General features: G+C 45.3%; 1 protein-coding gene across 1 annotated transcript; it reads left to right on the top strand.

Annotated features, from left to right (window-relative positions):
• Nucleotides 1-48,462: 48,462 nt before the first annotated feature.
• PNOC (prepronociceptin) lies at nucleotides 48,463-118,768 on the top strand. The gene is made up of 3 exons (XM_061626504.1): nucleotides 48,463-48,538; nucleotides 103,153-103,300; nucleotides 116,991-118,768. The coding sequence occupies exons 2-3, from the start codon at nucleotides 103,172-103,174 to the stop codon at nucleotides 117,561-117,563; spliced, it is 702 nt and encodes a 233-aa protein (XP_061482488.1). The 5' UTR covers nucleotides 48,463-48,538; nucleotides 103,153-103,171; the 3' UTR covers nucleotides 117,564-118,768.
• The last annotated feature ends 25,411 nt before the right edge of the window (nucleotides 118,769-144,179 follow it).

The raw sequence follows: 144,179 nt of genomic DNA, 5'->3' as shown, positions 1-144,179 counted from the left end.
TCCTCTTCCCGTTTCCTTCCAAAGCTTTTTCCAGCACACCCCCAGAAACTCTCTACCTCCCTCTTATTGGCTTACAAGCCCCCTTCAGGCCTCTCCTCTAGATCCCACCTCCCCAGGGGATTTTTCCATCCTTCTGCTGCCGATTCTGTTAAGAAAGCCCAAGAACTCAGGTTGCGCATTTGAGCTTTTGAGCTCTCCAGAACAGAACTGTTCGCCCCTTTTTCTGGGCTCCTTTGGAAGGAAGGATGGAATGTAAATTTAATAAATCATTTTTTAAAATCCCCTTCCCAATCACATCAAAACTTCCCTCGTCTATAAAAATCACAAAAGTGTGTCCATCTGCCCTTCTTTCTCCATCTTTCCCCAAAGTCTGCTACACACACACGCACACCTGCAGTTCCTTTGTGGCATGTCGACCTGCAGGAGGAAGAGACCATCGCCCAAGGGAAGGAGAGGCGGCGGCGGTGCTGCTGCTGCTGCTTTCTCTTTTGCTTTCTTTTTATTATTTGTATTGTGTGGTTGTGTCAGTCGTGTGTGAGTGTGTGTGTCTGTATAATGTGTGGGTGTCTGTATGAGTGGATGTTATTTGTTGTTTTATGTTGTTGTCTTGTATGAGTGAGGACTGTGTTGTGTGTATGTCAGTGTGTGTGTGTATGAAATTCTTGTGTTTTTAATATGTGCCTGGGAGAGAGGATTTTATGTGTAGCGGGGGGACTTTCGGGGGCCCCGATTAACATAGTGACGGGTAATGGGAGGTATGGCGTTAGGAGGAGAACAGGCCAGGTAAGGGGAACTCGTCCCAGACAAGTCGTGTCTGTGCCTTGTTCCGGTTCTCCTCATATCCACAGGATTTCGGGTTGTCCTATCAGCCAGCTCTCGAATCTCCAAGTGCTGCTTTTAAATGCCAGGTCGGTATATAATAAAACCTCCCTAGTCCATGATGTAATTGTGGAGGAGAGCACCAACCTGGCATGCATAACCGAGACCTGGGTGGGGGAGCAGGGAGGAGTTGCCCTTTCCCAGCTTTGCCAACCCAGATATATGGTCCAGAACTGTGGTAGATCTGAGGGCCGGGGAGGGGGGGTTGCTGTGGTCTATAAGAGTTCTTTTCTCCTCACCAGGCACCCTGTCCAGGCGGTGACTGGCCTGGAGTGTCTCCACCTTGTGTTGGGCCAGCGAGACAGATTGGGAATTCTGTTGGTGTACCGCCCACCTTGCTGCCCAACAGCTTCCCTAGCTGAGCTGACCGAGATAGTCTCAGAGTTGTTGTTGGGATCCCCTAGACTTTTGGTACTGGGGGATTTCAATATCCACGCCGAGGCTGTCTTATCAGGGGCAGCTCAGGACTTCATTGCCGCCATGACAACAATGGGGCTGTCTCAATTTTCTACTGGACCAACGCATGTGTCGGGACATACTCTTGATTTGATCTTCGCCACTGGACATGGAGATGGTGACCTGCAGGTGGGGTGTTTTTCATCTACCCCATTGTCATGGACAGATCACCGCCTGCTGAGATTTAGACTTACGGCGTCCCTTTCCCTCTGCAAAGGTGGGGGACCTATTAAGTTGGTCCGCTCCCGGAGACTAATGGATCCTTTGGGTTTTCAGAAGGCTCTGGGGGATTTTCCGGCTGATAAGACTAGTGCTCCTGTCGAGGCCCTGGTCGAACTGTGGAATACGGAAATGACCCAGGCTGTTGACACGATCGCTCCTGCACGCCCCCTTCGATGTAGAGCTCATACAGCTCCGTGGTATACCCCGGAGCTGAGAGTGATGAAACAAGAGAGGAGGAGGCTTGAGTGCAGACGGAGGCGAACTCCTGACGGATGCAATTATGCTTTGGTAAGTGCCTCCACTAAGTTGTACATAGAAGCGGTAAGGGCAGCAAAAAAGTGTTATTTTGCTGCCACTATTAGATCATCTTTATGCCGCCCAGCGGAGCTTTTTAAGGTAGTACGTGGGCTTTTACACTCTGGCCCTCAGGATACTACAGAGTCATCTGAAGCCCGCTGCAACGAGTTTGCGGGGCACTTCCAAAATAAAATCGCATGCATCCGTAGGGACCTCGACTCTAATGTTAGGACAGTTGAATCCATTGAGGTACCTAGATCACGGTCTTGTCCTCAGTTGTTGGATGAGTTTCAGTCGGTGCAGCTTGAGGAAGTTGACAAGATGCTTGGACTGGTGCATGCAACCACGTCGGTACTCGACCCTTGCCCTTCTTGGCTAGTTAAAGCTAGCCAGGCTGGAACTGCCGGCTGGGCCAAGGAAGTGATCAATGCCTCCTTGAGTGAGGGAGTTGTCCCTCATTGTCTCAAGGAGGCTGTAGTGAGACCTCTCTTGAAGACGTCGTCCTTGGACCCAGATAATTTGAACAACTATCGACCGGTAGCGAATGTTCCATTTCTGGGCAAGGTCTTGGAACGGGTGGTTGCCAGCCAGCTCCAGGCGCTCTTGGATGAAACCGATTATCTAGATCCGTTTCAATCCGGTTTTAGGCCCGGTTTTGGCACAGAAACAGCCTTGGTCGCCCTGTACGATGACCTTTGTCGGGAGAGGGACAGGGGGAGTGTAATTCTGTTGATTCTCCTTGATCTCTCAGCTGCTTTTGATACCATCGACCATGGTATCCTTCTGGAGAGACTCGCGGAGTTGGGAGTTGGGGGTACTGCTTGGCAGTGGCTCCGCTCCTACTTGGTGGATCGTCTCCAGAAGGTAGTGCTTGGGGAACATTGCTCGATACCCTGGACTCTCCATTGTGGAGTCCCTCAGGGATCGGTTCTGTCCCCCATGCTTTTCAACATCTACATGAAGCCTCTGGGTGCGGTCATCCGGAGTTTTGCAGTGTGTTGCCATCAGTACGCTGATGACACGCAACTCTATTACTCCTTTTCATCTGCTTCAGGTGAGGCTGTTGATGTGCTGAACCGTTGCCTGGCCGCAATAATGGACTGGATGAGAGCTAATAAACTGAGACTCAATCCAGACAAGACTGAGACGCTGTTGGTGAGTGCCTTTTCTGCTCAGATGGAGGATGTTCATCCTGTTCTGGATGGGGTTACACTCCCCCTGAAGGAACAGGTTCGTAGTCTGGGGGTTCTTTTCGACCCTTCCTTGTCACTCGAGGCTCAGGTAGCCTCGATGGCTCGGAATGCGTTTTACCATCTTCGTTTGGTAGCCCAACTACGCCCCTATCTTGGCGGTGACGACCTCGCCTCAGTTGTTCATGCTCTAGTGACCTCTAGATTGGATTACTGTAATGCACTCTACGTGGGGCTGCCCTTGAAGACGGTTCGGAAGCTGTAGCTAGTGCAAAACGCAGCAGCCAGACTACTGACGAGGACCAAACGGTCCTCACATATTACACCTGTTCTGGCCTGTTTGCACTGGTTGCCGATTTGTTTCCGGGCCAGATTCAAGGTGCTGGTATTGACCTATAAAGCCTTACATGGTGTGGGCCCGCAATATCTGATGGAACGCCTCTCCCGCTATGAACCTACTCGTACACTTTGTTCGACATCTAAGGCCCTCCTCCGAGTACCGTCTCACCGAGAGGCTCGGAGGGTAATGACAAGATCTAGGGCCTTTTCGGTGGTGGCCCCCGAATTGTGGAACAGTCTCCCCGAGGAGGTACGCCTGGCGCCTACGCTGCTATCCTTTCGGCGCCAGGCTAAAACCTTCCTGTTCTCCCAGGCATTTTAATATATTTCTATGTATTTTACTGTTTTAATGTTTAGCTATGCTAATATCATTTAGTGTTATTATGAATTTGTATTTTTATCTGTGATTTTGTTCATTTATTGTATTATTGTATGTTGTACACCGCCCAGGGAGCCATTGGCTATGGGCGGTTTATAAATGAAATTAAATAATAAATAAATAAATAAATAAATGTTTTAGAATCATTTGTCTTAGAATCCTATTGCAGACAGCCCCCACCTGTCCATACTCCTCTGGCTTGACTAGGGTTTAAGCCTATGTCGGTTAGCATCTGTTCACCTTTTTTAGTAAGGATGCCAATCCTCTTTGGATACAACAAAATTTACTTTTTGATTATTCTTTTTGTGCTTGTTAACCTTTGAAATGCCACATTCTAGAGTGCGTTCAGGTCGCAAGGGGAAAAGATACCCAAAGGGGTGTCAGGGTCGCAAGTGAGAACTACAGCCTTGCAAACAAGCTGCACCCTTCAGAACAATCATTTTCTGGGAGTAAGCTCCATTGAGCTCACTGGTGCTGACTTACCCCACCCATGAGAATTTCTCTGCCATTTTCTGTCTTAATATTTTTTGAATGCTATCTCTTTTCCCATTAATTTCTGGAGAATGGCCGAGGGGGGGGGATGTGGGAGAGGTTTTTGGCACTGCATAACTTTCTGCCTTAGCTCTGGGACTCAACATTGACTTACTCCAGGCTGTTGTTCAAACCTCTCTGTGAATCAGTAGCATGTCTTGCTGAATTGGTACATGAGATCTCTAGTAAGAGAAGGGCGGAAGGATGCATTTTAGGAACATCAAAAGCTGCCTTATACTGAATCAGACCATTGATCCATCTGGCTTAGTACTGTCTACATCAGAGGTTCCCAAACTATGGTCCACGGACCACCAGGGGTTCACAAGCTTCACTCAGATGGTCCACAGTATGTCTGTGGATCTGTAGCTGAAGACGGGTGATAGCACATCCATCACGTTGAATATTCATATTGATTTTAATTGTATTGTAATTGCCTTTTATATCTTATATAGTATTTTATTGTGTTACAATTTGAATTCTATGGAATGCAATAAAAGATTATATATAAGAAATAAAAACGCAATTAAAATACAATTAAGAACAATACATCATCTAGGAGAGTGTATTACAATTGTTACAACGGGTAGAAAAGTCATTAAGTGGTGCACCAAGTCCTTCAGCAATTTTCAAGTGGTCCACGGGGGGGGGGGGGAAGTCTGGGAACCACTGGTCTACCTTGAAGTGGCAGTGGCTGTATGGGGTTTGAGGCAGGAGTCTTTCCCCAACCCTACCTGGAAATGCCATCAAGGTTTGGACCTGGGACCTTCTACATGCAAGGCAGATGCTCTCCCACTGAGCTCCAGTCATTTCCTTATCCAAATGACTCAGAAAAGCTGCCAAAGCTTTGTTTGCGGAGGTGTTTTAATCAAACCTCACTGAACGGAACAAAGGTGCTGCATGCCATTTGCCTGCTGGCGGAAGCTTTCTCCTTGCATCATTTGAAGGGAGAAGAATGTAAATTTGCTCCTGCTAATCGACACACATTGGGGTTGCACAGATTCTTCAGAACAACCCAGATAACCGGGGAAAGTTTAGCTCATCCAAGTCACTCCATCCCAGAGAGGAATCGCTTTTGTCAGAGGAAGTGACTGATCCGTCTCTGGGAAAGGGTGAAGGATGTATGGGGAAATCTTATCTCAAGGCAGCAGGTGTTGACCGAATTATCTCGTTAATGAAGTCTGCGCACCTCTCAGTGCCTGGGGCAGAATGTGCTTTCCTGTGATTCCCTCTAAGAATTAACCCCTTTGGCTCTATGAGCAGCAAGCAGCTGAGGTTTCTAAAAATAGGCCCTTCCAAACTATTCATTGTCTGAATTTCTCTTTGGATTTATTTGCTTATTTGCTCAGAGCTTTGAAGGCGCTGCTGATTGCCTGAGGTCAGGTGAAGGGCAGGTGGGCGTGGCTTCGATGAAATGGCCTGGTGGGTCAAATGGGGAGGGGGGGATTGTAGGTTCTCTACCCCTGATTTAGAATATTTCTATCCCACTTGATAGCCCTTTGTTTTATTTATTATTTATTTATTACCTTTATATCCCGCCTTTCTTTCCATGATAGCAACCCAAGGCGGCTTACATATGGTTCCCAGGCGGTCTCCCATCCAGGCACTGACCAGACCTGACCCTGCTTAGCTTCGGCAGGGTGCTGGCCTCACGTGCCTTCAAGTCGACTACAACTTATGGCGACCCTATGAATCAGCGATCTCCATTAGCATCTGTCGTAAACCACTCTGTTGAGATCTTGTAAGTCCAGGTCTGTGCCTTTGGCCTTCCTCTTTTTCTACTCCCTTCTGTTTTTCCCAGCATGATTGTCTTTTCTGGTGAATCAGGTCTCCTCATGATGTGTCCAAAGTATGATAACTTCAGTTTCATCATTTTCGCTTCTAGTGACAGTTCTGGTTTAATTTATTCTAACACCCAATTATTTGTCTTTTTCGCAGTCCATGGTACCCGCAAAGCTCTCCTCCAACACGATGCTCAAAAAGCAGCATATAAAAGGTTCTCATAATAAAAATCGCATGCAAGTCTGGTATCAGGGAAATGAACAGCACTGGTGCTAAATGAACCGATGGTGCTGAGATGATCCGAGTGGCCTTCTCTGCTGCCCTCATTCTTGGCCTTCCCAAGCATTGCCCTACAGCCTCCACCCAGCGGGCTCTGCGGCAAGTGGGTGGAGCTGAGCAGGTGGAACTCCCGCAGTCTGTGATGGAGGCTGGTTTTCCTTTGCTGTTGGCAGGCTGTGTCAGCCACACAACAGCTCCCACTGATCTCCTCTGCATCCATCATGGATCCTTCTTTTTAATTTAGGAACATTGTTGTTATATGTGTTCAAGTCAATTACGACTTATGGCAACCCTATGAATCTTTTATATATGGTTTACCATTGCCTTCCTCTGAGCCTACGGCACCCGGTATTCCCAGGTGGTCTCCCATCCAAGTACTAACCAGGCCTGACCCTGCTTAATGTTATGTAAAATTTGTATAAATGAGCAGAGATCGGCAACGGTCTGAAATGAGTGTGTGCCAGTGTGTGCGTTCACCTAAGTAGCAGGTTTTTACCCTGCATTGAGATCACTGAGACTTAAGATTTAGTAAAATAACCAACTCGAGAGCCAGTGTGGTGTAGTGGTTAAGGTGGTGGACTACGACCTGGGAGACCAGGGTTCGAATCCCCACACAGCCATGAAGCTCACTGGGCGACCTTGGGCCAGTCACTGCCAGCCTCAGCGGGAGGCAACGGTAAACCCCCTCTGAATACCGCTTACCATGAAAACCCTATTTATAGGTCGCCATAAGTCGGGATTGACTTGAAGGGAGTCCAAAATAAGAAAAGCTACTTTACTTATAGAAATACATAGTAGATAGGAAAGGCATACCTAGATCTAACTAAGTTGGAGGCGCAATGCCCAGGTTTGGGAGTTGCCCTCATGGCTCAGGAGGGAGAGAGCCGAGACAAAGGTGTCTCCTCTCACACAGTCGAAGAAAAGAAGAGGAAAGGGCGGGAGGAGGAGGGGCAGATAAGCCTCCCTAAGATATAACAGTCTAATGACAAGTCAGTCAGAGCATCACAGGTAAAGGTAGTCAAGCCTATCCATCTGGAGGACCCAAACTCTGTCCCCCTGCTGGAAGATAAACAAAAGAAGAAAACAGAAGTTGCTCTTGCCCCACTTCCAACACTTAGCTTCCCAGATCAGACGAGATCGGGCGTGCTCAGGGTAGTATGCTCGTAGACTTAGGATCATAGGAATCTGGTTTATACCTGAGACCATTGGTCCATCCAGCTCAATGTTGTCTGCACTGACTGTCAGTGGCTCTCCAGGGTTTCATGCAGGACATTCCCACTCCTGTCTGGAGATGTCCTTAAGGATTGAATCTGGGACTATCTGCATGCAAGGCAGATTCTCTACCCACTGAGCCACAGCCCTTCCCCAAATATTTCCAAATATTAGACAGAGCATGGTGCATGTGCGGTCTGTCAGGGTTTTTTGTCCCTTTCAGTGCAATCCTATGCATGTCTGCTCAGACGTCCAATGGAGGTCAATGGGACTTAGATTGCAATGCTCTGCAGCCACTCCTGGGAGTCAGTCTCCTTTAGGGAGAGGTGAATGTGTCCATTTTGGTTTCTCTCAGTTTCTCATTTTTCCAGTCTTAAGTGCACATTTATGTATCAGTTTGTTTCTTAAGTCCTCATGAACATTCATCGGCAAAAAAAACCAGGTCACTAGGACACAGTGGACAGTGACTACTTGGACTGAGGGGAAAATATAAATTAAATCTCTGTCATGCACCACTGCTAACCTACACCTCATGCCAAGGAAAGCTGGGCCTCTGGGAACTATACAAGTTATGCCGTTTACAATTGCACGGCTTTGATTTGTTGCAACAACAACAGAAAATATTAAGCTGTCTACCTATCTTTCTAATCTTGTGCCCCCCTCTCGCAGCAGGCACTTCAGGTGCCGGGCAAATTGCAAGATACTTGCAGTGCTCACTTCACAAGTAAGGGGAAGCACATTCTCACTGCTGCCGCCCTGGAAGAGTGTCAAGGCACTGGGGAGACCAGCCCTGCATCTTCCATCACCCAGAGAAGGACCTAGGCAGCAACAGGGAGCTTGTTTGCCCCCTCCCTCCCTGCCTGAATTGTCTCCACAGAGGTAGCTGGCAGCTCCATGTCAGTGGGGCAGTGGAATCCGTTTCAGGTTTTAGTCTGAACTTTCAAGGTGCTGAAGCACATTGGACCAGAGCTTGGAAAAGTTACTTTTTTGAACTACAGCTCCCATCAGCCCAATCCAGTGGCCGTGCTGGCTGGGGCTGATGGGAGTTGTAGTTTAGAAAAGTAACTTTTCCAAGCTCTGCATTGGACAACGCCTTGAAGGTTCAGGCTAAAACCTGGAGCAGATTCCACTGTCCCGCTGACATGGAGCCACCACCCACCACAGACTCTGTTGCCCTCAGACTGCAGAACTCCTTGGCAAGGGTGGTTCTGTAGTTCTTTGCATTGGATAAATCATTTATTTTATGCTGCATTTACCTGTTGCCCTTTGATTTTTGTGTGTGTTGCTGATTTCTTTGTGTAATTCAGCCCAAGTCGCCCTGGACATATTTCTGTTGAAGGGTGGCATATAAATGCTTTAAAAAATGAAAGAAAGGAAGAAAGAGTATAAATCTTTCAAGTCAATAACAAAATCACAATTACATTTTATTTTATTTTAAAAGGGAAATGAGAGAGGAACAGAGAATTTATTCAGGGAACTGAAGACATGGTGGCCCCCGAACTATGGAACAGCTTACCTGAGGAGATACGCCTGTCGCCTACGGTACTTTCTTTTCGGCGCCAGGTTAAGACCTGGTTATACTCCCAGGCATTTAAACATTCATGTTTTATATTCAATGTTTTTTACTCTACCTTGCTGTGACCTTGTATGTTTTATTGTAACTTTGTATTTTAACTCTGCTGTTCACCGCCCAGAGAGCTATTCGCTATGGGCGGTCTATAAATAAAATAAAATAAATAAATAAAATAAATGGGGAGAGCTTGATTAACAATGGGCTGTGTCAGGGAAGGTTGCATATCTTTAAATTCCAGGGCCTACTTCTGAGGTAGATTGCTCCTGCTGCTTGCTGCTTGCTGCTCTGCAGTGAGTAAATCAGCCCAGAAACTGTGGTGCAAAAAGCAAAAGCAAAAAACCAAAATGACTCCAAACACAACTCCCACCTTCTGGAGCCACGGGCCCCGGTGTCATGGCCCCGTCAGAGGTCTCATCAGACGAGGATGACTCGGGAGTAACAGCAGCAGACCCAGGAGCAGCAGACCCAGAAGGAGACACGGAGGAGACTCCTGAGAACCCAGCTCCTTCTCCCCCTCAGCTGCAGAGCACCCCAGACACAGCTGAAGCCCTTCAGCCAGACGCATACAGTGAACAGGATACTCCCCCCTCACCTGCAGAACGTAGGCAACAGAAGGTCAGGCAGAAGAGGGGCAGGCCTGTCCACTTAAGGCCAAAACGCTGAGGGCTCACACCTGCTGACAAACCTGCTCCTTAAAAGACAAACCTTGGCTTCAGCTTGTTGCTGACTACAACGTCAGGCGGGACCACTGTGTGTTTTCCTATCCCCTGAACCTTGACTTGGACTGATCTCTCGGCAAACTAGACCCGGACCTTCACTGACGTCTCTTCTGGATTTCTGGCTTGGCACGTAAGCTTCGAACGGCCTCTGCCCTTATCTTGCTTCCTCCTTGCTAGACTGGCAGATTTATAGCCAAGCTGCCGGCTGAGGACTTACGGCCTGGCAATTGCCAAGGAATCTCCAGCCCTGCTGTCTCAGTGAAGAGCTGACACCCGGAGTCTTTCCTCACACATCAGCCCTGTGCCATGCCTCAGTGTGCAGTAACGGTGCTAATTAAGCTTCAGGAATAAGAGCAGCAAGATGGGTGGGAGACAATAACATAGGAAGAGCCCTACAGCTGGGTCAGGCCAAAGGCCCATCTTGTCCAAGGTCCTGTTCTTGCAGGTGCCTCCGTCTGGCCCTGATCACACGGTGGGATCCCTTCAGTGTTGCGCTGGGTGTAATTGTGTGCTTAATTTAGTTTAAAGCAACACCACAGCAGCAGAGTAACAGCAGATGTTGAAATGCGAGTGTTATTTCTTTATTTATTTTATTTATCTTATTATACTTGTATACCGCCCCACAGCCGAAGCTCTCTGGGCGGTTTACAGTAACTAAAAACATTAAAACAAATACAATTTAAAACAGATCTTATAAAAACAATTTAAAACACAATTTAAAAATTTAAACAGTATAAAACACATGCTAAAATTCCTGGGAGAAGAGTGTGCCAGCGGGTGCGTGCGTTTACCTAAGAAAGCAGGCTTTTACCCTGCATCAGCATCACTGGGACTTGAGACTTAGTAAAATAAGAAAAGCTACTTTATTTATAGAAATACATTGTAGATAGAAAAGCAAACCTCGTTCTAACTAACTAGCTAAGTTGGAGGCGTAACGCCCAGGTGCGGGAGTTAGCCCCATGCTAAGAGAGAGCAGAGACAAAGGAATGTCTCCTCTCTCCAGGACAGTCAGAGAAGAAAAGGCGTCACAGTCTAGCGACAGAAGCAAGTCAGTCAGAGCATCACAGGTAAAAGTAAACAAGCCTATCCATCTGGAGGACCCTCGCTCTAGCTTCCCTCTGGAGCACAAACAAAAGAACGAAACAGGAGTTGCTCTTGCCCCACTTCCAACATTCAGTGTGTGACCTCAGCAAGCTGATGCAAGGCATAGTGGTGGCACACGGCTCCCCCAGTCGTCTCCACGCGCTTCCTAAGGGGGCCCTCCGGATGCCCATTTTAATGCGCATTCATGATGCTTTGTGCTCATGAAGGTATTGGGACGGTTGTAGGCAATCCCACTTTCAAACCTGCTTGTGCTTGCAAAAGTGATGATGAAACTGAGGTTATCCTACTCTGGACATATAATGAAGAGACATGATTCACTAGAAAAGACAATAATGCTGGGAAAAGCATCTGCTATCTTTTCGGTGCCTTTTGAAGACTTTCCTCTTTCAACAAGCCTTTTACTTTGAGACCTATCCCAGTCTGCGCCTGTGTTAGAATTGCTTGTTAATATGTTTTTTTAAATAATGTTTTTAACCCTTTTTAAAAGATGTTTTTAAAGCTTTTTTAAAAAAAATGTTTTTAACGTTTTGTTTTAATGTATTTTAAGGTCTGTTTTTATGATGTTTTAAAGTGTTTTTAGCGCTTCTGTTTGCCGCCCTGGGCCCCTGCTGGGAGGAAGGGTGGGATATAAATCAAAGAATAAATAAATAAATGTTGTTGTTATGTGCCTCCAAGTCAACTGCGAGTTATGGTGACAAATAAATAAATAAATAAAAAAGAGTAGGGAGTAGAAAAAGAGGAAGGCCAAACACGAGATGGATTGATTCCATAAAGGAAGCCACAGACCTAAACTTACAAGATCCGAACAGGGTGGTTCATGACAGATGCTCTTGGAGGTCGCTGATTCATAGGGTCCCCATAAGTTGTAATCGACTTGAAGGTACATAACAACAACAAGACAAGAAAGTTTAGTGCACACATCCTGCTTCACAGGAACATCAGAAACTACCTTATACTGAGTCAGACCATCAGTCAATCTAGCTCAGCATTGTCCGCACTGGCTGGCAGCAGCTGTCCAACATTTGGGGCAGAGTTCTCACCCAGCCCTACCTGTACCTGGAGATGCCATCGGAGGTTGCATTTGAGACCATGGTACTCCACTGGGCTAAGGCCCTTCATTTCCAGCCAGTGCATTTGATACCACAAATGTCGGGTGGGGCGGTGGGCTTTCTCTCCCTTCCCTGGGGATGGATAATAACGCCATTACACTGGGGGAGCACTACAGAACGATGAATTGAGTCAAATGACGTGTGAACGGCTCAGTGTAAAGTAAACCCACCAGCACTAATGCACTGTGGGCTATAATTGTAATAAACAAATAAACAGTATTATGGCATTGATGACTTGTTGCAGAATAAACCTCTCCCTTGCCTGCAAATCCGGAGGGGCCCTTTATGTAAGATCTCTGTTTGAAATCCAGGATGAACCCTGGTCTTCCATTTCCCATTTGCAAACCACCCAGACTGAAGATGCCACAGAGGTGTCCGTAGAGTGTCACCTTCTGGAGTCACTCTCCTGCCCTTGCTCCCAGAAATGCTTTTTGTAATTCAGCACTCGGGTATGTGACTGTGCCCTTAGTCAGCTAAATGGGAGACCTCCTGACAAAGGAAACTCCCCCCTGTGACTCTCCTCTTTTCTTCCCCTGCTGAGGGCACAGCTGGTCCCCGCCCTCCCTCAAGTTAATGCACTAAACAGGACTGGCCCCTTGGAAGGCCCAGAGCAGCTGTGCTGGCCCTGGGGCAGAGAGCCAGCCGCAGATGAGTAACAAAGCAGGAAGATCAGCGAAGAGGCTGCTTGGAATGGATCCTCTAAAATGTCCTGCAATTGTTTTTATAATGAATATTTTCAGCCCTGGCAATGCCACACAAGCATCGTTGCTCTTTTTAAATTTGATTTTGTTCATGAGCTCCACGGAAGGTGATGCGTGCTTCTCCATCGTCACGTTTTACCCTCCCAACAACTCAACCGGTCTAAAGTCACCCAGAGAGCTTTATAGCAGAGTGGCAATTTGAAGCTGGGCCTGCCCAGTCCTAAACCCAACCTCTAACCGCTGCACCACACTGCATGTCTAGGCACAATATGATGTACAAGAGACAGATCTCTGCCAACTAAGTAGTTTCACAACTAAGAAGTGCCACAGAGGTGAGGGAAAAGGAGGTGAGAGAATCTCTGCCCCCTCCCTTCCATTGGGAAATGGGCAATTGTCCCAGAGCCACTTGCAGGGGGGGGAGATTGTGACCTTCAGGCAAAACAGGAAACGGGAAAGGTTTGCACTCTGCTTTCTCCAGCTTCCCTCCCATGAGGAAATGTGGAGGGGGGGATAGTTTAGAGGATGAGTAAGTGGGGAGAGGAAGCGTGATAGATATGTATAAAACTATGCCTGGGGCATGGAGAAAGTGGATAGAGAAAAGTTTTTATCCTTCTCGCACAACACTAGAACTCACCGACATCCCATGAAGCAGAATGTTGGGGGATTCAGGACAGAGAAGAGAAAGGGCTCCTTCATGCAGCACATAGTTTAAACTCTGGAATTTTCCCCCACAAGAGGCAGTGATGGCTTTAAAAGAGGATTAGATAAATTCATGGGGGACATATTTATTTATTTAATTTGTATCCCGCCCTTCCTCCCAGCAGGAGCCCAGGGCGGCAAACAAAAGCACTAAAAACACTTTAAAACATCATAAAAACAGATCTTAAAATACATTAAAACAGAACAGCATTAAAAACAATTAAAAAAGAACCTTTAAAAGGGGTTAAAAACATTATTAAAAACATATTAAACAATTCTGACACAGATGCAGACTGGGATAGGTCTCAACCTAAAAGGCTTGTTGAAAGAGGAAAGTCTTCAAAAGGCGCCAAAAAGATAGCAGAGATGGCGCCTGCCTAATATTCAAAGGGAGGGAATTCCACAGGGTCGGTGCCGCCACACTAAAGGTCCATTTCCTATGTTGTGCAGAACAAACCTCCTGATAAGATGGTACCTGCAGGAGGCCCTCACCTGCAGAGCGCAGTCATTGACTGGGTATATAAGGGGTAAGACGGTCTTTCAGGTATTCTGGTCCCGAGCTGTATAGGGCTTTGTACACCAAAACTAGAACCTTGAACTTGGCCCGGTAGCAAATGGGCAGCTACTAGCCGGGATGGCTATGCTTTGGCTTTCCAGAGGCATCTGGTTGGCTTCTGTGAGAACAGGATGCTGGACTATGTTGGGCCTTTGAGCTGAACCATCGACAGGGCTCGTATGTTAAGAGAGGTGAATTGAGGGCTCAGGTCGCTGGTCTTGGTGGAAGAGTAAAGAACTCTTACAAGAATGTTCCTATTATAAACTGTGAGGTGTTATGTGTGATTACAGCAGAGGAACCTAAATCTCGGTCCAACAATGCTGAAATGCTTTTCCTCAAGTTTCCCTGCCATTCTCGTCAATGAACTTTAACTACAAACATTTTCTGGCTAGTCCCTGCAATACTCAAATGTGCAAAATATCCACAGGAATTTAACTTAAGGCCGTTGATATCATATGCATTTGAGCTTGATATTTCTCATTTAACAATATCCCATGTCTGGCATTCAGTGATATTTCATGCTTGACAGTTCCTCCGTAGTTGATGGTCAGCTTGGCATGCAATACAATGCAGGTTTGGATGGTGGGCATGCAATGGGTGGTTTATTTGTACTGTTTTTAAATCTATCAGTGTTTAGTTGTTCTTTGCAGTGTTGTTAAACCTATTTTAGTTGTTTTTATTGTATGGTTGTGAGGAATGATTTCTGATCTTTGGAACTTTAACCTACTGAAAAGGGGAATTTTCTTTATGCTTGGCATCTATTAAAATCTTTATTTAGGCTATTTGAAGCTACAAAGTTAATCCATACTGCTTTTGAATGTATCTAAATGTTTATCATTTTAGGGAAGTATGCCTGTCTGGAAGCGAAAGTACGTAATGTTGTAACCTTGTGAAGATCTGTGGTTAAGCTAGAATAATAACAGAAGGAAACCAAAGGGCCAACTTCAAGTTAGAAGAATAAAGGATGTTTTTGGTCTAGTTTATGAACACTGAATGTAACATTTTGGGGTAACATCAGAGACTTCCCTTTTTTGACACATGGATGGGCAAGACCGGAATGTGCCAAGGTGACCACCCAGGTGGGAGGGCATCGGCATAACGATTGGTAAATTGTATCTTAATTATTAATGTACGTATGATGTAATCACAGTATAAAAAGCTATGCATTCGCTGCTTTTCTTCAGAGTTAGTTCTACGGAACTTCTCTCCCAATGCATTGGTCTTTGCTATCTGTCTTTTTAATTTTTTTTAATAAACTCTGTCCTTTGGAGCACAATAAATCGACTGGAAAGTTTCCCTTCCACAATTGTAAATTGCCTTGAGACTTTAGTGGTAGAGTATCTGTCTTGCATATAGAAGGTGCCAGGTTCAATCCACGACATCTCTAGGTAGGGCTGAGAGAGACTCCCTACCTGAAACCTGGAAGAGCTGCTGCCAGTCAGTGTAGACAATACTGAGCTTGATGGACCAATAGTCTGACTCAGGATAAGGCAGCTTCTGATGTTCTAATGTTCCAGTGTTCCTATTGTATGAGAAACATGATTTATTATTATTATTATTATTACTATTATTATTATTACTATTATTATTATTATAGCCATTGATAGCTCTCTCCTCCATGGATTGTCTAATCCCCTTTTAAATTATTTATTTATTTAGTTAAAACATTTCTAACCCGCTCTATTTTCCTGGAAACTCAGAGCGGCGAACAATCTGACAATAAAAACATAAGAAAATAAAACACAATGCAGTTTACAATCTCTATAAATAATTAGTATACTAAAAAATTACAATCAATAAACTTATACTTACTATCATAAACAATCAAGTTAAAAAATCTTATTCCGCATTCAAATTAAACGCAACCCAAAATAGAAACGTCTTAACCAGGCGGTGAAATGCAAAAAGCGAAGAGGCAGATCATATCTCCAAAGGTAAAGCGTTCCAGAGTCTAGGGGCGATGACAGAGAACGCCCTATCTCTGGTCCTAGACAAACGAACTTCTGTAGCAGAGGGGATCCCAAGAAGGAAGTCATCAGATGACCTCAAGGGACGAGAGGGTTCATAAAAGGACAACCGATCGGACAAATAGACAGGGCCCAAGCCGTGAAGGGCTTTAAAGGACACCACCAGCACCTTGAATTGGGTCCGGAAGCAAATCGGTAACCAGTGGAGCTGTTGTAACAGGGGGGTTGTATGGGCACGAAGGCCAGCCCTGGTCAGCATCCTAGCTGCTGCACGTTGCACCAGTTTAAGCTGTCTTCAAGGGCAGCCCAACGTAGAGTGCGTTGCAGTAGTCCAACCGGGATGTAACTAAGGCATGTGTTACTTTCGTCAAGTCAGACATCTCTAGGAACGGGCGCAGCTGGCGGACCAGTCTTAACTGGGCGAAAGCGCTCCTGGATACAGCTGAGACCTGAGCTTCCAGGTTCAAGGCCGAGTCCAGAAGCACACCCAAGCTGCGAACCTGGGTCTTCAGGGGGAGTGTAACCCCATCCAACACAGGTAAATTCCCTATTGCCAGTTCAGACCCACGACTGACGAAAAGCACCTCTGTCTTGTCTGGATTTAGTTTCAACTTGTTCACCTTCATCCAGTCCATCACCGAAGACAGACACTGGTTCAGGGGCTGGACAGCTTCCTTGACATCAGGAGGGAAGGAGAAATAAAGCTGAGTATCATCAGCGTATTGATGGTAACACACTCCAAACCTCCGGATGACCTCGCCCAGCGGCTTCATATAGATATTAAATAGTAGAGGGGATAGAACAGAACCCTGTGGAACCCCACAAGTCAAAGGCCAAGGGGTTGAACAAGAGTCTCCCAGCATAACCTTCTGGGTCCAGTCCACCAGGAAGGAACGGAGCCAGCCCAAAACAGTGCCCCCTAGTCCCATCCTGGATAAACGATCCAGAAGGATACCATGGTCGATGGTATCAAAAGCCGCCGAGAGATCCAGAAGAACCAACAGGGACACACTCCCTCTGTCTAGTTAAGAACATAAGAACATAAGAAGAGCCTGCTGGATCAGGCCAGTGGCCCATCTAGTCCAGCATCCTGTTCTCACAGTGGCCAACCAGGTGCCTGGGGGAAGCCCGCAAGCAGGACCCGAGTGCAAGAACACTCTCCCCTCCTGAGGCTTCCGGCAACTGGGTTTCAGAAGCATGCTGCCTCTGACTAGGGTGGCACAGCACAGCCATCATGGCTAGTAGCCATTGCTCTATCTATATGCTTGTTGACACTCTCAAAGAATTCTAATAGGTTACTGAGACAGGACTTTCCCTTGCAGAAGCCATGCTGGCTCTGCTTCAGCAAGGCTTGTTCTTCTATGTGCTTAGTTAATCTAGCTTTAATAATACTTTCTACCAGTTTTCCAGGGACAGAAGTTAAGCTAACTGGCCTGTAATTTCCGGGATCCCCTCTGGATCCCTTTTTGAAGATTGGCATTACATTTGCCACTTTCCAGTCCTCAGGCACGGAGGAGGACCCAAGGGACAAGTTACATATTTTAGTTAGCAGATCAGCAATTTCACATTTGAGTTCTTTGAGAACTCTCGGGTGGATGCCATCCGGGCCCGGTGATTTGTCAGTTTTTATATTGTCCATTAAGCTTAGAACTTCCTCTCTCGTTACCACTATTTGTCTCAGTTCCTCAAAATCCCTTCCTGCAAATGTTAGTTCAGGTTCAGGGATCTGCCCTATATCTTCCACTGTGAAGACAGATGCAAAGAATTCATTTAGCTTCTCTGCAATCTCCTTATCGTTCTTTAGTACACCTTTGACTCCCTTATCATCCAAGGGTCCAATCGTCTCCCTAGATGGTCTCCTGCTTTGAATGTATTTATAGAATTTTTTGTTGTTGGTTTTTATGTTCTTAGCAATGTGCTCCTCAAATTCTTTTTTAGCATCCCTTATTGTCTTCTTGCATTTCTTTTGCCAGAGTTTGTGTTCTTTTTTATTTTCTTCATTCGGACAAGACTTCCATTTTTTGAAGGAAGACTTTTTGCCTCTAAGAGCTTCCTTGACTTTGCTCGTTAACCATGCTGGCATCTTCTTGGCCCTGGCGGTACCTTTTCTGATCTGCGGTATGCACCCCAGTTGAGCTTCTAATATAGTGTTTTTAAACAACTTCCAAGCATTTTCGAGTGATGTGACCCTCTGGACTTTGTTTTTCAGCTTTCTTTTTACCAATCCCCTCATTTTTGTGAAGTTTCCTCTTCTGAAGTCAAATGTGACCGTGTTGGATTTTCTTGGCAATTGGCCAGTTACATGTATGTTTAATTTAATAGCACTGTGGTCACTGTTCCCAATCGGTTCAACAACACTTACATCTTGCACCAGGTCCCGGTCCCCACTGAGGATTAAGTCCAGGGTTGCTGTCCCTCTGGTCGGTTCCATGACCAACTGGTCTAGGGAATAGTCATTTAGAATATCTAGAAACTTTGCTTCTTTGTCATGACTGGAACACATATGCAGCCAGTCTATGTCCGGGTAGTTGAAGTCACCCATTACTACCACATTTCCTAGTTTGGATGCTTCCTCAATTTCATATCTCATCTCAAGGTCTCCCTGAGCATTTTGATCAGGGGGACGATAGATCGTTCCCAGTATTAAGTCCCTCCTGGGGCATGGTATCACCACCCACAACGATTCTGTGGAGGAGTCTGCCTCTTTTGGGGTTTCGAGCTTGCTGGATTCAATGCCTTCTTTCACGTATAGAGCGACTCCGCCACCAATACGTCCTTCCCTGTCCTTCCGATATAGTTTATATCCAGGGATAACCGTATCCCACTGGTTTTCTCCATTCCACCAGGTCTCCGTTATGCTCACTACATCAATGCTCTCCTCTAAGACCAAGCACTCCAGTTCTCCCATCTTGGTTCACAGGCTCCTAGCATTAGCGTACAGGCACTTGTAAGCAGTGTCTCTCTTCAAGTGTCTTTGGCAGTTGTGGTTAGGCCTGTGGTAATTTTGCTCTTCTGAATTTATATCCTATGCCCCTGCTCTCACAATGCCTACTCCTAGGCCTACCCCTTTTAAAATTTCATCATTTCTTTGGTTTTTATCCCAGGGGGGAGGTTTATTCCGAACCGGACCTTTCTCAGCTCCTGTTGGGTTTCCCCCCTCAGTCAGTTTAAAAGCTGCTCTGCCACCTTTTTAATTTTAAGTGCCAGCAGTCTGGTTCCATTCTGGTTCAAGTGGAGCCCGTCCCTTTTGTACAGGCCCGGCTTGTCCCAAAATGTTCCCCAGTGCCTAACAAATCCAAACCCTTCCACCCGACACCATTGTCTCATCCACGCATTGAGACTGCGAAGCTGGGCCTGTCTGGCTGGTCCTGCGCGTGGAACTGGTAGCATTTCAGAGAAAGCCACCTTGGAGGTCCTGGCTTTCAGCATCCTACCTAGCAACCTAAATTTTGCTCCAGGACCTCACGGCTGCATTTCCCCATGTCGTTGGTGCCAACGTGCACCACGACCACTGACTCCTTCCCAGCACTGTCTACCAAACTATCTAAACGACGGGTGATATCCGCAACCTTCGCACCAGGCAGGCAAAACACCTTGCGGTCTACACGCCCATCACACACCCCACTGCCTATGTTCCTAATGATCGAATCACCCACTACAAGGATCCCTCCACCCCCTGGAGATATATCCTTGGCACGAGAGGATAGCTGCTCATCCCCCAAGGAATAGGTCCCTTCTAAGGGATCGTTTCCCTCTTCCTCAGCTGGATGCTCTCCTTCCCCAAGACCATCGTTCTCCATGATAGCAGGAGAGCTATCATCGTTGGAGTGGGACACAGCTATAACGTCCCTGAAGGCCTCCTCCACACACCTCTCTGCCTCTCTCAGCTTTTCCAGGTCCGCCACCTTGGCCTCAAGGAAATGAAGTCGTTCCCGGAGAGCCAGGAGCTCATTGCACCGAGAGCACACCCACAACTTCTGTCCAACAGGCAGATAGTCGTACATGCTGCAGGCAGTGCAAAACACTGGAAAGCCCCCACACCCCTGCTGGCTTCTTACCTGCATAGTTTTGTTTAAGGTTTATTACGTCAATGGGTTGGAGACTACGGTTTAGTTGAGGTCAGGGAACAGACGGGCAGAGTGGGGGGCCCTGGCCTCCTCGCTCTGCTGCCTAACTCGCTCTGCTGCTTAACTCGCCTTGACGCTTTGTCAGCTGGGGCCTTGACGCTTTGTCAGCTGGGGCCTTGACGCTTTGTCAGCTGGGGCCTTGACGCTTTGTCAGCTGGGGCCTTGACGCTTTGTTCTCTGCGGAGGTCATCCACCAAGGCAACCAAAGCCGTTTCAGTCCCGTGACCAGGTCTGAAGCCGGACTGGAATGGGTTGAGATAATCCATTTCATCTAGAAAGCGTTGAAGTTGAGTGGTCATCACCCGCTCCACTATTTTACTTAAAAAAGGTAGATTGGAAACTGGCCGATAATTACCCAAACACAATGGGTCTAAAGAGGGTTTTTTCAACATTAGTGGCCATCATTACACCTTGTGGCCAGGGAATTCCATAAGTTAAATAATGGCTATGTACAGAACATACATTTAAAGCACATTATTTTCCTGTAAAGAATCCTGGAAACTATAGTTTATCCCTCACAGAGATACAATTCCCAGTAACCTCAACAAACTATAGTTCCCAGGATTCTTTGGGGAAAATAATGTGCTTTAAATATATGGTGTGCGTTTATTTATTTATTTATTAAATTTATATCCTGCCTCCCAAAGGGAGCCCAGGGTGGCAAGCAACAAGTGAGAAAACACTAAAAACATATTTTTAAAAATCTTAAAAACAAAACATCTTTAAAAACGTCTTAAAAACAATTTCCATACAGTTGCAGATGGGAATAAAGGTCTCTACTTAAAAGGCTTGTTGGAAGAGGGAGGTCTTTAGTAGGCGCTGAAAAGATAACAGAGATTTAATATTTAAGGGGAGAGAATTCCAAAGTGTCGGTGCTACAACACTGAAAGTCTGCTTCCTATGTTGTGCGGAATGGACCTCCTGATGGTATCTGCACGAGGCTCTCACCTGCAGAGTGCAGTAACCAACGGCGTATAAAAGGAGTAAGACAATCTTTCAGGTAGCCATCAGGTGATAATTTGAGCACAGTTTCAGCATAGTGTTTAGTACCTGCCATTGCATCAGATTTTATATACTTGACACCTGCTAAAATGTTCAAAAGAAGCTCACAGCAATTTTGTATTTTGAGGCAACCTTTCACATTTAAAATGCAAATTCAGATTTTAAAATTTCAGCTCTTTGTTGGAAAGGGTTGGCTTTCCCTTAATGTTACTTGGGAGGAACTTCAATATATAATGATGATCAGCACCAAATGGAGGAAGGGGGTGTACCATCACTCCAATTGCGTACGGGGGCCTAGAATGTTAAGAATTCACTAGATTTCATTTTTTGTGGGAAATGTCATTTCAGGCCTGAGATGCATCTTCTTTTATTCCTGCTGGAACTCAGACAAAACTTACACTCTTTAAACAGCAGTCAGACTAGCGAGGTGTTGACAAGTTTAATTTACCACTCAGAAGAGGCAATTTCTAGAGGAATCTCTGCAAGCCTGTCAAAGACCACACCATCCCCAGGACGCCGCGGAAAGGCTAATGAGTAGCTGCGGTGTGACAGGTAAATGAGCGCAACGTGTTCTTTCAATAAAGCCACAATTTGTAACAAGGCAGGAGACAGGCTTGTGGCAGCCTCATGTGACACTTTCCTCCAACGTGTGCGGAGGGCACCCTGGTGTTCAAGATGGAATCCCGGTGGGCCTAGTTAGGTCAGGCAAGGGTGCCACGTCAGGGGAGGCCTGAGGTTTGCAGAGAGGGTTTTGGAGACCAGAGAATGTCAGGAGATGCAGCTTCTCATTTCCACAAGGGAAATGTTTCTACTTCCCTTGAAGCTGGGGTCAAACAACAGGTCAAAAGGCCATAGCTCAGTGACAGAGTACCTGCTTGGCATGTAGAAGGTCCCAGCCTCAATCCTGGACAGCATCTCCAAGTACGGCTGCCAGTCAGTGTAAATGCTACTGACCTAGAGGGAGCAATGGTCTGACTTGGTAGAAGGCACTTTCCTCTCTTCCTGTACCCTGACTGGCCAGAACAACCTGCTGTCCTCCAGATGTTCTGGATTCCAGCTAGGGAGGAGCGAGCAATTCGATTCAGTTCGCATTGAAAGCCGAATGGATCACATTCCCCGTTTCCAAAACAATAGGAGCTCCGAAACACAGCCATCCTTTGAAATTTGCACTTATCTGAATTCTGCAATGTAGTTCTCCAAGAAAGCAATGTTTACCAAAATACATATATTAGGGGCAAGTGAATATGTTTGTGAAAATGACATAACAAAAATGCATTATATTGGGATAAAATGTTTGCAAAAATGTGTACATTAGTCAAAACTGCATACACAAATGTATTTATTAGGAGAAATGCTGAAGAATGATCATGAGGATTTTTTTAAAAAAAATCGCAGATAGCTGCAAGAATGTTAAGGTTAGAAAAATGAGAGACGGAGAAACCAAAATGGGCAGATCAGCCCCAGCCAGGATGTATAATAGTCAGGAATGATGGGAGTTGCGGCCAGAGCTTGGAAGATATACTTTTAAAAAGTAATAAATTATTAGTATTATTTATTTAATTAATTTGTATCCCGCCCTTCCTCCCAGCAGGAGCCCAGGGCGGCAAACAAAGCATCTTAATAGTTTAATTCTGTTTTAATGCTGATTTTTATATGTTTATATGCTCTTAATGATATGTTCTTACTTTTATCTGGAAGCCGCCTTGAGTTCCAGTTTGGAAAAAGGGCAGGGTATAACAAAGATAATATTAATAATAATAATAAAACACTTTAAAACAGATCTTAAAATACATTAGAACAAAACAGCATTAAAAAAAAATTAAAAAGAAAAAGAAAAAACAACTTTAGAAAAGGGTTAAAAACATTATTAAAAAACATATTAAGCAATTCTAACACAGATGCAGACTGAGATAGGTCTCAACCTAAAAGGCTTGTTGAAAGAGGAAAGTCTTCAAAAGGCGCCAAAAAGATAGCAGAGATGGCGCCTGCCTAATATTCAAAGGGAGGGAATTCCACAGGGTAGGTGCCACCACACTAAAGGTCCGTTTCCTATGTTGTGCAGAACGAACCTCCTGATAAGATGGTATCTGCAGGAGGCCCTCACCTCCTTGTAAATTACAGTTACAAGTACACGGCCCCAAACAAGTAGTAATTACCATTAGAATTACAATTGCTCTGGAAGTAACTGATTACTTTTTCTCAACAGTAATCACTCCAATTACATTTCAGTTACCTTTTTAAAAAAAAGCCTCCAAGGTGCTGCCCTTAGCTGCTGCACATCTAAGTAGCCTAAAACAACATTAAAAATAAACAAACACATGTGGAGGTAGTAGAATAATTATTTTTATTCATAAGATAGCAATGGTGGTCTCTCCGCTGGTAAGGGTGGTGGGGAGGGAGGCTGAGGCCACTACTCAGATCTTTGCACGTCAAACCAAGTGCCGCCACCACCCCACTCAGACAGACAGCATAATCTCTCTCACTTAACCACCTCCCAGACCCTGCCATGCCACCAACTAAGGGACATTCACCCAAGCAAACATTTTCCCCTGAGATGCAAAAAAGTTAAAATACTGCAAATGCAACACAGTAGCCAGAGAGGGCGGTGGAGGCCACTTTGTGTGCCAAGTGCAAACATAGTATTCAAACACACACATGTCATCATCTTTCGCCTCCACAGTTCTTTATCTCCATTCTGCTGCTGCCTCCTTCTCCTCCTTTATCCATGTTCTTGACCTCCGGATCCTTTTTCCCTCCACTCCATTCTTCACCACCACCATCCATTTTTTAAAACAATTGTTTTCTCCTCTCCACCCCGTCTCACTCTCCACCTCCTACCCACCCTCAGAGCATGAGGGAAGAGTGACACTTCACAGAAGCCCAGTTTGAGGCACATGATTTTCATCCACAAATCAGAGGAGCAGAAGACTTCCCCTGCTTCCCCCCCCCAAGTAATGCCCAAAAGTAATGCTGGAAACATTACAGTTACTCCACAAAAGTCATAAAATTACTCCTAGTTCTGTTACAGTCAAAATGAAAAGGAATTACCCACTCGTTCCTCAAAAAAGTAATGAATTACAAGTTACTTGTAACAAATTACTTCCAAGCTCTGGACATCTAGAGGGCACCAGGTTGGGGAACCACAACATCTAGAGGGCACCAGGTTGAGGAAGGCTGGCCCAGTAGCATATGGCTGCTCCCTGTTGGAAACAGAAAGCTGGATGATGACCCATGGCTTAGTGATAAAGTACAATATGAACAGCTGTGCCTGCTCAGGCCAAAGGTCCACACAATCTACCACCTTGGTTCCATTAGTGGCCAGCCAAATGCGTCTGGAAAGTTATACTCCCAGCGCCCTGAACAAGCTACACTTCTCAGGATTCTTTGGGGGAAGCCATGGCTCTTTAAAGTGGAATGATACTGCTTTAATTGTACAGTACAGATGGGGGTTATGTGTTGTGTGAAGAAGTGTCTTTTTGTCTGCCCTGAATCTATTGCTGACTAATATTATTGGAACACAGCTGGTATAGCACAGTGGGGAGGAGAGCCCGGATGGGAGTCCAGCGTCTGTGAGTTCAATCCCTGCTCGTGTCTCCTGGGTGTCAAGGGCCAGCCAAAGATCACCCCACAGGGAGTGGCTCAGGGGTTACATGCCCTGCCACCTGTGTAGCCGTGGGCAAGCGGCAGAGTCCCAAGGAGCCCAGTTGCCCCCCAGCTGGCAGTTGCGGACAAGGAAGGGGCTGGCTTGTGCAGCTGTGGCAAGCTGAGCAGGCCCTAGCCAGCTGGGGAAGACTAGCCTCAGAAGGAGGCAATGGTAAACCCACTCTGAATACCGCTTACCATGAACACCCTATTCATAGGGTCGCCATAAGTCAGGATCGACTTGAAGGCAGTCCATTTTCAATATTATTGGATGGTTCTGAGTACCCCCCCCTGCAATTTCCACCCCTCGGTTTTGGTTTTGCCCACTAGAGGACAAGTCGACTCCATCTTCTGTATGACAGCTCTTAGGTTTATATACATCTATAATCAACAGCTCGCATTGTGCGTTATGTTGAGTGTACCTGCTTAAAGGGATTGCTCTTGGAGAAATACTTTCAGCATTTGTTCATGATGCTGCGATAGTCACTGTAGCATTTATAGACAGAAGGCTGCTTTAGATGGAGTTTATTATGCCTAGAACTATGAACACATTTATATATCTGACTGATATATTGTGATGTTGTTTTCTCGCTTTGAAATAAAGGCACATGGGAAACTGCCATACGTCTTGTCAGGCTATACGTCCATCTCTGCTGACTCTTCCAGGATTTCAGGCAGGAGACATATCGAGCCCTACAGGGAGATCCTGGGGTGTAGGCCTGGGGCCGTCTGCATGCAAAGCAGGTGCCCTCCAATTGAGCTAAGGCCCCTCCCCTTCCTAGAAAGGGAAGGCTGAGAGCCAGGGCGGTGTAGTGGTTAGAGTGTCGGCCTGGGAACTGGGAACTGGGAGACCAGGGTTCAGATCCCCACTTAGCCATGAAGCTCACTGGATGACCTTGGGCCAGTCACCACTTCTCAGCCTAACGTACCTCTCAGGGCTGCTGTGGGGATTAAATGAGGAGGGGGGGAACCATGCACGCCTCCTTTCAGCTCCTTCAAGAAAAGATGGGATATCAATGCAAGCAAAGAAGAAGCATGGAGTGAGTGGTATATATCCTAATGATGCCCCAAAATGCCAGGATATGCCCAGTCAGAGCCTGTACACAGGGCTGGCACCAGAGGGCAGCCGAGTTGGGCCCTAGCCGAGGGTCCCTGGGTCCCACAGGGGCCCCTGAAGGGCCCCTCCTTAGGGTGCGTGGGTAGCATTCCCATTCCACAATCCACGGCAGCAACCCTACCATGGACTGCAGGGAGGGAGCTCCCAGGCACCCCCCTAAAACCGTGCAGGCCCGCAACGCCCACCTGCACGCCCGCAATGCCCACCTGCATGCCCCACCTACCTCTCCTGTTGGGGTGAATATTGGCTGCGCTGTGCACATGCCTGCTATCAACCAAGACGGCGGCAGAGGCATCGGCCCCTTAGGGAAGCCTCAGCCGCCATCTTGCTTGATGGCAGGCATGCAGCGCAGCCAGCGTTTTCCACAGCTGGAGAGGTTGTGCAGGTAGGAGCCCTTGGCCTGGGGCAGGTTGGTACCCAAGGGCCCAGTCATGCCTGGCGCTGGCCCTGCCTTTACAGAACCCCTCGTGGAGGGCCCATGACCCAGAGGCAAAGGGAGCCTTCTCTCTTGTGCCAGCCAAGACCCGAGAAGTTTGAATGTCCCCTGAAAAAGAGCGATGCAGGAGCCACATTGGCTTTGTTGAAAAATGATCCCCTATTGGCCCATTAACCCACCCTCCGTCATCCTGGTGCCTGTTGGAAGTGGGGCAAGAGCAGAGCTTGGAAAAGTTACTTTTTTAAACTACAACTCCCATCAGCCCCAGGCAGCATGGCCATTGGATTGGACTGATGGGAGTTGTAGTTCAAAAAAGTAACTTTTCCAAGCTCTGGGCAAGAGCAACTCCTGTATTGTTCTTTTGTTTATGTTCCAGGAAGATAGAGTTAGAGTCCTCCAGCTGGCTAGGCTTGACTACCTTTACCTGTGATGCTCTGATTTCCTTCCTTCCCTTGTTAGACTGATATGCTCAGGGAAGCTTATCTGCCCCTCCTCCTTCCACCCTTTCCTCTCTTCTCTTCTCCGACAGTCCGAGAAAGAGGAGACACCTTTCGTCTCTGCTCTCTCTCTCTCAAGCCATGAGGGCGACTCCCAAGCCCGGGTGTTGCGCCTCCAACTTAGCTAGTTAGTTAGAACTAGGTATGCCGTTTCTATCTACTATGTATTTCTATAAATAAAGTAGCTTTTCTTATTTAACTAAGTCTTAAGTCTCAATGCAGAGTAAAAGCCTGCTTTCTTAGGTAAACGCACACACTGGCACACAGTATCTCAGACCCTTGACAATCTCTGCCAGAGCTTGGAAAAGTTACTTTTTTGAACTACAACTCCCATCAGCCCAATCCAGTGGCCATGCTGGCTGGGACTGATGGGAGTTGTAGTTCAAAAAAGTAACTTTTCCAGGCTCTGAAATATCTATACAAATTTGTGTAACAGTGCCCTCCAGATGTTTTGCACTAAAGCTCCCAGCAGCTGCAGCTGATGGAAGTTGTTGTCCAAAACATCTGGAAAGCACCAGCTTGGGTTATCCACATTTGGGGGGTGGGAGGGGGTAAGCTCCTGCTTTCACCTAATGGGAAGGGGCATAGGTCAGTGGCAGAGCATCTGCCTTGCATGCAGAAGGTCCCAGGCTCAATCCTTGATGGCATCTCCAGGTAGCACTGGGCACACATCCTGTCTGAAACCCCAGAGAGCCATTGCTGCCAGTCAATGCAGACAGTATTGAGCTAGATGGACCAATGGGGCTGATTCAATATAAGGCAGCTTCCTAGTGGTGTTTCCCCGGGGATGGTTTTAGAAAGAATCGTAGAATCATAGAATAGTAGAGTTGGAAGGGGCCTATAAGGCCATCAAGTCCAACCCCCTGCTCAATGCAGGAATCCAAATCAAAGCACTCCCGACAGATGGCTGTCCAGCTGCCTCTTGAAGGCCTCCAGTGTCGGAGAGCCCCTACCTCTCTAGGTAATTGATTCCATTGTCATATGGCTCTAACAGTTAGGAAGTTTTTCCTGATGTCCAGTCGAAACCTGGCTTCCTGCAACTTGAGCCCATTATTCTATGTCCTGCACTCTGGGACGATCGAGAAGAGATCCCGGCCCTCCTCTGTGTGACAACCTTTCATGTACTTAGAGAGGGCTATCCTGTCTCCCCTCAGTCTTCTCTTCTCCAGGCTAAACATGCCCAGTTCTTTCAGTCTCTCCTCATAGGACTTTGTTTCCAGTCCCCTGATCATCCTTGTTGCCCTCCTCTGAACCTGTTCTAGTTTGTCTGCATCCTTCTTGAAGTGCAGAGACCAGAACTGGACACAGTATTCAAGATGAGGCCTAACCAGTGCTGAATAAAGGGGAACTAATACTTCAGATCGGACGTGTCTTGTCCTGCTTTTAATGCCAATGCTATGTTGTTATTGCAGCTGTGTGAAAGGATCTCTGCCTAGTTCAGACAGCTAATTCTGAAGTGGTGGGGAATAAGCACCAAAAAGGCTGAGAAAAGCTGCCTCCTGAGAGATCTAGCAAACGGGGCGTTTAGAGCACCTTTATCTCCCTCTGCTTTCAGATCCGGTTCCCTTACCTGTGTTGGCTGGGAAGCCCCAAAGCTCCCTCCTGCCCTTTTCCTCTGCATGGGAGGTCATCTGGGCTTGTTCAAAGCAAATGACTGGTACCCTACTGAGCGTTTTCCAGGTTGCCTGGTAACCTGGCTCTTTGGGAGGAGAAAGTTGGGGGAAAGAGAACCGGGGGCTTATTGAGGTGGCAGGAGGAAATTAGAGCTCCAGCAGTCTGTGGCAGGCTGCTCTGGACCCCCGCAAGGCAAAAGAGCCAAGGAGCAAGGCAGGCAGCTGGGCTCACATTGCAGAGGCCGCTAAGCACAAAGTGAAAACCAAGCACGGGAGCGAGTGATGGGGGAGGGAGTGGAGGGCAATAACTTCCAAAACAAATATATTCCACAGGGATTCCAGAAGGGCCTGCCAGTTTTTGGTTTTGTTTCGTAAATATCTTCCTAAACTGCCAACTTGTAAATATGTCAAGGCAGTGTAAAACAAAAATAATAAAAACATGAAAAATTATAAAATCATGACATTGAATCAGATTAATACTTCTGCCAAAATGCAGACTGACGTGCCCACAATCGAGGTGCAATATTTGCTTCTGCAGACTTGGTAAATGACGGAAGCTGGAGTGTGCAACAAAGGAGTTTTAGAGAGTCCTTCATTCATTCATTCATTCACTGGCGATCACTCGTGGCCGAGTAAGCACAGAATGATTGGTTGATTGACTGACTGACTGATTGATCTGAGCAGTTTTACCTGGCTCTTTTGCCAAAAAGGCTCCTGTCAGTAAAAGCAAAACAGTCCCTGCCTGCAGGCTTGCAATTTAAAACACATCACACAAAAGGAAAAAGGGATGAGGAGGACAGAAGAAAACAAGCAAACTCAGGCACCAGTCCTTAAAGTGACATGGTGGTTCTTATGACTGTCGTCCTGGGACAATGGATCTCAAATGTTGGCCTTCAAGATTTTTCTCACTGCATCCACAGGGATACAAGAACAAACCAGCTTAAGGCTTTTTTTCCCCTATCCCCCTGGTTAGGTTGGGTAGGGTTGCGTGGGTGAAGCCCTTTGGACAGCTCCTGGAAAGTTCAGACTAAATCCTGGAGCCGATTCCATTGCCCCACTGACATGGAGTCACCAGCGGCCACTGGGGGACGCAAAGAGAGAGAGAGAGAGCTCTTACAACCCCATCACAGTGGATTCTGGCCCACTGTTTGCTAGTCAAGCTGGAAGCAGCACAAGTGCTCAGGCTTCCATTTCCATCACAGCCGTCTCCCTACATGAACTGCAGTTGTGCTTCAGACCCTCCAATGCCCTTACTCCCCCCCCCAATTGTGTACACACCATACATTTAAAGTACATTCCCCTTCCCAAGAATCCTGGAAACTGTAGTTTACCCCTCACAGAGCTACAAGTCCCAGCATTCTTAACAAACGACAGTTCCCGGGTTCCTCTAGGGGAAAAGATGCTTTAAATGTATGGTGTGAATGCAACACAGCATCATGAAGTAGGTGAGGGAGATTTCTTTTTAACACAAGGGCCGCATCCACGCATATGGAGCCTTCTGGGGGCCACAAGCCAGTAGTGGGCGTGGCCAGAGACAAAAGTGCGTGGAGCAATGGATGCGACTCTTCCCTTTGTACAGCTGGCTGCGTTCCAGCCACTGGAAAAGTGGGAGGTTTCACCACTCGCCTCCCCTGCCCTCCCACCCATCTGTGCCTCTCCATCCATCCAGGTAGTTCATAGGTATTGCCACAGTTCAAGGGTAGGCGAAACCTCTCGAGGAGGCTGTGGAGCAAGGCTGGGTGGGGGTGTGGCCAGGGGAGAGTGGGCGTGGCCTTGAGAGTGCGCATGGCCTGAGGACTAGATGGAGAGGTCCTGGAGGGCTGGCTTTGGGCCCCAGGCTTGACGTTCCCCATCCTGGCTGTAAAGGATTCTGGCGTACGTCTTCTGCCAGCTACACCAGAAGCAAGAGCCTGGCCTCTTCCGGCCATCTCTGGCGTGGCAAGCACCCACACAAAAACATACGAAGCTGACTGTGTTTCATTGAGCTGAATATTGAGCTCAGTACACTGACACTGACCGGCAGCGGCTGTCCAGGGTTTAGGCAAGGAGTCTCTCCAGCTCTCCCTGGAGATGCCATTGGGGCCTGAACCCAGGACCTTCTGCATGCAGAAGGGCTTTCGGGTCACACTGCCCCGGGCAAGTTGCACCATTTGCCAGTGTGACCGAACCAGCTTGCTCCAGGCAAGCTGCTTCCTAGTGTATATTCCAAGGCTGTGAAAGAACCAAAGTCGTGTTGACACTCAAAGCTTGAGAAGTTTCAGAGCATCTCTGCTCTGCTCGAGAGTGTCCTCTGTGTGTTTTGAAGGGCCTCCTGAGTCGTCCGCGACCCACAAGAGGGCAAGATGCACCCCCCCCCCCGTTGCTCTCTTGCTGCGGCATCAGCGGAACGGCAGAAAAGCAAATAGGATTGTGATTGTCATCTAATCAGCCCCTAAAATACTAATGGAAAAGGAGAGAGAGAGAGAGAAATCCAACCCTCAAATAAGAAGGTTGATTTATTTTCTTTAGCAGGTTATTCTAATCATTGGCTCCCATTAACTGCAGACCCTGATGTTTATCGAGATGTATATGACTCACACAGCTATTGGGGAACAGGGATGAAGATTAATGGGAAATAAATAAGACTGAGCAAGAGTTAGAGAGCGGAGAAGAGTCAGCCGGGGGGGGGGGAGGAAAAGGGTGTTGGAATCAAATGGTTGCTTGGTGCTGCGACTGGTGCCTTTGCCTTCTCCACCTAGGAGAGAACTTCAGTTGTATCGTGTTTTTGGATGATATAAATGAACAACAACACAATGTACTATCAGGGAGGGCCAGAACCGGTTGACAGAGCACAAACACTTTACGGAAAAGGTCCCAGCCCACAATAATGTGGGCTCCAGCTGCACTATGCATTTAAAGCACATGTGTACCACTTTAAACAGCCTTCCCCCCAAAAAAGCATCCTGGGAACTATAGTTTGCTCATGGTGCTCAGAGTTGTCGGAAATAGAAATGGACTGCCTTCAAGTCGATCCCGAGTTATGGCTACCCTACGAATAGAGAAGGCAACCCATATTTCGCCTCAAAGAGCTACAAACAATCCCTCTTCCAGGCAACTCCATTCAAGCATGTCTGTGAATTTGTGATGGAAGATGGGAGACTGCACACCCTGCGCAATAAACATTCGTATTGCTTTTTAATATCATTTTGATTGCTTCTGTTATTTCTTATATTGCATTTTATTGAATTACAGTCTGAATTCTATGGAATGCAAATTGCAATACAATAAAATACAATATATATAGGAAATAAAAGAAGCAATTAAATTACGATGAAAAACCATACAGCCTCTAGCACAGTGCATTACAATTGCAGAAAAGTCATTAAATGGTCCACCAAGACCCTCAGCAATTTTCAAGTGGTCCTTGGGGGGGATGCAGAAAAAGGCACCGGACCTTTAACTGGCCAGATGCAAGACTAAAGTGGAAGGGGTTCATCTTGACTACCTAGTCCAGACTATAAACCTCTGGCGGCGTCTGCCCGCAAGGGCTGAGACAACTTGTTCCCCTTTCACAGTGATCTGGAACTTACTGAACCTAATCAATAGGTCTTGGCCTTGCCTTAGTTTTCAATCTGTTCTGGAATCCTGTGGCTACCAGTCTCGCCTCTTCTCCATCCCCATCACCTCCTCTTAGAATCATAGAATAGCAGAGTTGGAAGAGTCCTATAAGGCCATCTAGTCCAACCCCCTGCTCAATGCAGGAATCTAAGTTAAAGCATCCCCAACAGCTGCCTCTGGAATACCTCCAGTGTTGGAACGCCCACCACCTCCCTAGGTAATTGGTTGTGGACACCGAAATGGATCAGGACAACGTGGTTTCAGTGGGTTGAAAGGAGTTTCTCACTGGAATATTCCCCAGGTTCTAAAACGACATGGTTGTGAAGTTGCCCCTTGTCTTCTAAAGGTATTTCACAAGGTTTTATTATATTCTGTATTCTCTTGGCTATGGGAAGTAAATCTAAGCACAGCGGACACGGGCTAGTCAGTTTTAATTTCTAGTAATTTCTACAACTCATTTAAGTGACGGGGCCTTGTCAGTTGTGCTTAGACACCCCCTAAAGAGCTGAACAGTCTAGTGGTGTTTCGGTTAGGATCAGATTGTGCTAGCTGCTTATCATAATCCTCAGGGCAGGCACAAGACCACAGCGGCCCTTGAAGAGGGTGGCAGAGCAGTGGGACTACTGCTGCCACCAGGGGCTTAAATAAGCCTAGCCGTGTCAGTGTGTTAGTGCGCTGCATGTGAATGCCTACCATCAGCCAAGATGGCAAGCATGCATGTGTAGCACACTGATGCAGCAATGCAGGAAGTGGAGTGGTCCGCCCGTGCCAGAAGTGTGTGTGGGGGGGTGTTGCATGGAAGGGTGGCTCCAGCTCTACAATCCACGCCAGCATCAGGTCACAGGGTGCACACTCTGTGACCCAATGCTAGCACAGATTGCGGAGTGGGAGCTGCACCCACTTAGCCCCAGGGGCCCCTATCAGCCACAGAGGCCCTCGGCCAGTGTCCAACCTGGCCGCCTGTGGGCGCCAGGCCTGATAATACTTCTTGGCAGGGGAAAGGCTTATATGAAAATGGGATCTACCAGTATGGGCAACCCTCACCCATGATCTGTCATGCTGCTGAACCGTGGGACTGATGCTGCTGGTCTCTATCCCCCTCTGCACATGTGGAGTGGGCTGAGACGGTGTATAATGGTGCACTTGACTGATCTCAAGTTCAGTTCAGGGAGCTCCTGGTTTGAATCCCTGACATTAAGCATTAAAACGTATCTTATTTCTGCATAGCCTCCTTCCTGAGCTCTATTTTTTATTTAGCCCACTTATATCTCACCTCCATTCAACCATGTACCTCATTCAGAAATAAGCATCAAATGAGCCAGCGGCTAGAGCAACTCCCCGATGAGGAAACGTGACAATGGCTATGGATTTTTAGTCTGGAAAAAAAGGCAAGGAGGGCGCAGACACTGATCAGACCAAAATTTGCTGAGCTTTAGAATAGAATCATAGAATAGTAGAGTTGGAAGGGGCCTATAAGGCCATCAAGTCCAACCCCCTGCTCAATGCAGGAATCCAAATCAAAGCATCCACGTGGCTATCCAGCTGCCTCTTGAAGGCCTCCAGTGTCGGAGAGCCCACTACCTCTCTAGGTAACTGGTTGCATTGTCGTATGGCTTTTCAATGTTGCCTCCCCCCCCCCAAGCTCTGGAACACCCTTCCCTCTGAGTTCTGATGCGACACAACATAGCCATTGTGGCTAGTAGCCACTGACAGCCTTATTCTCCATGAATGTGTCTAATCGACATGTGGGGAAAATTTTGCCCTCTAGATGTTGTTGAACTACATCTCCCCAGCAAGCATGGCCAATGGTCAGGGATTGTGGGTTATGGGAGTTGTAGTTCAGCAACGTAACACTAGAACTCATGGACATTTGATGAAGCTGAATGTTGGAAGTATCAAGATACACAAAAGGAAGCACTTCTTCACACAGAGCATAGCTGAACCACGGGGTTCACTCCCACAAGAGGCAGTGGTGGCCACCTTCTTGGATGGCTTTAAAAGAAGATTAGACAAATTCACGGAGGAGAAGGCTGTCAGTGGCTGCCACCACAGTCAGCTGCAGTATGCCTCTGAGAACTGTTGCTGGAAGCCGCAGGAGGGGAGAGTGCTCTTGCATGCGGGTTTCCCGTGGGCACCTGGTTGGCCACTGTGAGAACCGGATGCTGGCCTAGATGTGCCACTGGCCTGATCCAGCAGGGCTCTTCTTATGTTCTTAGCATCTGGAGGGCCAAAGGTTCCTCACACCGGGTCTAATCCTCTTTTAAAGCCTTCTGTGAGTGTGGCCATCCATAATTGTTGTAGGTGGAAATTCCAACAAGGCACCGTATGAAGAAGTCCTTTCCTTTGACTGAATGTTCCCATTGCATTGAGAGCAGAGGGCCAAGCAGCCTGCACTGACCAGAAGAAGGTAAGAGCCTCCCTCCTTCCAAGCTCCTACCCAGGCTGATGGAGAGGAGACAAGCGGGATGCATACGTATTGATTCATACCCCCCTGACGCACGCACAGAGCCTCTATCTCCCCCGTCCCACTATGATCACTACCTTCCCCTACCTTTTCCCCCCACATCTGCAGCAAAAGTTGGAAAAGATTTATTGTGCGGTGATCATTCAAGGCAGAAAATCCCAATTACGTAGCCAGTGAAACAGTGCAGCCATCTAAAAGGCTTGTGCCCTTGCAAACTTATACACCTACACTTTCCGTGGATATTGTTCTAAGAAATCATAGAGATAAGATCTCTCTGCTAGCAGGGATTTTATTGTCCAATTTCACTTATTGAGCCAAAGAAGCCGCTTCCCATATGTCTGCTCCTTTCTTACGGACCAAATCACGCGCCTTTTGGAACAAATGAGTGTTTCTGACATTGATTTATTGGCAAAAGGCTCAGGGCTTTTAATGGGCAGTTAATTCATAGCAGTCCTTTGCAGACACCAATGTTGCTGCTGTCGACAGGAACAGATGAGAAAGCTACCAGCGACCCTTCCTTGATTCCGAAGGGGTAGGATTTGTGGGTGTACCCTTCCCAAAAAAATAGGAACGCAAAGAGATCTGAACTCGCTAGCTGTTAAAGCTAACATTCGACAGAAAAGGTTAGATATTCAGCTGTATGATAGAAACCTCTGTTTTACCATGGCCACCAGACTTGACCACTGGCCTAGTAGCAATGGTAATCATCCCTTCCTGCAGACTTGTTGAGCAAGGAATTCTGTACTGCTGTGGAAACCCTTGGAGTTGGGTGCCTGCATTTAAAAAGAGCACTGCAGATTGTGCCAGTGGTCCATCTAGTGCACCATCATGCTCTCACAGTGGCCAACCAGATGCCCAGTGGGAAGCCCAAATGCTAGACCTTGTTGGAATGTATGAGGTTCAACTCCAACTTGTGGGTTGAGGCTGCATGGAGTTAAAAAGGGTCGCTAGAGAGGAGACCTCTCGGTTGCTAGGCTATACCTATCCCTTTGATCTTCTGCTGTCTCTTCCTTCCTGCTAGACTGATATGCAAAGGATGTTGATCCCAGTTCCTTCCCTCCTTCCAGTCGTCTTCTTTCTCTCGAGAGGGGAGCAGACACTTTCCTTGTCTCTCCCTCTCGGGAGGGACATGAGGGCGAGTACTGGGCACAGTGCTTGTTGCTCTAACTTAGCTAGTTAGCTAGATATAGGACTCTTTCCTGAGGAAGCTTAGCAGTCATGGAATAAGAGGAGAGGTCCTCTTGTGGATAAGGAATTGGTTAAGAAGCAGAAAGCAGAGAGTAGGAATAAACGGACAGTTCTCCCAATGGAGGGCTGTAGAAAGTGGAGTCCCTCAAGGATCGGTATTGGGACCTGTACTTTTCAACTTGTTCATTAATGACCTAGAATTAGGAGTGAGCAGTGAAGTGGCCAAGTTTGCTGACGACACTAAATTGTTCAGGGTTGTTAAAACAAAAAGGGATTGCGAAGAGCTCCAAAAAGATCTCTCCAAACTGAGTGAATGGGCGGAAAAATGGCAAATGCAATTCAATATAAACAAGTGTAAAATTATGCATATTGGAGCAAAAAACCTGAATTTCACATATACGCTCATGGGGTCTGAACTGGCGGTGACCGACCAGGAGAGAGACCTCGGGGTTGTAGTGGACAGCACGATGAAAATGTCGACCCAGTGTGCGGCAGCTGTGAAAAAGGCAAATTCCATGCTAGCGATAATTAGGAAAGGTATTGAAAATAAAACAGCCGATATCATCATGCCGTTGTATAAATCTATGGTGCGGCCGCATTTGGAATACTGTGTACAGTTCTGGTCGCCTCATCTCAAAAAGGATATTCTAGAGTTGGAAAAGGTTCAGAAGAGGGCAACCAGAATGATCAAGGGGATGGAGCGACTCCCTTACGAGGAAAGGTTGCAGCATTTGGGGCTTTTTAGTTTAGAGAAAAGGCGGGTCAGAGGAGTCATGATAGAAGTGTATAAAATTATGCATGGCATTGAGAAAGTGGATAGAGAAAAGTTCTTCTCCCTCTCTCATAATACTAGAACTCGTGGACATTCAAAGAAGCTGAATGTTGGAAGATTCAGGACAGACAAAAGGAAGTACTTCTTTACTCAGCGCATAGTTAAACTATGGAATTTGCTCCCACAAGATGCAGTAATGGCCACCAGCTTGGATGGCTTTAAAAGAAGACTAGACAAATTCATGGAGGACAGGGCTATCAATGGCTCCTAGCTGTGATGGCTGTGCCACCCTAGTCAGAGGCAGCATGCTTCTGAAAACCAGTTGCCGGAAGCCTCAGGAGGGGAGAGTGTTCTTGCACTCAGGTCCTGCTTGCGGGCTTCCCCCAGGCACCTGGTTGGCCACTGTGAGAACAGGATGCTGGACTAGATGGGCCACTGGCCTGATCCAGCAGGCTCTTCTTATGTTCTTATGTTCTTAAGTAGCTATTTCTTATTTTGAAGCTTAAAGCCTCTGTCTGACTAATTTGCAGGGAAGGTAGAATCTTAGCAAAGATTCAAACACACACACATAAGCTCGCTCAATACTCTCCGTTCCGCAGCACAACTCTACAGGGTCCTACAGGACATTGGGCCCAGCATCCTATAGACCTGAGGGCAAGAGCACTCTCTCTCTCACACACACTCATGTGTGATTCCCAGGAACTGGTCTTCATTGGCATCCTGTCGCTGACAGAAGAGAGAGAACACAGTAGCCGTTGATCGCCTTTTCCTCCATGAATCTTTCAAGTCCTCTTTTTAAGCCGTCCAACTTGGTGGCCATCACTGCCTCTCGTGGAAGTGAATTCCTTACTCTAATTATGTTCTGTGTGAAGACGCTCATTTTACAGTGTGGATCCATTGTGCCTGCTGGGAGCAGCTGGAGGTCCATTGCTGTGACACGCGGGGAGAGCAAGTCAGTGTTGAGGCTGGCACAGTGCAGGAGTCCCAGATCATCTCCACTGGGGTGTTTGCACCGCTCTGCCCTCGCTGCGGCCTCATCCCTCCCCTTGGCATGCCTCCCGGTATGCCACAACAGTGGGGGTGGCAAGAGGTCAGGAGAGCAGCCCTCCAACATCTGCTGGAGCCATGTGTCATCTTGACTTCTTCCTCTGCCACTTTGCCAAGATACTTTGGGTGCTTTTCTCAGATCATCCAGTTGGGATGGAAGGATCTGTCCATCTCAGTTCGTTCAGTTGAGTTTCCAGTCTTCAGCTGTTCACGTTACTGCAGCAATTAGTGATTTTCTTTTTAAAAAATCCTATCGAAAATTCTTCAGTCTTTTTGTGTGAATTTTTCCTAATAAACACATTTTTGTGTGCAGTTGTGACTAATATCGATGGCATGGAAAATTCGGAGAAGGGCGGATTTTCAAAGGACGGCTGTGTTTCAGTCCTCATATAGTTTCGGAAAGTAGGAATCTGACAAATTTGGCTCTAAGTGTGAACTGAATCAGAGGTCTCTGCCAACCCTGCATGCAGCAGACTGGCTTAGCCAGATGCACTGGGGCAGCTCTGACGTAGGGCCAGTTCTTCTGTCTCTCAGCCTTCTAGCCTTACTGGTTTTGAGGGAGTCACAACATTATTATTGTTCTTGTTATTCTTACTGTTAGATTTAGGCTACATTCACATCGTACATTTATTCCACTGTTATTCCACTTTAAACAGTCATGGCTTCCCCCAAAGCATCCTGGGAAGTGTAGTTTGTGAAGGGTGCTGAGAGTTGTTAGGAGACTCCTGGGAAGAGGGATTGGCTATTAAACCACTCAGGGAATTGTAGCTCTCTGAGGAAAATAGGAGCCTCCTAACAACTCCCAGCCCTCTTCACAAACCACGCTTCCCAGGATTCTTTGGGGGAAGCCATGAGTATTTCAAGTGGAATAATAGTGGAATAAATGTACAGTGTGAATGTGGCCTTATATCCCGCCCTTCCTCCCAGCAGGAGCCCAGGGCGGCAAACAAAAGCACTAAAAACACTTTAAAACATCATAAAAACAGACTTTAAAATACATTAAAACAAAACATCTTTAAAAACATTTCTTACAAAAGCTTTGAAGACATCTTAAAAAATAAAAAGGTTAAAAACATACTTTTTTTTTTTTTAAAGGTTTAAAAACATATTAAAAAGCAGTTCCAACACAGACGCAGACTGGGATGAGGTCTCTACTTAAAAGGCTTCTTGAAAGAGGCCTATCACTGGGTGAGGGGCTTTAAAAATGTAAATTTATTTATTTATTTAATTTGTATCCCGCCCTTCCTCCCAGCAGGAGCCCAGGGTGGCAAACAAAGCACCAAAAAACTTTAAAACATCATAAAAACAGACTTTAAAATACATTAAAACAAAACAGCATTAAAAACAATTTAAAAAAACCTTTAAAAGGGTTAAAAACATTATTAAAAACATATAAACAATTCTGAGACAGATGCAGACTGGGATAGGTCTCAACTTAAAAGAATTGTTGAAAGAGGAAAGTCTTCAAAAGGTGCCGAAAAGATAGCAGAGATGGCGCCTGCCTAATACTCAAAGGGAGGGAATTCCACAGGGTCGGTGGCTGTAAACTGCCCAGACAGCTTCGGCTATGGGGCGGTATACAAGTGCAATAAATAAATAAATAAATAAATAAATAAATAATAGGTGCTGCCACACTAAAGGTCCGTTTCCTATGTTGTGCAGAATGAACCTCCTGGTAAGATGGTATCTGCAGGAGGCCCTCACCTGGACAGCGCAGTGATCGTCTCGGTATATAAGGGGTAAGATGGTCTTTCAAGTATCCTGGTCCCAAGCTGTATAGGGCTTTGTACGCCAAAACCAGAACCTTGAATTGGCCCGGTAGCAAATGGGCAGCCACTACAATTCTATCAGCAACAGGGTGATATGTTGACAATATCCTGCTCCAGTGAGCAGTCTCGCTGCCGCATTTTGCACCAGCTGCAGCTTCCGGGCCAACCTCAAGGGCAGCCCCACATAGAGCACATTACAGTAATCCAGCCTAGAGGTTACCCATGTGTAGACAACAGTGGTTAGGCTATCCTGGTCCAGAAACGGCCGCAGCTGTCTCACCAGCCGAAGCTGGTAAACGGCACTCCTAGTCACTGAGGTCACCTGGGCCTCTAGCGACAAAGATGGATCCAGGAGCAACCCCAGACTACAGACCTGCTCTTTCAGAGGGAGTACGACCCCATCCAAAGCAGGCAACTGACCAATTATCCGAACTCGGGAACCACCAACCCACAGCGCCTCCATCTTGCTAGGATTCAGACTCAGTTTATTGGCCCTCATCCAGCCCACCACTGAGTCCAGGCAGCGGTCCAGGGCTTGCACGGCCTCTCCCGATTCAGATGTTACGGAGAAATAGAGCTGGGTATCATCAGCATACTGCTGACACCTCGCCCCAAAGCTACTGATGACTGCTCCCAAGGGCTTCATATAGATGTTAAACAGCATGGGGGACAAGATGGTACCCTGCGGCACCCCACAGCACAACTGCCAGGGGGCCGAAAGACAGTCACCTAATGCTATTCTCTGAGAACAACCCTGGAGATAGGATCGGAACCACTGTAAAACAGTGGCTCCAATACCCATCTCACCAAGTCATCTAGAAGGATACCATGGTCAATGGTATCAAAAGCCACTGAGAGATCAAGTAAGAACGACAGGGTCGCACTCCCCCTGTCCTTCTCCCAATAAAGGTCATCCATCAGGGCGACCAAGGCCGATTCAGTCCCATAACCAGGCCTGAACCCAGACTGTACTGCCTTCAAGTAGATTCCGACTTATGGCGACCCTATGAATAGGGTTTTCATGAGGCTGAGAGTCAGTGACTGGCCCAAGGTCACCCAGTGAGCTTCATGGCTATGTGGGGATTCGAACCCTGGTCTCCCAGGTCATAGTCCAACTCCTTAACCACTACACCACACTGGCTCTAAGAAGCTGCCTTATGAGTCAGACCACTGGTCCATCTGGTTCAATATTGCCGGCACTGACTGGTAGCAGCTGTCCCGAGTGTTACACCAGGGTCTTTCACAGCCCCACCGGAGACACCCAGTCAAAATGCCTCCCTAGCTTTGCCCATAACCCATTGGAAGGCAGTGGGGGTAGTGGGCTCTCCGACACTGGAGGCATTCAAGAGGCAGCTGGACAGCCATCTGTCAGAAATGTTTTGATTTGGATTCCTGCATTGAGCGGGGGGTTGATGGCCTTATAGGCCCCTTCCAACTCTTACTATGATTCTATGGGAAAAGCGGGCGCCCACCGATTTAGGAGAAGCGATGTCTTTGGAGGCAAATGTGGTTAAGGGGAACTGCAGTCCGAGCCACATGAATCACTGTATGAGGCCACAACATACGGGGGTGGGGGGGAGAGAAAGAATCAATTTCTAAAAGAATTACAAGGATGAACTCTGATCATGGCTCTTGCTAACCTGGGCAGAGGACAGAGAGGGATAAATGTTATGTAGAAGCTAGCCTACTGTACAAAGGTAAAAATGACATTTGGTGCTCTGTCCACTTTTTCTTCTGACCCCACCCACCACTGGCATGTGGCTCCTGGCCGGTTGCCCAGAAGCGAAGGCGGCACTTGGGCTGAAAAGCTTTCTCCACTCCTGCTGTAAATTTACTGACTCTCACAGCAATGTGATATATTGGTTTATTTGTATTGTTTACTTGTTCTCTATTGATAATCTAATCTTCCATTAATAGTAAAAAGCTTGTCCTGCCTTGAGCAGAGGGTTGGAATAGATGACCTTTGAGGTCCCCTCCAACGCTGCAATTCTATGACAAAAGCTAGAACAAAAATTAAAGGATTTTTTTTTATTTTTAAAAAGGTTAATAAGCTTTTAAAAAGTGTTAAAGGATTATGGAAACTTTAAACTAAGCTGTAATGATGGCTTGGAATCAGTGTGTAGTAACCTTGTAGCATGAGGAGATGACTAAATGGCCGCGATAAAGAAGCGATTAAAATGAAAATGGCTCTTTTTAAAAAAACAATAATAATCCAAATGAAGTTTGCTGCAGATGCTATCAATTTTGTCCAGCAAAATGTGACTTTGAGGCCGCAGGAGGGGGGGGGACAGGAAGGTCAAAGTCTTCAGGAGCAGCTGGCTAAAAAGATAATCATCATCACACCATTAAGGGCACAATCCAGAGGGGGGTTCAGGAAAGGGATGCAGTTCAGGAGAGAGCATCTGCTGTGCATACAGAAGGGCTCAGGTTCCATTTATTTAGATATTTATTTTAAAATATTATACGCTGCTTTTCACCACATCTCGGTCTTACAAAAAAGTAAAAACATGCAATACACAAACTTTGATTAAAGCATTGAAGAATAAAGCATTGGAACAGCATTTATGGTGCAAAGGCCTTCTGAAATAAGATGGGTTTAACTTGAAGCTTTGCAGGGATGGTGCCTGTCTGATTTCTAGTGGGGGGGGGGAGTTCCATAGAGTTGGGCCCACTGCAATGAAGGCGCCACTCCTTGTTGATGAATCATGCTTCTGGACTAGGAATGGGGGAGACATTCGATTCAGTTTGCATTTGAAGCCAAATTTATCAAATGCGCACTTTCCAGAATGCACGGCATAAATGCACATCATAAAGGAAGCCACAGACCTGAACTTACAAGATCTGAACAGGGTGGTTCACGACAGATGCTCTTGGAGGTCACTGATTCGTAGGGTCGCCATAAGTCGCAGTCGACTTGGAGGCACATAACAACACCACTTTTCCAGAACAATACCAGAACCAAAACTCTGCCATTCTTCGAAACTCACACTTATCTGAATTGTGTGATGCAGTTCACCAACCAGCGTTTACAAAAATGCATAGATTAGGGGAAAGTGTGCATAAAAATGAATATATTCATGCAAACAATATACAAAAATGCATTATATTGGGAGAAATCGCTTGTAAAAATGAGTACATTAGTCAAAGCTACATACAAAAATGGGTTCTGAGGAGAAATGTGCACTAACTTGTTGAAGAATTTTCATGAGGATTCTTTTTTTAAAAAAATACAATTTTGCTGCCGGAATGTGGAGAACAGAATTTAAGATTGGACAAATGAGAAAGCAAGAGAACCGAAATGGACCGATCGGCATTAGTACAAAACCTTGAACCCGGCCCAGTAGCAGACATGAAGACAGGGCAGGACCTTGGGGAAGGGCCGCAACTCAGTGGTAGCGTCTTATCATTATCGTTATTTAAACCCCGCCCTATTTTCCAAACTGGAACAAGGCGGCTTCCAGATAAAAATACATATAATTAAGAACATACAATAGTCTAAATTAAATAGAATTAAACTATCTGCAATATTAAAACCATTCAAACATACACTTAATAAATCACCTCAGTTTAAAATAGTACAGTTAAAACAATAACAATGCAGCACCCTCTTCAAGCCCTGACCTTAGCAACCTTCAGCTCCAGAGGCCTGTTGGAATAAAAAAGTCTTTACCTGCCGACAGAAGGATTGTAAGGAGGGGGCCATTCTTGCCACCCTAGGAAGGGAATTCCAGAGCCTAGGGGCAGCCACCGAAAAGGCCCTATCTCGCGTCCCCACTAAACATACTTGGGTAGATGTGGGGATTGAGAGTATCTGCTTTGCATGCAGAAGGTCCCAGGTTCAAGGTCCAAACGGCGTCTTCAGGTAGGGCCGCTGCCAGTCAGTGTAGAAAGTGTGAAGCTACATGGGCTTCCTACGCTCCTTTGTTCGTAACTCCAGCACCATGCGTTGGTGACAATCTGTTCCCATCACCAGTCTAGCCATGGCATTCTACAAGCTGGCCCTTGACACCCAGGAGACACGAGAGGGAACTCACAGACTCTGGACTCCCAGCCAGGCTCTCCTCCCCACTGTGCTAAACCAGCTGTTTTTCTCAAACCATACTGCTGGGATTATATCAACACATTATAGTTTTTCAGAAGATAAATCTATGGGAGCAGTTATCACAGGAATAAGCATTTGCCTGCAGTGGAGAGACGGGTGGCTCCAATGTCAGTGGGGCATTGAATCTGCTCCATGTTTTAGTCTCAATGTCTAAGGAGCTACCCGAGGTGCTGCCCAAGCACTGATGGGGGCTCTTCAACTGGAGATCTGGGGGGCTGGAACGTCTGCCTGCAAAGCATGCCCTTTGCCACTCACCTGTGGGCCCTCTCAGAGCAGACTACCTTCCAAGTATGGTTAAAGCTGTGGAAGGCCAGAACAAGCTTAGTTGTTGTTATGTTGTTATGTGCCTCCAAGTCGATTATGACTTATGGCGACCCTATGAATCAGCGACCTCCAAGAGCATCTGTCATGAACCACCCTGTTCAGATCTTGTAAGTTCAGGTCTGTGGCTTCCTTTATGGAATCAATCCATCTCTTGTTTGGCCTTCCTCTTTTTCTACTCCCTTCTGTTTTTCCCAGCATGATTGTCTTTGCTAGTGAATCATGTCTTCTCATTATGTGTCCAAAATATGATAACCTCAGTTTCATAATTTTAGCTTCTAGTGATAGTTCTGGTTTAACTTGTTCTAACACCCAATTATTTGTCTTTTTCACAGTCCATGGTATGTGCAAAGCTCTCCTCCAACACCACATTTCAAATGAGTTGATTTCCCCCCCCCGCGCTTTTTTCACTGTCCAACTTTCACATCCATACACAGAGATCGGGAATACCATGGTCGGAATAATCCTGACTTTAGTGCTAAATATATCCTTCTGTTACTTTTTCCAAGTAAATAGGGGAGAACGGCATTTGGAATTTGTATTAATCATCACAAGAGGGGTCAACACACCTGGCCAGTATATTCACCTCCTGTAAGACTCACCTGGGTGGAGTCGGCATGGTAATCACTGCAAATTGATTCAGCAAGACAGCTTCGCCACCTTGCAGCCTGAGCTGCATCCGTGAGCTTATTTGCAAGTCCCCCGTGGCCCTAACATACTGGGCTGGAAGAGGCTTACCATCATTGCTAAGAAACACAAACACCCATAGCCCTAGTTTATTTATATACTGCATTCTCTGCAAATACATTTATGCTCAAATCAACTCACATTAAAAAAACCGAGCAGCCTAAACACAGAAGCACAGTAACCATAATAGTGTAACATCACTTCAGCAGAACACTTAACAATCCAACAATTAACAATTTGTTTAAAAATACATAGTGAGCATAAAACTAACCAGCAGGTCAAGGAACAGCATCCAATCACCTCCACATCCGAAGGTGGCCCCGCTGCTGACGACACTGGTAGCCCTCCCAAATACAAAAATGCATAGAATCATAGGAGAGTTGGAAGGGGCCTATAAGGCCATCAAGTCCAACCCCCTGCTCAATGCAGGAATCCAAATCAAAGCATTCTCTGCACCAAAGCGGCCCTGGTGCCAGTTCCATTCTGCATGCCAGGCTCCTGCTTTACCATGGAGCTGTTACCCTTCCATCTCTTGTCCAGGCTTCCAAAGATGCCAGTTTCCTCCTAGGCAGTATCTGGTGCAACGTCTCTAGTAATGTGGCTTCCAGATGCCCTGCCCAGCTTTGGGGAAGCACTTTGGACAGCGATTGCTGAATCCTTGGGCTTCCTACTGTGCCAGTGTACCTCTTTCTTGGGTCCTATGGGGCTCGTTGAAACGAATACTGCAAACAGAATTACAATGTTTGTTTTATATATATATATATTTAAACAATAACTGAAAGGAACATAACACCATGTATGCCAACAGAATATATCATATATCTTCTTAACATAATAATTCCCAAAGTCCAATGCATTCAGCAAGACATAAATGAAGAAGTTGCTTGCAGAAAGTCCAGTAGAGAAAATTCGGAAATTTCCAATTGCAAACTTCAAAGCCCTAAATAAAATATAATTTAAATTCAAATACATAAAGTCACAAAAGAATTAATTTCTCTTCCCTCCCCTTTACACACATAATTGTAAAACCCCATTACCTAATTCAAGGTGACAAGGGCCTAGTCCTTACTCCCTGGCATTAACAGCTCCTTTTCTCTTCAGCTTCCTCACAGTTTGTACTCAACTCCTTAATACAATCCTTCCATAAGGTTTCTCCACCCACTGGACCAAACCAATATAACCCATAGGGGTTACATTAGCCTAGGACCTTAACTTTGCCTTGACCAGGTTGCCTTCCCACTGTCTCTTGGGAAGGGTCTCTCTGCTCTCCCTGGAGTGTGATTAGTTTGCACTGGTGGCATCACACGCGGCCTCTTGAAATCCTTCACCCAATTTGTGCACAGACAAATTGGGGAGTGGGTGGCAGCACTTCAATGAATTTCTCCAAGGAGAGGAGAAATTCTCCTGCAATTTCTCATGGGGGGAGAGCTACCGTCATCAGTGATAGGAGCACATCTGCTTTCTTTTTCCCCTGAGATCTCCCCCCCGACCCGCCCTTGCTGCAAGTGGCAATAGTGGCATCGGCCATCTTGGCAACCGGACAATCATCTCCCATCCTCCGCAAAGTCCTGCAATTTCAGGGCGTTGGTGGTGGAGGGAGGGGAGGGAGGCTGTCACAACAATATGGTGCTCATGTCCTTATGTACTTATTTGGGGGAAATTCTGCAAGGTGGCTTTTTTCTAAGGGGAATGAGAAAAGAAAAAAACCTCAGAAATTTTCTCAGAAAAAAAGTCATCTGAAAATGTGGCTCAGCTAAAGTTTGCACCTGAGGAGTTGGGCAAGTGGAGATGGAAATGGACTGCCTTCAAGTCGATCCCGGGTTTTCCTGGTAAACGGTATTCAGAGGTGGTTTGCCATTGCCTCCCTCTGAGGCTGAGAGGCAGTGACTGGCCCAAGGTCACCCAGGGAGCTGCAAGGCTGTGTGGGGATTCGAACCCTGGCCTCCCAGGTCATAGTCCCACACCTTAACCACTACATCACACTGGCTCTCTTGGGCAAGTGGAGGGATCCCTAAAGCTCCTTGGTTGCTAGTGACCCTTTTGAATCCAGCAACCACAATGATCTGTCCAACATCCTGACATTTTGCCTGGAATTACTTTACCTCTATCGCAGGTGTGGGGAACCTTTGGCTCTCCAGATGTTGCTGAACTACAACTCCCATCATGCCTGGCTATTGGCTTGGCTTGTTGGGGCTGATGGGAGTTGTAGTCTAATAACATCTGGAGGACCAAACATTCTTTGCACTCGCTATACAGCATGATCCTTGCCCACACTGCAACTCAGAGTTCAGATTGTTTTAGAAGGAATCATCATCACCATCCCATTTCATTGTTTATGTGCCTGTAATGTTCCATCTATGTGAATGAAGTTTTACAAAGTACAAGAGGAAAGATCTCCTGCCCCGAGGGGCTTACAATCCTTCTTTCGACACAAAGGGAGGCAACAAGAGAGAAACTGAGAAAGGCATAAATGGGGGAAGAACACTGCCATTCTTAGAGTTAATTCTACCTTGATAATGAAGAATTAGGAATAAATAATTGAGAAGCACATTTCAAGCGCTCGGAATTTTTTGGATACATTTTCTTGGCAGCGGAGGTTGCTCCATTAAGGCAAGTGGGGCGGTGCCCCGCCAAGCTCAGTCTGCCCTCAGTCAGCCCCCACCCGCCAGTCTCCTGCCTGGCCTGCCTCCCTCCGTGCTAGGCGGCGGCCCTGCCTGCCATCTTCCTCCCACTCCTTAATCTCAGGGTTGCATGGCTCTGCTGTCATTGGCTGTGGCTGCCCTGACTGTTGGGCACCCTGACGTCTGCCCCACCAGTCCCAGTGGGCACGAGTCACCACTGTCTCCTGGCCGTCCATAACAACATTAGGAACACGGGAGGCTGCCTCATGCTGAGTCAGACCAATGGTCTCTCTAGCTCAGTACTGTTGACACAGACTGACTCAGGCCTCCCTTGGAGACATCAGGGAATGAACCTCAGACCTTGTGGATGGAAGGCAGATGATCTGCCACTGAGCCCTTCCCACTGTAGGCCAAATAGTGTTATCTCTTACAGCTGGATCCGGCCAGTGGCCCACCTAGTCCAGCACCCTGTTCTCACAGTGGCCAACCAGGTGCCCCAATGGGAAGCCCTGAGTGCAAGAGCACCCTCCCCACTTGTGATGGCTCACAACCAATATGGAGAGGCACACTGACTCCAACAATGGAAGCAGGACATAGCTGTTATTGTCAGCTCTCCAGATTTTGCAGGACTACAGCACCCATAATCCTTGGCCATATGCATTGCTAACTGCTGTTGACAGGAGTTGGAGCCCAACAACATGGGGGAGGGGCGGCACAGGTTCCCCACCCTGCTATGTGTCATGGGGGAAGGACTGAGCCATGGAATCTGGCCTAAGGTCACCTAATAAATTGGTGGCGACGGTGGGATTTGAACTTCAGACTTCCCATCTCATAGCTTGAGCCTCTCCACTCTTTTAACTCTCAACAGGGGGCAGGCAGAAGCTCAGCGGTAGAGCACACTGCTTGCCTGAAGAAGGCCCCGGCTTTCAAGTCTCCCAGTTAAAAGGAGCAGGTAGCAGGTGATGGGAAGGACCACTGGGCAGCCTCGCTGGGGCAGAGAGGAGAGGAGAGGGCTGCTGCCAATCAGAGCAGACAATACTGGCCTAGATGGGCAAATAAGCTGACCTGGTATAATGCATCTGCCTGTGCTCCATGAGGTCTGGAAGCATGACGGCTGCCGGGAATCTCATCCGTGATGTGATGCGAGAGTGAACAGCAGTGCACCCAGAGAGACGCGAGCATGTGGACCCTCCATGAGCACCCTTCCTTCAGGGCTGCCGGTGTGGTCGCAGCGCAGGATGGCCTGCCCCTGCCTGCCTGTGCTTGTGTCCCTGTCCCTTTGTTCCAGAGCACAAAGTGTGACAAACACTTCCCTGGGAGGTTTCCTCGGAGGGTGCCGAGGGGTGCCCAGCTGTTAGTCAGGGGAACAGTCAGGTGGCTTCTTCAGAGGGCTGGACTCACCGATCCACATGTGAATGGCTGGGGAGGTTGATGTGTGTGTGCGTGTGTGCCTCCCGTGTACATATATAGGGGGCCACGCTGACAAAGAGACAGAGCTCGATTTGAACATCAGAGGAAACCGTGGGACTCGGAGCGCACAGGCAGGTAGGCGCTCGCCCCCCCCCCTCCCATCGCCAGCCTGCCACTCCGCTCTCTTTGTCCCGGGGATGCCTAGCGCTGCTTGGGAAAGTGAGTGCCTTGCCCTTCCCAGCCCAGAGCTTTGCAGCTGGGAGATTTCGGTGGGAAGGGCCTGGGAGGGGGGCTCGGGGGCTTTAGGGCTGTCTGCTGACCTCCCCCTCCTCCCCCCAACCTCTCCCGCGAGGAGATCCGCGGCTCAAAGATGTTTCCGTCCCTGAGCAGAGTTGAAAGAATGTCCCCTTCTTTTGATAAGGTTTGCCTGGAATGGTGGCATAGAGAGACAATTTGTCTTTTCAGAAAGCCAGCTACTTTTCTTCTTTTTTTTAAAAAAGGAAAAACCTCCGAGGCGGGGGGAAGCACAGAAAAAATGATCAAATTTGAGAGAAAGAAATATTATCGTGTATTGCAATGTATTAGTATGGGCAAGGCGGCATTTTGCTAATCATGCATATAGTGCTTTTAAAAAGTAAAGGACATCAATTTATTTGCCATAACACCCCCCCTTTTTTTTTTTGCTTTCCTGTTGATATTTCTCACCAGCTGGTGCTGAACTGTTTGTTTTGAAACTATTTCGTTAACAGGAAACCTTCTCCTATTGATCAAAGGCAACACTGTGCTCCCAGTTTTTCTGTTTCTTGCGTCCGTTTCATTCCCTTGCAAAGCGAATAATCCCCTGGAAGATTATTGTGCATTCCCTACAGAAATCTGTCCAACCTAGAAGCAAAGTTCCTTTAGGGTGCAGTCCTGTGCACCTTACCTGGGAGTAAGCTGCAGTGAACTGAGTGGGGCTCACTTCTGAGTAGACATGCACAGGATTGCACTGTTAGGCTCCTTGGATCATCATTTCCCCACAACTGATATTTTTAATCCCACATTCCATTTCTAAACCAACCCTGCCCCCACTCCAAAAAAACTTAAGAACTTTATTTATGGCTGACTTAAAGGTTTGTTCCCGGAACCGGTTGAATGAGGAACGAAGCTTTTTAAACTGCCCGCAGAGAAAGGGCTGAATATTTTAAGCCTTGTTCTGGGAAACACTCACAGGCTTTGACTAAGGACGACAAAACTTCTTTTCCCTCTCTAGGACTACGTTTTTGTGGCTGAAGGGTTGGGGGTCTTTGTTTAGCACTTTCCCTGTACTGTGTAATTTCGCCAATTATAGTCAATTTTACGATAGGATGCACACCGCGCCACTTGCGCTTCTGCAGAGGTCCAACCAACTGGGGAAATCTATAGCAAATGCAGATCCACAGTGGGTTGGGGTGGATTTATTGCAAAGGATAGAAACTAGGTGGATAGATAGGTAGATAAGTAGGCAGGTAGGATGTTGTGGTTGCCGCAATTACAAGGGTGTGTGTGTTCTCCTATTTCAGAACTGCGTTACAATCGAAATTCCAAATGCCTTTATGATGAAATGCAGCCTTGTATTGTAGTTTGCTCTGGTTTTTAGAAAGGAAATGAATGAGAACTGGGTTTTTCCATTATGATTATCTCAGTTAGATCAATGGCACCTACTTCCCAGATGACATTTGGTGTATGTAAGTTTATATAGTCCCATTCTCTGGCATGCAGGAAAACTAATTGTAGCTTTCCATAAAGGACAGGGGGAGGATTAAACATGGTGGGGATTTAACGGTATCCTCTAAAGAACACTGTTGGACAGTGCCTATCTGTTTGATTTCTTTCCTGTGTCTGTCAGATGCAAGCATATCTGATAGTTACAAACATGGTGTTAAAATGGAAATACTGCAACAGCAAGCAAAACCTTTGCAATGCTTTGGATAATTAAAAAAAAAAAGGAAGATAGATTCCTGAATGTGCATTTATGAACATAGGAGAAAATGGAGTGCAATTTTAGGCTTTGAGAATACTTTCCTAAAGCTGTAGTTTTACTAGAAAGCAATTCCTGTTGGGCGCCTAGAGACTCGGCTTCCAAGTGCACCCGTCTTTGAGCTGCATCTCTCTCTGCTGCTCCCTTTGTGAAAACCACACAACCTGGCTAGAGTTGGGTAAGAGTTGCACACATGCTTAACTCTTCCAAAAGTACATAACAAGAGCCTTTGCCAGATCAGACCAAAGGCCGGTCTAGTCCAGCCAGGTGCCTCTGGGAAGCAAGAACTGAGTGTGATAGGAGCACCTTCCCCACTTGTGATCTCGACCAACCTCTGTTCCCAGAGGCTGCGTGCACCTTTCATAACTAATAGTCATTGATAGCCTTCTCCTCTGTTTAACTTGGTGGCATCACTGCATCTTGTGGGAGAAAAAGCCATAGTTTCACTATGCGCTGAGTCCTTTCCTTTGTCTGTCCTGAATCTTCCAACATTCAGCTTCACCAGATGTTCCCCTTGGGCATTATGAGAGAGGAAGGAAAACGTTTCCCACACCATGCATAATGTTATCAGCCTCTTACTCACCTTTCTTCCAAACTAAAATACTCCAAACCTTTTTGGGGTTTTCCCCACTGGAGTGTTGCTCCAGCCTTCTGATCATCTTCGTTGCCCTTTTCTGCACTTTCCCCCAGATCCCCAAGGATATCCTTTGAAGGTGAAATCCAGTCAGCTGGATGGCATCCAGGGTAGTGGTGGTGAACTCGGACAATCATTTTATTTATTTGTTTGTTTATGATTTGATTTATATCCCGCCCTTCCTCCCAGCAGGAGCCCAGGGCAGCAAACAAAAGCACTAAAAACATCATAAAAACAGACATTAAAATACATTAAAACAAAACAACTTTAAAAACATTTTTAAAGCTCTGAAGACTTTAAAAAAAAAACATATTTTTAAAATAATAAGGTTTAAAAGCATATTAAAAAGCAATTTTCCAAAGGTTAACTCAGTCATGGAATGTATGTATGTATGTATGGCCTTGGAAGCTGCATTGTTCTTGCCAAAGGCGGGGGGAAATATGACCAATTTTGAGTGCCATCTCAGAAATCCAGGGGGGCTGCCAGGGAACAGTTAGATTCTCCTCCAACCATCACAGGATAGTACCAGTAGAGCCCATTCAAATTATGGGGCAGAAGGCAGGGCACCCAAAATGCAGAGGGGCCAGAGCCAATGACAGGCCAAGGCCACAAATTCTGGTTTTGTCCTCATCTTCTTCCCTGCTGAGTTCTACAAAGGCAGCCCTGAGGCTGACCGGCGGGGCCACCCCTTAGACTGCTGTGTAAGTAAGAAAGGAGGCAGGTGCAGGCCGGCTGAGGACAGTCTGAACTTGATGGGGTGAGATGCCCCACTTACGCTAATGGATCAGCCTGGGCTGGATGCTCCAGAACAGGCTGGTGCCGCCTGAGACCCTGGAAAAGCCATGGCCAACCACGGTAGGTGGACAAGTACCCTATCCTGGCTTGAGCTGGCTTCCTGTGTTCCCAGCGCACGGTAAGTGGTCAGAATGCAGGACACAGAATAATGGGCTCAAGTTGCAGGAAGCCAGATTTCGACTGGACATCAGGAAAAACTTCCTAACTGTTAGAGTCATACAACAATGGAACCAATTTCCTAGAGAGGTAGTGGGCTCTCCGACACTGGAGGCCTTCAAGAGGCAGCTGGATAGCCACGTGGATGCTTTGATTTGGATTCCTGCATTGAGCAGGGGGTTGGACTTGATGGCCTTATAGGCCCCTTCCAACTCTACTATTCTATGATTCTATGATCTGTGTGTCTGCTCATTGCATGTGTGTCTGCTATAGAAATGTGCAGACAGGCAGGGTCACACAGGCATCTTTATCACAAGTATGACTGCAACGCCAGGTAATCACGTGTGTTGGTGGATGTACGACGGCAGATATAGCGCCGCCACCCCCCATGGGATTTATGCACCTCTCAAGACATGCTGCTTTGCGAGGGAGGCCCTACATCGGTTCTCACCGCATGTTCAGCTGCTGATCAGGACATGTGCAGAGTCGGCCAAGCAACATAGATGGATCTGCAAAGGGGCTTGTGGCACTTTAAAGCAGACTTCGCCAAGTGAGCGCCCTCCAGACGGTTTTGGACTACAACTCCCATCAGCCCCAGCTGATGGGAGTTGTAGTCCAAAACCGTCTGGAGGGCACCTGGTTGGCAAAGGTTGCCTTAGAGACAGAGTGGCACAATGCCCTCATCTTTCACAGACTAGAGAACTCCTTAGGCTTCTCGAGTTCTCAAAAGTCCCGACCCCTTTCCCCTTGGCTACCTGTTAAGTGCCCCCCCGCACGGCCCACATACCTCAAATCTCCCCCCACCTCAAAATCCAGCATTGGTGGAACACCTCGGTTACTCTTCCTCCTCTGCTGAAATAGATCCTGCATACACTGGACTGAACAAGCGCATAATGCCCCTGTTTCCTTCCCTCCTTGTTAACCCTTCCCCCCCCCCGGCAAAAATTATTACCTGAATGTCCACCTTTCCTCCCAAAAGCATAAGGTGACATACAGGCCACAACTATTTTATTTATTTATTTATTACATTTATATCCCACCTTTCCTCCAAGAAGCTCAAGGTGGCGTACATGGTTCTCCTCTCTCTCCATTTTATCCTCACAACACCCCTGTGAGGTAGCTCAGACTGAGAGACTGTGACGGGGCCAAGGTCACCCGGTGTGTTTCATGGTTGTGGAAGGTTTTGAACCCTGGTCCCACAGGTCTGACACTCCAACCAGTGCACCTCACTGGCTCTATGATTCTATGATTCTCTTTATCACATTAGATTTCATCTCCCCAATGATCTCAGGTCATAATCCAACATCCAAACATCCACACCGCAAATTTAAAGCCTGTGGCTTCTCCCAAAGAATCATGGGAGCTGTAGTTTGTTAAGTGCACTGGGAATTGTAGCTCTGTGAGGGGGGTAAACGACCATTCCCAGCATTCTTTGAGGGAAGCCATGTGCTTCAAATGTGCTTAAATATATGGTGTGGATGTGACAAAATTGTTATTCCCTTCCCTGTCTCCATTTTATCTTCACAGCAACCCTGCGGGATAGGTTAAGTTGAGAGACAGTGGCTAGCCCCAGGGCACCAAGTGAGCTTTTCCTATCTACATGGGGATTTGAACCTAGTCCAACCCTCTAACCACTACACCACAGGGCATGGACCTATCTTGTTACCCTGTAAAAAACTATACACATTGATAGCATCATTGGATTCCTGCATTGAGCAGGGGGTTGGACTTGATGGCCTTATAGACCCCTTCCAACTCTACTATTCTATGATTCTGTGATTCTAACTATTAAAAATAAAGAGTTATGTGAACCTGGTGTACTAGTGAAATGAACATAAGTATGCCAAGCGTCTGTAAAGAGCTGAAGCCTGTCTTCAATGTTTATTTATTTATTAAATTTATTTATTAAATTTCTATACTGCCCCATAGCCGAAGCTCTCTGGGCGGTTCACAACAGAATTATGTTATGCTTTTAACTGTGGAAACTCAGGGAAGACTGCCACTGTTTTCAGTGGCGGCTGGTGGCTCCATGTCAGTGGGGCAGTGGAATCCGCTCCGGGTTTTAGTCCACACATTCAAGGAGCTGAAGCGCCTTGGACAGATGGGATGCTATTTTGCAGATGGGATTCAATCACATACCGGCAAATTCAACTTGTGCAATTAAACTGGCTTTGGCGCTCTTGCACAACAGATCGAATTTTTTCTTTTTTAAAAAAAGGACTTTTTGCTGTAAGGAAAGTAACAGGAAAATGCACTGGGAAGTGTGGAATAACAATTGCTAGATGCTGCACCGTATAACCTCCCCACAAACGTATCAAAATGAATGCTCAATAAACCATCAAAGCTGTATCTCCTCCTACAAACTTTGCACAATCGAATCAGGATGAGTTTCAATAAACTGGTTGTCTGGAAGTGACCTCAGAGAAGTAAAAGGGAAAGGGTCCAAAATAGCTCTGATTATTTCGTTGGGAATAAGTGGGCAGATGTGTTTATAGGGAAGGACAGCACATTTTTGAGGTACGCAGAATCCTTCAGGCAACAATTTATTTATTTAACAAAATGTATATACCACTTGACTGTAAAAAAAAACCCCAACCTCTACATGGTTTACAAAAGACAATAAAATTATCAATAAAACAGTCATAAACAAGTAACTAAAACATTTTTAAAAAATGATTTAAAAACAGCTGTAAGCTAAGAAGAGATCAAAACATTTCAGTATCTGTGTGTCTGGATAGGCTTGCCTAAACAGAAAAGTTTTCAGCAGGCACTAAAAAGAATACAGCGAAGGCGCCTGCCTGATGTCAAGAGGCAGGGAGTTCCGAAGAGCAGGTGCTGCCATATCAAAAGAACGATTTCTTACAAGTGCGGAACAAGTATTATGTGTCACTTGTCATTAGGAGATTTGGGCTGCAATTCCACCAATACGCAGACGATACCCAGATCTTCCTCTCATTTAAATCTTCCCCACCAGCGGTGATAGAAATGCTGTCTAAGTCTCTGGAGTCGGTGAGGGACTGAATGAGCAGGAGTAAGCTCAGACTGAAACCTGATAAAACTGAGGTTCTGTTGGTGGGTGATAAAGAGAAATTGGGGGTTACTGATTTGATGCTCAACAGGGTACTATTGCCCCTAAGAGATCAAGTCCGGAATTTGGGGGTCATTCTTGACTCCCAGCTATCTACGGAGGCGCAGGTAGTGGCAGTCAGTCAGGTGGCGCTTTATCAGCTACATCTTGTCCGAAGGACACGCCCTTACCTCCCGAGCCACTTGCTTCCCAAAGCAGTACATGCTCTGGTCTTATCCCGGCTGGTTATTGTAATGCCTTATATGTTGGTCTTCCCTGGACTACGGTTCGTAAGCTGCAGCTAGTGCAGAATGCGGCAGCTCGCCTGATTAAGGGCAGTCGCCGCTGTGACCATATCACCCCAGTCCTTAAGGAATTGCACTGGCTACCTGTGGTTGCACGGGCCAAATTTAAGATCCTGGCTTTAACTTATAAGGCTCTTCATGAGTCCAGCCCACTCTATTTAAAAAGTCGCCTTCACTCGTACCAGGGGCGCCGGCTTACAAGATCGTCCTTGAATGGCTCACTTCTTATACCTCCAGTAAAAGAGGCGAGGTTGGTGAGGACAAGGTCTAGAGTCTTTTCTGTCGTGGCTCCTATGCTTTGGAATTTGTTGCCAACTGACCTCCGTCAGGCCCCCTCCCTGCTATGCTTTCGGCAGACCTTGAAGACCTGGCTCTTTACCCAGGCGTGGGAAGGGGATTAGGCTGGCAGACTGCAGTTCTTGGGGGGGGGGTTAAATTCAATTTCGGCTGGCAGATTGCAGATCTTGGGGGGGTTAAATGTTTAAGTTTTTAATTTTTAATTTCTAATTGTTAGGATTTTGATTATGTCTATATGGAATGTACTTGTGTTTGGTTGTAAGTCGCCCAGAGTGGCAGATTAACCTGTGCTAGATGGGCGTCCAACAAATCTAATAAATACATAAATACTTGTAACAGTACCTGTTCCACAGATTGGGCACATATAGGGTAAAGTGGTCTCTCAAGTAAACTGGTTCCAAGCTATTGAGGGCTTTATAAACTAGTAGTAACACCTTGAACTTGGCCCAGTAACAAATTGGCAACCTGTGCAGATCTCTGAGCACAGGTGTTATATGCTGACAGGGTCTGGCTGCAGCATTCTGCACTAACTGCAGTTTCCAGGTCAAGTGCAAGGGAAGCCCCATGTAGAGTGCACTGCAGTAATCCAGTCCTGAAGTCATCAGTGCCTGAACTACAGTGGCCAAGCTCTTCTGGCCCAGGAGTGGTCACAGTTGTCTCCCCAGATGCAGCTGATAAAAGGCCCTCTTAGCCGCTGAGGCTACCTGGGCCTCCAGTGACAGAGCTGGGTCCGGAAGCACCCCCAGACTGTGCTCCTTTGGGAGGAGTGCCACCCCACCCAGAGTAGGCAGTTGACTGCTCCCAGTGGCTTCATAGAGATATTAAATAGCATTGGGGATAACATGGCACTCTGTGACACCCCACAGAACAAATGCCAGGGGCCCAAAAGACAATCACCCAACACTACCCTCTGGACTACTTTGTAGGTAGGATTGGAACCACCGTAACACGGTGCTCCAGGTTCCCATTCCATGGAGCCGGTCCAGGAAGATACCAGGCTCAACGGTATCGAAAGCCACCAAGAGACCAAGAAGCAGGAGGAAGGTATTGCCTACACTATAGTATTGCTTTCAGCACCCTGGACAACTCCTTGAAAGTTAGGACTAAAACCTGGACCTGATTCATTGCCCCACTGACATCGGAGCTATAGTCTCATAGAGTCATAGAATAGTAGAGTTGGAAGGGGCCTACAAGGCCATCAAGTCCAACCCCCTGCTCAATGCAGGAATCCAAATCAAAGCATTCCCGACAGATGGCTGTCCAGCTGCCTCTTGAATGCCTCCAGTGTCGGGGAGCCCACTACCTCTCTAGGTATAGAAGTCTCCACTGAGAGTGAACACTAGAATGTCCACAGTTATGGAATGCCTATATTAAGACCAACCAAAATGTCACAAAATAGTGGCAAGCTTTTGCATTGTCCAGAACTCTTCATTAGGCAAGGTTTTACACAAAGGAGGGGCATGGAGACAAAGGAGACAAGCATGAATTATTTCTTTGAAAGTGTAAAAATTCAGCTTGATGTTGTTGCCATGGGGTCTGCTTTTAGACTCTGGGCCGTTCTGGGCTGCCATTTTCAGGTGGGATTCAGTCACATACCGGTAAATTCAGGTTGTGTGATTACAAGTTCATTTGGAGGTTTCATGAAATAAACCCACTTCCTCAATGGTTTGGACTTTTTGCGATAAGGAAAGTGCAGAGCTCGGAAGATTACTTTTAAAAAGTAATAAATTACAGTTACAGTTACATGGCCCAAAAAAGTAGTAATTACCATTACAATTGCAATTGCTCTGAAACTAACTGATTACTTTACTTTTCCTCCAAAGTAATCACTACAATTACATTTCAGTTACTTAAAAAAATGCAGCCAAGGTGCTGCCCTTGGCTGCTGCACATCTAAGCAGCCTAAAACAACATTAAAAATAAACACACACATACAGAGGTAGTAGAACAATTCTTTTTATCCATAAGATAGCAATGGTGGTCTCTCCGCTGGTAAGGGAGGTGGGGAGGGAGGCTGAGGCCACTACTCAGATCTTTTCCCGTCAAACCAAGTGCCGCCACCACCCCACTCAGACAGACAGCATAATCTCTCTCACTTAACCACCCACCAGACCCTGCCCTGCCACCAACTAAGGGACACTCACTCAAGCAAACATTTTCCCCTGAGATGCAAAAAAGTTAAAATACTGCAAATGCAGCACAGTAGCCAGAGAGGGTGGTGGAGGCCACTTTGTGTGCCAAGTGCAAACACAGTATTCTCTCTCTCTCTCTCTCTCTCTCTCTCTCTCTCTCTCTCTCTCACACACACACACACACACACACACACACACACACGTTGTCATCTTTCGCCTCCACAGTTCTTTATCTCCATTCTGCTGCTGCCTCCTCCTCCTCCTTTATCCATGTTCTTGACCTCCGGATCCTTTTCCCTCCACTCCATTCTTCACTACTATCCATTTTTTAAAATAATTGTTTTCTCCACTCCACCTCATCTCACTCTCCGCCTCCTCCCTCGTCGCCTCCTACCCATCCACAGAGCATGAGGAAAGAGCAACACTGCACAGAAGCCCAGTTTGAGGCACATGATTTTTATCCACAAATCAGAGGAGCAGAAGACGTCCCCTGCTCCCCCCCCAAGTAATGGCCAAAAGTAATTCTGGAAACGTTACAATTACTCCACAAAAGTAGTAAAATTACTGCTAGTTCTATTACAATCAAAATGTAAAGGAATTACCCACTCATTACTCAAAAAAGTAATGAATTACAAGTAATTCGTTACTTGTAACGAGTTACTTCCCAGCTCTGTGCACATTCAACAGCCAACATCATCTAACCTCCCTGCAAACAAATCAGGATGAATGCTCAATTCAACAGCCAACATCATCTAACTTCTCTGCAAATATATCAGGATGAAGCTCAGTGAACAAGTCATCTGGAAGTGCCCTCCATTCCAAGATGCAGATTGCAGGCTGAATGTGTCTCTTTATACACAGGACAGCTCTGGTCCAGGTTACCTGAAAGACCACCTGCCTCTCTATAGATCCATAAGACCACTTAGATCATCTGGTGAAATTCTCCTCATGGTACTTACTATGCCCTACAGACTATCATAGGCCAGTAGCCCCAAAACAGACATTTCCTGCTACTGCACTCTGGGATGCCCTTCCTCTCTGCCCTACATGAAGCAGAAATCATCAGCTGCTTCAGACATCTTGTTCAGCCTTTCCCTGACCCTTAAGATCTGACTCTGCTTTTGATTTGTTTGAATTCCATGAATTCCTGCTTATATATGCTTTTATACTACTGGGTGGTATTCAATGCTAGTCCCACTTAGAGTAGCCCCATTGACATTAATGACTAGCTTAAGTTCATTAATTTCAATGGGTCCAGAGTAGGACTTCGTCGAATACAACCTACTGCTCTGTTGGTTTTTATGTGGTATTTTTGTTTTAATGATATGGTTTATTGTTTCTATGTTGTACACCACTTAAGAGATTTTTAAAATATTAAGTGCTTTATAAATGCTTTTAAATAAATAAAGTACAGGTCTTAGGTTATAAAATCCTCGCATTCTGGGGTAAAGAAGCGATTGCTCCTTCCCCCTTTGGAGAACGTAAGGGCTGACTACAAGTAACCCGGACCAGTCTGTCCCACACCTTAAACAAAACACGCAGGTTCCTGGTTAGACAGACTGCAGACATTTAGAACAGTGGTCAGAACAGACTGCTGTCATTTGTCTCCAGCAGTTCTATCCTGCTGCATTAATAACAGCCAAGGTAAGGCCCTTCTTCATGAGTTGTGCAGAAGAAACAGTCTTTGTTGTGGGGTGATTTGATTTAAAAAGGTTTTGGGGGTGATGCTTTTCGAATCCTGAAAGGCACCTGCAGGAAATCACGTAACCTGGCTTTGTAAATGGGGCACTTAGGGTGAAGATGGGCACAGCCCTTAAGTTCAATAGAGAAGTGCATTTGCTGCTTGCCAAGACATTTCTTCTGAATGGGCATTCAAGTCATTTCCAGCACCGCTTCCTAATGCACGTTAGCTATCCATTCATACTGGAGCTGGGGGAAGGGGAACAGGAGGACAGGCTTGTTGTTGTTATGTGCCTCCAAGTCGACTACGACTTATGGCGACCCTATGAATCAGTGACCTCCAAGAGCATCTGTCATGAACCACCCTGTTCGGATCTTGTAAATTCAGGTCTGTGGCTTCCTTTATGGAGCCAATCCATCTCTTGTTTGGCCTTCCTCTTTTTCTACTTCTTTCTGTTTTCCCCAGCATTATTGTCTTTTCTAGAGAATCATGTCTTCTCATGATGTGTCCAAAGTATGATAACTAAAAAGGACAGATGATCACCAACCTATCAAAGCACTCACTTATTAGCTGAGTTCGAATTCAGTCAAGCTGTTTTGGGGGGGGAATTGTATCCTCCTGGAGACTTGCCAAACCCAGAGATTAAGCGGGAACTAGCACAGCAGCACAATCACATGCCTGTTTACTGAAAGTAACTCCCACTGTGTTTAATGGGGCTTACTTTCTAGGAAGTGTGTTTAGGATTGCAACCTGTGCCCTTTTTTTAAAATTCTAGATGCCTCCTTGCTGATCAAGGGCAAGCTGATATGGTGATTTCATTATGTATGCCCCCAAATTTAATTATCATAGAAATCATAGAATAGTAGAGTTGGAAGGGGCCTATAAGGCCATCAAGTCCAACCCCCTGCTCAATGCAGGAATCCAAATCAAAGCATTCCCGACAGATGGCTGTCCAGCTGCATGCCCCCAAAACCTGGGGTGGTGTGAGCTGGAAATGATGGGAAAATAACTCTTTCCCCAAACCTGCCATCACATTTTTTTAAGGGGGTGGCAGCATGTGGGGTAATGTTTAAGCCCTGCTCTTTGAAGATATTTTAAAGGACCGTACATTTTAACTTTTAATTTCTCATATATGCTCATGGGGTCAAACTGGTAGGGACTGACCAGGAATGAGGCCTTGGGGTTGTAGCAGATAGCTTGATGAAGAGGTCGACCTGGTGTGTGGCAGCTGTGAAAAAGTCAAACTCCATGCTAGGGATCATTAAGAAAGGCATTGAAAATAAAACTGCTGATATCATAATGACGTTATACAAATCTATGGTGCAGCTGCATTTGGAATATTGTGTACAGTTCTGGTCACCTCACCTCAAAAACAGCATTGTCCAGTTGGAAAAGGTTCCAAAAAGGGCAACCACAATGATCAAGGGGATGGAGCAACTCTCCTTTTAGGAAAGGTTACACGATTTGGGGCTTTTTAGTTTTTTAAAAAGGCAAGGAAGATAGGACAAGGTAGAGGTGTATAAGATTATGCCTAGTGTGGAGACAGCATATAGAGTTTTTCTCATTCTTTCATAATACTAGAACCTGGGGCCATCTAATGAAGTTGTGTTGGAAGACTGAGGACAGACAAAAGATGGGTTTTCTTCACAACAGCAGATAGCTAAACTATGGAATTTGCTCTTACATGAGGTAATGATGGCCATCACTGCAGATGGCTTTATAAGAGGATTATTTATTTTATTTTATTTATTTATTATTTCATTTATATCCCGCCCTTCCTCCCAGCAGGAGCCCAGGGTGGCAAACAAAGCGCTAAAAACACTTTAAAACATCATAAAAACAGATCTTAAAATACATTAAAACAAAAGTGTTAAAAACATTTTAAAAAACAACTTTAAAAAAGGGTTAAAAACATTATTAAAAACATATTAAGCAATTCTAACACAGACACAGACTGTGGATTAGACAAATCCATGGCAGATAAAGTGATCAGCGGCTCCTAACCATGATGGCTAAGCTCTATCTCCACTGCTGTCTGCCACTGTGAGAACAGAATCCCAGACTAGATAAGCTTTTGGTCTCATCCAGCAGAGGTCTTCCTATGTGCTTTTCTTTTCTTTAAATAATGTTTTTATTGGTTTTGGGTAGAACAGAATACAAAACAAGAATAACTTATACAACAATGAGAGAAAATAGTGCAGTTGACAATAGGCGTTATGGTACCTATAATGCTCTAGGAAGATAACCATATATTAAATGGTTATTGTCCTGAATTGTTTTCCCAATAATCATCCCAATGTGGACCACCAAATTTGACCATGCGAGGTTGGAGGTTTGCATGCCCCATCACTTTGACTAACAAAAACAATAAAGTGATACCATTGTTCATAGAACTTGTCTGCATGTGTTCCTTGTCTCATTGCTTTTCAGCTATATGCTAATTTCCATATTTCTTGATACCATTTATGAATCATATGTGGGTCAAGTGTTTTCCAGGAAGCAGCTGTCACCAGTCTTAAGTAGTGCTGTGCTGAAAACCTCCAGTTTTCTTGAAAGTGAAAAAAGGCCTGGGGAAAAAAGCACTTTAGAATTTTTGTGAGTCCAAGGGATTGAGCTTACCTTACTGATGCAAGGTAGCTGGGGGTGGTATGCATGTGTTTTTCTTTCCAGTAAACATTTCTCCAGCCCTCTGCAGTTCCCCTGGCTGCCTGCACTTCCTGATCTCAAGAAGCCCCACGGGAGGATTACCTGGGCTTTGACTGAACTATGAGCACCTGGGAAAGCTGCAGAGTGCAGACCAGAGGTGAAGATGATTTGTAGAATTAAAAAAGGATGCTCCAAAACACCCTGTGGCGACCTCAAGTATAAGGTCAGCGTGAGAAAAATCCTGCACTCACCTATGAGAATTTCACTGACAGTTTCTCTGATGGGTTTTGAATCCAGTTCCTTTTCTCGTTAATTGATGGAGAACAGTTGGGACAAAACAAAAGAGGAATGTTTGACACAGCATTAGGTGTCGCAGCAGCAGATGCTGAATGTATGAAGCAGCCAGTTGGTTGATCTTGCTTAGAATAGTCTTCCTAGTGTCAGGCAGGGAACTTGTCCAGCCCTGCTGGCTTCAACCTGGGGACTCTCTGGAATCAGAAATATGAATGCTTGGAAAGCATAATTTCCTGTGATATGAAATGTGTGCGTATGTGTTGTTTAGTCTCATTTAGCCACTGATTGGCAGCTGCAAGACGAGGGTGTTGGACTAGATGAGCCATTGGCCAGATCCAGCTGTAGGGCTCTTCCTCCATCCTTACGTTCTCCCAGAGCTTGGAAAAGTTACTTTTTTGAACTACAACTGGCGCTGGCTGGGGCTGATGGGAGTTGTAGTTCAAAAAAGTAACTTTTCCAAGCTCTGCTTCTCCTAACTGCATTCTAAAATCATAGTTTATGTGGAAGTCCACGGTTAAATGAAGCTTCCTTTCAAAAAAGAAAACAAAAAGAGAGAGAGAGCTTGCAAACCAATCCTACATACACATACCTGACAGTGGGTCCCATTAAACGTGACGAGACTTTTCTACGTAAGCATGCAAAGGATCAGGCTGCAGATGTGTCGAGGGGAATGGTAGCTGTCCTGCGCCCCTCCAGATATTGTTGGACTACAGATCCCATAACCCCTGATTGCTGGCCACACTGGCCAGGGCTGATGGGAGTTGGAGTCTAACAACAAGGATGATCAGGGGACTGGAAGCAAAGCCCTAGGAGGAGAGACTGAAAGAACTGGGCATGTTTAGCCTGGAGAAGAAAAGACTGAGGGGAGACAGGATAGCACTCTTCAAGTACATGAAAGGTTAAGAACATAAGAACATAAGAAGAGCCTGCTGGATCAGGCCAGTGGCCCATCTAGTCCAGCATCCTGTTCTCACAGTGGCCAACCAGGTGCCTGGGGGAAGCCCGCAAGCAGGACCCGAGTGCAAGAACACTCTCCCCTCCTGAGGCTTCCGGCAACTGGTTTTCAGAAGCATGCTGCCTCTGACTAGGGTGGCACAGCACAGCCATCATGGCTAGTAGCCATTGATAGCCCTGTCCTCCATGAATTGGTCTAATCTTCTTTTAAAGCCGTCCAAGCTGGTGGCCATTACTGCATCTTGTGGGAGCAAATTCCATAGTTTAACTATGCGCTGAGTAAAGAAGTACTTCCTTTTGTCTGCCCTGAATCTTCCAACATTCAGCTTCTTTGAATGTCCACGAGTTCTAGTATTATGAGAGAGGGAGAAGAATTTTTCTCTATCCACTTTCTCAATGCCATGCATAATTTTATACACTTCTATCATGTCTCCTCTGACCCGCCTTTTCTCTAAACTAAAAAGCCCCAAATGCTGCAACCTTTCCTCGTAAGGGAGTCGCTCCATCCCCTTGATCATTCTGGTTGCCCTCTTCTGAACCTTTTCCAACTCTATAATATCCTTTTTGAGATGAGGCGACCAGAACTGTACACAGTATTCCAAATGCGGCCGCACCATAGATTTATACAACGGCATTATGATATCGGCTGTTTTATTTTCAATACCTTTCCTAATTATCGCTAGCATGGAATTTGCCTTTTTCACAGCTGCCGCACACTGGGTCGACATTTTCATCGTGCTGTCCACTACAACCCCGAGGTCTCTCTCCTGGTCGGTCACCGCCAGTTCAGACCCCATAAGCGTATATGTGAAATTAAGATTTTTTGCTCCAATATGCATAATTTTACACTTGTTTATATTGAATTGCATTTGCCATTTTTCTGCCCATTCACTCAGTTTGGAGAGGTCTTTTTGGAGCTCTTCGCAATCCCTTTTTGTTTTAACAACCCTGAACAATTTAGTGTCGTCAGCAAACTTGGCCACTTCACTGCTCACTCCTAATTCTAGGTCATTAATGAACAAGTTGAAAAGTACAGGTCCCAATACCGATCCTTGAGGGACTCCACTTTCTACAGCACTCCATTGGGAGAACTGTCCGTTTATTCCTACTCTCTGCTTTCTGCTTCTTAACCAATTCCTTATCCACAAGAGGACCTTGTGAGGCGTCCTTCCCTGGCTCTCCCTGTCAGGTTCCTACCTGCTTGTGGTTACTGCCTGTCTCTAGGCACCACCAGGGACTCCACCAGTCTGGACCGCTCTCTCTTATGATTTCTCTCCCCGCTCTAGCACAGATCTCAACAGATCCCCCTGCTAGGCAACCACCAGTAACGTCCCAATACTAGTATTCCCAGAGACTCTGAATACTGGTATTGTGATTCTCTTCACCGCTGCCACCATTTGTTACAGTTCCCCTTCAGCCTTGGTCATTACCTTACCCTCCCTTCTGGTCTGTGAAACCCCAGCCAAGGATCAGGCCTTTGGTAACCCAAATTAAGTATTTATTACAGATAACAAAGCTAACAAGATTAACAAGATTTCTTCTTAAGGCACATAAGCATATGGTTTTACTCAATACTAATCCGAACTCCACCTCCCTCCTGGTAAACAACTCTCTAAACCCCACCAAGCAATCCACTCTGTCTCTTCTCCCCCCAGATTCCACAATTTACCACCTCACATTCACCCAGATTTACCTGTCATCCTTTCATTTATACTGTCAGCCATTTTAAACATTCAGCCAATCATCAAGCATTCTATTGCCCATTCACTCCCCCTCCTCTTTCACTACTTACCATGTATACTCTAAACAACCAGTACTTACCATATATACACTAATATATAGGAACATCACAGACCTCTCCTCTTATTCCATGACTGCTAAGCTTCCTCAGAAGCCTTTGGTGAGGTACCTTGTCAAACGCTTTTTGAAAGTCTAAGTACACTATGTCCACTGGATCACCTCTATCTATATGCTTGTTGACACTCTCAAAGAATTCTAATAGGATACTGAGACAGGACTTTCCCTTGCAGAAGCCATGCTGGCTCTGCTTCAGCAAGGCTTGTTCTTCTATGTGCTTAGTTAATCTAGCTTTAATAATACTTTCTACCAGTTTTCCAGGGACAGAAGTTAAGCTAACTGGCCTGTAATTTCCGGGATCCCCTCTGGATCCCTTTTTGAAGATTGGCATTACATTTGCCACTTTCCAGTCCTCAGGCACGGAGGAGGACCCGAGGGACAAGTTACATATTTTAGTTAGCAGATCAGCAATTTCACCTTTGAGTTCTTTGAGAACTCTCGGGTGGATGCCATCCGGGCCCGGTGATTTGTCAGTTTTTATATTGTCCATTAAGCTTAGAACTTCCTCTCTCGTTACCACTATTTGTCTCAGTTCCTCAGAATCCCTTCCTGCAAATGTTAGTTCAGGTTCAGGGATCTGCCCTATATCTTCCACTGTGAAGACAGATGCAAAGAATTCATTTAGCTTCTCTGCAATCTCCTGATCGTTCTTTAGTACACCTTTGACTCCCTTATCATCCAAGGGTCCAATCGTCTCCCTAGATGGTCTCCTGCTTTGAATGTATTTATAGAATTTTTTGTTGTTGGTTTTTATGTTCTTAGCAACGTGCTCCTCAAATTCTTTTTTAGCATCCCTTATTGTCTTCTTGCATTTCTTTTGCCAGAGTTTGTGTTCTTTTTTATTTTCTTCATTCGGACAAGACTTCCATTTTTTGAAGGAAGACTTTTTGCCTCTAAGAGCTTCCTTGACTTTGCTCGTTAACCATGCTGGCATCTTCTTGGCCCTGGCGGTACCTTTTCTGATCTGCGGTATGCACTCCAGTTGAGCTTCTAATAGAGTGTTTTTAAACAACTTCCAAGCATTTTCGAGTGATGTGACCCTCTGGACTTTGTTTTTCAGCTTTCTTTTTACCAATCCCCTCATTTTTGTGAAGTTTCCTCTTTTGAAGTCAAATGTGACCGTGTTGGATTTTCTTGGCAATTGGCCAGTTACATGTATGTTTAATTTAATAGCACTGTGGTCACTGCTCCCAATCGGTTCAACAACACTTACATCTCGCACCAGGTCCCGGTCCCCACTGAGGATTAAGTCCAGGGTTGCCGTCCCTCTGGTCGGTTCCATGACCAACTGGTCTAGGGAATAGTCATTTAGAATATCTAGAAACTTTGCTTCTTTGTCATGACTGGAACACATATGCAGCCAGTCTATGTCCGGGTAGTTGAAGTCACCCATTACTACCACATTTCCTAGTTTGGATGCTTCCTCAATTTCATATCTCATCTCAAGGTCTCCCTGAGCATTTTGATCAGGGGGACGATAGATCGTTCCCAGTATTAAGTCCCTCCTGGGGCATGGTATCACCACCCACAACGATTCTGTGGAGGCGTCTGCCTCTTTTGGGGTTTTGAGCTTGCTGGATTGTGACACAGAGGGGTGCCGGGATCTCTTCTCGATCGTCCCAGAGTGCAGGACACAGAATAATGGGCTCAAGTTGCAGGAAGCCAGATTTTGACTGGACATCAGGAAAAACCTCCTAACTGTTAGAGCCATACAACAATGGAACCAATGACCTAGAGAGGTAGTGGGCTCTCCGACACTGGAGGCATTCCAGAGGCAGCTGGACAGCCATCTGTCGGGAATGCTTTGATTTGGATTCCTGCATTGAGCAGGGGTTGGACTCAATGGCCTTGTAGGCCCCTTCCAACTCTACTATTCTATGATTCTATGATTCTAACATCTGGAGGGCCACAGATGTTCTCCACCCCTGGCTCACCATCATATTTTTAGGACCAACCCTTTTTGTGATTTTCTGTTGTTGTTAATTGTTTTTAATGCTGTATTTTAAAACGGTGGTAACCTGCCCTGGGACCTTTGGGTGAAGGGTGGGTAATAAATGTTGCTGTTGATGATACCTATGTAGCCCACTGCTATGGCTATTTGCTCCAAAGTACATCTTACTTGAGTTCAGTCGGGCTTATTTTATTAATTAATTATGGATCACTTCCTTTGAAACCTCTTGACTTAGTCCCAAGTAAGTAAATAGCTCACTAGAAAAGACAATAACATTGGGGGAAACAGAAGGGAGATGAAAAAGAGGAAGGCCAAACAAGAGATGGATTGATTCCATAAAGGAAGCCACAGACCTGAACTTACAAGATCTGAACAGAGTGGTTCGTGACAGATGCTCTTGGAGGTCACTGATTCATAGGGTCGCCATAAGTCATAATCGACTTGAAGGCACATAACAACAACAACAAAAGTAAATAGTTCAATGGGGTTTATTTTATTTATTTAATTATGGATCACTTCCTTTGAAACATCTTGACTTAGTCCCAAGTAAGTAAATAGATGCATTCCACACCTACATATGCATACTCAGAAGTAAGTCCAACTCTGAAATTGAGAATTGTTATGTTGTTATGGGGTAAACTCCCAAGCAAGTGCACATAGTACCAAACTCTCGTAGCCTAATGCTAGCATGTTTACTCAAAAGTAAGTCCTACACCTTCAAAGCGGCAATACTCCCAAGAAGAGATGGAGGAGAAATCTGATTTAGTTTGTGTTGAAAGCCAACTTTATCCAATTCGTATTTTCCAAAGTAACAGGAGAACCAAAACATAGCCATCCCTTGAAATTAGCACTTATCCGAGTTTTGCAATGCAATTCCCCAACCAGTGTTTACAAAAATGCATATATTAAGGGGAAATCTTCTTAAACTGAATATATTAGTGAAAATAACATACAAAAATATATTAGGGGAAATTCCTTGCAAAAATGTGTACATTAGTCAAATCTGCATACAAAAATGTGTTTATTAGGATAAATTTGCATTAAAACGATGAAGAATTTTCATGAGGATTTTTTAAAAGAAAGTACAAATTGCTGGAGAAATGTGGAGAACTAAGTTTAAGACTGGAAAAATGAGAAACTGAGGGAACTGAAACTGGCAGATCCTTTCATACCAACTCCCAAGTAGGGTTTGATTCAGTTTGCATTTAAAGGCTGATCCGATTTCCACTTCCCAAAACAATGCAAGAACTGAAACAACTCTCCTTCAAAATTTATGCTACTCCAAACTGCTTCATATTTTTAAAAATCTCTAACCAGTATACAATTTAAAAATCCGTATCTTTAAAACAAAAATGCAACCTAAAACCAATAAGACAGCAGCATAAAAACATGTAAAAGCATATAAAACAAAATCCCAGGGGATTCAAGCATATATTAGCGATATGTGAAATGTGTATATTAGTGAAAACAACATACAAAATGTGTTATATTAGGGAAAGTGCTTGGTGTTATATTAGGGGAAAGTGCATTTGTGCACTAAAGTGCTGATGAATTTTCATGACTTCTTTCTTTTCTTTAAGTGAAGTGGAAATGTAGAGAGCTAAAGACTGGGAAAATGAGAAATCAAAATAGAGTTTCACCCAACCCTTGCCTAAACAAGAGTCTTAGGCCAACAACACAGTCTTATGTGTGTTTACCCTGAAGCAAGCACCCCTGTGGTCAGTGGGATGACAGCCTTTCCCCAGTCTAGGCTAACCATCCAAAGAACCTTTTATTTTTCAACATGCCAATTTACTGCATCCCCTTCATCCAAATCCTTCCCAGTCTGTTAAATACCTTTCTGGGGCTGTAGAAGCCAGACTGGAAACCAATCCTTCAATTTCAGCCTAATTATGGTAGCTCTGTTACTACTTTTCAACTCCTAAGTAGCTAAGGGATGGTGCGGCCACGCCTGCAAATAAACCATCAAGGTATTCCCAGCTATTTCACCTCTGTGCAGCTGAATCCCTGCATGCTTTCCCAGTTATTTTTCCCCCTAAGTGGAGAGCAAGAGAGCAGGCTACCCACCAGTCCTGCACCCCCTGCTGTTACTCTGCCTGCATCAGGTTGGCTGATAAAATGTATTTAAATAGGGACTGTGAGCTGTAAGTGGCAGCATACTTCATGGTAACTGGGGGTGTGGCGGAGGCAGAGAACGTTACATTTCATGGTGCATTATCCAAAATGCGTCTGTTTCGTGATCACTTATGAAATATTTATGAATGTCAGGAAACTGTTCTTGGTGCTGTTTTGTCAGATTTGCATGGAAATCAGCGAGGATGCGCTGGGGAAGTTCTCCTGTGCAAGCCTGGTTGAAATGAATGGGACCTGGTGCAGGAGAATCCCCCTGGTGGATCGGGCCCTTTCATTTTATGCAAACCATTTTTATAGGAAAATAGGGTCACAAAATACTGTATCCTTGTCATTTCCCCCTTCTTATCAATGGGACCCCTCCTCAGGTCAACCTAAACTTTCCTCTTTCAACAAGCCTCTTAAGTTGAGACCTATTCCAGTCTGCATCTGCGTCAGAATTGTTTAATATGTTTTTTAATAATGTTTTTAACCCTTTTTAAAGGTTGTTTTTTTAATTGTTTTTAATGCTGTTTTGTTTTAATGTATTTTAAGATCTGTTTTATTATGTTTTAGAGTCTTTTAGTGCTTTGTCTGCTGCCCTGGGCTCCTGCTGGGAGGAAGGGCGGGATACAAATAAAATAAATAAATAAATAAACAGCAAGATGCCTGGTAAAATTTCAACCTATGAACTGCCTCCCATTGGGTCACGGCTTCAACACAGTGGTATGTCGATAAGAATTCATAGTCCAGGTGTAGTTGAGGGTGATGTTTCCTGCAAAAATTCTTCATGTATAAACTAACTCTGTGGCATGAGCTATAACAGAAAACAGCTTACTTTGTCAGATGCATCTAACTACCTTCTGCAATGCACCATAATTATTATAGTGACATCTAGTGAGAACCAGTGTGGTGCAGTGATTGGAGTGTTGGGCCAGGATAGGGTCCCAATGCAACACCCTTAGGCAGCAACGTACCCACCAGTGTTTCCTAGGGCACCCGCAAAAGGTCTCAGCAAATTTCCTCTCAAAAATCAACAAGAGACTGTATGCTCTTTCTGCTTAGTTCTTGTTTGCACTTGGTTCCTCGTACCTTGAACATAACACTTTAAACATTGGGTGCCAGGATTGGACACCCAGCCACCTTTCTGTTTTGAACAAAGGAGAGGTGCAAAGAGCTTCTCACTGGGAGTGAGCGCAGCGGTGGCTGACAGAGTACCTTTTCCCCTCCACTAGACCATGGTATTACCGATCTCTACACATGGATGTGAAAGTTGGACAGTGAAAAAAGTGGATAAGAGAAGAATCATTTGAAATGTGGTGTTGGAGGAGAGCTTTGTGCATACCATGGACTGCAAAAAAGACAAATAATTGGGTGTTAGAATAAATTAAACCAGGACTGTCCCTAGAAGCTAAAATGATGAAACTGAGGTTACCATACTTTGGACACATAATGAGAAGGCATGATTCACTAGAAAAGACAATAATGCTGGGAAAAACAGAAGGGAGTAGAAAAAGAGGAAGGCCAAACAAGAGATGGATTGATTCCATAAAGGAAGCCACAGTCCTGAACTTACAAGATCTGAACAGGATGGTTTACGACAGATGCTCTTGGAGGTCACTGATTCATAGGGTCGCTATGAGTCGTGATCGACTTGAAGGTACATAACAAGAATATCAGGCGAGCACTGTCCCTGCTACGTTACAGACACCTGGTTAAAATGATTTTATTTCAGAAGGCCTTTGCTCCATAAACGCTGTTCTGATGTTTTAATCTCCGATGTTTAATTTATGTTTAAATTCTGCATATGGTATGTTTTTATTTTGTAAACTGCTTTGAGACCCCGATGCAGAGAAAAGCAGGGTATTGGTGGGGGGCTGATGCCTGCATCATTTTGTGATCCCATCTCTCGTTCTACTCCTTTAGATGTGACAAACATGTACAATGCCATGTTTCATGCTGCCATGCCCTCACAGCACTCATTTTGTGACTATTGTCCATAGCACTTTCTCAACATTTCAGATACGCCCACTGGCCAAAAAGGCTTGGTGACCCCTGGACTAGGATCTGGAAGACCCATGTTCGTATCCTTACTGAGCCATGAAGCTCGCTGGGTAACCTTGGGCTGTTCACAGAGCCTGCACAGAGCAACAGTTCCCAGTACTCTTAATATACTACAGTTCACAGGATTCTTTGGTGAAAGCCATGACTGTTAAAGTGGTGTAAAATGGAAATGGGCTGCCTTCAAGTTGATCCTGACTTATGGTGACCCTATGAATAGGGTTTTCATTGTAAGCGGTATTCAGAGGGGGTTTACCGTTGCCTTCCTCTGAGGCTGAGAGGCAGTGACTGGCCCAAGGTCACCCAGTGAGCTTCATAGATGTGTGATTTGAACCCCGGTCTCCCAGGTGGTAGTCCAACACCTTAACCACTACACCACACTGGCTCTCTAAAATGTAAATGTACTGCCTTCAAGTCGATCCTGACTTATGGCGACCCTCTGAATAGGGATTTCATGGCAAGGGGTATTCAGAGGGGGTTTACCATTGCCTTCCTCTGAGGCTGAGAGGCAGCGACTGGCCCAAGGTCACCCAGGGAGCTTCATGGCTGTGTGGGGAAAGAGTGCTTTAAATGTATGGTGCGGATGCAACCATAGCTGAGTCTGGCCTACCCATTCTACTTCCCATTTTTTTCCACGTCAGGCATCAGTTCAAGCACTGGCAGCAACCACGCACCAGTTTGTGTGACTTATTCAGCTAAAAAAAAATCCTGTTAAAAAAAATCAAGGGTGGCCAGAAGAACCCAAGCACAGTGGAGTGCAAGGACAAGCAGTGTCCAATCAGAGGCCAGTGTGGCGTAGTGATTGAGATTGGTGGCATCACAAGCACTGTCCAATCAGACGGCCAGTCTGGCGTAGTGAGTGTCACTGGTGATGTTACACATGCTGCCCAATAAGAGAGCCAGTCTGGAGTGGTTGGAATGTTGGACAAAGGCTGGGAAGATTGAGGTCCAGATCTCCACTCAGCTATGAAGCTCACTGGGTGACCTTGGGCCAGTTACAGTTTCTCAGCCTAACCTTCCTCACAGGGTTGTTGTGAGGATAAGATGGGAAAGAGAACTGTGTATGCCACCTTGAGCTCCTTGGGGGGAAAGGTGGGACATAAATGCAATAAATAAAAATAAAATAAATAGGTGTCTGAGAGAGGGGCACAATCCCATTACATGCAATAATCCTGTCATCGGTGGAGGCACAAACTGCAGGAGAAGCAGGCCCTTCCCAAGAGAGTTATTGACTGACCACATGTAGTGGGGGGTTAACGAAATTGACCAGGAAAGTGGCAGGCTCAAATATCTAGATCATGGGTTCTCAACAAGGGGGGAATCCCCCCCAGGGGGGAATCTTAGGGTTCCAGGGAGGGAATTGGGACCACTATTCAGCAAAGTGTGATGTCCTGTAAATTATGTACAATCTGTAAAATTGTAGTTTGTTTTTAATTTAATCTGCAACATTCAATAAAGTTTATTGAATGTCACAGATTAAATTTATTTATTTTATTTATTATTTCAATTTATATACCGCCCTTAGCGAAATAGCTCTCAGGGCGGTGAATAAACAAAATAAAATACAATATATCATAATAAAAATACAAAAACATATACAAACAAACAACGAAAAGCACAGCAAAAACAAAATAAATACTACAAAAATTAAAATACAGATTAAAAGATTAAAAAAGTTAAGAAGATTAAAATGCCTGGGAGCATAAAAAGGTCTTTACCTGGCGCCGAAAAGATGGAAGTGTAGGCACCAGGCGTACCTCTTCGGGGAGGCTGTTCCACAACTCAGGGGCCACCACAGAAAAGGCCCTAGATCTCGTAACCACCCTCCGGGCTTCCCGATGGGGAAGATTCTGAACGAAGTGAATGGGTAGGTTCATAGCGAGAGAGGCGTTCCACAAGGTATTGAGGTCCCACGCCGTGTAAGGCTTTATAGGTCAAAACCAGCACCTTGAATCTCGCCTGGAAGCAAATAGGAAGCCAGTGCAGACGCGCCAGGACAGGTGTTATATGCGAAGACCGACTGGTCCTCGTCAATAATCTGGCAGCTGCGTTCTGCACCAGCTGAAGCTTCCGAACTGTCTTCAAGGGCAGCCTTACGTAGAGCGCATTACAGTAATCCAATCTTGAAGTTACCAGAGCGTGGACAACGGAGGCAAGGTCGTCCCTGTCCAGATAGGGGCGTAGTTGGGCTACCAGACGAAGATGATAAAACGCATTCCGTGCCACCGAGGCCACTTGGGCCTCGAGAGACAGGGAAGAGTCGAGAAGAACCCCCAAACTACGTACCTGTTCTTTCAGGGGGAGTGTAACCCCATCCAGAACAGGGTAAGCATCCACCATCTGAGCAGGGAAGGCGTTCACCAACAATGTCTCGTTCTTGTCTGGATTGAGTCTCAGTTTATTAGCTCTCATCCAGTCCATTATCGCGGTCAGGCAACGGTTCAGCACATCAACAGACTCACCTGAAGAAGATGAAAAGGAGAAATAGAGCTGCGTGTCATCAGCGTACTGATGGCAACGCACTCCAAAACTCCTGATGACCGCACCCAGCGGCTGCATGTAGATGTTAAAAAGCATGGGGGACAAGACCGATCCCTGGGGGACTCCACAATGGAGAGTCCATGGTGTCGAGTGATGTTCCCCAAGCACTACCTTCTGGTGATGATCCGTGAAGTAGGAGCGGAACCACTGCCAAGCAGTGCCCCAGACACCCAACTCCGCGAGTCTCCTCAGAAGGATACCATGGTCGATGGTATCAAACGCCGCTGAGAGATCAAGGAGAATCAACAGAGTCACACTCCCCCTGTCCCTCTCCCGACAAAGGTCATCATACAGGGCGACCAAGGCTGTTTCGGTGCCAAAACCGGGCCTGAAACCGGATTGAAACGGATCCAGATAATCGGTTTCATCCAAGAGCGCCTGGAGTTGGCTGGCAACCACCCGCTCCAAAACCTTGCCCAAAAAAGGGACATTCGCCACGGGTCTATAGTTATTCAGATTATCTGGGTCCAAGGAGGGTTTCTTTAAAAGAGGTCTCACTACAGCCTCCTTGTGGCTACCAGGGACTACTCCCTCCTTCAAGGAGGCGTTAACCACTTCCTTGGCCCAACCGGTGGTCCCAGCCCTGCTAGCTTTCACTAGCCAAGATGGGCAAGGATCCAGAACAGACGTGGTTGCCCGAACCATTCCAAGCACCTTGTCCACTTCCTCGAGCTGCACCAACTGAAACTCATCCAATAAAGAAGGACAAGGCCGTGCTCCGGACACTTCAATGGATTCATCTGTCACAACATCAGAGTCAAGGTCCCTGCGGATACATGCGATCTTATCTTGAAAGTGTCCAGCAATTTCGTTGCAGCGGGTCTCAGATGTTTCCATAGTATCGTGGGGGCCAGAGTGTAAGAGCCCTCGCACGACTTTAAAAAGCTCCGCTGGGCGGCATAAAGATGATCTAATAGAGGCAGCAAAATAGAGCTTCTTTGCTGTCCTTACCGCTTTTGTATACAACTTATTGGTGGCACTTACCAAAGCATAGTTGTATCCACTGGGAGTTTTCGTCCATCTGCACTCCAGCCTCCTCCTCTCTTGTTTCATCGCTCTCAGCTCCGGAGTATACCACGGAGCGGTATGAGCTCTACACCGGAGGGGGAGCGTGGGAGCGATCATGTCAATAGCCCGGGTCATTTCCGTATTCCACAGTGCGACCAGGGCCTCGACAGGAGCACCGGTCCTATCAGCCGGAAAATCTCCCAGAGCCCTCTGAAAACCTACGGGATCCATCCGGCTCCGGGAGCGGATCAACTTAATAGATCCTCCACCTTTGCAGAGGGAAAGAGCCGCTGTGAGTCTAAATCTCAACAAGCGGTGATCTGTCCATGACAATGGGGTAGATGAAAAACACCCCACCACCAGATCACCATCTCCATGTCCAGTGGCGAAGATCAGATCAAGAGTATGTCCCGACACATGCGTTGGGCCAGTAGAAAATTGAGACAGCCCCATTGTTGTCATGGAGGCAATGAAGTCCTGAGCTGTGCCAGATAAGACAGCCTCGGCATGGACATTGAAATCCCCCAGTACCAAAAGTCTAGGGGATCTCAACAGCACCTCCGAGACTATCTCTGTCAGCTCAGCTAAGGAAGCTGTTGGGCAGCAAGGTGGACGGTACACCAACAGTATTCCTAGTCTGTCTCCCTGGCCCAATACAAGGTGGAGACATTCCAGACCAGTTGCCATCTGGACAGGGTGCTTGGTGAGAGGAAAAGAACTCCTATAGACCACGGCGACCCCCCCTCCCCGGCCCTCAGATCTACCACAGTGCTGAACCAAATACCCGGGTGGACAAAGCTGGGAAAGAGCAACTCCTCCCTGATCAGCCACCCAGGTGTCGGTTACACATGCCAGGTCGGCACCCTCCTCCAGGATTAAATCATGGACAAGTGAGGATTTATTATGTACCGACCTGGCATTCAAAAGCAGCACTTGGAGATCCGAGAGCTGGCTGATAGGACAACCAGCAATCCTGTGGATATGAGGAGAACCGGAACAAGGCACAGACACAATTTGTCTGGGACGAGTTCCCCTTACCTGGCCTGTTCTGCTCCTAACACCATACCTCCCATTACCTGTCACTACGTTAATTGGGGCCCCCGAAAGCCCCCCCATGAAGGATGGAATCTTTTCTCCCAGGCACATGTTAAAAATACACAAATCCACACAGACAAGCAAACATACAAAACATTCACCCCACATTTAACCCACACACACACCCCAACAAACAACATTAAAAATCGATTCTTGAACATGCAGCATTATTTTCATTTGCAAAATTAAATTATTATTTAAAGACCAGAAAGTACTCCAAGAAATTCTGTTATAATATAAACCAATAAATTTTTCTCTCACGAGAAACACCACCATCACTCGCGAAACGTCAACACGCTATGAGAGACTATCTTGGGAAGGGGGGAATTATATTCTGAACAATGGTGAAAGGGGGGAATGGAGCAAAAAAGGTTGCGAACCACTGATCTAGATAGAGACAGAGAACTACAGTCAGATCTATAGATATAGATATATGTGCCACACTCCTGGTCAGTTTCATTAATCCCCCCATGGCTACAGGCAGCAGTCAGTCAACAACGGTCATCCCAGGCTGCTCTCCTTGCCCATCTAGTTCAGTAAGAACTGTATACTGAATAGCAGCGGTTTTCTAGGGTTTAGAAGATCTGGCGGGTCTACACTGCAGCTTAACACGGCCTTCTTCATCCCACTGATGCTTGCAAGAGAACAGACAAGCAATTGGGGGAGGGGGAGGGTTGGGGGCAGCATTGCTAGAAATGCCTTATTGCAAGAGAAGGGCCATAGCTCAGTGGCCATACATCTGCCTTGCATGCAAAAGGCCCCAGTTTGAATCCACAGCATCTCCAGACAGGGCTGGGAGTGACTCTTTGGTTGGAACCCAGGAGGTCCGCTGCTGGTCAGTGTGGACCACACTGAGCTAGATGGGCCAGTGGTCTGACTTGGTATGACACAGGATCCTATGTTCCTACGAGGGGTGAGGATAAAGTAGCTTCAGTGACAGCCATGCAAAGTACCACGCAGCATCCGGAGGGGCTTTTGGTCCTCCTCCCAGCAAGACAGGATTGCATCCCAAGTGGCCAGTTCTTGCTGATCAGGTATTTGTTCCAGGAGGGCAGCCCTTACTGCCTATGCAGTGCTTCAGTTAATTAAGTGTTTAGTTTATTTAATTAAGTCTTTAAAAGACTATTTTTCTCCCAGCGGCTGAAGGGGAAAGCCCATCACAAAGAGGCCTGGATCTCATTCACTACGTCTCTTTTGATTTTCTTCTCTTTGATGGCATCTAATGAAGTCTCTGCCCCTACTCATTGACCTAAGATATAGCTGCCTGATATTGAGTCAGACCATCTTCTTCTTCTTCTTCTTCTTCTTCTTCTTCTTCAGAACATAACATAAGAACATAAGAAGAGCCTGCTGGATCAGGCCAGTGGCCCATCTAGTCCAGCATCCTGTTCTCACAGTGGCCAACCAGGTGCCTGGGGCAAGCCCGCAAGCAGGACCCGAGTGCAAGAACACTCTCCCCCCCTGAGGCTTCCAGCAACTGGTTTTCAGAAGCATGCTGCCTCTGACTAGGGGGGCAGAGCACAGCCATCACGGCTAGTAGCCATTGATAGCCCTGTCCTCCATGAATTTGTCTAATCTTCTTTTAAAGCCATCTCTTCTTCTTCTCTTCTTCTTCTTCTCTTCTTCTTGGCGATCACTCGTGACCGAGTAAGATCGTCTTCCAAAATATAGTCTTTAACAATGGATCCGTCTGAATCTGTATCCACCGCCAATGTACCAGTCCATGACTAGGGGCTTCTGGATTTCACAGTTCTGCCCCCGTCGCCATTTGCCAATCGCCATGGGACTTTTGTTATGGAAGACGCCTGTGTGTGAATTTGTTTTATGTGGGGAGATTGGCACACCATGATCAACACACACTCTTGACAGAAAAAGGCTTTGATCCAATGGCATGGGTACCACGACGATTGGAAGTCCTTTATCTGCTGCAGCCTTCATCCGCCTTCACAGCCGTTGTAACATACACATTGTTATCCTCCGCCTGTTCTGCCATTGAGGACATTCTTGGATCGCTCTTTGTCTGGTCCCTCTCCCTTGACCTTACCGCCATGGGTGACTGTGCTGGGAGTACATGACTCCCGACGGCATTGCTCACAGGGTTCATTGGAACAAGCAAGCCCACTCACCACTACAAGGTGACGATCAGTATTGTCTACACTGATGGGCAGCAGCTCTCCAAGATTTCAGTCAGGGGTCTTTCCTAGCCCTGCTTGGGATTGAACCTGGCACCTTCTGCATTCAAAGTGGGTGCTCTATCACTGAGCTATATAGCCCCATACCAAATAGTTCACTGTGTCAGACTTCAGTGGCGCCTGGTGGCTCCATGTCAGTGGGGCAGTGGAACATGCTCCGGGTTTTCATCTGAAATTCCAAGAAGCTGTCTAAGGTGCTGAGCCATGGTTTGGCTCAGCGTTACATGTAAGATTTGTTTGCAAATGTACACAGCATGCTGCCTCTCAAGACAGTTTACAAAATGGCATTTTGAAACATTTATTTTATAAAGACTTAAAGCATATTGAAATGAAATAACTCAGTCCAGTAATACAAAACCAGGTGAACAAAGCCAGGACTTCGGAAAGGTCGCAGTGCCATATTCAACTAAACTCTTGCGCTAGAGGAAGCGCAGTGCAAGGAATCCTGCTAGCACAACAGGATTCCCTCCCTCTCCTCCTCTGACCACCCATCTGCTCTGGAGGGTTGGGAGAATCCCCAGGACTGTGTGCAGGGGGGGAAGGGGAGATGGCTCTGTTGGGCAAGCAGAAATGCTCACACTGATGGAACTACTGTATAGCTACCAAATACTCAGGAACGCCAACAAAAGCTGTACCTGTTGACTTTTCTTCTGTTGCGTTCAAAACACAGGAAATCTGCCAGTACGAAAGGTAGCAAGCTGAGTGGAGAGTGGTGGAAGGGATCGGTTCACAGAGAGTGTTTTCCTGGGCACTTGGCTTGATTGGTGATGCTGAGCAAAATCAGATGGTGTGAGAGGGGAGGAGGTACTTTCCTAGGGACATGCAAATGCGTCCATTTCTGTTTCTCTTCCTTCCTCATTTTTCTCAGTTCTACACATTCCCACATGAGATTGCAAAAGTCCTCATGAACATTCAGAACTATTTTAAGTGCAAGTTTCTCCTAATATACACAGTTTTGTAGCCAATTTTGCCTAATAGACACATTTTTGCAAAGAACTTTTGCTGAATACAGTGCATTCGTTAAGGTATGCATTTATATGCACCCTTTCCTCTAGTATATGCATTTTTGCACACATTATGTTGCCGGAGATCTGAACGGCAAAATTCTGAGAAGCGCACATTGTAAAGGCTGGCTGTGTTTCAGTTGGTGTTTTGTTCTGGAAAGTGCAAATTACGCAAGTTTGCATTTAGATGCGAACTGAATTGAATTTCTTCTCCATCCCTATGCACACCTACTTTCTTGACAACTGAGTTGGTGCTGCTTACCAGGCCGGAAGGGTGAACCGTTGGGGAGGTTGACATGGCGTAACCACACCTGCCAAGCCAATTCTTTGCTCTTGCTGGTGAGTTTGCCCCACACTGTGACCTCCCTGCTGCCTCTGCCCTCCCCCTCTCCTTCCCACTATGCAGCAGCTGCTACACTACCACACCACAACTGATGTTAAGTGATGTCTTCTTGCACCACCAGCACCAAAGTCTTCCAATTGCAGCTGGATAGGCTCTGTATTAGTTTATATTAGGGCCGTGCATAGCCCACAATCCAATTTGGAGCAGATCTAGTACTTCAGAGCATCCACAATTCAACCCAGGATGATCTGGGGCTGACTCAACCCACATCTGGGCCTCGAACTGAACCAAGGGCCTTCTACAGTGTTTAATTAGGGGTTTAATCCCTGATTAAACATTATCAGGAGGGTGGGAGAGAAAAGGCACCGTTGGGCTGCCTGCGTGTCCTTCTTCCCTTCCTCAACACCTGATTGACCCCCTTTTGATAGTCCTAAGAGGACCCTGCCCAAGGCAATCATGGGCTGCCTCAAGCCAGTCCAGCTGCATTCCAAGTCAACTCAAATTGGCCCAATGATGCCAACTGTTGAGATGCCCTCTGCCAATCCTCAGCATGCCAGATAAATCAGCCCAAATGGGCAAAGTAAAGGAATAGGTAGATTACATTGGCCTCCACGGCTAAGGATTAAATCACCACTTTTATTAAGAAAAATTCCAACCTCTTTATTATGACCAACTGAAATGTCACAAAATAATAAGAACGCTTGTTAATAATAAGTCAACCAGAGCTCTTCACCAGGCTGGATGTTGAGCAAAGTAATCTCTCCACTGGTCAAACGTTCATTTTTGTTGTGCAGCAGCCTTCCCCAACCTGGTGCGCTCCAGATGTTTTGGCCTGTAACTCCCATCAACTCTGGCTAGCAATGCCTTGCTGGTTGGGTTTGATGGCAGCCATGGTCCAAAACATCCAGAGGATGCGACATTAGAGAAGGCTGCTGTAGAGTCTTAGGAGGGGTGTAGCTATGGGGATTATCATGAAGTGTGCCTGCACTTCAGAAATGACCAGTCCACCATTGTGCCCATTCTTTTCCCTGGCCCCCCAATAACAACTTAAATCAAGATGGTTCCTACCACTCCTGGGACAGGTGGAGGCCTTCAGAAGAAGGTCAGGAACATCTCATGGCACGTCCTTGCAGTCTGGACTTAAATTGTAGTTGGTCAACTTAAGAGGACGTTGCCAGTCAACCTTTCAAATCACGCTGGAATCAAGAAGTGGAAGTGTGCTTAATTTCGTTGAAAGCAACACCACAGCAGCAGAGTAGATGTTGAAATGCGAGTGTGCCAGCGTGTGTGTGCGTTTACCTAAGAAAGCAGGCTTTTTACCCTGCATCAGCATCACTGAGACTGGAGACTTAGTAAAATAAGAAAAGCTACTTTATTTCTAGAAATACATTGTAGATAGAAAAGCAAACCTCGTTCTAACTAGCTAGCTAAGTTGGAGGCATAACGCCCAGGTGCGGGAGTTAGCCCCATGCTAGGAGAGAGCAGAGACTTAGGGATGTCTCCTCTCTCCCGGACACGACAGAAGGAAGTCAGTCAGAGCATCACAGGTAAAGGTAAACAAGCCTATCCATCTGGAGGACCCTAGCCCTATCTCCCTCCTGGAGCACAAACAAAAGAACAAAACAGGAGTTGCTCGTGCCCCACTTCCAACACTGGGCTCCCTTTTGGAGGAAGGGCAGGATATAAATGTAATAATAAAAATAAAATAAAATGTTCAAATGGGATTCCCAAGTCTAGCTGGTTATATAGTTCCCGGCGGCTCTGATTATGTAGCTGTTGGTGGTTCTCTGGATATGTAAGATATCCTATCCTTGAGGATTCAAATATATTGTCCACTGAGACTCCTTACAGATTTATGATCCCATGAATGTGCTTGGGAATATTGTTTTGTTTATTCATGCATCAGTGGATAATACTTCTGTTTGTCATCTCTGAATTTTTTGCAGTTAAAGAGAATTGTGAGGCCTTTTAGCTTTTTTTTTATTGCTCCCCATTTAAAAATGTCCACATTTGCCAAAAAAACGTGTTGCAGCAATTGTTGTTTTAATGATCTAAATTTAAACTCATAGCCATTTTACAATGATGATTAAAAGCCATTAAAACACAAATTGTCAATATTCTCATGTATAAATGTCCTCGACTTGATAAGCCATACCTGTTTTATTTGGTTTTACGAATTGCTGTGCCCTCTGTTCAATCCACTTGTTGCCAAGGCAATTATTTTTCTTGGCATCTAAGTAGGAGAGACATCGGATTCATTTTTAAAAGGTTTGAACCTATGAAAAATGCTGAAATCTGCGGGTGGGGGAAGGAGAGACAGACAGACAGTAAATGTAGGAAAGGATAAAAGTTCTACAATTATAAATGGTTTTTTAAAAGTGGAAAGTGGAGGACGAGGCTGTCAGTGGTTCCTAGCCGTGATGCCTGTGTACCGTCAGAAGCAGTATGCCTTTGAATGCCAGAGCAGGAGAGGTCTACCGCCCTCATGTCCTGCTTGCAGGCTTCCCATAGGCATTGGGTTGGCCACAGAACAGATTGGCAAAGGCTGCTTTAAAGAGAATATTGGTCTGATCTTTTAGGGCTGTTTTTATATATTAAATGAAGAGAGGCCAGATCTCAAGCACCCCCCAAAACTTCTACCATGTAGAAGTTGGACAGTGAAAAAAGCAGATAAGAGAAAAATCCACTCATTTGAAAAGTGGTGTTGGAGGAGAGCTTTGTGCATACCATGGACCACGAAAAAGACAAATAATTGGGTGTTAGAACAAATTAAACCAGAACTGTCACTAGAAGCTAAAATGCTGGAACTGGGGTTATCATACTTTGGACACATCATGATTCACTAGAAAAGACAATAATGCTGGGAAAAACAGAAGTGAGTTGAAAAAGAGAAAGGCCAAACAAGAGATGGATTGATTCCATAAAGAAAGCCACAGACCTGAACTTACAAGATCTGAACAAGGTGGTTCATGACAGATGCTCTTGGAGGTCACTGATTCATGGGGGTCGCCATAAGTCATAATCAACTTGAAGGCACATAACAACAAACTACCATGTATGCTTTTTCATCTAACCTTGGTCAAGTGGGAACTTTCAAGATATGCAAGGACTCATACACTTCGTTGCTTATTTTATTGATATCCCTCCTCATCCTCTTACAGCTCCTGGGATGACAAGGTAGGTTGCTCCAAGGCCAGTGGTGTAGCAATGAAGTTCAAGTGCAGGGGCTCATTATGGCAGCCCTTGTAGTTACTTCCCAGAAGACTCCATAACCAGATCCAGCCCTCCTGGCAGCTGTGTTGATTGGGAGTTTGATGGGCAGCTGGTATAGCACAGTGGGGAGGAGAGGCTGGCTGAGAGTCCAGAGTCTATGAGTTCAAATCCCCGCTCGTGTCTCCTGGGCGTCAAGGGCCAGCTAAAGATCACCCCCACAGTGAGTGGCTCAGGGGTTACATGCCCTGCCACCTGTGCAGCCGTGGGCAAACGGCATAGTCCCAAGGAGCCCAGTTGCCCCCCAGCTGGCAGTTGCGGACAAGGAAGGGGCTGGCTTGTGCAGCGGTGGCAAGCTGAGCAGGCCCTAGCCAGCTGGGGAGAACTAGCCTAAGAGGGAGGCAATGGTAAACCCCCTCTGAGTACCGCTTACCATGAAAACCCTATTCGTAGGGTAGGCATAAGTTGGGATCGACTTGAAGGCAGTCCTTTTCCATTTCAAAATGCACAGGATAGGCTCAGCCTGGCTACAGAGACCTGGATTCTTACCTCTAATCAGCCACGTGGCATGACTGCAATCCTATGCATGGCTTCCTGGGAGTCACCTGCCTTGACCTTAGGGGTGCTCACTTCTGAATGCATAAGTTCTGCTTGCATCAACAAAAAGAGCTTTAACAAAAGACCTTCAGCGATGCAACCTTTGGCTTTTAATCAGAAGTGCAGGCGATCTCGCAAAGAAGTGTTGCCCCTTACACAAAGTAGGAACCCCATGGAAGGAAAGAAACATTCAGCTTCTGTTCAATTGCTTTCCCCAGTCTCTGACTTCCTCTCTGCAAATCTGTCACAAACTTCAGTAAAATCTGAAAGCCTTGTTAGGGCTTCTAAGAGCAAGGAGAGCCTGTGCATTATACTAGGGGAAATTGTTCGCAAAAATGAGTAATAAGGCAAAAATGCATATAAAATATGTATATTAGAAGACAGATGCAGTGAAATGCTGAGGAATTTTTGTGAGGGTGGTGGGTTGTTTTTTGCGGGGGCCAATTGCAAGCTGAATTTTAAATTAGAAAAAATAGAGATTGAGAAAAAAGAGAAACTGACAGATTCGTCCCACCCTAACCCCTGCCTACAACAGTTCAGTTTGGATCTGAAAAGCTTTTAAGAAACCTCCAGTGTCATGCCTGAAGCAGATTAGAACAGAGGTTGCATGTACAACCACACTGATTGCCAAAAGCACTGACCCTGCCAGCCGTCTACCTCAAGCAGACCGGGAAGGAAGTGGCTTCCTCATGTAGCTCCTGCATCCAAGGAATGTATCCAGTGCTGAACTGCAGAGCTTGGAAAAGTTACTTTTTTGAACTACAACTCCCATCAGCCCAATCCAGTGGCCATGCTGGCTGGGGCTGATGGGAGTTGTAGTTCAAAAAAGTAGCTTTTCCAAGCTCTGCCACTACCCCCCCACCCCATTGGTGAGTATTGTTACCATCCCATTTTGCTGTCGGATGCTGAGCCATAAATGGAATTCAGGAGAGATGGATGTAAAGAATTGCAGATAGGAAATAAAGGAGAATGAAATGTACAAACATAATAATGTTTGGGGGTTAATTGCCCAGGCAGAAGCATTGCAGAGAAGCGATTTGGGATGACAGCAGGTCATAAACTGAGCATGAGTCTGTGATGTGACCCTATGGCTCCAAAAAATAAATAAAAAGGAGGGCACTGGTTTTCTGTGTTATCAGAGCATTTGATCCAAAATTCAGCAGAAAACAGGATCCTTCTACTTGAAATGGCAGGGTGCTGCTCCAGAGAGAGCAGGTAGCATTGCTCTAAATAAATAGCCCTTTTTGTGGTTTAGAAAGCTGCCTGAGTATTCTTAGATTGGATGCTACAAGCCAGCAATGCACCATCTTTATCAAGATTTAAATCAGGGGTAGGGAGTTGTTGTTGTTATGTGCCTTCAAGTTGATTACAACTTAGGGTGACCCCATGAATCAGCAACCTCCAACAGCATATATCATGAGCCACCCTGTTCAGATCTTGTAAGTTCAGGTCTGTGGCTTCCTTTATGGAATCAATCCATCTCTTGTTTGGCCTTTCTCTTTTTCAACTCACTTCTGTTTTTCCCAGCATTATTGTCTTTTCTAGAGAATCCTGTCTTCTCATGATGTGTCCAAAGTATGATAACCTCAGTTTCATCATTTTAGCTTCTAGTGACAGTTCTGGTCCCTAATTTTTCCCCACACACACATCCTGTGGGCCATCTTTGACAGGTGGAGGGATGGCCCATCTATCAATCACCTGATGCCATATAGAAGTCATAATGATGCCAGGTGACTAAAACCTCCCTGTAAACTGCCCAGAGAGCTTCAGCTATGGGGCAGTATATAAATGCAATAAATAAATAAATAAATAAACCTGTCAAAAGGGCTCCCTATAACCTCCTTTGAAGATGCTCTTCCAGCACCAATCAGATGATAGGTGCTAGGAGGACACTTTCAAAAGAGTTTGCTATAACCACCAATCAGCTGATCGGTGTTTACAGGGAGCCACTTTTAAGTTTGTTTGGAAGAAGCCATTTGGATTCCACTTCCTTCAAACATTTTTCCTTCTGGAGATGTCTGAGCATGTTGCCCTGTCCAAATATTCAAAAAAGAAAGGGTGTATACTTAAATCTTATAGAACTTGAGCATGTAAACTGCTTAACTTTGGCAGTTTTTTTTAAGTAAAGAAATTAATAAAAATGGACAGGTGTGGGACAGACTTCTGATATTTGTGACAGTGATTCTCCAATAGGTGCCCTCGGCACTCTTGCAATCACAATTTATACATCATGCAGACTCCACCTTTTAGTTGTCATGTAAGGTAGGGGCCAAGGCCCCACTCTGAACAAATTGTATGCAATAAAACATTAATCAAGGAAGGCCCTCTTTCATCTCACATGCTGTCCTATCCCACTGTCCAGGCTACCTGAGTGAAATTAGCACAGCACTGGCAATTCTGTAACAATGTCAAAGCATAAATCATCATTGACAGGCAGCTTAAAATACCATCACACTTCTCAAATTAACTGCTATTGATAATAAGTTGGTAACTGAAACAATCGGGGAAACATTAAGGAGAGACATGATGGCAAAATTCAGTTTGTAGGCACTTGGGGCCTGATCCACCTTGAATTTCTCCTGTGCAAGCCCCATTGTAACAAAATAATTTCCTCTGCATAGATCTGTATCTCTGTTCACCACTTCTGATTTTAAGAGACAAACACCCAGATCCTAAGGCACATTATTTGGGGAATAAGACCCATCAGAGCCACTTCCAAGTGATGGGCAGAGAGTCCATCAAAAACTCTTCATAAGTACTCCCTGTAGAAATGAATGAGATTTATTTAATTCCATTCATGAATTGCTTCCCATAAAATATCTCAAAGCGATTTCATAATGAAAACATCACCAGTAAAAACAATTATACAATTTCATCTATTAAAACAATTATAACAATTACAAAAAACAATTTAAAACACCTTCATAAGTAAAAACAATTAAAAACAGTAAATCCAATACTCATACAGACCGGGATAAAGGTCTGCACTTAAAAGGCTTGTTGAAAAAGGAAAGTCTTCAAAAGGCACTGAAAAGGCAATAGAAATGCTTGAAGAAACATATTTCTAGGACCCACCCTATTCTTGTGATTGCAATTTGTTTCAAACTGTTTTTTAATGTTTTTACTTTAAATTGTTGTGACCTGCCCTAGTGAAGGGTGGGTAATAAATCAAAACTATAACAATAGCAATTCATTTGGGCTTCTCCGGGAAAAGCGGGCTGGGTTGCTTCGTTATTTATTTATTTTATTTATTTATTAAATTTATATCCCCCTCTTCCTCCCAGAAGGAGCCCAGGGTGGCAAACAAAACACTAAAAGCACTCTAAAACATCCTAAAAACAGACTTTAAAATATATTACACCAAAGAATCTTTATAAATCATATTAAACCAATACATCTTTAAAAACAACTTTAAAACAAAAAGCTTTAAAAAAACTTCAAAAGCAACTCCAGCACGGACACAGACTGGGAAGAGGTCTCTACTTAAAAGACTTGTTGAAAGAGGAAGGTCTTCAGTAGTTGCTGGAAAGATAACCGAGACAGTGCCTATCTAATATTTAAGGGGAGGGAATTTCACAGGCCAGGTGCCACAACACTAAAGGTCCATTTCCTATGTTGCGCGGAATGGATCTCCTGATAAGATGGCATCTGCAGGAGGCCCTCACCTGCAGAGCGCAGTGATCAGCTGGGTATATACGGGATAAGATGATCTTTTAGGTATCCTGGTCCTAAGCTGTATAGGACTTTGTACACCAAAACCAGAACCTTGAACTGGATCGCTACGGACCTCCACCAGAGTTTCTTCTGGCTTCACCCTGCCCAGTTCACCATCTTTCAGATCCTAGCTAATGGGCAGCCAGTGCAATTCTTTCAGCAGCGGGGTGACATGTTGGTGATAATCTGCCCCAGTGAGAAGTCTTGCCGCCACATTTTGCACCAGCTGCAGCTTCCCAGCCAACTACTCCGTATAGAGCACATTACAGTAGTCCAACAACCTGTTCAAACTGTATTGATTTAAACTTTGTTGTTGGATTTAAACTTTACTGTATAACTTTGTCTGCAGATTCACATGGCAGATAGTGGAGCCGGACTTCTTACCCATTTAAGCCATTTATAGTTTGACAATAGGTTGAGATTGTTTCAGCCCCAAGACCTCTAATCATTCGCTTTACTAGATAAAACTGCGGGAGGGTTTGGATAATGAGCACCTTAACTGTAGTTTGTTAAGGCTGCTGAGAGTTGTTAGGACACTCCTTTCTCCTCAGGGAGCAGCTTAAAAATAAGACCACAGGGAGCTGCCTTTTACTGAGTCAGACCATTGGCCCACCTAGCTCAGTATTGTCCACACTGACTGGCAGCAGCTCTCCAGGGATCCAGACAGGGAGTCTCTCCCAGCCTTACCTGGATGCCATTGGAGGATTAAACTTGAGACTTTCTTCATGCAAGGCAGATGTTAGGCCAGTCAGCTACGGCCCTTCCTCTATTAATCATGAGAGCCAGTGTAGTGTAGTGGTTAAGGTGTGGGACTACCACCTGGGAGACCAGGGTTCGAATCCCCACACAGCCATGAAGCTTACTGGGTGACCTTGGGCCAGTCACTGCCTCTCAGCCTCAGAGGGAGACAATGGGAAACCCCCTCTGAATACCGCTTACCATGGAAACCCTATTTGTAGGGTCGGCATAAGTCGGGAGCGACTTGAAGGTTCAAGACATGCACATAACACACAATGTAACTGTTAAAAATATTTACAGGTGCTTCCATGTGTAAAAACTATTAAACAATTTTGTATGTAAAAACAGTTTCAAATCCATTAAAGATACAGACTGGGAGAAAGATCTCCACTTAAAAGGCTTGTTGGAAAAGGAAAGTCCTCAATAGATGCCGAAAAGACAATAGAGATGAGCATGTGTGATGGGTACCAGGAGGTAGTCGCGAGAGCCAGTGTGGTGTAGTGGTTAAGGTGTTGGACTAGGACCTGGGAGACCAGGGTTCAAATCCCCACATAGCCATGAAGCTCATTGGGTGACCTTGGGCCAGTCACTGCCTCTCAGCCTCAGAGGAAGGCAATGGAAAACCACCTCTGAATACCGCTTACTATGAAAACCCTATTCATAGGGGCGCCATAAGTCGGGATTGAAGGTAGTGCATTTCCTTTCCTTTCCTAAAAATCAATCCATCTTCCCACGGAACTCTGTGAGTACAAAGTGATTGACGTGTATTGTGTGGATGTGCCCAGAATTTTACATGGTGGGGGGGGGACAAGACAGAGGAGGAGCCCCGGCTGGGGGAAACCTGAAGCTACCTATCCATTACCAGGCTCAATCTCTTTTTCCCCTCTTCAAATACTTGACAGATATACCTTTTGATTCCTGCTGCTTTTAATCTGTGAGCCTATTTCCTGGACCCCACTCTCCTTGCTTGGTCCCCATATTGCCTTCCAGGTAAATTTGGGGGGCCTTTTCCAAAAAGTGCTGATGGCGTGCTCACCACTCACATATGTATTAGTCTTCAATCCCCCTATAGCTGACTCTCAAGACAAGAAAAATGACGGATGTGTTTTGAGTTGCTCCCGTTCTGTCATTTCAAGACATTGGTCCAGCCCTTTAGAAGGGGACAGGGCTTCATTTTAATGATTGTGGGTTGTACACTAGTGCTCAATCAGGGTCCCCTCAGCACAAGGGGGCATTCCCCCATCTCCTTCCCCCATGCACCATCTAAATCTGTTCTAGGGGTTCCCCCAGCCCTCCAGAGCAGATTTGGGGATGGTGCAGGGTGCGTGCAATTGAAGGACAGGAGGGGGAAGTCTCATTGCTCTAGTAGTAATCCTTGCAATGATGGGATGAGTTTCTAGAAGACCACCTGTGGATTGGACATTGTTTCTTAGAATTAATGTTGCCAGACACCCTGGGCAGCTTTTGGGGGTGAAGGGCCAGGTATACATTTTATTAATAAATACATTTAGTAAATACACCCAGATCTATTGTGAGATTAAGACTGTGTATATACCATACATTTGAAGTACATTTAAAGCACCTCCCCCCAAGAATCTTGGGAACTGTAGTTTGTTAAGGGTGCTGGGAATTTTAGAGGGGTAAACTACAGCTCCCAGGATTCTTGCAAGGGAGGGTTGCTTTAAATGTGCTTCAAATGTACTGTGTTGGACGCAGCCTAGCACTAGGATCCAAACCCCAGCGGGGCAGCAGCAGCAGGCCTAATGCCACAGTGGGGCCAGTGCCACGCCCTCACTCCTGCTGCTTATGCCAGAAAACCGCTGCACCAGTCTGGATCAGGCCTGGATCTGCCAAGTGGCTGCAGTGGAGCCAGCTTGGGATCTAGCAGATCCTAGGCTGGCTCATCCCCTTGCAGGAATCCCACTGGGAGAGCTTCTCATTGCACATGTGTTCAGCAGGTGTAACAGGGAGCTCCGAGCCAGCCCAGCACAAAGGAGTTTTGGATCGCAGCCTAAACTCTCTATTTTCTAAAACATCCCAAAGTGACTGAAGAATAAAGATGGAAGGATCGGTCAATTTCAAAGTGACTGAAGAATAGAGATGGAAGGATCGGTCCATTTCAGTTCTCTCCATTTTTCATTTTTCTAATTCAGTTCTCCATATTTTTCTTTTTTTAAAAAATCCCAACGAACATTTTTCAGCATTTCTCCCAGTCAGCACATTTTTTATGCAGCTTTGACTAATGTAAACTTTTTTGCAAGCCATTCTTCCTGTGTAATGCATTGTTGAATATTATTTCCACTACCACATTCATTTCTGTGTATGCTTTCCCCCCTAAACTATGCATTTTTGCAAACATTGGTTGGTTGGGGAACTGCATCACAAAATTCAGAGAAGTGCACATTTTGAAGGATGGCTGTGTTCTCATATTGTTTTGGAAAATGTGGGTCTGATAGATTTGGCTTTAAACATGAACTGAACCAAATTTCTCCCCCATCGCTAATGAAGAAACAGCCTGGCTTTTGATACCAGCCTTGGCCATCCTCCTCTCTGTGCCACCCAGATGTGAAGCACAGGCAGACAGGTACAGAAGCCAGGGGCCTCCTTAGTAGGATCAAAATTGTAGAACTGTCTGCAAGATTTGCCAGGGTTTTTCACATTCTGTCTTCAGATAATTGATCAAGATTTCCAGCTGGCTTTTAATCAGTGATCTGCTGTTCTATTATTTTCAGGCTGTCACTCGCTGTAAGTCTTAGTAATGCTCCCTTCATTGATGTTTCAACCACAGCCGGTTTACCTTTTTATTCTTTTAACAGTTTTTGGTGTTTTTAACATTCTTTTGTTGTGTTTTTTGTCACCTTCATCGTAAGCAGCCTTGATTATTATTTTTAGAAATTGAAAAGCGGGTCACAAATGATAAAAATAAAGCAAACTTTCCTTTTAAAAAGGAAAGTGTTACAGTCAGTTTATTCCCCTGCTTGCTTTAGAAGCCAGAGTACTATTTATTTACTTATTTATTAAATTTAAATTCTGCCCCTCCTCCCAGAAGGAGCCCAGGGCGGCAAACAAATGATAAAACACTAAAAACATCTTCAAAACATCTTACAAAAAAATCTTTTTAAAGCTTCTTTAAAAACAATCCCAACACAGATGCAGACTGGGACAAGGTCTCTACTTAAAAGGCTTGTTGAAAGAGGAAGGTCAGGATAAATAAACACCACATATGACAGGCGAGGAAGAATAGCTTTCAACAGAATGCTGGGAGAGGGAGCAGTTAGTATGGCAGCAGGAATCCTTGGAAGTGCAAGGGAAAGAGGTGCCCCTGTCTGCATCCAGGAAATGTCAGAGTGGATTGATGGCTTTAAAGGAGGATTAGACAACTTCATGGAGGGTAAGGCTATCGATGTAGGGTGCCAGATCCATGGCCTGATCCTGATCCTGTATCTTTAGGAGAAGAGAAGGTCATCCAAGTGCAGGTGTTCTTGCAACACTGTAATGGGAAAAACCACAAGGTGGAACTCCTCCCTCCACAACTTTTATAGATACAGATGACTGCTTGGAGGCCGGGCCTGGCAACCAAGAGGTCTTCTGTATCTTTAAAGGTTGTGGAGGGGGAAGGGAGAATTCCACCTTGTGGTTTTTCCCATTACAGTGTTGCAAGAACACCTGCGCTTGGCTGACTTTCTCTTCTCCTAAAGATACAGGATCAGTCTCAGGCCAACAACCTGGCAACCCTATATCGGTGGCTACTAGCCATGATGGCTATGCTCTGTCTCCATAGTCAGAGGAGGTATGTTTCCAAATACCGGTTGCTGGAAACCACAGGAGGGGAAAGTGCTCTTTCACTCAGGTCCTGCTTGTGGGCTTCCCATTAGGGCACTTGGTTGGCCTCTGTGAGAATGGATGCTGGACTAGATGGGCCACTGGCCTGATCCAGCAGGCTCTTCTTACATTCTTATGGAATCAGTATTATACTAGGTGGAGGCCAGAGGCCACCTGGCCCATCCATCTTGATTGACTAGGAAATCTCAAGGAAGCCGATTTCAGCTAAACAATTAGGAGAAGCTTCCTCATGATGAGAGCTGTTCAACAATGGAACAGACCCTCTCACTGCATGAACTTAAGCAGAGACTGGATGGTCATCAGTCAGACAAGGTGTAGTTCTATCCTGCCTTGCAGATCCTGTATTGAGCAAAGGGTCAGACTAGATGACCCTTGGGTCCCTTCTAAACTCTGTGGTTCTATCTGATGTGCACTGCAGAGATCTGGATGGCAAGCATCACCAATGGATGTGATGATCGCTATCTTGATTTCTTCCAATTGACAGCTGTTTGTTCCACTCTGTAGCATCTCTCTGATACAACAGGCACACCATCCTATTCATTCATTCGTTTGTTTTATTCCATTTATGCATCACTCCTCACAAAATATCGTGAAGCAATTTCACAGTACAAACATCAACAATAAAAAACAAAAAGAATTCTGTATGTAAAGACAACAAACAAATAGTTAAAAGCAATTCTAATACAGGTGCAGACTGGGATAAAGGACTCTTGTTGAAAAGCTTGTTGAAAAAGGAGGGTCTTCAGTAGGCACCGAAAAGATAACAGAGATGGCGCCTGCCTAATATTTAACGGGAGGGAATTCCAAAAGGATAGATGCCACCACACTAAAGGCCTGATTCCTATACCAAATGGGCCTGCTGATAGGATGGTATCTGCAGGAAGCCCTCACCTGCAGAGCGCAGTAACCGACTGGCTAAATAAGGGGTGAGACGATATTTCAGGTATCCTGATCCCAAGCTGTATAGGGCTTTGTACACCAAAATCAGCACGTTGAACTTAGCCTGGTAGCTAATGGGCAGCCAGTCCATTGCCTCTTTGACCCTTCCTTCCATCAACCACTGTATCATACCAACAGCTGACATGGCCTTCGAGTGATCATTGTGCTCATGATCAGGGATGCTTCTCATCGTCTCCCAGTCTGGCCAAATTCCCGCTGCGGTGATTGACAGAAGAACTGTGTTAGCCTATGGCTCAGAGCAATAAAGATTCTCTTTCTCTGTCTCTTTCCTCTCTCTCTGATTGAGAGAAGAATAAATACTTTGATCATGCACCCGCTTCTTTGATTGCTCGTTGCATCCAAGACTCGTCTGCTCCCATGGACTCTTGAGTCCGTTTCTAAAATGAGGACTGTTCCTGCCCCTCTTCCCCCTGCTATCATCTGCCAATCACCTGCTGCTATATCTCACCCTAATCAAGTTAGAAATTAATCCCCCAGCTTTGGCTGCAAAATTCTGACCAAGAGATACTTTAATCCTCCTTTCATGACACAAATATTTTCATGCTGTTTCTTTTAAAAACAAAAAGGAGAAAATATCAAGAGGGTTTAAAGGGCTGGTGATTCTTGGCTGCTAATCAGAAACGAGCAATGATTTTTATCCTGACTTGTCTCTCTAAACTAAACCTCCTCCCCAGCAGTTGCAAACGTGATTGCTAAGAAGCTGCTTAAGGATGATTGACAATGGCTGTGCAGCAACCATTGCCAACTTGGTGCCCTCCAGATGTTTTGGACTATAACTCCCATCAGCCCCAGTCAGCTGACTGGGGCTGATGGGAGTTTTAGTCCAAATCTAAAGGGCACCAGGTTGGGGAAGGTTGCTGTGCATCATCATTTTGGAGTTGACTGAAAGGAATTGGTGCATGCCACAATCCAACAACAATGGTTACAATCCAACAGAAAGTTAAGCCCATTGAAATGAATGGGCTCTTTTGCTCCTCACCATCAAGAGCCTCCCCACCCCATGTGAACAATTATTTTCATTCAAGACGGGACAGTCACCATCTGCCAATGAGTCCCTAGTTGGAGATCCACCAGGATCTCACTTTATGAAGCAATACAAGTGTGGGGAACCTTTGGCCCTCCAGACGTTGTTGAACTATAATTCCCATCTGGATTGACAACATTATGCACAGTGCAAATAATTACTGATGCAAAGATGAGTCAATGTAAATGCAAGTGTCAAGCTTCTAACCCAGCCTTTCCCAACCAGTGTGCCTCCAGATGTTGCTGGACCACAATTCCCATCTTCCTGACCATTGGCAATGCTGGCTGAGGCTGATGGGAGTTGTGGTCCAACAACATCTGGAGGCACACTGGTTGGGAAAGGCTGGTCTAACCTCAGATTACTGGGTTCACATCCTGACCTCTCCTTGTTGGCACTTCTGTTGCTGCAGATGTGGGGAACCTTTGGCCCTCCAGATGTTGCTGAACTGCAACTCCCATCAGCCCCAGCCAGCATGGCCAATGTCCAGGGATGATGAGAATTGTAGTTCAGCAACATCTGGAGGGCCAAAGGTTCCCCACACTTGCATTGCTGCATAAAGTGAGATCCTTGTGGATCTCCAACTAGGGACACATTGGCCAGAGGGTGATTGTCCTGTCTTGAATGCAAATGGTTGTTCACAGGGAATGAGGGGATGGAGGGGAGCAACCTCAACTCCAATCAGGGGAGTAGGCTGAGCTGGGAATCACAGGACCTTGGTCAGTGTGAAGTCACTGAAAATGTCTTAACAACACTGTCCTTGTAGCTACCTATAGAGGGCTACTCAAGAGGTCGTTCAGTGGCATAGGTGAAGATGAAATTCATCTTGGTTCACAGTTTAATGCAACCCTTTTTAACTTGCACTTCTCAAAGCAATGCTCGAACCAAAATGCAACTAGTCTTCACAATGCACGCTTTTCTGAGTTTTGCTAAGCAGTTCTTCAACTAAAAATGTGTACAAAAACACGTGTGTTAAGGGGGTTGAAGTCAAGTAACATCTGGAGGGCAGATGTGGAGGGCTACCCTGGTAGATGAAAGTGTGCATATAGTGCAAAAATAACATTCAAAAGGGCCTTATATTAGGCTGTTTTTTTAAGGATGGTAATGGTAGCCTTGATAGATGACTTTTACAGAGAATGGGACGGGGGAGGGCACCCTTCCTCCTGCTTCTCAGTCTCTCTGCAGCTTTCAATATAATTGACCATATTATCCTCCTGAACCATCTCCATGGAATGGGAATTGGGGGGAATGTGTTAATGGTGGTTCCAATCCTACCTAGAGGACCGAATCCAGAGAGTTGCATTGGGAAAACGCTTTTTGGCAGTTATTCTGTAGGGTGCCACAGGACACTATTTTATCCCCAATGCTATTTAATATCTACATGAGGCTGCTGGGAGTGGTTATTAGGACTTTCGGGCAGCTATACTGATGACACTCAGCTCTAGTCCTCTGTAACATCTGAATCAGGAGAGGTTGTGTGGGCCCTGGACCGGTGCCTGTGCGGAGTGGAGAGATGGATGAAGGATGCAGACAAACTGGTACAGAGGGGGGCAACGAGGATGATCAGGGGGTTGGCAACAAAGCCCTACAAGGAGAGACTGAAAGAAGTGGGCATGTTTAGCCTTGAGAAGGGAAGACTGAGGGGAGATATGATAGCACTCTTCAAGTACTTGAAAGGTTGTCACACAGAGGAGGGCCAGGATCTCTTCTCGATTGTCCCAGAGTGCAGGACACAGAATAATGGGCTCAGGTTGCAGGAAGCCAGATTTCGACTGCACATCAGGAAAAACTTCCTAACTGTTAGAACACTGCATCAATGGAACCAATGAACTAGGGAGGTGGTGGGCTCGCCAACCCTGGAGGCATTCAAGAGGCAACTAGACAACCACCTGCTGGGTATACTTTAATTTGGATTCCTGAATTGAGCAGGGGGTGGACTTGATGGCCTTATAGGCCCCTTCCAACTCTACAATTCTATGATTCTATGAAGGAAAATAAGCTGAGCTTGAATCCTGGCAAGACTGAATCACTGTGGGTTACCATGTTTGAGAAATTGGTCAATGGCCTGCCCTGGACAAGGTTGCACTCCTGTTGAAGGAGCAGGTATGCACTCTGGGACTGTTTTTGGATCCAGCATTTTCACTGGAGGCCCAGGTAGCCTCAGTGGCTAGAAGCGCCTTTTATTAGCTGTGTGTGGTAAGACAATTATGACTGTTCCTGGACCAGAAGAGCTGGACCACAGTAGTTGTTTTGGAAAGTGCAAATTTGATACATTCATCTTTTAAAAAGAACTAAATCAAATTGCTGCCCCCTCCCCACTCAAAAGCAGGCACTGCTATCTTCAATGGTTCCTTACTTCCAGGAAACTATAGGATTGCAGTCATGCTGATCCCAATAAATTGGCTAGAATATCATGTGGTGTTCTGTGATTTGTAATGATTTATAAATTTATTTTTGTGTTCATTGCTTTGAGGACACTTGTGACAAAAAGCAGTATGTAAGCACATTAGATGATGATTTTTTTACACGCATTTTAATTTATTTAGCAAAATGTATACACCACTGAATAAAAAAAATCTCTAAGTGCTTTTCAACATACACTTTTAAAAATAGTAGCCATAATAACATAAAAATGTAGATAATATCAAGAGTTTAAGTCTATTCGCGGTTTAAATTGAGCTGAGCTCAGTCCTGGGACCCATTTTAAGTACTAGGTCTTAGATCCTTGACTTGCCCTTTCCTCACTAGTTATGATGTACAGCTGCTGGTGTTCTCTGTGTGTGTGTATTTGTGTAATAACGGATCAACACGGCTGCCTCCATTTTTGGTCTTTTCTTGGGTGAATGGTGAAGGACTTTCTTTGAGTGGAGAATGCTATAGCCTGTTGAGATAATTGTTACCAGCCCAACACCAGGATCAAAAACATTTAAAACAACACCTCTAAATAAATAAATATATAAATCACCAATAACAGCAAGAAGCTGGTGAATCCTCAAATAACATTCCCATTCCCAATGTCTTGGCAAACAAAAATGCCTTCCGTTTGTGTCTGGATGGATTGGTTTGCACATCATATGAAGCCATAGATAAAAATGACTGTGGTTTAATGGGAACAAGAAGCATGCTCTTGCATGCCGCAGAAATTGTGGGTGCTTCACCTCTCCTTTGCTCTTGCTGTGCTGCCAAGAGACAAACAATGCTCTGGCTTGTCATGTCGTCAGTGTCATCAACACAGGGGAAGACCACACCTCCCCAGACAGGGAGTCCCGCAATTGGGGGGGGCACCACAGAGGAGACCCTGCCCTGTGTTACTGCCCCCATGGGCCATACCAAGTGGCACCAAGGTAGCAGCAAGGCCTCAGCCGCTGATCTCAAAGTATGGATTGATAGGTAATGGGAGAGATGGGATTCAGGGCTTTGTACACTAGTGGTAAAACCTTGAATTGGGATCCAGCAGCTCACAGCAACCACTGCAGTGCTCCCAGGACCTGTGGCACCCGGCCCCATCTTGCCATCCCACCCAATAGCCTGGCAGTCGCAGCTCCTGGGCCATTTTCAAGGGAAGCCCCACATACAGGGCTGTACATAGCACCAATTCTTGTGATTTTCAGGTCCCAGGTAAAAACACTTTGCATTTTCCCAAGTACGTAACGGTTCTGCTTTCTAGTGGTTTTCAGCAGCATGATGACTTTAAGTGGGTCCCAGGAGGCTTGTTGCTGCTGAACTGTTGTTACGCGCTTTCTATTTTACTGTTTTAATTTTCTTGCCGTCAGTGGTTCTTAAAATGAGCTGTAAATTGCTTTGAGAGTTATATATTGAAAGGCAGGGTGGGAATGCTTAAAATAATGAGGCTGAGATCGTAAGCACACTTGCATGAACTGGGAGCAAGGCCTGTTGAACAGAGAGGAACTTACATCAGAGTAAACAGACCTGCAGAGGATTGTGTTGCAAGTCAAGAAATGTCAGAAGAACTTGCTGGATCAGGCCAAGCAGCTGCCTATGGGAAGTCCGCAAGCAGGACATCCGTGCAACAGCTCTCCGTCCCCTCCTGCGGCTCCAAGCAACTGGTATTCAGAAGCATACTACCTCCAACAGTGGAGGGAGAGCATATCCATCAGGATATCCATCAGGATATCCATCAATAGCAGCCTGTAGCCAGACTTCCTTGTTAGAGGGGCAGCATGAGACACAAAGTGCCAGCCAGTTCCCCTATACACACACTCATTGGAGAGGGTGTGAGGGCCAGGCCAGGGAAAGGGGAAGTTAGTGACCTTCCCCTTCACTTCTCCTCCATGGGAGAGTGTGTTAATTTACATAATCTGCTATGGAAAGGTCAAGTAACAGCAGGAATTAAATGACTGGCATATACAGTGCACATCAAACAAAATGTTGTTGTTGTTTTGTTGTGTGCCTTCAAGTCGATTACGACTTATGGCGACCCTATGAATCAGCGACCTCCAAGAGCATCTGTCATGGACCACCCTGTTCAGATCTTGTAAGTTCAGGTCTGTTGCTTCCTTGATGCAATCAATCCATCTCTTGTTTGGCCTTCCTCTTTTTCTACTCCTTGCTGGTTTTCCCAGCATTATTGTCTTTTCTAGTGAAACACGTCTTCTCATGATGTGTCCAAAGTATGATAACCTCAGTTTCATCATTTTAGCTTCTAGTGACAGTTCTGGTTTAATTTGTTCTAACACCCAATTATTTGTCTTTTTCACAGTCCATGGTATGCGCAAAGCTCTCCTCCAGCACCACATTTCAAATAAGTTGATTTTTCTCTTATCTGCCTTTTTCACTGTCCAACTTTCACATCCATACATAGAGATCGAGAATACCATGGTCTGAATGATCCTGACTTTAGTGTTCAGTGATACATCTTTGCATTTGAGGACCTTTTCTAGTTCTGTCACAGCTGCCCTACCCATTCCTAGCCTTCTTCTGATTTCTTGACTATTGTCTCCATTTTGGTTAATGACTGTGCCGAGGTATTAATAATCCTTGACAAATTCAATGTCCTCATTGTCAACTGTAGGAACAGGTTTGAGGCTTTAAACTTAGTTGACAGAGAACCAGAAGAACTATGGAATGAAGTCAGGGACATTATCAGGGAAGAATGCAAAAAGACAATACCTCATGTTAAAAAGAGAGAAAGACCTCAATGGATGACTGAAGAAACTGTTCAAATGGTTAAAGAGAGAAGGAAAGCAAAAGCAAAAGGAGATAGAAACACGGTCAGAACGCTAAATGCAACTATACAACGACTAGTATGTAGGGACAAAGAAAACTATTACAATAGTTACTGTATAGAAATAGAAAAGGACAACAAAATGGGAAGAACAAGAGCCCTATTCCAAAAGATTAGAGAAATGAAAGGGAAATTTAAACCACAAGTAGGGATGTTGAATAATCAACAGGGGAACACACTGACTGACCGAGATGAAATAAAAGGAAGATAGAAGCAATACAATGAAGAACTCTATAAAAGAGATGCCAGGATGACAGATTCATTCACGGAGGAACCATATGATGAAGAACCAGAAATTTTAGAATGAGGTGAAAGCTGCTCTTAAAATACTTGGAAGAAACAAATCACCAGGAACAGATGGCATACCAATAGAGTTGCTACAAGCTACTGAGACTGAATCTGTCCAAATTTTGACAAACATTTGTCAAGAAATATGGAAAACTAAACAATGGCCCACAGACTGGAAGCGTTCAATATATATCCCACTTCCAAAGAAAGGGGATCCCAGAGAATGCAGTAATTACAGAACTATTGCCTTAATAACCCATGCAAGTAAAGTAATGCTCAAGATTCTACAACAAAGGCTCTTACCATATATGGAGCGAGAAATGCCAGACGTCCAAGCTGGATTTAGAAAGGGAAGAGGCACCAGAGATCATATTGCAAACATACGTTGGATAATGGAACGGAGCAAGGAATTTCAGAAGAAAATCACCCTGTGCTTAGACTACAGCAAAGCCTTTGACTGTGTAGATCATGAAAAACTATGGAATGCTTTAAAAGAAATGGGGGTGCCACAGCATCTGATTGTCCTGATGTGCAACCTATACTTTGGACAAGAGGCTCAAACAAAATAGTTTGTGCTATAACTAAGAAGTTAAAAACTAGCGTGGAGCATTGAATACTCTAACCCAGCCTTTCCCAACTAGTGGGCCACCAGATGTTGTTGGACCACAACTCCCATCAGCCTCAGCCAGCATTGCCAATGGTCAGGAAAGATGGGAATTGTGGTCCAACAACATCTGGTGGCCCACTAGATGGGAAAAGCTGCTTTAACCATTCATATTTCTAGAACCATTCTTGTCGGAAATTGCAACCCTCATTGTTCTTTGGGTATGAATGAAGTTGAATCTGTTAAATTGTCTCACCCTTTTTTTGAGAGATCCCCAGGAATACCAGGCTCAAAAGTTTGACTTTGCCTATGCTACAGTCCTCTTTCACCTGTGGCCTGTCCCTGTGTTCTGATTCTTCATGAACTGAACTATTTTGGTAATGACAGTGAGCTCCTCAGCTAGGCTTTGATTCTACATGAGGTATGTCAGTTTTCCACCCCCCCAAAAAACCACTGTATGTTCTACAAGCTTAGAGATGGGCAGAGAACAAATAAATACTGTAAGGTGTGTTTGTTAACTCCTCCTTGAAGGTCCCTCCTTCAAGTCTTGTTTCTGACCTTTAGATTTTCCTTCCTGTTGGACAATCAGGGGGGGAAATCAGCTGGTTGCTATATAAAGGACTAACTAAGCAACTGGAAACTAATTGTGGAAAGCAACTGGATTTTTTTTTACCAGTTGCTGAGCTGATTTTTTCTGCCCAGAAACCCTGAAAAGGCCTCATGCTAAGCTATACATATTGGGAAAACCAGAAGTTAGGCCTGAGTTACAGCCTCGGTGGCTAGCCAGCCAGCTAACTGGAGTGTGCACAACAATGATTCAATTTAAAACAGTAAAGGGTAACTTAGGGTAGATAATTTTTCTGAACACATTAAGTTATCTCTATATTTTACCCTTTAGCAATAAGCACCCAGTTCTGCTCTATTCATCATAATAACTGCAGAATAAACAAATTCTTACTTCTTACTGCAGGCAAACAAACATCCTTTGTTATTGCTGGCTTGGTAGAGAGCGCAACAGAAACTGAAAAGCAGAGCAAAGGGAAGTGCAATTGGTGGAGTTTAACTCTAGCCCATAATACAAAGTTCCAATATTAATTCTTCAAGAGTCATGTTACTATACAGGCTATTTTTTTTTCATGATCACTTAAGTCCACCCTCAGTCATGGAAAGTCTTAAGTGAGCAGACTTTAGGATGCTCTTCCAGATGAGGCTTCTGTTATGCACTCATCCTGCCTTATTCACTGAATTTTCCAGAGGGCCCTATTCTTACATTACTCCTGTTCTTAAAACAAGCTGTCATTCTGTAAATGGAGGCTGTCATTGTCTCCCATGTCACAAATCAAAAAGACAATTTTCCAAAACAATCAGGGGGGAGGAAGCACAACTCAGAGGGGGACAGTGAACCCATTTGCCTCACCCTGACTACAGGGCTCATCGGTAGCCCGTGATATCCCCCTTGAATTTGTCTAATCCCCTTTTAAAGCCACCCCATGTTTGAGTGCTCCCTCGCCTGTCCTCTCCCAATAAAGTCATTGCATATAGAAAACTAGTATGTAAGGGATATGAGTCCAATCTGGCCTCCTAGGTTAGCTAAGATGTCTCTGTGCTGCTCCAGATGGCAGATTTAAGACTAGATTGAAAGGGCTTACGTTACAAGAGGGTGGATTTTGGATGAACATTAGGAGAAATATTTTAACTATAATTGAGATTCAACAATAAAAGCAATTCTCTAGAGGGCTTGGTTGAACTCTCCTGGAGATGCTCTAGCACAAAGGTGGAAAACTGTTTTCAGCCCAAGAGCCAGAGTCACTCATGAACAACCTCCCAAGGGCCACCTGCTAGGGTTGTGCAGAGCCAAAAAGTGGCTGCGGCAACAAATGTAACTCTTACTTTTGTAAAGTCAGCTAAATTCCAGCAACACAAAAATCAGGGATTTCTATTGTTAATTAATCGATCTGTCGCCTTCCACATGAGTGCCTCAAGACAATGTACAAAATGTAACAAAAACAGCTTTTTAAAAAACCCACAAAAACAGCAGAGAAACTAACATCAAACGGACTGAGAAACAATATAAGGGGGAGATTCCAGAGACCTGTTCAGCCACCTGAGAAAACTTGTCGGAACAAACAATGTCTTCAGTTGTTTCCAGAAAGTGCAGCGAGTGGGCGCCTGTCGTATCTCGAGAGGAATGCTGTTCCACAGGACAAGGGCAGCCACACAAAACACCTTGCTCCAAGTTACTGCAGAGTGGGCGACACACACACACACACAAATCCTCCATCCAGAGGCATTATTTCCATTCAAGGACCCATTCCATCCAGGCAAAAGCACTCCAGGAGGGCACAGGGGAGGGCCAGTTAGGGGTACAGCCTGGGGGGGAGGGGTGGCCTTGGTTCAGGTGGTCCAGAGAGAGTTCCGAGGGCCATATAGCGATGTCTGGAGGACCACATCTGGCTCCCAGGCCTGACATTCTCCACCCCTGCTCTATTACTTGATTTCTTGCGCTGACCAAAGGGTTGGACTCTACGGTTTACAAAGCCCCTCTAAGTCAAGGATTCTAAGATCAAAACCCTTAACTACCAGGTACCATTACCAACTGGCACAATCTCTGGCTTGCCAAGGGAGAAAACAGCCTCTTACTTTAATTTATTTTTTCCCCTCCTTGGAGATGAGCAAGCAGTGCTGCTTTCTGAAGCGTGTCAGCTTTACACGATGCTCACATTGATTTCTTGGCGCCAGTGAGGTAGGCAGGGGTGCACACGTCATTAGGAGAACTTCCCTCTAGCCAGGAAACGTAATTCTCCAGCCCATCTGTCAGCAAGCCACGAAGCTGATCAGAAGCCATCTACTCACACACACACGCGAGATGAAATGCAGATCAGGAATTTCACAAGAAAGGCACAGAGAGAGAGTAAGAATGAGCATATTTGCAACTGCACTTGGCATAACTCACCACCGTGAGAGGCCTTGAGGAACTGCTTGCCTGCGGCAATTCTCCTACATGTAGTTAATGTGCAACTGTGCATCATATTTCTTCTTGAATTTTCACACAAATGAGCAAAGCTGGAGTTTGTTTCAGCGTGGGAGGAAGGACATCATCTTAAACACTTGTCTCATTCAGCGACAGGTCTTTCCACATGATGAGCAAAAGTCCCGGCCTTACATCTTAGCTGTTATCTTTTCAGCGCCAGGTCAAGACTTTCTTCTTCTCCCAGGCATTTTAGCATGTGTTTTTAAATTGCTTTTTAAAAATATGTTTTTTTAAATCTGTATGTTTGTTTTTAATGTTTTTAATTGTTGTAAACCGCCCAGAGAGCTTCGGTTATGGGGCGGTATACAAATGCAATAAATAAGAAGAAGAAGAATGGCTTTGTTGCTTTACCACACTCTTCCTGTTCCTTGCTATAGTTTTCCCAGAGTTGATACCATGAGGATCCTACTGTGGAACGCCTTGTCCTTCTGCCTGCTTGCCTACGCCCTCAGTGACTGCCGGAGGGATTGTTTGAACTGCCACAGACATTTGTACAGCCACCACCAGGATGACTTCAGCCTTCTGGTGAGTAGTCGAAGATGGCTAGCTGATGCTTATGCACTTGCCAGCGGTGTAGACGGCGGAAGGAGGAGAGGATCAGCTGCAGGCATTGTGTCCCTTGCTTTCCTAGCCTCACCTTTTCTTCCTCCACTAAACCTATTTGGCTCCACGTTCTCCCATTTTGTCTGCGCCCTCACATAGTTCCTTTTGCATTAGTTAGATGCCAGGACAAATCACTGACATCTGCCGTTTTAAAAAAAGAACTCACATAACAAAACGCTGGGAAGAAGTGGTCAACCAAAGTAGACCAGTCTTTGCCAACCTACATACCCTCTAGGTCAGGGGTGGGCAATTGAGTCCAGCCAGCAGGCCAGATCCTAAAGAGCTTAAGAAGAGCCTGCTGGATTAGGCCAGTGGCCAGCTGTGTAGTGGCAAATTCAGAAGTGCAGGATCCCTTCATGATAGTCACAGCCACCACCCTTGTTTTGCTGCTGGGTTGAGAATGAGATCCTTGTTCATGCCCTTTCCCACAACAACAGACATCCCGGAGACCCAATAAGCAAGAAAGGGGAGAGTATATCTCTAGGTTTGATATACAAAGATGGAGCTGTGCTGCAGTGGCTTTTTTCACTCACTCTGATTGGCTCCAAATAGATTTTTGTTGCTTTCCGGGCTGGAGTTCTGGCTACTAAAACACGAGGAGCAGAGATTCAGAGAAAGACGTAAACACCATTCTCACCGTCACACTTTCTCTCCCGCTTCAGCTGATCAACGGTGACACTTTTGCAAGGGACCATCCCCCCCCCCCGTTGTGCTTACTCCTTCCCATTTGATGAGTATTGATTTCCTAGCCGTTCTTCGCCTGGCTCTGTTTCTCATTGAGTGGGACCCAAAAGACAGATCACCGCCACTGAATCCACCTGCATTCATCAAAGCCACATCGCCACCTGAGCCTGCCTCGGAAACTCATTCCGGTTGCACAGACTTGCACCTGTGCTATCTGCTAGCAGAATAAGCTGATTTCAGGACATCTAAGAAACAGAAAGTGAAGGCACTGAGCTAGGAGACGCCTTCGCCGACCTGGTGCCCTCCAGGTGTTGTTGGACTACAGCTCCCATCAGCCCTGGACAGCACACAGTGTAGCACAACAATACCTGGAGGGCATTAGGTTGGGGAAGGCTAGCCAGGAACATAAGACTAAGAACTCTTCTGGATGAGACCAAAGGGCCATCAATCTTAGCCTCTTTTACCCAGCAATGCTCATCAAGGAACTCACAAGCCGGGCTTGACAGCAGAAGACACCCCCTGTTCTTTTCTCTATTCTTCTTTCTCTCCCTCCCCTCAGCAACTGGCATTCAAAGGTACACTACCTCTGAATGTGGAGGTTCCTCTTAGTTGTTATCACTAATAGCCATGAATGGACTTATCTAACATGAATTTGCCTTTGAAGACCATTTAAGTCCAACGCTCATCATGGCTGTTTGTTATGCATGGCGTGAAAACGTATTTCCTTTTGTCTGTCCTGAATCTCTCATCATTCAGCTCACTGGAAGATCCTGATTATGAGAGAGAGAGAGAGAGAGAGAGAGAGAGAGAGAGAGAGAGTTCTGTTTCCACTTTCTCCAGATCATGCATAATTTTATCAGAACTTGGACAAGTTACTTTTTTTGAACTACAACTCCCATCAGCCCCAGCCAGCATGGCCACTGGATGGGGCTGATGGGAGTTGTAGTTCAAAAAAGTAACTTTTCCAAGCTCTGAATTTTATGCATCTCTATCATGCCTCCTGCCCATCCCTGCCCCCACATTCCTCACCTTTTTTCTCAATTAAGTAGCCCCTAAACATTGCATACTGTTGCGTGCGTCCCCAATCTCCGAGAGGTGAGATCTCAGGGGTCCCTGCGCTCATCCAGGGTTTGGTTTCCTTTGGGAAGAAGAAGGTCAGCGGAGACTGCAGTGTCTTTATGAAATATGGTTTGTTTATTTACACACATTCCAACCTGAACTTAGGATGGAGGGGTTCAAGGCATCAGCAGTCCAATATCCAGCTTTTCCATCTGTATTACAGGAGGCATCCTATAGCCATGATGCAGAGAGCCAGCCTCTCTGCCTGCCTCCAGTCTCCAAAACATTCTCCAGACACAACTAAAACTACAAGCCTCTCCTGGGCTCCAGGAAGGGGAGGGGATGCTCTCCAGAAGAGTTTCAATGACAAAAGGGTCCTCCTGGCCCATTCACCAGTTGCTGGGCAACCGATAATCCCATTATCCTACCTGTCCACTCTATTTGTTTAACAAATGAGAGACTCATCTGACCAACACAGTGAGTTTCTTTCCCCCCAGGTGCAAGTCTCCAAATCAGAGGCTGGAAGGGGACCCATGGGGATCATCCATTCCAACCCCCCCCCCAAACTCATAACAATACCCTTTCCTTGTGGGGGAGCTGTTCCAGCCCATTGATCATTTTGGTGGCTCTTTACTGCACCTCTTTCTACAACTGGGTGTCCAGAGCTGTACACAGCATTCCAATATGCAGCGGCTCTGTCGGCATTGTATAAGGGCGATGCAGTACTGGCTGTTCTCTTTTCATTCCAATGATCCCTCACATGAAATTTGCCTCTCTCTTTTTTTTACAGTAGCCGCATACTAGGTCGACATTTTCATCAAACTGTCCACCATAACCCCAAGAGCTCCTTTCTGGTTGATGATTACCAGTTCAGGTCCAGCCCTCTTCAGTCCCTGCTCTCAACCACCACCGCCACCTCTCTGTTGCCAGGCTGCTCATGCCAGCTGCTCAAGAGTTCATGTGTAACGTCTTCAGCAAGGAAGGCTTTTCCCGTTCACAGAGGCTCCCTATGCAGCTTAGAACCCTGGGTTCTAAACGGTACTGGGAGCTTCCACAATGAAGAAAGGTTCCAGATTGCAGAACCTGTTGGGTTTAAGGAAGCTTGCATGCCACCCCCTTTGATAGGGAGATGTCCCCTCTAGCTAGTATTGGAGGACATCTCTATGCTTGTTTACCATGATGTAACTTCCTAAAGGGTGGGGTTATGTACTTTCTCTTCCTCCTCATGAGTAACTATTCTTTATACTTTTTACCTAAGAAGACTGTCTCTCTTCTTTATTTAACTACTGTGCATGAGGTGGAACTGGTTATTAAGAACATAAGAACATAAGAAGAGCCTGCTGGATCAGGCCAGTGGCCCATCTAGTCCAGCATCCTGTTCTCACAGTGGCCAACCAGGTGCCTGGGGGAAGCCCGCAAGCAGGACCCGAGTGCAAGAACACTCTCCCCTCCTGAGGCTTCCGGCAACTGGTTTTCAGAAGCATGCTGCCTCTGACTAGGGTGGCACAGCACAGCCATCATGGCTAGTAGCCATTGATAGCCCTGTCCTCCATGAATTTGTCTAATCTTCTTTTAAAGCCATCCAAGCTGGTGGCCATTACTGCATCTTGTGGGAGCAAATTCCATAGTTTAACTATGCGCTGAGTAAAGAAGTACTTCCTTTTGTCTGTCCTGAATCTTCCAACATTCAGCTTCTTTGAATGTCCACGAGTTCTAGTATTATGAGAGAGGGAGAAGAACTTTTCTCTATCCACTTTCTCAATGCCATGCATAATTTTATACACTTCTATCTGACCTGCCTTTTCTCTAAACTAAAAAGCCCCAAATGCTGCAACCTTTCCTCGTAAGGGAGTCGCTCCATCCCCTTGATCATTCTGGTTGCCCTCTTCTGAACCTTTTCCAACTCTATAATATCCTTTTTGAGATGAGGTGACCAGAACTGTACACAGTATTCCAAATGCGGCCGCAGCATAGATTTATACAACGGCATTATGATATCGGCTGTTTTATTTTCAATACCTTTCCTAATTATCGCTAGCATGGAATTTGCCTTTTTCACAGCTGCCGCACACTGGGTTGACATTTTCATCGTGCTGTCCACTACAACCCCGAGGTCTCTCTCCTGGTCGGTCACCGCCAGTTCAGACCCCATGAGCGTATATGTGAAATTCAGATTTTTTGCTCCAATATGCATAATTTTACACTTGTTTATATTGAATTGCATTTGCCATTTTTCTGCCCATTCCCTCAGTTTGGAGAGGTCTTTTTGGAGCTCTTCGCAATCCCTTTTTGTTTTAACAACCCTGAACAATTTAGTGTCATCAGCAAACTTGGCCACTTCACTGCTCACTCCTAATTCTAGGTCATGAATGAACAAGTTGAAAAGTACAGGTCCCAATACCGATCCTTGAGGGACTCCACTTTCTACAGCCCTCCATTGGGAGAACTGTCCGTTGATTCCTACTCTCTGCTTTCTGCTTCTTAACCAATTCCTTATCCACAAGAGGACCTCTCCTCTTATTCCATGACTGCTAAGCTTCCTCAGAAGTCTTCGGTGAGGTACCTTGTCAAACGCTTTTTGAAAGTCTAAGTACACTATGTCCACTGGATCACCTCTATCTATATGCTTGTTGACACTCTCAAAGAATTCTAATAGGTTACTGAGACAGGACTTTCCCTTGCAGAAGCCATGCTGGCTCTGCTTCAGCAAGGCTTGTTCTTCTATGTGCTTAGTTAATCTAGCTTTAATAATACTTTCTACCAGTTTTCCAGGGACAGAAGTTAAGCTAACTGGCCTGTAATTTCCGGGATCCCCTCTGGATCCCTTTTTGAAGATTGGCGTTACATTTGCCACTTTCCAGTCCTTAGGCACGGAGGAGGACCCGAGGGACAAGTTACATATTTTAGTTAGCGGATCAGCAATGTCACATTTGAGTTCTTTGAGAACTCTCGGGTGGATGCCATCCGGGCCCGGTGATTTGTCAGTTTTTATATTGTCCATTAAGCTTAGAACTTCCTCTCTCGTTACCACTATTTGTCTCAGTTCCTCAGAATCCCTTCCTGCAAATGTTAGTTCAGGTTCAGGGATCTGCCCTATATCTTCCACTGTGAAGACAGATGCAAAGAATTCATTTAGCTTCTCTGCAATCTCCTGATCGTTCTTTAGTACACCTTTGACTCCCTTATCATCCAAGGGTCCAATTGTCTCCCTAGATGGTCTCCTGCTTTGAATGTATTTATAGAATTTTTTGTTGTTGGTTTTTATGTTCTTAGCAATGTGCTCCTCAAATTCTTTTTTAGCATCCCTTATTGTCTTCTTGCATTTCTTTTGCCAGAGTTTGTGTTCTTTTTTATTTTCTTCATTCGGACAAGACTTCCATTTTCTGAAGGAAGACTTTTTGCCTCTAAGAGCTTCCTTGACTTTGCTCGTTAACCATGCTGGCATCTTCTTGGCCCTGGAGGTACCTTTTCTGATCTGCGGTATGCACTCCAGTTGAGCTTCTAATATAGTGTTTTTAAACAACTTCCAAGCATTTTCGAGTGATGTGACCCTCTGGACTTTGTTTTTCAGCTTTCTTTTTACCAATCCCCTCATTTTTGTGAAGTTTCCTCTTTTGAAGTCAAAGGTGACCGTGTTGGATTTTCTTGGCAATTGGCCAGTTACATGTATGTTTCATTTAATAGCACTGTGGTCACTGCTCCCAATCGGTTCAACAACACTTACATCTCGCACCAGGTCCCGGTCCCCACTGAGGATTAAGTCCAGGGTTGCCGTCCCTCTGGTCAGTTCCATGACCAACTGGTCTAGGGAATAGTCATTTAAAATATCTAGAAACTTTGCTTCTTTGTCACCCATTGCTACCACATTTCCTAGTTTGGATGCTTCCTCAATTTCATATCTCATCTCAAGGTCTCCCTGAGCATTTTGATCAGGGGGACGATAGATCGTTCCCAGTATTCTCCAATCTCCTGTTGCTAAATATACTTCTGCTAAGAAATAGGACGACAAATTGTTCCTATTTCATTTAAAAACCAAACAGAACCTGCGGCTGATCTTTTGAGCAGCCATCATGAGCAACATGACAAAAGGGCTGAGGTTGAAAGAGTGTCGCTGCAGCCTCTTTGTACCCTCTGCAGTCAGGGAACAACTGAAGGGGCCTTCTGTCAATATGAGATGCGGTTATGAGATGTCGATCATTTTCCCCTCAAAATGATCAACAGTCTTCCGCCTGTGACCTTGGAGTGTTCCCTTTATCCACCTGCTACTGTTGCAGCTGGCCAGTTTGAGAACTGGGATGAATGAATGAATGAACCAACCAATGAACGGAGCCAGCTTGAGCTTGTCTGGGCTGGCACCATCTGCATGGTGGTGGCGGGCACGCTCCTGTCCAATTAGGAAATGCAACGGACGGGTCATTAAGATTCATTTAGACAGCCTCTCTGTGCCATGCCGTGCTGCCCAGCCTCCTCATTTCAGGGAGATGGCAATTCCGGCCCCCACCCCCATCGTAGTGGCCTCCACCTTGAAACGTGCTCCAAGGGCACTGCAGAAAGAAGAGGCCCTCTGCAAGCTGCAGAGATGGTGGCCACGGAAGGACAAGGCATATATAACTCAATGTCAGAGCACGCTCTTTGCATGCGGAGGGTCCAAGGTTTCATTCTTGGCATCTCCAGGTAAAGGGATCTTTGGGGAAAGGGCTATGAAACCATCCACCTGAGCTCTTGGGGAGTGGCTGCCAGTCAGAGCAGACAAGGATTGAACTAGAAGTACTAATGGTCTGGCTCAGTCTAAGGCAGTTTTATATGTGTTTAACTGCTTCTTGCCACCCATCTGCAAATATTTTTTCGTAAAAACATAAGGAGAGCCCTGTTGGATCCGGCCAGTGGCCCACCTAGTTCAGCATCGTGTTCTCACAGTGGCCAACCAGATGCCTTAATGGGAAGCCCGCAAACAGAGAAGGGCCAAAGCTCACTGGCAGAGCCTCTGCCTTGCATGCAGAAGGTCCTGGTTTAATCCCCAATGGCATTCCCAGGGAGGGCTAGGGTTGTGCCATCTGACACTCTGCCAGTCAGAGTGGACAATACTGAGCTAGGTGGACCATGGTTTGAGGCAGTATAAGTCAGCTTCCTCGGTTCCTATGGCCTGAGCGCAACAGCACTCTCCCCACTTGTGATACAAGCATGCTTACTGCCTCTGACAGCGGAGGTGGATCCTAGCCACCGTGGCTAGTGGTCACTGATAGCCTTCTCCTCCATGAATTTGTCTAATCCTCTTTTAAAGCCATCCAAGGTGGTGGCCATCACTGCCTCCTCTGGGAGTGAATTTCAGTTTGACCAGAGCTTGGAAAAGTTACTTTTTTTGAACTACAACTCCCATCAGCCCCAGCCAGCATGGCCACTGAATTGGGCTGATGGGAGTTGTAGTTCAAAAAAAAAAAACTTTTCCAAGCTCTGAGTTTGACTATGCGCAGCATGAAGAAGTATTTCCTTTTGTCTGTCCTGAATCTTCCAATGTTCATCTTCTTTGGATGACCCTTGGTTCTAGGGCTGTAAGAGAGGGAGAAAAACTTTTGTCCACTGTCTCCACACCATGAATTATTTTAAACCTCTATCATGTTTCAACAAGTCTTTTAAGTTGAGACCTTGTCCCAGTCTGCTTCTGTGTTGGAATCGCTTTTTAATATGCTTTTAAACCTTTTTTTTTAACAATATGTTTTTAACCTTTTTTTTTAAGATGTCTTCAAAGCTTTTTTAAAAAAATGTTTTTAAACTTGTTTTGTTTCAATGTATTTTAAAGTCTGTTTTTATTATGTTTTAAAGTGTTTTTAGTGCTTTTGTTTGCCACCCTGTGCTTCTGCTGGGAGGAAGGGCGGGATATAAATCAAATAACTAACTGACTAAATAAATAATGTTATCCCCCCGCCTTACATTTTCACTAAACTAAAAAGCCCCCAATGTTGTAACCTTTCCTCATAGGGGAGTGGCTCCATCCTCTTGATCATTTTAGTTGCCCTTTTCCAATTCTACAATACCTTTTTCAGGTGAGGCAACCAGAGCTATACATAGTATTCCAAGTGTGGTTGCACCATAGATTTGTATAAGAACATTATGACATCAACAATTTTATTTTCAGTCTGTTTCCTAATTATCCTTAACATGGCATTCACCTTTTTCACAGCTGCTGCACACTGGGTTGACATCTTCATTGCAGAATCATAGAATAGTAGAGTTGGAAGGGGCCTACAAGGCCATCACATCCAGCCCCATGCTCAATGCAGAAATCTAAATTAAAGCATCCCCAACAGGTGGCTGTCCAGGTGCCTCTTGAAGGCCTCTAGTGTTGGAGAGCCCACCACCTCCCTAGATCATTGGTTCCATTGTCATATGGCACACTGGGGAAGTTTTTCCAGATTTCCAGTCGAAATCTGGCTTCCTGTAACTTCAGCCCATTACTCTGTGTCCTGCACTCTGGGATGAATGAGAAGAGATCCCAGCCCTTCTCTGTATGACAACCTTTCAAGTACTTGAAAAGTGCTATCGTATCTCCCCGCAGTCTTCTCTTCTCCAGGCTAAACATGCCCAGTTCTTTCAGTCTCTCCTCACAGGGCTTTGTTTCCAGTCCCTGATCATCCTTGTTGCTCTCCTCTGAACCCGTTCCAGTTTGTCTGCATCCTTCTTAAAGTATGATGTCCAGAGCTGGATGCAGAACTCAAGATGAGGCCAAACCAGTACCGAATAGTTGGGAACTAGCACTTCACGCACTTTGGAAACCATACTTCTGTTAATGCAGCCTAAAACAGGATTTGCCTTTTTTGCAGCCACATTGCAATGTTGGCTTACCTTCAGCTTGTGATCAAGCTATCCACCATGACCCCAAGGTCTCATTCATGCTCATTCACCACCATTTCAGACCCGATTAGCATATATGTGAACTTAGGATATTTTGCCCCAATATGCAGGACTTTACACTCGCTTACATGGAATCTCATTTGACATTCACCCAGTTTGGAGAAATCCTTTTGGATCCCTTTTTGTTCTTACCACCTTGAACAATTGGGTGACATCAGCAAATTTAACCACCTGACTACTCACCCCTACCTCCATGCCATGTAGGAACAAGTTAAAAAGCACATATCCTAAGATCACTCCATGGGAGACCCCACTTCTGGACCATGGTGAGCAGTGTCCACTTATTCCAGTGCTCAGATTCCTGTCCTTTGAACAGTTAATGACCCATAGGAGGACCTCTCCTCTTACCTCTTGACTGCTAAGCCTCCTTAGGTGCCTTTGGTGAGACTTTCTTTTTCCTTTTCCTCTCTTTTTCTATCCTGCCAGACCCCCACACTGGCCTGTGGGCCCAGCCTGCATTTGTAGTGAATGTTCATTGTCCATTCATCAGTTGGCATTCATTAGTCACAGCTAAGCAAGGCAGCATTTGATGCATAACATTCTCTTTGCACCTAAGCCAGCAGTCCCCCATCTGATGCCCTCCAGACGTTTTGAACTACAGCTCCCATACGCCTCAGTCAGCACAGTGGTATGATACTAAATGGGAGCTTGGCCATGCTGACTGGGGCTGATGGGAGTTGTAGTACAGAAGATCCGGAGGAGAGCAGATTAAGGTTATCACACTGAGGAGGGCCGGGATCTCTTCTCAATCATCCCAGAGTGCAGGACACGGAATAATGGGCTCAAGTTATAGGAGATTTCAGCTGAACATCAGGAAAAGCTTCCTAAGTGTTAGAGCCATACAACAATGGAACCAATGACCTAGAGAGGTAGTGGGCTCTCCAACACTGGAGGCATTCAAGAGGCAGCTGGCAGCCATCTGTCAGGAATGCTTTGATTTGGATTCCTGTATTGAGCAGGGGGTTGGACTTGATGGCCTTACAGGCCCCTTCCAACTCTACTATTCTATGATTCTAACGTAGGGATTAAGAGACAGTCACCTCTCAAGGCCACCTCTCTACATTAGGAGCCCCTTCAACCAGGGGCAGAAAAATAGTCCTGATCCCAATGTCATGGCACGTCAACTCCCCAAACTATCCCATTCTACTGGGCCTTGGGGCTAGAGATGTGAAGACCCGGAAACAAAACTGAAAAATAGGGGGGAACCATTTTTTCAATTTTTCTCAAAAAAATTGGGAATAAAATGTTTGTTAATTTTTCTGGCCTTTCGCATCTCTCTCTCTGGGGCTAGTGGTAGCAAGCTTACTTAGGTGAGGTCATGTCATGTATAGTCTCTTTCAGTAAGGCAAAGTGTGAATAAGCAAGGGCACATCAGGTAAGGTCAGGTTCTGGACATTATGGATTGACAGGGCCAAATATATCTACATCCATGCAGGCCTGGTCAGGACCACAAAAAGCTCTCACGGAGCTCTGTTGGCTGCAGCTGTCTCTCCGCAGGCAACAGAGGGATGTTGTCTCAGCAAAGGACTGAAGGCACCTGAAGGGTAGCATGCCTGTTCTGGAGGAGCTGGCTGTTCTTAAATCTCCAGCAGAAAAATTCAAATATGTAAAAAGCTTTTTGTGACTCCCTTTGGTCCTTGCTTTGTATTAGTAACACAGCCGTATTTTCTTTGAAGGTCTGAGAGTATTTAGTTGCTTACAGATTAAGGTTTCATTCATGTTTATGTACTGTATATGGATATTGTTTATGTATTTTGCTTTGTAAATTAATTTGATATGTTTTTATTGTACCTTGTGTATTTTACTGTAAACAGCTTTGAGATCTTTTAGATAGTAAGCAGTCTATAAACGGAAATAATAATAATAATAATAATAATAATAATAATAATAATAATAATAATAATAATAATAATAATAATAATAATAATAGTCCCTGTCCAGTTTGGTAACCACTGGCTACTATGAGGTGAAGGACATGGAGGCACTGCTAGTGAATTATCCTTTGGGCCTGAGGAAAGGAGAAGAGCCACACCCTCAGCCCGAGAGGGCACTGGAAAAAGTGCAGAGGGTTCCTCCGAGTGGGGCTTCCTGTATCCCACCCTCATCTGAGGTTTCCTTGGGGCACATAGGGAGCTGGAGGTGGGGGCCACAACTTAGTGCAGCAAATTCTCCACCACCAAAAAATGCTTCTTCCAAAACTCCACTCCAGAGGCAGAGCAGGCAAAGACTGATTCCAGATAGTTTGGGATACAGAGGCTGAGCTGTTGACATTTGGCCAAGTGGTGACGCTTATCTTTCATTCCAGAAGACCCCAGCCTTGCATATATGAGTTGTTGACAGGGGAGACCTTTTTGATCCCAGACGTTCTCTGTTCATATCTTCTCACCCCATAGTTAATTGATTACAGATAGGTTCTTACATGGATTGCTGACTTCCATCAGAAGCCAACTGGAAGATGGAAACTGCAGCTAGTACTTCCACTTGCTATTTGTTCAAAAGGAATTGAATTCACAGCAAGAGGCCATTAAATGCCAAGAGTGATGAACCATGGGCCCTTTTCATGTTCAGATTGCTAAGCCACTCACTTTTCAATCAGGCTAGCATTTATAAAGGCAATGATGTTGGTGGTGGTGGTTTTGTTAGCAGGTGAACTAGTTGTATTTAATTGTATCCAAATTGTGCGTGATTTTTTCCCCTTTAAAAAGTCTAGTTTTACTCATTTATTCTGTGCAGCCTGACTCAAGAAAGGGCCAAGTGGGAAAACTTGGAACTAATTATACGTAATGAAGTTCCCTGGGTCTTCTGAACAGAGATTCTTACATTTATACCTTGAAGCGGTTCTTCGCACAATAGGGCCTCTTGCAATTGCTCCCACACAGGGAGCTGAGATGTCTGACCATGAGGTTTATCTCTGCACTTTCATCAGACATGGCTGGTGGCACTAACCTCACATGGGGGCTGATCTGTGGGATGATGAGGCAGTGTGTGAGCAGCGCACTGAGTGGAGCACATAAGCACAGGAGACAGAGTCATGTGGCTTACTCATGGTGGCATACTAGGAGAACAACAGTACTTTTCATTCATTTATTGCACAGATTTAGAAGCTGCTTTTCTCCAAAGCTTAAAGCGGTGGACTAATCATAAAATTATCAGATTGCTACAAAACACAACAACAAATGCACATGACAACTTTTCTTTCTCTCCCCCAAAGAGGTAAAGGTGTCCCCGCACTTGTAGTGCGAGTCATTTCCGACTCTTAGGGTGACGTCTTGCGACGTTTACTAGGCAGACCGTATATATGGGGTGGGATTGCCAGTTCCTCTCCCCCAAGCCTTCTTGAATTAGTCTGTTTCATTTCTGCAGCTTTTTCTCTTTGTTGGCTTCCTGTTTTTAGTATTATTTTATTTTAATACGAATTATGTTTTACTTTCTGTTGTTTACTCCACTCAGGTATTCTTTGAATGCAGAGTGGCTTATAAAATTTTTGAAATGGATAATAATAAATAAAATGAAAACAGGCATCATCATCAAAATCAAATAAATAAGCCACAAAACATGATGAAATTGACTGAAAGCTGGCCAGAAAAGAAATATTTTAACCCCTTCTAAATGTCAGCGGAGTTGTAGATTTTACTATACCCTCACACAGAAGGTTCCAGAATTTAGGGGCCACTGCTGCAAAGGCCCTGCTTGAAGCCACTATTGCCGTTACTTGCGTTATTTGTCATAAGGATGGAATAACATGCAATACCAACTGACTAGGTCTCAATTGGTGCATAGGTTCCTACAAGGGCCCCAAGTGGGCCCAATCACACCAACAGCCAAGTAAATGGTATCTGTCCAAAGTTCATTCCATCATGAGGCGAAGGAGAAAGAAGGAGGAGGAAGGGTAGTGTTTAATTCTCTGACTCAGGTGGCAAAATGTATTGGGCTAGTTGTAGCAAATTGGACCTCTGGGACAGGACTGCATAAGGAGAAAAGCAAAGTAGCCAGCTGTATTTATTCTCATTATATTTATTTATTATGTTTGTACACTGCCCCATAACATGAGGATCTCTGTAACATAACATGAGGATCTCTGTAAACCATGTAGGGGCAGGGGAATTGCATAAATACAACGAAACAGAACTTGCTACGCACCCAAAATCAAAGGCAGATTTTCAAAACAGGCCTCGGTGACCTTGATTATTTCAAAGGCCTGGTAGACAGAGTGGTCTTCACCTGAGGCTTGTCTGGTTCTGTCTTTGTGGTCTTTTCAGCACCAGGTGGCACTAACCACCTGTCAAAGTTTACCTTTGGGGGTGGGGTGGGGTGGGGGAGGAAAGGATCCACCTTACTGGCTGGATCCAGATCCCTGCCCATGCTATAGCCTCTTCCCTTACCACATCCATGGATTCTAAAACCCAGTACTTATGGTCTTCTGAAGCTACTAGTTTAAAAAGAAAAGAAAGAGATTAATTTTAAAATGCAGTTGGGCAGGAGGGGGGAGGGAAACATTGTAATCAGTGGAGACTTGTTGCTCCAGTGCCAGCAGGGCAGTGAATCTGCTCCAGATTTTAGTCTGGTCTTTCAAGGAGCTGTCCAAGTTGCTGAAACCTGACATTGGAAACACTACTCTCCACTGATTGTAATAGACCTTTCCTAGTTTTTCTTCTGCAAAGAGAAAGATCATAAAATCATAGAATAGTAGAGTTGGAAGTGGCATATAAGGTCATGGGAGTCCAATCCCCTGCTCAATGCATGAATCCAACTTAAAGCGTACCCAACAGGTGCCTGTCCAGCTGCCTCTTGAAGGCCTCCAGTGTTGGAGAGCCCACCACCTCCCTAGGTCATTGGTTCCATTTTCGTACCCCTCTAACAGTTAGGAAGTTTTTCCTGATGCTCATTCGATGATTAATGTTACCCTTGCCACGTGCTCCTGAAATGAAAGATCCTCTGAACTGTTGCTCTCTCCTTCCAGATCTGCGTCATGGAGTGTGAGGGGAAGCTGTTCTCCAGTGCCACCTGGGGACTCTGCAGCAAAGCCACTGAAGGAAAGGCATCTTCTCCACTAGATCTTGACAGCCTGGAAGAAGAAGCTAACCGGCCCTTGGAGATGTGGGACAGCAACCTGCTTGGAAGAAGAGGCAACCTGAAACATGTTGGTGGCCTGACCAGAATGGTGGATCTCAGCAAGGCAGGAGATGAGAAGCGAGTTTCCAAAGTCAGCTCTCTTCTCCATCAGCTGGAGGAAGAAGATGGCGCCAGTGATGGAAGCCAAGCTCCACTGAGAGACTTACCAGGTCAGCTTGAGATCTCCAAGGGGGTGAGTGGCTTCCTGGGTGGACCATTCAGTTATGGGCAAGTGGCAGAGCCTGGGGTGCAGGAGCTCCAGAAACGATTTGGAGGCTTCATTGGCGTCCGGAAGTCAGCCCGCAAGTGGCATAACCAGAAGAGGTTCAGTGAGTTTCTGAAGCAGTATCTCGGGATGTCTCCACGTTCCATCGAGTACGACGGCTTGTCTGATGACCCAAAGGAGCAGAACGAGATCTAGATGGATGGACTCCCTCTGGTGTTGTTTTGTTTTTCTTGTACCACCAACTTATAGTGAATTGGTTCAGATCTGCCATATCCAAAGAAGCCAACCCTCTTCCTTCTTTCATGGTAAATTCTCCCAGCCAGCCAACCCTTGCCATCAAAGGGGCAGTCTAGGGTCTCTTGGAAATAAAACTCAAAATCACCTTATGTAAGAGTATTTCACACATATCACAGCACAGCCCTAAGCACAATTACTCAGAAACAAATTCCTCTGGATTCAATTAGACTTAGGACCCATCTACACATTGTCCAGAACAAAGTGGTACATGAAGATGGTAGAATTCTGGACTGGACCACTTCAGACAGCATGTGGGAGTCTTTTCTTTTTTTAATTATCCCTATCTCCAAATCTCCCTGCATGTAATAAACTAACACATTAGGGAGAGAGCTACTCTTAGCCGTTCCCTCTGGTGAACTAGCTTTCTACATGCAGAAGAGTTGCTCTTCTTGTTCTGTTTTGTGGGGAACTTTCAGAAAGTGTGACTAACCCTTAGCAGCAGTCTGAAATGATCCAGCTCAGAATCCGTCCCCCTCATTCTGTGTAATGCAGGTTGCCAAGTATTTTGGACTACAAGCGGGCAGTAGGGAGCTGAAGGGAGTTGTAGTCCAAAACATCTGGAGGGCACCAGATTGGGGAGAGCCAGTGTAGTGTGTAGATAAGTTCTTGGCTTCCATATAAGCCTGCTTGGGATATTTGTAGACGTCTTCAGATAGCTAAAGATGACACAAGGCTCTGGTTTCCACTTTGCAGCTTCGATTTATTTAGAGCCGGGATTGAACTGGGACCAAGTCGAGATCCTGGATAAGTTTCCAAATGGGGTTGACATCTTTGGAATGGCAGTGCAATGGTGTTTGTGGATTTTTGTTACACGTTTCCCATTTCTCTTTCTCTCTCTCCCCATGGCATGCATTTTGTCAAAGCCGCTGTCTCTGGGCTGTCACTTTCAAAGGTGTATTTTTGTAAACAGCGGGAAGAGGAGCCAGAGAGACCTCCGTTGCCCCCTTCCTCCCCCCTGCCTGATGATGGTTCTCTCAAGACGCATGACTGATCATTAGCGATGTAGCAGAGTTGGGTACTTACTCCTGTTAACCATCGAATGTCTAAAATCTACAGAAGGGAAAATGAGATACAAGCCCTGTCCTTTTTAATTGTTTCAGACACAGAGATTTCTCCATTAAACTTGTACATAGCAAAAAGGAAAAAAAAAGAGAAAAGATTAATAAATTAGTTTTCTATTTCTACTGTAGCGTTGTGGTCGGCACACCGCCAAAGAGTATGGTGTTACTGTGCAGCCTCCCAGACCATCCCTGATGATTCATCCTGACCACCCCACTCTCTCTAGGCTTCAGTGGAGATATGGGTCGCCAAAGCCTGCTCACAGCCTAGGAATGTACGTAGCTACTCAATCACGTTCCCCAGCTTTCCTGAGCCACAGGAAATCTCAAGGGAAATGTTAAGATCGATCTCCATGTATCGGAGACTTGCAGGAATTTTTTATTTTTTAATACCTGTGTGCTTATTACACGCTAATCTGGCAAGAGTGAGGAGCGGCCAGGGAAGTGCAGTCCAGAGCTTGGAAAAGTTACTTTTTTGAACTACAACTCCCATCAGCCCCAGCCAGCACACTGATGGGAGTTGTAGTTCAAAAAGTAACTTTTCCAAGCTCTGGACTTCAGTTGCACACAATAGCCATTCAAAGAGGGCAAAGTACCAGATGGTAAAATGCACGTGCAAGACAGCATTTGGAAAGAGAAACTGTATATACAGTAGGTGTTTGTACGTTAATGCTAGGAGCCTTCCAGGCTGGAGTGCTTAGTTTTAACAGAGAACAAAGATATAGTGGGCACGATAGAAGGGCTGGAGCTCAATGGCAAAGGATGTGCTTTGCATGCAGATGGTCCTAGGTTCAATCCCCAATGACATTTCCATGTAGAGCTGGGAGACAGCTCCTGCCTTAAAACCTGGAGAGCCCCTGCCAGTCAGTGTGGACAGTTCTGAGTCCAACAGACCAATGGGCCTGACTTGATGGAAGGCAGCTTCCTAACCTAGTGGAATGGAGAAAACTAGTGAGCAGTGATTATACAAACGCTATAGGAAGATTGGGCTAGTGCATACTGGAAGAGGCATCGCACCGTACATCAAAGAGGACACAGAGTCCAGCAAACTAGAAATCCCAAAAGGGGCAGACTCTCCACAGGATCCCTTTGAGTGGCGATACCAGGCCCCAAGAGTAATTTAGTACTGGGGATATACTATTGTCCCTGTGGAACAGGTTCAGATGAGGGCAACAAGGATGATCAGGGGGCTGGAAAGAAAGCCCTATGAGGAGAGACTGAAAGAACTGGGCATGTTTAGCCTGGAGAAGACTGAGGGGAGATACGATAGCACTCTTCAAGTACATGAAAGGTTGTCACATAGAGGAGGGACAGGATCTCTTCTCGATCGTCTCAGAGTGCAGGACATGGAATAATGGGCTCAAATTGCAGGAAGCCAGATTTCGACTGGACATCAGGAAAAACTTCCTAACTGTCAGAGTGGTACAACAATGGAATCAATTACCTAGAGAGGTAGTGGGCTCTCTGACACTGGAGGCATTCAAGAGGCAGCTGGACAGCCATCTGTTGGGAATGCTTTGATTTGGATTCCTGCATTGAGCAAGGGGTTGGACTTGATGGCCTTATAGGCCCCTTCCAACTCTACTATTCTATGATTCTATGACCAAAATGGTAACCTAAATGCCGGTGCCCTAGAACAATTGGTTATGGAACTGACCAGAGGGTCAGTGGCCCTGGAGTTTCTCTCAACTGGCATCAAGGACTCAGTTTGAGAGGTAAGTGTTGCTGAACCAATGGGGAACAAAAATCATAGTGCTATCAAATTCAATATATATGTAAGCAGACAACTGTCAAGAAAATCCAACATGACTTCAAAAGAGAAAATTTTCCTCAAAATGAGATTGGTAAAAAGCAAGTTCAAAGGGAAATCTCTCCAAAATGCTTGGGGGTTGTTTAAAATTGCAATATTAGAAGCTCAGCTAGAATCTTTAATGCAGATCAAGCAAGGTACCACCAGGGCCAAGAGGATGCCAGCGTGGTTAATGAGCAGAGTCAAAGAAACTATTACAGGCAGCAAGGCTTCCTTCAGAAAATGGAAGTCTTGCCCAAATGAGCACAAGAAACAACAACACTGCAAACAAAATGCAAGTAGAGAATAAGCAATACAAAACAGATTTTGTTGAACACATCACTAAAAACTTTTAAGACTAACAATAATATTTAAATACATTAGTAGGAGGAGACCAGCTAGGGAGGCGGCTGAACCTCTGGATGGCATGTGAGTTAAAGGAGGATAAGGAGATTGCAGAGAAGTTGAATGAATGCATCTGTCAACAGCAGGATATAGGACAGATCCCTGAACCTACTTTCACAGGAAGGGAGCCTGAGGAACTGAGGCAAATTGTGGTGACAAGTGATGAACTTCTAGGCCTTATTGACAAATTAAAAACAGATTGTGCACCGGGTCTAGATGGCATCCACCCTAGGTTTCTTACAGAACTCAAATGTGAAATTGCTGATCTTCTAACAAAAATCTGTACCTTGTCCCTAAGATCAGTCCCCATACCTGAGGACCGGAAAGTGGCCAATGTAACACCAGTGTTAAAAAAGGAATCCAGGGGGATCTGAACTGGTTAGGTTAACAACTGTTCTGGGAAAACTGGTGGAAAGTTGCCAAGCATATGGAAAAACAAGTCTTCCTGTAACAGAACCAGTATGGTTCCGCAAGTGTAAGCCCTGTCTGTCTAACCTTTTAGAGTACTTTGAGAGTGTCAGTATGGAAAGGAGTAAGCCAGTAAACGTTAACTATATCCAAGATTAGCCATACTCAGAGCAGACCCACTGAAATCAATGGAACTGAGTAATTTAAATATCAGCAGGTTTGAGAAACCAAAAGATTTGCAGAAGTCCCAAAAATTCTGGGGAGGGAGGGTGAACCAAGGTGCCCCTAAAGCAGCTCAGTGGGAATACTCCATGGGCATGTGATGCTGACATTGATGGGAGAAGGGCAGAACACCAGGAGTTAGGGATAATGGAATGAAGTGTCCTGAATAGGAGTCCTGAACACTGCAACATTTCCTTGCAGTCCCATTTCTAATGGTATAATGAAGAGGGGGGCTTTCCCCCATCACTGAGTGACATCAGTTAATCCCTAAAATATCTGTGAGACAGCAGGGATGGGAACAACAGACGTTCTTATGGTGACACATCATAGGGTTGTTTATTTGTTTTTTATTTATTTATTTATCTATTGCATTTGTATACCGCCCCATAGCTGAAGCTCTCTGGGTGGTTTCCAGTAACTAAAAACATTAAAACAAATATACAAATTTAAAAACACCAGAACAAAAGTCATACTATCCAACACTCAACATATCTTGTGCATCTAGATCTCACATTCTTCCCATGTTCACTCACACACACACACACACACACACACACACACACACACACACACACACATTCCTTGTTGCGTTTCTGAACAATTACCTCTCTTTATCTCTTGGGTCCTTGATGAGTTGTTGCTTCCGCTCCTGATTTCCCCCCCCCCCATCACAAAAGGCAGAAGAACAAAGCACAATGAAGGAACCTGCTTGGAAAGAGTAGGCAATGCCCATCAGCAACAGAGGATTCATCTCAGACGTTTATTAGAAGTTCTCTCCTGGGGGCTGACATTGTGGGATAATAACGAGACGAGTTAATCATACTAAATTGAGGGTTTGCTGGAAGAAGGAAAGTCATATTATCTATCCAGAAATATAGGACATCGTCCTCTCCAAAAACGAGAACCTTTTCCCTCACAAGAGAAGTATTGTTAAAAGTTCAAGATGGTTGACTGTGCAAAGAGCTGTGCATTGCACCTTTATTGAAGAACATAACAAGAGCCTGGCAGCTGGATCAGGCCAAAGGCCCATCTAATCCAGCATCCTGTTCCTAGAGTGGCCAACCAGATGCACCTGGGAAGCCCATAAACAGGCCCCAAGTGCAACAGCATTCTCCCTACTTGCAATTCCCAGCAATTGGTATTCAGAAGGATACTGGCTCTGACACTGGAGATACAGTGTAGCCAACAAGACTGGTAGCCATTGATAGCCTTATCCTCCATTAATTCTTTTCTTTGGTTACTCATACTCAGAGCAGACCATCTAAATGATTGGACATGGCTAACTTGGACCCATGAATTTCTGTGGGTCTGCTCTGAGTAGGCTACAACCCTTTGTCGGAAAGGACCAAAAAGCCATCTGCTCCTACCCAAAACAGTGGCAGCCTGACCCACCTTTATAAGGTAGTGGGTTTGCAGAAGCAATCTGCAATCCATGGACTCATTTGAATTACATGCTTATTTGGTGACTAAAAAAGCCAGTCCAGATCAGCAGGATCTCCCACCCACACATGTCACTGTCGTCAGTCTTCAGCAGGTCAGTTTTGAGCAACACCACCTACTATTATTATTATTTATTACATTTATACCCCGCCTTTCTTTGTTCACGAAGCCCACAGCGGCTTACTTATGGATCCCAGCTGGTCTCCCATCCTTGGACTGACCAGACCTGACCCTCCTTAGCTTCAGCAGGGAGCTGGCCTTATGTGCCTTACTCCTGTCTGTTCTGGAACTGTTGACAGAAGTGGGGAAACTTCTTGAGCATCAGGGCCGCATTCCCATGTGAGCAACCTTTTGAGGCAGCCTTTTCCAACTTTTGGGTGCCCAGATGTTGCTGGACTACAACTCCCATTAGCCCCAGCCAGCATGGCCGCTGGTCAGGAATGAAGGGAGTTGTAGTTCATCAACATCTGGGGACCCAAAGGTTGGGAAAGGCTGTAAGAATCTGAGGACTGCAAACCAGTGGAGGGTGAGGCCAGATGCTGAAGTAGGCAGAGCAATTAGATGTGACTCTCCAGGTTACATTGCAGCCATGCAAAAGTGAGAGGCTTCTACACACACACACACACACCCTGTCTCTGTCCTTCTAGGCAAGCCAGAGGCATTATTCCAGCCAGGGAAGAGCACTTGAGGGGTGTGTGGCCTGTAGGAAGGGATGTGACTTTTAGAGACCAGCAAGAGCCAAATAGACAGGCCTTAAAGGCCACATTTGCTGTAGGAGCTATTTCTTATCACACAGAGCTAACAGCTCCATAAAAAAAATAGAATTTCCATAAGAAACAAAAATCATTAGGAGTCATGCTATTTCTTTTTCAAATAGTCTGAATTTTAGGTACAGTCTTTTCATCACATTCAGAGGCTATACTTAAAATTATCGCTTGGGCTGAAGGTGCTTAAATTATATTTTAATTTAAATAAGCCAATATACTGTGCAAACCCCTCTTTTCCCTCACTCAGCCCCACCTCTCATAGGTTTGTGTGGAAAAGCGTAGTACTGAGAGGTAGTGGGGAAGGTCTTCTACTAACTTCACTCCATAAATGCAAGATTTGCCCTCCACACTGAGTCTACAAAATCTTCTCAATGGAAACTTCCCTCCTGATTCAAATAGCAGATTTGGGCTCCTGCCAGGAGGAAGGGCGGGATGTAAATCAAATAATAAATAAATAATTTGGTGGAATTTTGGCGGAAATAGCAGGTTCATGGTGGAAGCCTCCTCAGTCTGACCACTCTCCTGATCTGGTCTGGAGACCAGATGCTTGGGGTTCCATTTTTAGAAACCATTCACACAATTGTTCTACAATTTAGGGCTGTGCAGCTCCGCGGTAGAGCATCTGCTTTCCTTGCAGATGGTTCCTGGTTTAATCCTTGGCATGGGAGAGACCTGGGCATGAAACCCTGGAGAGTTGCTGCCCGTCAGTTTAGTCAATACTGAGCTAGATGGATAAATCGTATGATCCACTATGAGGCGATTTAAGATGATCCATAACTCAGTGGCAGAGCATCTACTTTGCCTACAGAAGGTCACTGGTTCAATCCCTCACATGAAAGATGTCTGTCTGAAGCCCTGGAGAGCTGCTGCCAGTCAGTGCTGCCAGTACTGAGCTAGATGGACCATGAACGGTCTGGCTCAGTATAAGGTAGCTTCCTATTTTCCTGTGTTAATTGAATGAATACAGTTCTTCCAATCCCTTAGAATTGTTACAAACAACTCAAAACAGAGAGTGTCCTCCTTGATGTACCTTCAGAACAGGGAGGATTTGGAAACACTGGTCCATGTCAAATAGACGTCCTTTCGGTTTGCATTTTAAAACAATATTCTGTTAACTTCCAGCAAGGTCTAAGAGCTGATCCGCACATTCCTATGCACATCACTCGATGGCCCCCAGCTGAACATGTCAAACACCACAATGGAAAAGCACGGACCTGGAGGAAGGGTCAGGTTGTAACAGAAGCTCAGGCTGTGATGTTCACTCTAGGGTGGCCTTTTGAGATGGGCAAATCACAGTGTGATGCTACGGTCACCATGGATGGGGGCGCCTGAACACAAACCAGAGACTACGTAACTTTCAAGGGGCTTAAGATGTTGAACAAATATCTTGAGCTGCACCCAGTGGGGAGGGAATGACACACTAAGTAGGTACAGGCTGGAATGAAGTCATACAGTTGTGAGATAGTGACATCATAATGGTGGTACAGGAGAGGAGTTAACCCCATCATGATGTGTCTCAGCTGGGCACCCGTTTCACACAGCTCGGCTTGCCTGCTGCAGTTGTAGAGAGAGCAGGCTCTGCAAGACATCCCAGTGACACTTTCTTGTTGCCCCTACCAGTGGCGCTGAAGAGAAGACTGCCCACCTGGTACTCTGGGCTTCTTCTGAGGGAAACTACTTTACATCCTCAAGGTATGTGAGTTCCTTTTTCGTACAAATACAAGAAGACTCCTTGCTGAAGCAGACTACAAGGCTAACTCTTGGCCCTCCCCCTGGATATAACTAACACAACAAAAAGGCAAGCCAGCCTGACTGCAGATGTGGTGGGTGAACACAGGGCCGGGTCTCTGACATGGACTCGAATGCCCAGATAGATGGATATGGGGAAAGGCAGCCCCTTAAGAGCCCAGAGCAAAATGTCAAATCCAGCACTGGGCTCAGAAGCAAAGTGGCAACCAGAGAAGGTGCCAAGGCTTTGGAGACAGGCCACAGCTTGCTGGTAGAGCATCTGTTTGGCATGCAGAAGGTGCCAGCACCTCCAGTTAGGGGTGGCAGAGACCCTTGACTGAAACCCTGGAGAGCCACTGCCACTCAGTGTTGACAATCCTGAGCTGGACAGAGCGAGGGTTTGACTCAGTTTAAGGCAGCTTGCTGTGCTCCCAACAGTGTCAGAAAAATAATACTGTTGCACGCCTCCCCAATCTCCGAGCAGTGAGATTTCCAGGGTCCCTGCGCTCATCCAGGGTTTGGTTTCCTTTGGGAAGAAGGTCAGTGGAGACTGTGGTGTCTTTATGAAATATGGTTTATTTATTTACACACATTCCAACCTGTGCTTAGGATGGAGGGGTTCAAGGCGTCAGCAGTCCAATATTCAGCTTTTCCATCCAGGTTACAGGAGGCATCTTAAAGCCATGGTGCAGAGAACCAGCCTCTCTGCCTGCCTCCAGTTCCCAGCCTTTCTCCAACACTCTAAAAACACTCAAAGCACAAACTTCTGCTAGCCGCCAGGAGGGGGGGAGGCTCTCCTGAAGAGTTTCAATGACAAAAGGATCTTCCTGGCCCATTCGCCAGTTGCTGGGCACCTGAAAGACCCATTAACCCACCTGGCCTCGCTATTAGCTTAACAAAAGAAACTCATCTGACCAGCAGAGCCAGCCCCAAGGTACAGGGTTCCAAATCAGAGGCTGGAAGGGGACCCACAGGAATAATCAATTCCAGCCCACAAACTCACAACAATACACTCCAGTGCTCTAGTTATTTCACTGGCATCCACATTTGAACTACCTGTAATGTTTGGACACCCTTCAAAAATTTTAATATTTTTAATATTTTAGTATTCTAGTAGCTGTATTATTGTTGTATATGTCAGTTACATGTTTAATCTGTTTGTTTAATTGTTGATTTGATGATTATTGGACAAAAACCATCCCATGAAATCAAAAACCTACTTACCTTAGACAGGGTCTCACTCCCTTTGAAATCCCAAGTTCGGAGTTTGGGCATTATCTTAGATTCCGCTCTGACCCTTGAACCTCAAATTGCAACAGTATCCAGAAGTGCTTCCACTCAATTAAAACTAGTCCGTCAACTCCGTCCTTTTTTAGGAATGTCGGACTTGAAGCAAGTGACACAGGCTCTTGTGACCTCAAGACTGGACTATTGCAACTCCCTATATATTGGACTATCTGCAAGATCACTTCGCCCGCTTAAGCTGATACAGAGAGCGACGGCAAGAATGCTGACCAGAGCAGGTCCACAAACACACACCACACCTCTTCTTTATCAACTTCATTGGCTTCCGATCTCATTCCGTCATCAGTTAAAAATTTTAGTATTAACTTTTAAAGCTCTAAATGGTTTAGCACCAATATATTTATCAAATCGTATTCTGGAATTTAAACCTCAGCGACCGACAAGAATACCTTTCGAACACTCTCTCATCATCCCATCCACCTTTATAATCCGCCGTCCCAATACTAGAAATGAAGCCTTCTCGACCATAGCGCCCATCCTATGGAATAATCTGCCACCAGAGATCCGACGTTCTTCTTCACTCATGGACTTTCGCCGTCAGTTAAAAACTTTTTTGTTTCTTCTAGCTTTTAAACATTTAATAGTTAATTGATTTTTAATGATTTTATTGTACTCTTATTATTTTATATTAGATTGTATTGGACATTGTTTTTTGTTCGCCGCTCTGAATTCTATGAACTAGGGCGGGGTATAAATTATTAAAATAAATAAATAAAATAAATTATGTGGTTTTAAAATTGAAATGTAAATTTATATTTTTGTTGTTGTACACCGCCCAGAGAGCTTTGCTATGGGCGGTATAAAAATGGAATTAAATAAATAAATAATAAAATAAATAAAATCAGTGCCACACAGAGTACTGTTCTTCAGCCTTGGGTCCCCAGATGTGGTTGGACTACAACTCCCATCAACCCCAGCTAGCTTGGCCAACAGCCAAGGGTGATGGGAGTTGTAGTCCAATAACATCTGGCCACCCTAGGCGGAAGAACAGTGATGTAGAGCGCATTACGGTAATTGAATGTTACAGAAACCTATGTTATTGGCAATGGCTAGGACGGTCTTGTTGCAGCGTACCAAAATAAGCTGGTAAACTCAAGTGTTTCAAGCAGCCTCTACCACCTGGGCATCTAGGAGCAGCCCCTGGTCCTGGACCACTCCCACACTTTGACCCTCGCTCTTGAGGAGAAATGCAACCTAATCCCAAACAGGCTGCACATTTCATCCAAGACGAGCTGAACACACACAAACACAACGGCATGCCAGTCTTGTCTGGATTGAGCTCCAGTCTGTTTGCTCACATTCAATCCTTCACTCGTTTCAGGACACTGATGTCGATAGGACATCTCTTTGCCCCTCCCAACCCACAGGCTGCACTTTCTCTGATGGGGGGGTCAATGCTCTCCAAGTCAGTTTGTGGCCTTGGGGTGGGGGGAATATCGTAGTGGTATTGTGCAGGGTGCCATGACAGCCAGAAGTCTGGGATGCTACTGGGGTGTCTTGCAGTCTGCTCTTCATATAGTTGGAACTGCACAGATGTACAGGTGTTGTTGTTGTTACCTGCCCTTTATCAAAAGGTCCCAGGATGGGTCACAACAATATAAAATACAATATTAAAACAGTTTAAGACAAATGACATTCATAGCTTCTGCTATGAGGAGCTATACAAATGCAATAAATAAATAAATAGCTAGAGAGAGTCCTATATATCTTAAGTGTGAAAGGCCAAGGTGATGTCACAATAAAGCACCTGAGCAGGCACATGCTAGAGTAATATGGGATAGTGACCTCACAATGGTGCTGCAGGAGGGGCTGGGAAGGGAATCACCACCACCACCACCTGTCTCAGGTGGGTACCTGTTTTACCAGCCCAGCTTGATTCCTGCAGCACCCGGCGTTGGAGGGTCCATGGTGCTGAACAACATCACCCTCTGGAAACAGCCATCGAAGTAGGACCAGAACTACTGTAAAGTGATATCACCCACTCCCAACTTGGACAGCCGCTCCAAAAGAATGCCATGATCAATGGTATTGGCAGCTGCTGAGAGATCAAACAGAAGCAACAGCGTCACACTTCCCCCCCTCTCTTGACAAAGGTCATCATACAGGGTAACCAAGACAGTTTCCATGCCAAAACCAGGCCTAAACCCTGCTTGAAATGGATCTAGAAAATCACTCATCCAAGAGAGCCTGGAGCTGGTTAGCAACCACCCACTCAAGAAGCTTGCCCAGGAAGGGGACATTTATGACCTGACAATAGTTATTTAAATTTTCTGAATCCAGGAACAGCTTCTTAAGGAGTCATCTTACTCCTGCCTCCTTCAAGCAGTCAGGGACCACTCCCTCTTGTCTAAAAGCCATTAATCACCTCCCTGAAGGGCCGGCTCCAGGCATGCCAGGGCCCTTGGGCACCAGCCTGCCCTGGGCCCCTCCGCTCCCCTTTCACGATCTGTGGCAGGAGCCATGGATTGCAGAACAGGAGCTTCCAAGCTGCCCACCATCCCCCCGCTTCAACTACCTTTCTCTCCTGTTTTTTTGTGGCTGTGCGCACTGCGCGAGCAGAGTTGCCATCAATCAAGATGGCGGCTGAGGTTTCCATAAGGGGCTAAAGCCTCTGCCACCATCTTGGTTGATGGCATGCACGCCTTGGTTTACCTATTTCTGGGCTCTGAGTTCCCCTAGCTCAGAGTTGAACCAGTGAAGGGGTGGTGGCAGCCTATCTTCTACCTTGCAGGGTTGGTGTTGGTTTACACAACCTTGGCAAGGGGAATTTGGTGATTGGGTTCCAGATCAATTGCCAAAAGGGTGGGAACTGGGTCTGAAGCATGCAAATCGTGGCCCTTGGGGGGTAGATTTCATGACAAGGGGTAGAGTGTCCTTTTAGTCTCACATCTTGATCACTTGATTGCAGTATCAGCAATCTGCCTTGAAAGTCCGTCTGCCAGCATATTGTCCTTTCCCTTGATGAAAACAAAGTCTACTTGATATTCCTGCAGTGCCCAGGACCACCTTTGCAGCATGGTGTTGCTGTTTTTCATAGTGTCCAGCCACAGCAACGTGTGATGATCTGTGATGACCGTGCACTTCCTTCCCCACACGTAGGGACACAGCTTTCCCAGGCCCCACACGACTACCAAACACTCTTTCTGAACCGATGAGTAGTTCCGTTCTCTCACTGACAGTTTTCGACTCAGATATGCAATGGGATGCTTGATGCCTTCCCTCTCTTGCATCAGCACAACTCCAAGAGCCAAATCCGATGCATCTGTTGCCACAATGAATAGCTGCTCAAAGCCCGGAGCTATCAACACAGGACTCTGGCACAATGCTTGCTTCAGTTGGTCAAAAGCTTTTTGACACCTTTCATCCCATCTCACGCACTCAGCACACTTTTTCTGCGTTAACTCATGCAGTGGGGTTACTATTTCTCCAAACCCCTTTATAACCTTTCTATAAAATCCAGCCACACCTAGAAATGCTCTCACTTGTTTCTTGTTTATGGGAACAGGCCAAGATTGGATAGCCTCTACTTTATCCCATAAGGGAGTGATCTTTCCACTCCCCACCTTATGCCCTAGGTAAGTTACTTCGTGTAACCCAAACTGGCATTTTTTTACTTTGATGGTTAAACCAGCCTTTTTAAGTGCCTCCAACACCACTGTTAAATGTTGTACATGTTCAGGCACCGACTTGCTGAATATAGCTATGTCATCTATGTATGCCACAGCAAAATCTGACATGCCTCTTAAAATAGTATTAATTAATCTTTGAAATGAACTTGGTGAGTTCCTAAGCCCCATAGGTAGTGTTGTAAATTCATACAACCCACCAGGTGTGTTAAAAGCAGTTTTAGCCCTGGGTTGCTCTTCCAACTCCATCTGCCAAAACCTCCATTCTCACTCTTTCAGTATCCATTCTCAGTTTCATCATCTCAATCTCTCTTTCCTTATCTTTTCCCCCAACCTCCATTCTCAATCTTTCAGCCTCCAACTTTAAATTCTCTCTTAAATACTCCAGATAGGCAGGATTACTTAAGCACCCTTCTGGGGTCTCTTCTCTTACAGGTTCTTTCGTTTGGATTGACGTATATGTTATTAATGCCATCTGCAATTCATCCACCCCTTTACCCTCATGAGGTAAATGAAAAGCTATACATTTATTAGATGTTTAGCAGGGGTTGCTTTTCCTTCCACATCTCCAAGCTGGGAAGAGAAGGGACTTGACCTTTTTCATTTTTAGAGCCAGTGTGGTGTAATGGGTAGTAGAGTGTTGGACTTTGACCTGGGAGACCAGAGTTCAAATCCCCACTTAGCCATGAAGATTGCTTGGTGACCTTGGGCCAGTCACTACCTCTCAGTCTAACCTACCTTACAGGGTTCTTGTGAGGATAAAATGGGGAGTGGTGAACCATGTTTATCAACTTGATCTCCTTAGGGAAAAGGTGGGATATAAAAGCAATGAATAAATAAATGTCTACATATCATGGTGCAATTGAACACAGAGAAGTAGGACCCGCTTTCATCTTCATGTGCCGCCAGATCTTAATGCTGTTAATTCAATCCTATTGACTTTCAGGAAAGGGTGCTTCAAAATGAGGCTCCTAACAGGCAGTCTCTGTGACTCTTTCATGCAAGTTTTTTTTTTTGGCGGGGGGTAGGCCCAAATGACAAAAGCCAAATTGCAATCTTCCTGTGTTTCCTCACTGCTGCTTCTTCCTTAAGGAGGGAAAGTGTGACGGGGAATTTTGTAGTTCATTGGACTGGGGGTCCTTGAGGGAATTGAAGACACAGGCTTGCAGCAAAAAGAAAGGCCTTTATTAGATGACAAGCGTATGCTTGGTCAGTCCCTCTGAGTGAGGAGGGAGTTTACACATCAGTATTACATTACAGTGTTACATAGGCGTTTGTGTTCTTGTTATGTGCCTCCAAGTCGATTATGACTTATGGCGACCCTATGAATCAGTGACCTCCAAGAACATCTCTCCATGAACCACCCTGTTCAGATCTTGTAAGTTCAGGTCTGTGGCTTCCTTTATGGAATCAATCCATCTCCTGTTTGGCCTTCCTCTTTTTCTACTCCCTTCTGTTTTTCCCAGCATTATTGTCTTCTCTAGTGAATCATGTCTTCTCATGATGTGTCCAAAGTATGATAACCTCAGTTTCACCATTTTAGCTTCTAGTGATAGTTCTGGTTTAATTTGTTCTAACACCCAATTATTTGTCTTTTTTGCAGTCCATGGTATCTGCAAAGCTCTTCTCCAACACCACATTTCATATGAGTTGATTTTTCTCATACTTCACATACCAGTACATGAGCTGAGTACTCCCGCTATTGAGCTAAGCATTGTAGCTAAGCATTTTAGCTATTGCAATTCCTCCTACATTTTGGAGATACCAAGATGTTCAGCTCAGTGTTCTACATTATCTTTGCAGAGTTCAAGCTGTGCCAAGCATTTTATGCATTTCAGCTTAGCAGGCAGAAGAGACAGCTCCAAGAAGAAAAGGGTTCTGGCTGGCTACTAAACTTATTAAAATATTCTAAACCTTTATAGCTTTATAAAAGAATATATTTTTATTTATTATTTGAATATAAGAATTCTCAATCAAGTGCAGAATAGCAATATAATCTCTTTGTGGATGTGGATAGGAGAATGCACAACTGTGGCACAGTGGGAGGAGTTATCCGGGGGAACATGGATGCTTCAACACTTCCCATTTCAGAGCCATTTCATGACCTGCACTGTAGTCCTTTCTCTTGATCTACCAGCTCTCAGTCTTAATTAATTGCTTCCTAGAATGAGGTTTCTTCAGCTCACACACTTCAGTTAGCTACTTAATTAGCATGGAAAATGGAAATGGACTGCCTTCAAGTCAATCCCAACTTATGGCGACCCTGTGAATAGGGATTTCATGGTAAGCGGTATTCAGAGGGGGTTTACCATTGCCTCCCTCTGAGGATAGTCCTCCCCAGCTGGCTAGGGCCTGCTCGGCTTGCCACCGCTGCACAAGCCAGCCCCTTCCTTGTCCGTAACTGCCGGCTGGGGGGCAACTGGGCTCCTTGGGACTATTTCCTTTGCCCACGGCTGCACAGGGGGCAGGGCACGTAACCCCTGAGCCACTCCCTGTGAGGGTGATCTTTAGCTGGCCCTTGACACCCAGGAGACACGAGCGGGGATTGGAACTCACAGACTCTGGACTCCCAGCCAGGCTCTCCTCCCCACTGTGCTATACCAACCAATGGCATATTGCATAGAAAACAGCACTTATTTCCAAGAACAGCTATGTAGCTTCTCACTGAGATCCTGTAAGGTTGCAGTCTTATAGTTCCAGCTGCTTACCTCTGAGTAAACATGTGCAATCCTCTAATCCTATACTACTTTTTAAAAAAAATCAGATTGTGCCAGTAGTTGAACTGACAAGGGCTTGAATCCTAAGGCCACTTACATGGGAGTAAGCCCAATTAATTCAGTAGGACTTACTTCTGAGTAGACATGGTTAGGATTAGCTGATTAGTCAAGTTGTGAAACTGACTAGATCAGGTTGTCTAGCTGGATCTAGTTCTAAAATTTACCAGACTAGAGACTTGGCCTCTGTGAGTCGTGCAGAGCTTTTAAAAGATAATAATAAAAAAGGGTGGTGGAGAGAGAAATAATGGGAACCCTTTGCCACCTTGTAAGGTTAAGAAAGGTAAGCAGCAACCCCCTCCTGAAAATTGGGGGAAATGTCTCTTCTCCCCCACAATCTTTTCGGAAGGCTTTGTTCTCCCAGCCAGCCAAACCTGTGAAAAAGATATTGCTGACATTTTCAACATGGCTCTAATTCACACTTCTACTTCTATTTTTATTATTTATTTATTTTATTATTTGATCTATATCCTGCCCTTCCTCCCAGTAGGAGCCCAGGGTAGCAACTTCTACTTCATCTGGTTTGTGGGAAAATGTTAATGGCCAATCTCCCTCTGTGCATCTGCTGAACCACAAGTTGTACAAGAAAAGCCCACTGGACACAGAATGCGTGTGTGTGTTATGCAGAGCTTGGAAAAGTTACTTGTTTGAACTACAACTCCCATCAGCCCAATCCAGTGGCCATGCTGGCTGGGGCTGATGGGAGTTGTAGTTCAAAAAAGTAACTTTTCCAAGCTCTGGTGTTATGTGCCTTCAAGTCAACTACGACTTATGACGACCCCATGAATCAGCGACCTCCAACAGCATCTGTCGTGAACCGCCCTGTTCAGATCTTGTAAGTTCAGGTCTGTGGCTTCCTTTATGGAATCAATCCATCTCGTTTGGCCTTCCTGTTTTTCTATCCCCTTCTGTTTTCCCAAGCATTATTGTCTTTTCTACTGAATCATGTCTTCTCATTATGGGTCCAAAATATGATAACCTCAGTTTCTGCATCTAATTGGAGGATTCCTCCCCCCTCACTAGCACAATCCCTGTCTTCTGGTGGTGCCGCCACAGGGCACTGCCCAATTGGTGCTGACCTATGGCAGGACCTTTTCAGTGGTGACTCCCTGTTTGTGAAATGCCCTCCCCAGTGAGGTGTGTCTGTCTCCATCACTATTGAATTTCAGGAGGAATTTGAAAACATTCCTATTTATCGAGGCATTTGATGGCTGAAGAGGCCATCCTGGCAACCTGAAGATCACCAGTGGAAGAACATTTTTTTTACAATATTTTTAACTGTGTTATAGACTGTTTTTAATTGTAATTGTGTTTTGGAATGTGTTTTTTTTTTTTTAATAATTTTTATTCAAATTTTTCAAAAGACAAACAAAACAAAGTCAAAAAACATAACAATACAACAAAAAAAATAAAAATAAAATAGTTGACTTCCGATTTGTCGCAGATCAGCTATAAGTATCTAATATACATCAAACCTGTCCCTTAATGTATACATACAGGATCACTTTTCTCCATAGGCTGTCTTAGTTAATCGTCAAATCCCAATATCATCATTTTATTTTGATCTTTCAACAAAAAGTCTAAGAGAGGCTTCCATTCCTTAAGAAATGTATCTGTCGATTTTTCTCTAAGTAGACATGTCAATTTATCCATTTCTACTAAGTCCATTAATTTCAATAGCCATTCTTCCGTTGTTGGTGTTGATTCCATTTTCCACTTTTGTGCATATAATAATCTTGCTGCCGTAATCATATATAATATTATTCTTCCATATTTCTTTTCTATTTGTTTATCCATAAAACCCAATAAAAAAAATTCTGGTTTTGACTGAATATTTATCTTTAGAATTTTTTGCATCTTCCTACCTATCTATGCCCAAAATGATTTTGCCTTTTTACACAACCACCAGATATGATAAAATGATCCTTCTTGTTGTTTACATTTCCAACAAACATTAGAAACATTACTATACATTTTTGACAACTTTTCTGGAGTCATGTACCAACGGTACATCATTTTATAGAAATTTTCTTTAAGATTATAGCATAGTGTAAATCTCAAGCCTTTTTTCCACATATTTTTCCATTGATCCATTTGTATGTTATAACCAAAATTTTTTGCCCACTTTACCATACACTCTTTTACTTGTTCTTCCTCCATATCCATTTTCAGTAAGAGTTTATACATTTTCGCAATTATATTTTCATCATTTGTACACAATCCTATTTCAAAATCAGATTTACTTATTTCAAACCCATACATTTTCTTGTCCATTTTATATCTTTCTAACAATTGTAAATAGGCAAACCATTGAAAACTATATCCTTCCTTTGTCAGTTGTTCTCTCTCTTTCATTATATATTCTCCATGTACATTTTCTAATAGTTCTTGATAAGTTAACCATTTCTCTTTTCCAGCCATTTCTCTTCTGTAAAACGCTTCTTGACTTGAGACACATAATGGTATTTTCGAATAAAACCTTGGTTTATATCTATTCCATATTTTCAACAGATGAGTTTTGGAATGTTTTTAACTGTTTTTAGTTATTTTTTTCCTTGTTAAATTGTTTTATGTTTGTTGCCTTGTTTGCATCACAAGCTGGTGCAGGGAGTGGGGAGCCTGTGAACCTGCAGGAGCTATTTGACTCCAACTGCCATCAGCCCCAGACAGCACGCCTAATGGTCGGGGATGATAGGAGCTGGAGTCCCAACATCATCTGGAGAGCACCAAGTTCCCCATCTCTGCACTAGGATGAATTGAGAAGAGTAGCAGCAGAAGAGGCAGTAGTATTATCATCATTAACAGTTAATTAATTAATTGATATGCAGCTTAATTGTCAGGGTACGTTTCTAAGTTACAAAATTACAAAACCAACTACAAAAAAATGCACCCACGTTATTAAAATGCATGATAACACAATTCCATCAAAACATTACAATTGACACCAACAATTATAATGTGCAATCAAACAAGCCCATTTTTTTTAAGCACAAAAGTTAAAAATTGTAATTAAAATAATTAAAACAGAAAGTTTAGGTCAAGAGATCAGGGGAATGCTCCTCTAAATAGGTGTCTCTTTCAAGAGCCAATGGAACTCCAGCACAGTATTGTATTCCTTGTATTTCAGCAGAGAGAGCATTTCACAACACTGGTGCCACCAGTGAAATAGCCCTGCCTCTGTGTCTCCACAAGCTGATATTCATGAGGCCATAACAACGCTAACTGGATTCTGCTTGTTGATCCTAACGCCCTTACCAGGCAATGGGGGGAAAGATGGTCTTTCGGGTCACCTGGTCCAGAACTGTTTAGGGCTTTATGTGTAAGTAGCAGTGCTTAAGGTGTTGGACTACGACCTGGGAGACCAGGGTTCAAATCCCCACATAGCCATGAAGCTCACTGGGTGACCTTGGGCCAGTCACTGCCTCTCAGCCTCAGAGGGAGGCAATGGGCAACCCCCTCTGAATACTGTTCATCATTAAAACCCTATTCATTGGGTCGCCATAAGTCGGAATCAACTTGAAGGCAGTCCATTTACATTTAGCAGAACGTTACAACTGGTTCGGTGGCTACTAGGAAGCCAGTGCCTATCCCTTGGCAGAAAGCAAGAAGTGTCCCATGACCTGGTCATCAAAGCAGCTGGGCACTTCTTCACATCCAAGTCTGCCACAGGAAAACCCAATCCTTCATCCGCAGCAATCCGCTGGTCTCTGAGATTAGAAGAGATGCAAATGACACAGGCCAGCTAACCTGATGTGATCTGACCTATTTATTGTACAGATGCCAATTTTCTCCTGGATGTCAGGCTTTCAAAGGGGGGCAGCCAGCCAGCAGAGGCTTCCTGAATCAGGCAGAGAAAGTCATAAGGAAAAAAAGGCGTATCATTTTGCAGGTAAGTCAAGATGCTCTGAAACTAGGGATGGGAGAAACCAAGTCCTCTTGAATATTTAGTGCAAAATTTAGTGCAAACTTCTCACATACACACCTTTGTATGCAACATTGCATATTATATAGATTTAAACGTATTTTGCATGTTATTTTCACTGACACATGCATTTCTATGCATACCTTACTGTCACATATGCATATTGATACACAGTACAGGAATACCCCGCTATATGGACCTTCACTTTACGGACACTCGCGAGTACGCACATATTTACAGTAGCACCATTCCCGTTTACGTACGCTCGCTTCGCAAGAACGGACACTTAACGGCATGACGCCACCGCCCGATCAGTTTCCAACTACAAACTTTCTTAAAATAAGGCCTACTGTGTTTTAGTTATAAATGCGTTATTTACATCAGTTATGCCCGTATATGATGATTGCAGTGCAGTACATGCATCGATAAGAGAAAAAAGGTAGTGCTTCACTTTAAGTGAATTTTCAGTTTACGTACTCGCTCTGGACCCATTGCGTACGTTAATGTGGGGTATTCCTGTACTTGACTGGGGAACTGCACTGCAAAATTCAGAGAAGTACGAATTCTGAAGGATGGCTGTGTTTCAGTTCTCCCACTGTTTCAGAAAGTGCAAATTAGGTAGGTTCAGGGGCAGCCCATCCATATAGGCAAACTAGGCAGTCGCCTAGGGTGCCAAGTTAAGGGGGTACCAAACTCGAGGGGGAAAATATAAATTTAAAAAATGCAAATAAAATAACGAAGATGTCATCATCTCAATTCTATGTAGCACTAATGAGATCGCTCTGTCAGTGCAAATATTTCTGCTTGCCTGACAGAGTGATCTCCCATCTCCTCCCCCGGTGTGCTGAGGGGTTGATTTAGGAAGGCACAAGGGGAGGAGGTGGGAAGCCATTTTGTGCTAGTGGGAAACCTTGCATTGACTCCTGCTGGAAGGACTGTTAGTTGAATGTGCCATTATTTCAATTCCCGTGTGCGTACAGAGAGAATATGAATTATAATTATATATCATAAATAAGGTAGTCCATAAAAGAAAAGTAGCAGAGTTCAGCAGGGCCTTTTTAAAGAGGGGGCACAGAGGGCAATTGCCCCATGCTTCACATATGAGGAAGACACACGAATGTTGGCATTGCTGCCAACTCTTCTTTCAGAATCCCACTAACTTGAGCACCATAACCCTAAACAAAACAAACTCCACGGGAGGTCATGTCCTTTTGTCATGACAGCATGAGCAAGATGGTTGCAGCCACAGGCAGGGCTAATAGTAGCAGCCCAGCCCAACCATAGTCAGACGTTATTTTAAGTATTATATTTCTATCTCGCCTTTTTTCCTCCAAGGAACCCAAGGCAGCTTACAGGATCCTCCTCCTCCTCTCCATTTTATCCTTGCTACAACCTGCGAGGTAGGTTAGGCTGAAAGTCAGTGACTGGCCAAAGTCGCCCAGTGTGCTTCATGGCTGAGCAGGGACTAGCACCTGGATTTCCCCAATCCAACACTCTAACCACTACACCACACTGACCCCCACTTACACTACAGGCCCAGGGCCCTAAAGGCACAGGTGTGCTCACAGCAACCTACCAGAGTGCCCTCCAGGATCTCTGCTCCCTTCATTGCACAATTATAAATTGTAATGGCCAGGGCCAGCACCAGAGGGCAGCCAGGTTGGGCCCTGACCAAGGGCCCCTGGATTCCAGAAGGGCCCCTGACGGGCCTCTCCTTAGGGTAGGTGGGTAGCGCTCCCATTCCATAATCTGCTGCAGCGTTGGCTCCCGACCCTACCACGGATCACAGAGAGGGAGCTCCCAGGCACCCCCCATAACTGTGCAGGCCCAAAACACCTGCATGCCCCACCTACCTCTCCCATTGGGGTGAATATTGGCCACGCTGCACACATGCCTGCCATCAACCAAGATGGCAGCAGAGGCATCGGCCCCTTAGGAAAGCCTCAGCCACCATCTTGGTTGATGGCAGGCATGCAGATGCAGCACAGCCAGCGTTTACTACAGTGGGAGAGGTAGGAGCAGGTGGGTGCCCTGGGCCTGGGGCAGGCTGGTGCCCAAGGGGCCAGTCATGCCTGGCACCAGCTCTGTTAATGGCCACCAGCTTTTCTTAACTTTCACTGATACAGTTTTCTGCGGTCCTCTACCATTATAATTGGCCACAGAATCAGAAATGGCTGCTACCAGCCTAGAGAAGAGAGACCAGTTAAAAGTGTTACCTTTCTTCTCCAATGAGAAGGCTAATTAGAACTGAGAGAACAGCTCTAATTGGACAGGACCAGCAGAGAGAAGAGAGAGAATAGTTCTAACTGGACCTTATCAGCAGAAGAGCATGTGGATCCCGAGGAGAGGAGTGGAGATAGCAAGTGAGCAGCTGTCCTTGTGCCTCAATGGAAGGAGGAAAGGTAGTTACTGTGAGGGAAGAGAAAAATGGAGGATCTAAGTCAGGGGCTGCAGGAGGAACAAAAAAATGGAGGACCCAGGGCCTGTGTGGGAGGAAAGGGGTGGGCATGTGAGTGTATGGGTGGTGCATTTTATTTAGAGGTGATTTGGAGAAATGTCTTAAAAAGAGATGGATTGATTCCATAAAGGAAGCCACAGACCAGAACTTACAAGATCTGAGCAGGGTGGTTTATGACAGATGCTCTTGGAGGTCACTGATTCATAGGGTCGCCATAAGTCATAGTCGACTTGAAGGCACATAACAAAACTTCTGTGAAAATGGATGTTTATGATGGAATAGAAGACTGTGGATTCAAAGGAGTGACTTTATGCTTTGGAGTTCATATGCTCCACCTCAGCCTGTTACTAAGGTTGTTGGGCAAGTTACTTGTCTTTAGGCTTTCTGTGAAATGAATGTTTTGTTTGCAGTAGCATCAAGATTGTTCACACTCCCACGGCAGCCCTTTTTTGCCAGGGTCCACAAAGTCAAGACCACTGAAGGAAAATTCCACTCCTGAAGAAGTAATGAAGTTTGTTTGTGAAAATTAACTCACACAGACAGTTTTCCAAACATTTTTGTCACTCTACAGATTCTTTTAACCTGGCCAGTTTCCATAGCTAGGGGGGAACATAGCTTCTCAAAGTTAAAATTGATAAAAACATATCTGCTTTCAACAATGATGCAAGAGAGACTTGCTGGAGTTGCCACAATGTCAATAGAACATGTAATAGCTGGAAAACGGGATCTGACAGAACTAGTGACTGAATTTTCAAAGAGCAAGAAAAGCCATGCTTTTAAGAGCACAGAGTGTTTTTGATTCAGAGTATTTTGTAATTAGTGGTTAAAGTTCATTGAAGAGTATTCTTAGTTCTTTCTATATTGGATGTGGTGGTAATGGCAGTTAAAAATGATGGTGTAATGGATGGTTTTGATTTGTAATAAAAATTGTAATTAACATTTTAATGCATTTTATTTGAGGATCTAGGTCAGGGGCTGGAGGAGGAAGGGGAAAAATGGAGGACCCAGGGCCTGTGTGGGAGGGGAAAGGTGGGCTGTGGAAATTTCATCTAGCTGTTGTGTACAAATCTATTCTGAAAATTTGTTTCTCTGCTTTATCGGATCTCAGAAACATTGGTTGGACAAATGGAGTGTGTTTAAATAAATACACTTGAAAAACATTGGACAGAATATAAAGGCAAAGTGTTTCCCAGTTTACCAAAAACATTAGCCTAGATCTGCCCTTGGGGTTTCGGGGCAGGGGTGCCGATTGCATGGTTCACCTAGGGTGCCAGTTGCTGGCAAATAGTCTGGAGCCGCCTGTGGGTTTCATTCATTCCTTGGCGATCACTTGTGGCCGAGTAAGATTGTCTTCCAAGATAAGGTCTTTAACGGTGGGTCCGTAAATGACTGAGGAGGCCAATTCTAGATCCACACAGCTCCCACAGCGAGGACATTGGATTCCAGATGGAAGATGGCCGTGATGAGGATTTGTTTGACGTGCCTTCCGCTTAGCTCATTTGTCCCGTTCGCCCTGTACTCATGCTTCTTCAAAGTCCACAGCACCTTTGATAATAGCCAACGTCCGTTTGGAACGTTCGTGGGCCAAGACTTTCCAGTTCTCAATATTCATGTTACATTTTTTTAGATTTGCTTGAGAACATCTTTAAACCTCTTTTGCTGTCTACCTATATTCCATTTTCCATCCTTAAGCTGGGAGTAAAGTAGCTGCTTTGGAAGACGGTGATCAGGCATTCGAACAACATGGCCAGTCCAGCGAAGTTGATGTTGAAGGATCATTGTTTTAACACTGGTAGTCTTTGCTTCTTCCAAAACATTAACATTAGTCTGTCTGTCTTCCCAAGTAATTTGCAGAATTATAAATGCAAATTGAATCAGATTTGTCCCCCATCCCTATCTGCACCTCAGGCATACTACACTAGCCTTTGCCAACATGGTGCCCTCCAGATGTTGTGGACTACAACTCCCATCAGCCCCAGCCAGCATGATGATGGAAGGCACCAGGCTGGCAAAGGCTTAACTACGCTGTGCAGAAGACACAAAGAGAAAATGAATCCACAGATCCTTAACGCCAAATCTTTATCTTTCCATCCACCCCACCCCCTCCCCCTAGCATATGGCTGCACCAAATTAATGTTGCAGTTCCAACTGTAGTGTAAGGACAGATATTGACAGGAAATGTCACAGTTATAAATGAAGAGGCAGGACTCATACTTTATTTGTTGGCAGTTAGACATTACAAATATTTCATCAACCAGAGGGGCAGCCACGTCAAGTCTGTTGCAGCACAAACAACCAAGTGTCTTGGGGCACCTTCATGCCAAACAGATTTATTATAGCAGAAGCTTTCACAGACTAGGAGTCTGCATCGTCAGATGCATGAAGGGTTCTCCTCAGTTACGTAGATGTAGAAAATATGTACAAATAGTAATGCAACACTGAAAGTACAGTCTTTGACAATTAAATTACAGTTTAACTGTTCAGCAAGCAGGATTTTTTTGAGATAGTACTCACTAGGGCCGTGCACAGACCTCCCTTATTTGCCCCTTGGCTCCAATCCAGCAGGGAAATCTGGCAGACCTGACCTGGGGACCACTCACCCCGCCTTGGAGCCACTCCCAGATAAGTTCAGGAGGCGGGGCTAACAAGGAAAAGTCCTTGGATCAGGAATTGGTTAAGTAGCAGGAAGCAGAGAGTAGGAATAAATGGGCAGTTCTCCCAATGGAGGGCTTTGGAAAGTGGAGTCCCCCAAGGATCGGTACTGGGACCTGTGCTTCTTTAACTGGTTCATAAATGATCTAGAGTCGGGTGAGCAGTGAAGTAGCCAAGGTTGCTGATGATACTGAATTGTTCGGAGTTGTTAAAACAAAAGGAGATTGTGTTAGAATTGCTTTTAATACGTCTTTTAATATCTTTAACCCTTTTTTTAAAGATGTTTTTAAAGCTTTTTTTAATGTTTTTAATGTTGTTTTGTTTTAATGTATTTTAAGGTCTTTTTATGATGTTTTAAAGTGTTTTTAGTGTTTCTGTTTGCCTCCCTGGGCTCCTACTGGAAGGAAGGGCGGGGTATAAATAAAACAATAAATAAATAAATAGCTCCAAAAGGACCTCTCTAAACTGAGTGAACGGGTGGTAAAATGGCAAATGCAATTCAATGCAAACAAGTGTAAATTTATGCATGTTGGAGCAAAAAAATCTTAATTTCACATGCCACTTCATGGGAGTCTGAACAGGTAATGACTGACAAGGAATAAGATCTTGGGGTCGTAGTGGATAGCTTGATGAAGATGTTGACCCAGTGTGAGGTAGCTGTGAAAAAAGCAAATTCTATGCTAGGGTTCATTGGGAAAGGTACTGAAAATAAAACTGCCAATATCATAACGCCATTACGTAAATCTATAGTGCAGCCACATTTGGAATATTGTGTACAGTTCTGGTTGCCTCACCTCAAAAAGGATATTTTAAATTTTTAATTATTTTGATTTAATCTTGTTTTATATATCTTTTGTATTGTATTGTACTTATGCTCATTTGTATTTTAACCTGTTTTTATTCTCTTGTACACCGCCCTGAGAGCTTGTTGCTATAGGGTGGTTTAAAAATGTAATAAAATAAATAAATAAATAAATAAATATTATAAAGATGGGAAAGGCTCAGAAAAGGGCAACCAGAATGTTCAGGGGATGGAGTGACTCCCCTGTGAGGAAAGGTTGCAGCATTTGGGGCTTTTTAGTTTAGAGAAAAGGCGAGTCAGAGGTGACATGATAGAAGTGTGTAAAATTGTGCACAGCATGGAGAAAGTGGATGGAGGAAAGTTTTTCTCCCTCTCTCATAACAAAGAACTCACGGACATCCCATGAAGCTGAATGCTGGAAGATTCAGGACAGACAAAAGAAAGTATTTCTTCATGCTACACATTGTTAAACTATGGAATTCGCCCCCAGAAGAGGCAGTGATGGCCACCAACTTGGACGGCTTTAAAAGAGGAGTAGACAAATTCATGGAGGGGAAGGCTATCCAAAGCTACTAGCCCCAAGGGCTATGCTCTGCCTCCATACACAGAGGAGATATGCTTCTGAATACCAGCTGCTGGAAACCACAGGAGGGGAGAGTGCTCTTTGCACTCAGCACTCAGGTCCTGCTTTTGAGCTTCCCATAATGGGCATCTGGTTGGCCACTGTGAGAACAGGATGCTGGACTAGATGAGCCATTGGCCTGATCTAGCAGGCTCCTGACTGAGAGCTGGGTCAATTCTGCACAAATTTGCTCTCTTAGCTCATCGGCTATTGAGTCCAGGGAGTGAGCCCATGGGGTGGTTCTTTGCAAGGCACTGTCCTATTTTGTTATGTGCCTTCAAGTCGATTATGACTTATGGCGACCCTATGAATCAGCGACCTCCAAGAGCGTCTGTCGTGAACCACCCTGTTCAGATCTTGTAAGTTCACGTCTGTGGCTTCCTTTATGGAAACAACCCATCTCTTGTGTGGCCTTCCTCTTTTTCTACACCCTTCTGTTTTTCCCAGCATTATTGTATAGGATAAATAAAACTAGTTGGGTGAAGCAAGTTTTTAATAAGTGTAAATAACATCACAGCTTCATGTACATAAATAAG

Source organism: Rhineura floridana, chromosome 4 (genome assembly GCF_030035675.1).
Source record: "Rhineura floridana isolate rRhiFlo1 chromosome 4, rRhiFlo1.hap2, whole genome shotgun sequence".
NCBI lineage: Eukaryota > Metazoa > Chordata > Lepidosauria > Squamata > Rhineuridae > Rhineura > Rhineura floridana.
This window is presented reverse-complemented; position numbering and strand designations above follow the sequence as displayed.

Excerpts from the sequence above, each read along its gene's own strand:
- PNOC (XM_061626504.1), top strand. The coding sequence starts at position 103,172 with ATGAGGATCCTACTGTGGAACGCCTTGTCCTTCTGCCTGCTTGCCTAC. Across the intron at positions 103,301-116,990 it reads AGGATGACTTCAGCCTTCTG|ATCTGCGTCATGGAGTGTGA; the intron begins GTGAGTAGTCGA and ends CTCTCCTTCCAG.